This window comes from Elephas maximus, chromosome 1 (assembly GCF_024166365.1).
Source record: "Elephas maximus indicus isolate mEleMax1 chromosome 1, mEleMax1 primary haplotype, whole genome shotgun sequence".
Taxonomy (NCBI): Eukaryota; Metazoa; Chordata; class Mammalia; order Proboscidea; family Elephantidae; genus Elephas; species Elephas maximus.
Window position 1 is genome coordinate 201,887,041 of NC_064819.1, and position 119,112 is coordinate 202,006,152.

Genomic DNA, 119,112 nt, shown 5'->3' on the forward strand with positions numbered 1-119,112 from the left:
GGATTACATAGGTAAGAAATTCTCGTCGTTCTACTTGTGTTAATTACAAAACTGCACTGAAAGTCAGTCTCTTTTCATTTTATGTGTTCTTTCTTTTAACCTGAAAATTTACATAACTGGGTGCTGGGCTTGTGGAATAAAAGATAACTATGATTCTTCCTCCCAGGAATATATGCTTAATGGAGAGAGAGACACACACAAACAGATACTATACAATAGAGGGAGCGTTAAACGGCAATATAAAGGCTGTGTTGTTATAAAAGCATACAAGAAGGATATTGAAACTGCATGTGGTAGCCAGGAAAAGCGTCGTGTATGAGGTCACATGTAATAAAATCTGAAAAGAATTGCTAAAAGACTTCACGAAGCAGCTAAATTTAGAATGAGGGAAATACACACAAAACTTTTGACTTAATTTTATTAAGCTAATTTCATACTGGACAGTTAAAATTCTTTAATCGGGAACAATCATGCCTTAAATTTTTTTGTTTCCTTATTCCAGCATCTTTTTTTTTTTTTTTTTAAGCAATGAAAGTGTGTTGAGTACTTACTCTGGGGATTCAAAGTAAGGCTTCTTTCTCCTTTCTGTCAAATGCCCCATACACACACACACACCCTTTTTTTTTTTTTTTAGAAGCTAGCAAATGTCTTAATTTTCATTATTCGAGTCCAGTAAATCCCAAGCTAATGATCTGTTTTATCCCTGTGGTCTCATTTGCAAAAAACAAAATTGACTACCTTGATTTCTCTTTGGAGTAACTTAATATTTTTATCAATGGCCTGTTTCTGTGGATAATGAGGTTTGCAAATTTTACTTTAATTTTTTCTGGTGTATATGAGTAATAATATTAATTGAGCACTTACTATGAAAGGAATTATGAGAAGTGTTTAAGTAATTTTGTTACTTAATTCTCACAATGACAAAATGAAGTGGGTATCAGCCTGCTATGATGAGTTTGGAAAGTTGAAGTGGTTTTTCCAATGTCATATGTTACTAGAAAATGACAGAGCCAGAAATCAAGCAAATGTCTGTCTAATGCCCAAGCTCATGATCTTAACAATGATTCTAAATTGCATCCTGAGACCAGCTTTTCAACATTTGTGGCAATTGATTGTATCGCAATCTTACATAGCTACTTAAATATGAGAAGAAAAAGATGAGTAAAACAGACTCAGTGAAGGAAGAAAGGAGTTAGTGGAGAGAATTATTCTCAGTAATATTATTGCTTTCTCTCTATTCACATTTTCTTAGATATGAAAAAAATTTTTTAAGAGAGTTGAAAGTAAGTCTCCCACTTGACATAGGCTAGAGCAGTAGTTCTCAATGATGGAGGAGGGGGGCAATGTGCACCCTAGGAGACATTAGGCAATGCCTGAAAACATTTTTGTTCTCGCAACTGACAGGTGCTATTGGCATCTAGTGGATAAAGGTCAGGGATGATGCTGAAAATTCTACTATGCACAGAATAGCCCCCACAACAAAATGGCAACAGTGCCAAGGTGGAGAAACCCTAGGTCGGAGAATGATATTCTCAATCACTATGAATATTATGAGTTTCTTGACTAATATTTGAAGAAAAAAAAAGCTATAAACTTTATTCTTCAAGGAAAAGTGAAACTGAGAAGAGAAATTGCCTGAAATAATGGACATAGCACAGGACTAGAAATCAAAGAACAATTATCCACACCCCAATTCTATTGACAGCTGTATACGTGGAAATTGCCAAACTTCTGTGAGTGTCAGTTCCCTAATTCCAAAATGAAGGGCCAGTCATTTTTCAGCTCCATCACTGAATGGTTCTTAACGACAGCATGATCATGTCCCTGAACACACACACAGGCTGCCTGTAGATTTGAAGTCTAGGTAGGACACTCCTGTAGAGATTAACTTCCACGAAAGAAGAGACCATATATGCTTTGTTCACTGTTATATCCCCATTACCTAGCACATATGTAGGAGGTGCTCAGTAACTATTGGGTAGTTGACTGCTTGAGATTTCTACAAGATTAGATATTCAGGTCTATAACACAAAAAGGAAACCCACCAGTCTGCTTTCATTAAGATTACAGCGTTGGAAATCCTATGGGGCAGTTCTACTCTGTCCTACAGGGTTGCTATGGGTCAGAATCTACGCCAAAGAGTTTATAGCACAAAAGACATGTCATGGCTTGTGGCACTGATTTGAAAGACATCAACCTAGTGGTAATAGTTGAAGCTGCCTATGGTAAAGGATTAAAAAAAAAATAAAGAGAGGAAAATGGAACTGTGAGGAATGTCAATGTTTAAGTAAAATAGACTTCATGGTATTAGGAAGAAAAAAAGAGATCAATACAGCCAAAAAAAAAAAAAAGTGTTTTAAGATGGAATCATGGTATAGAATGCTGCTACAAAGTGGCAGAGTAAGGATATGGACTGAGAATAAGGTCATGGGTTAAAAAAAGATGCCATTAGCAATTTGAGAGCACTGTCAGTGGAGTATTGTGGGAGCTGAGCAAAGCCAGATTCACAAGATTAGAAGGATAACATGTGGTGAGAAAATAGACCTAGCCAGCATAAATCAATTTTTCAAGACATGCGACAGTGAAAGAAAGATGAAAAAATGAAGCATTAGTTTGAAGGGATTTTGGCTAGAAAAAAAAAAAATGTATAGGCCACCAGGAAGAACCAGAGGGAAAGAAAGAGTGAAGATCAAGAGAGGTATTTGATGGGGCAAAGGCTCAGGGAGATGAAGGTTGAGGGGATCAGAAACGTAGAAGAGGAGGAGCCTTGGAAGGCACAGGAACCCTTCCTTTCTTGCCCTTCTTCCTCCTGATGTATTAAATTCTATTCTCCCTTCAAAACCCAACTCTCATGCGACATTCACATCACAATCAGAAACAATTCCACCCTTCCAGGGACAGGTTACTCAATAAGCAAGGTACTCAGGAGTTTACTTGTGTTAACTAACTAACCTGTAGTGCACTCACCGGTTTTTCCATACGAAATTGTGCACTACAGATTAGTAAGTAAGCACAAATTAAGCCCGTGCGTACCTTGCTTACTGTAAATCCATGTGTACATGGCTTACTGGTTAATTTACCCTTTCCTTCACATCGTTACTGTTGTATTTTTTTTTCATACTGCCTTGTAATACAGTTGTAGTCCTGGTGGTGCAGTGATTAAGCGTTCGGCTGCTAACCAAAAAGTCGGCAGTTAGAATCCAGCAGCTGCTCCTTGGAAACCCTATGGGGCAGTTCTACCCTGTCCTATAGGGTCGCTATGAGCCAGAATGGACTCATGGCAATGGATTTTTTGCGGGGGCCCTGGGGTGGTTGTAATACAGTTACTCATTTATGTTTATTAGGAATTTATTTATTTGTGCATTTCAAATAATGCTTTTCTTATATATACTTAGACACATTAGCTGCACTAGTGGCTGTATGAAGTGGAAATGATTGATGATGTTGATTTTATTTGAGCCTTAGAATTTTTATCTCTTCCACTGTTCACTGTCTTTGCTCACCAGTGACATATCTAGGCCTTAGTGCCCTTATTTGTAAAGTGAGTAGATTGACATAGATAATATCTAGATTTCTTTTGTCTCTAATGTTCCATCCATCCACCTTTGCATTTATTCTTTCATTCATCTGTTCAATAATTATGAAACTAAGTACACTCTACTCTGATATGACAGACACAGTGATCAGTGTTTTTAATACAATGACCAAGACCAAGTTCCTATGCTCCAGCTAAGAGTTTACATTCTAATCTTAAACTGCCATCAAATTCAAACTGTTCTGCCTTGACACTCTTTTCCCCAGCTTCCTACACCTAAGATTCATTTTGCAAGGTTGTCATTCAGTAAATCTTTTTAGACTATCCCTTCCCCCCAGTTTACTTGTGATCAATCCTCTTCAGTTTCTCCAGCAGGCTAGATATCTTTCAGTCCAGTGACCTCTATATGTCACATTAATAGAATGATATTACTGTTAACCAATTGGAAAGAACTATGGGATAAGATTTGCATATCCCAAAAACCTAATATACCTTCCCAAAACCATCTGGCCCAATAATAGGCAAGAGTACTTGAAATTATCTCGCTAGAGAAGCTTGTTGGATTAAGGTGTCTTTCTGGAAGTCAACCTTAAAATGCAGATAATCATATTCCCTGTTGTTCTATATGATAATAATTAGTTTAATTATCAGTCTTCTTTGATGGAGACTATCTCTTCTATTTCACACCTCACACGGTGCCTTCAATGTAAAGCAATGAATGAAGTAAGTGTTCTCTGAGGATTGTACCCATCAGTATTAACAGATAACTTAGAACAAGTTAGCTTATGAGAACAGAGCCCTCAGGTAATACAGTATTAGGGGGAAAAGGGTTTGGGGTAAATTTGGAGCTTGATGCACTGTAAGTAAAGAAACATGTTGCAGTAGGAGAACCAAGGTATCTTAAAAGGTACTGAAAGCAGATGCATCAAGGTAGAATGCAGCTGGAACAAATACCAACTATTTTCCAGTGTAATGGAAGCCAGAACCGTTAATAATAAAATCCTTAGAGCAGATGACAAAATTGTGAAGTACATTTAAGGAATGGGTAGAGTCCTGCTTTTATATTCATAGAGGTTTTCTTCATCATATGGATCAGGAGTCAGTCAGAGAAATTTTCTGGAAAAGGCCAGATGGTAAATATTTTAAGCCTTGCAGACCATATGGTCTCTGCACTAACTACTCAACTCTGGCATTGTAGCAGGAAAGCAGCCGTGGACAATACATAAACAAAGGGGTATGGCTGTGTTCCAATAAAACTTTATTTACAAAAAAGAGCTTAAAAAAGAGCTTACTGACCCCAAATATAGGCTGTAGAAGAGATGCTATGGAATTTTATAACACCAGTAAAAGCAAATCAACAGGAATTCAAAGTCATTACTTATAAGATCCTTCTCTCCACTCTGCTAAAAATACAGACGATAACTAGGGTAGAAATGTCACTTGTGAAGGAAAAAAATATCAGTTGATTGAGGCACAAATAGGGAAGGAGGATACCAGTCTTTACAATTGCATTTCACTCTTATATTTGGGCTTGCATTTACATTTGGGTTTAGCTGTTTTCTGCTGACATAAAAAAGAAACAATTTTATTTTAGCAGGAGATCTAAACCTCTTTGAAGGACTTATTATCACTTGGGACTGTCTCAGGCTTAAAAAGAATTCCTTACATGGAGGCACCTTCCCTTGCCTAATTTTTTTTTTTTTTTTAATATAGTAAAGCTAGCAAAGGTTTTGTCTGCTATCTTTTCCTCAGACATCATCACCTTTCTTTCCATTTTAGAGCCCCTCTTTTCAGGGGACCATGGTGAATGGCTGTCAATGCTCCAAGCTGAAAATGACCACGGACAGAGATATTTGTCATTAAAAGAACTAAGCAAACCAGAAGATCATCAATACATATGAAGGAATGTATTGACTGGTGGAATTTGGGGCAGGTGGGAAAAAAATTCTTGGCATAAAGGACATGGCTTCTTACACTGTATATTCAATGTAGAAGGCAGGCCAGGTTGCCTGGAATTGTCCAAGACTGAGCCCATTCTAACATGTGACATGCATACGGTCAATTGATCACTCCATTCCTACTATAAAAAAGATGACACAATTATCATGATCTCCTTAAAAGTATTCCTTACAAAGATAAATTCCCTTTATTCTGATTTTTAGATTATTTTTAGCAAGCAGAACTTTGTATTATTTCAGTTTCCCAAGCATCTTTATATGATCATGCTACTGCTGTTTTGATAAGGGTATCCGGCTGGCATAGTTGTAAATAACCATTTGTGGAGTGCCCACTATATGCAAGGTCCTGTGCTGTGACATCACGTTTAATCCTCATGCCAGTCCTAAAGTGGCAGAAACATTATTCCCATTTTAATTGAAAAAATTGAGTTCAAGGCAGCTAAAAAATCTGGTCTCACAAGTGATAAAGCCACCAATCAAAGGCAGAGGTTTCTCTTTGACCACCACGTATAAAAGAAAGGAATGTTAATAAGGTTTTCAGCTGATGCATTTCAGAAAGTGTTTTTGTTTTCTGAACCTTCTCTAAGAACCTACACATTGAACGTTAATTTCTTATTGAGCTTGTATCTCTGAACCACACATTGTACTCACATTGACCTATAGAGGGCAGCCTTCTGCAAATGCAGCCTTCTGCAAATTTTCATAAAGTGCATGTTTTATTACTGGATCCTTTTCCCTCCACCACAGGGCCCCAGAATGAAGAGACAGCGTGAATCAACATCATCTCTCTCACTTTTCCCATTATGGGGATGGGGGAAAGATTGAACGAATGGGAAAACTAGGGCAACAATTTATAATGGTGAATCCCTACAGTGTGTGCCACTCAGGCCCTTCTTTTGTGTCTTAGGATGTGTTAAAGGTAAACCTGGACACACTATTCACGTAGGCCTAGAATTAGTTTGGCTACTGTCAATAATAATAAAGTGGAATAATGAGGAGGAAGAGAAGAAGGAGGTAGAGGAGGGAGGAAAAGAGAGAGAGGGGAGTAGGAGAGGGCAGGGAGAAGTTGAGAGGAAAAGGAGAAGGAGAAGGGAGGGAAATGGGAGGAGGAGAAGGAAGAAGAGGGGAAAAAGGAAGAAATAGAAGGAGGAGGAACATCTTTTACTGAACCAGCACCAGTAAATGGGCTAAGTGTAAACCCTTCAAACAGCTAAGTGGAAAGAACTGAGATTATTACATTCCAGAGAGCTTAACACCCATCATAGATGGATGGGCAGAGAAACCATAATTACATGCTAGATAGATGACATATTCCCACACTAACAGTAATTTCAAAACATCTTCAAAATATTTTATTGTCTTAATCACTAAAATTATTACACCATGTTTTTAACAGCAAAATCAAATAATTTTCACATATTGATTTCAGTTAAAATTAAATTATGTGTTTGGGCTTAGAGAATATTTTCAGGCCATCAGATTTTATTTTCTTGCTACAATGCTTTTATAATCTATCTCTACCAGGTTCCTACTACTAGGTACACATGGTGGCAGGCTTTTCAATTAATTTTTACTCATATTGCAACAGCAAATAAACTCTCAGTTAATTGCCTTTGATAGAACAAGATGAAATTTTACCATAGAAAGTGAAGAAAAAAACAGCAGCTGGTTCACAACCAGTTTTAATTAAATCAATATTATAATCTGTTATAATGACATTTTGTGATATTAATATTTTCATATCTCAATTCAAAGTTTATCCAATCAACATGTCTACAAAACACATTGCCCAAACATTACCTATTTATCACATAATCATGGTTTGGAATCCACTTGATGGCAATGGATTTTTAATCTAACGCCATACCGACAGCTATGCCTAATTGGCTTTGGCAGGAGTTCAGATTTTCTAGAAGGTGTTAGTGCTAAATAGCTATTCACACTGATAGGCGCTTTTGCTATATTTCTGTAGCTGGACCACCATACAGAACTGATTTCAAAAGAGAAAAATTAAAAGAGCTAACTGTACAGTTAACTTATTTTCATTAATCCTTCTAAACTTACTTCCCAAATCTGAAATATTTACATGCTTTATATTGACGGTCTTCTCTCCCAGTGCCTCAAGAGAAATTTCTGTTCTCCATGCCACATCAACAAATAAGATGAACTAACTTCAATCTTTGTTACAGGATGTATGTATGTTTTAATCTTAATCACCATAGCCCTAACCCTGCATTCTATCAAAGTCTGCATTTATTAAAGGTATAAGATTGACTATGAGGAATGTGGCATATCTCCAGTATGAAGGTGAAGGATGCAATTAAATTCTGACTTTAATAATTATTGAGCAACATTATCAGTATCCAGCACTTAAATCAAATAGATTAGTATTGAGTTGTTAAAAAGAAAAAAAAGCCGCAGTCCAGCAAGGCTATGTAAGAAAATACTAGCAACCAATTCTCACTTTCCATTCTAGAGACCCGTGTTTGATTCCAGGCCAACCCACCTCATGCGCAGCCACCACCCATCTGTCGTTACCAGCTCAGCGGGTTTCAGCAGAGCTTCCAGGCTAAGACAAACTAGGAATAAAGGCCTCATGAACTACTTCTGAAAATCAGCCAGTGAAAACCCTATGGATCACAACAACCTGATCCCATTGTGCTTGTGGTCGCCGTAAGTCAGGGGCTGACCTAAAGACAGCTAACGACAGTTAACAAGAGTGGTAGCAAAAGCATTGCTCATAGAGTTAAAAGATTCAGTTTTGAGCGTCTGATACACCATAAGTTAGGAAATATGAACGTGATATTTACCCTCTAATGCAAAATGGAAAAAATATTTCTACCTTATGAAATTATAGCAAAAAGAAAAATAAGACGTGTTATCAGGAGGGGCAAGCCCCTGGAGAAGGACATCATGCTTGGTAGAGGGTCAGTGAAAAAGAGGAAGACCCTCAGTGAGATGGATTGACACAGTGGCTGCAACAATGGACTCAAACATGGCTACAGTTGTGAGGATGGTGGAGGACTGGGCAGTGTTTCGTTCTGTTGTACACAGGGTTGCTATGAGTCAGAACCGTACAGATTTACAGCCTTGGAAACTCTATAGGGCAGTTCTCCTCTGTCCTAGAGAGCCTGTGGTCAGAATTGACTCGACAGCAATGGGTTTGGTTTTGGTTTAAAGTTGAAGAGGGGTATAAGATAAATGCTTCTGAGGAACTTATATTTTGTGGTAGATATTACTAGTGCTCACTAATACTAATGAATCTCTTCCTTTTCCTGAACATACAGGGAGATTGTACTTCCTATCTCATTTAAAGTTGTCATGGCCATATAAACCTGCTTTGGCCACTAAAACATAAGCTTAAATATCATGTAGTGTTCTGTTTTTTTTTTTTTTTTAGTGTTCTGGATAAAAGCATTTAAGAGCAGTATACAATTTCGCCATGTAATTTTCTCATGCTACAAAGATTTTGGAAGCAAAGGTTGATAAGGAGGTAGCATAAGAGGAAAAGAGCCTGGAGTTCTAAAGCCTTGACATAGAGGCTAACGGAAGTGGATTGTTTATGAGCAAGACACAAACTTTTGTTGTATAAAGCCAAGAGACTTAGGTATTATTTGTTACTACATTATAACCTAGCCTATCCTGACTAGTACATATGATAAAGAAAAGCATGGCAAATGAAAAAGGGTATAGTATATATATCTGAGACAGAAAGAGCTGGGTGCTTTATTCCAGCTCAGCCACTTATGTCTTGGTGACCTCAGATTTATTACTAAGCCTCTCTCTAAGCCTCAATTTTTCCTTTTAGAGTGAAAATGGTATTATTATTATTACTATAGTACTTGTTTCACAGGGTCTTTTTTGTGTGAGAAAGTACTTGGCTTTCAGTAGGTGCTCAAAAAATGCTTATTATTATATACAAAATATTAAATATATTTGAGAATCATAAAAATGGACACAACCACTTTCGTCAGGGCCGACACACAAGAACAGCTGAATGTGCTGAGCAGGGTGCTGAGGAGCTGCCTGGCGCTGGAAACAGCAGTCAGCTGTTGGTGTGGGGGGCAAAACCTGTCCTGCCTCTAGCACATTGGGGTGAAGGGGCCATGGAACCCTGCAGGGGCATTTTTGCATCATGCGATTGTTTAATCTTTTCCCCTCTTTTTTGAAATTTCGAATATCTTTTGAGACCAGGAGTTGAAGGCAAGTGAAAGCATTTTTCACTGCAGGGTGCCACCCAGGGGCACTCTGCAACCTCTCCGAGGACTCTGCTCAGAACCTGAAAATTGGTGTCTGTTTTTGTTTAAATCTTTATACAGATGTATTTACAGAGATATAAGGAACTTTTTCCTCTCATAACTTCTCTACCAACTTGAAAGTGAATACTTTTGGCAAAAGGAGGAGAAAAACATCACAGCAACATATTGGGAGGTTTGGGATTTTTTGAGAAAAAAAAAATTGAGTGAATCCAAGATGGAGAAAATGTCATGACCTGAAGTCCACCTTTATCGCTCCTGTTCTTGGTCTGTACTGGAGTCCCATTGAAGCTCTCACATCATCACAAAGATGAATTTCCGGAAAACCAAGCCCTTTGCTGTCAAGTCATTCCAATGCATGGCAATCCTATAGCATGAAATAGAACTGCCCCATAGGGTTTCCAAGGCTGTGATCTTTACAGAGGCAGACTGCCACATCTTCCTCCTCTGGAGCAACTGGTGAGTTTGAACTGCCAACCTTTCGGTTAGTAGCTGTACCACCAGGTATTCTTAAAGTTGCGTTTAGTAAAAAAAAGACAAAATGCTGGATGGACAGGGTCACAGCCCAAAAGTCACCCATCTAACGGGGAAAGTCTTCCTCCCCTATGACAGTTGGAATACAAGAACTGTGTCATCATGGCTATAGCCCCAAAGTTGTCGAGTGCAGCCAGCTGCTTGGTGGGCCCTTCTGTCCTGGTCCTAGCATCTGGCCTCTGCTAGCCCTAACATCCCATCTCTGAACTGCATGCTGGCCTGGTGAAACCAGATGAGCTATTGTTAGAGAACTACCAGACACAGTCCCATTGACACACGACTTCACTCATGACCCTGTGGGGTAAGAGCCAAACCAGATGACTTTGCTGTCTCCAGCATCCCCGCCCAGGAAACGTTTGATTCTGGCAAGCTCCAGTTCTCTCAGATCAAACTACAACCACACACACGACTAGGGAAACTCACAAAGTTTTCATCTCTGACGGCATGAAATTTGATAAATACTGGGCTATATGCAGAAGAAACAACATAGCTCCCAAGATCTGTGGATGCTCCTAAACACATAAAGAACTTTCTTGTTTTGTTTTAGGTCTTAGAAGAAAAAAGTCAGTTAAGATTACCCAGAAGCACAAGATAAATTTTAGTGAAATATTTATTGGATGATAAATATTTATTGGAATTAAACAAAAAAAAGCATCTATGTATTGCTCCAACAATGTATTGCTGTCATGTACCACCGCTGCAGATACCTTGTTCTCCTTTACAAAAAGGCATGTTTTGTAGTGTGAGTTTGATACCAGTGCCCTATGTACAGTCTATCATTTGAGGGATGTTTTAACTCTGAAGATGGTCTTTTTTTCACTAAATCATACTTTGTCAAGAGATTATGTTGTTACCAACAAAGACCATTTAGTGCTAGATTAAATATATAATTCTATCAATGTGATTTTCTGGTTTCCTAACCAGGAAAAGATGATCTGTGATTTTACTATCAATCGACTAGCAATGCTTCTAGAAGAGTGTTCATTTGAGTCCTGGGGAGATAGGCTACCTGGGTGTTACTAGTGAATCATTTTGGTGGGATTATGGTAAGAGATGGAGAGTATTAAAATTTAAATATATTGGTCAGATAAATAACTAGCAAAACAAACAAAATCACTGAAAATATTAAACAGAACCAAATAAGATATATGTGCTACAATAAAAGTATAAATAGATTTAGACTTCTTTAGGGTGACAAGGGGAATTGCTGCAGAAGAGTTAAATGACATTGTCATGAAGTTGGTGACATAAAATATATCTAAGTAAGGAACTACCAGAATTGCTTTTGGAACTTCCAAATCCATCAAGGTATAAAAAGGTGATTAAAAAAAGCTTTAATTGTACACAGAACTTTCTTGAAGTTATTTGTACCAAATGAGCACCACAAATGTTTTCTACAGAAGAAATAGCAATTAAAGTTTTAAAAAAAACTAGTGCCATAGTTTTTTTTTTTTTTTAAAGCATATCAAAAAAAATAGCATAAAATGAACACACATGTGTTAGAAAAAATTCAGAGTGAAGGAGTAATCAGAGCAAGGTATGAATGTAATAAATGCCATTAAAAAAATGAAATTAATTCGCTGCTACAATGTTTAATTAAATATATATATATATTTCTAAGACAAGTTAATGAATTTGTTGCAGGGAAGCATTAAGAAAATATATGCATTTGATGAGCAGTTCGTAGCTGTTCTCCAGAAAAAAAAAAGAATTTCTGTCAAGAATTTTAAAAATAAAAAAAAATAAGAGCATTTTAAATCCAACAAAAGACTTCACCATGTGATACAGTGACTACATATCAATCATGTTTATAAAAATTATATTCGCTTGTTTTGGATATCAGTCTATTTAACATTATTTGGTCACAAGTTAATCAAAGTAATGTTTTTTATGATGGTAATATAATACAAAGTTAATACAAATATTTTATATCTTCTTGGGTGAGAGAATCACAGAAAAGGGACTCTAGACAATATATCCACTGATTTGTAGTAAAGGTTTTCACTACTGAATTCCTTTGTTATTTTATACACTGGAGTACCCAGTGGCATCGAGTCAATACATTAGAGTAAAAAGGGATCAGCAAACTATTTCTGAAAAGGGTCAGGTAGTAAATATTTTCAGTTTTTCAGACCACACAGTCCCTGTCACAACTACTCGACTCCACCATTGCAGTGTGAAAGCAACCACAGGCAATACCTAAACAAATAAGCATGGCTTTTATGTGGTACAAAAGGGTAATGCACTTGGCTGCTAACCCAAAGGTCGGCAGTTTGAATCTACCCAGGTACACTATGGAAGAAAGGATCACAATCTACTTCCAGAAAATTAGCCATTGAAAACCCTATGGATCATAGCTCTACTCTGACAAACACGGGGTCGCCATGAATCAAAATTAACTCAGCCACTACTGGTTTAAGCTGCAATAAAACTTTATGTATGGGTGCTGAACTTTGAATTTCACATAATTTTCATGTATCACAAAATATCATTCTTCTTTTGATTTTTTTAATGATTTAAATACGTAAAAACCATTCTTAGCTCACAGGTCATACAAAAGCAGGCAGCAGACAGGATTTGGCTGACCTCTGCTTTGGAACCACCCCAATTAATGTGCTTACAGGCTGACAAGACAGGCAAGGCATTAAGTAGGCACTAAATCACTGCTGAAGAAGACACATGAAAACGTGAAGGACCTCCCACAGATTCCTAGAAATACGTCAGTGCTGGATACCCAGGGAAAGCCAATCCAGGGATGCTGAGTTTGTTGATTTTCTAATTGAAAAATGTTGAGGGGCTGAACCTCATGAAAATATATGTACTTTAAAGAATCAGAGGTGATACGATTTTAGAAATAAATACATCACAATTGGTTTTCTTGTTATAGTCACATTTAATAAAAATAGCTAACATATATAGAATGCTTTCCATGAGCCAGGAACTTGTCTAATCACTTTAAATATATTAACTTATTTAACTATCATTAAAAAACTAAGAAGTGAGTACAATTGTTATCCTAATTTTGTACATTTTTACCTTTTGAACTATTGCTACTATTTATCAAGTTTGAAATATTAGAAGGGTGTATGTATGTGACTGGTAATTCACTTACACCAGAGACCAGGATTATCAAAAAACCCAGACCCATTCTTGATTTCTCTAGTATCCATCCTTAAAAGCTAATTCAAAAAAAAAAAAGAAGGAAAAGAAGAAGAAAAAGTTGAGAGAGAATGCATATATTCTACCAACTTAATAAGTACTCAATAGTTGTTATAGCTATTTTTATCAATACTAGTGCTTGCGCCCTGAGGTCTGATGCCCGGTCCTTCTCATACCACCTCCCAAAGAGAGTTACTGTTAAGACAGGTCCAGATGTCGGCTTCAGGCTGAACAGGCGTCCGTCACTTGACACCTAATTAACACAAAGTAAGGTAGTCAGAGTGTACCTTTAAGTTATACGATTCCATAACATACTTTTAAAATTCAGCATAACTGAACGAAGAAACAGTTTTAAAAAACATAGATCAAATGCTGTTCTATCAGAAATATTTCAAATGTTGCAGTGTACAGGAAAAAATGGAGCCATGGAATTGGCACTGACTCATTTATTAGTGAAATGCTTGTAACCACTATCTTATAATTTCCTTATCTAGGAGAGCCTCCCTCATGAGCAGATTTGGGAGCATATAAAAGAAAAATCTGGTCGGATCAGATAAAATGGAAACGCTGGTGGTATAGTGGATAAGTGCTATGCCTGCTAACCAGGCGCTCCTTGGAAACTCTATAGGGCCGTTCTACTCTGTCATATCTGGTTGCTATGAGTCGGAATCAACTCTATGGTAATGGGTTTTTTTTTTTTTATCAGACAAAATAGAACCTCCCCCACAAAGAATCAGAAGGGGAGTTTGAACTGAGCCCCTACAATCTTTGCCACCCACTCACCATCAAACCTTCTAACTTTCCCACTTGCTTCTACCCCAACCCCACCTCCCTGAAGTTCTTTCTACCAGGAAGGCAGAGTGAAAGAAACACTTACAGGGAAAGTTGGTGGAAGACAATGGCTGGCACAGTGCTTGTGCAGGAAGGAATTATTTCTGGACTCTAAAATAAATAGCTTTTGGTTCTTTGTCAACACCAGCCACTGTCAGATTATCTCACCCTCAGCTTTTCCTTCTCTCATTTTCTCTTATGGTCACGGTTGCACCACGCCTTGACCCACACACTGAGAGGAATTCCTTTCCCAAACTAGGCCTTCCCCTTGTCAGTAATCCAAGAGCCTTCTAATGGGCCTGTCCCTAAAACTACTCTTCTTGAGTCTTCTTCCTACTTGATAGACCTTCAACAGCCCAGCCTCCTCCCATATTCCCCAAAAATAAATATATTTGTTTATTCTCAAGGATACATTAATTATTATCTTAAGAATTTCCAGACAGGAAATTCAATCTGCTCAGTGTCCTTGATGATTCCCAAGGCCAATTTTACCCTTTCCAAATGGAAGTTTTTATCATATTTTTAAGCTTTTGGGCAGGTTTTGGTGTTAAAAAGTTCTTTTTCTTAGGTGAAATTAATTGGCAATATCAAGAATAGGTTCCTACCTGAAATTCTCCAGGTGCAAGCTGCACGTCACTCAGCAACACCTCAGGGAAGACATACTGGGTTCCAAAAGTGCCGCTGAGGGAGAACATTTCAAAGCTGGTGGAAGCTGCTTCGACTGAGTCACCACAAGTTTCTAAGGCAGTTGTTCTGCACTTCAGCATAGTACAAATCTACAGGAAGTAAAGGCAAAGCAATAAGTCACAACAGAGGCGATCGGCACACTCTCAAACCTAGAGAAATGCCTGTGCCCTTTAGTAAAATAACGTCACTTCCTCATTCGATTAACTCAATGCATTGGTGAACAGCTAATGAAACCAGTAATAAAAATAAAGGACTTCAGACCCCAGTACTTCCAGCAATTCGCTAGCAAACAAATTTACCACATAAAGAACTAATCAGATCTTTGTCCTATATCCATGGACAAGTATACCCTTTTTTTGTTCTCAAGTTATCAATGATTTCACTTGTCAAAGCATTCAATTTGTTAAAATGTTTTTTAACTTAGATACTAGTTCAGTTTCTATCCAATAGCCTATGACATAAATGAGGGAATTTTAGATTTGGAAGCAGCCCTAGAAATGATCTAGAAGTATCCCTTGTGATCCAGAAAAGTCACATACTTTGCATCTGAGCAAGGATCAAAACAGTTCCCAGCTGAGTTCTTCCACTATACTACATAGCTATTTGAATGTAAATTCTAAATATATGAGCCTTGATGTGAATGTAAATTCTAAATATATGAGCCTTCTTACCAGGTAAATGCAAAGACCCACAAAGGACTACCCATATATTTTTTTCTTTTTTGTACAGCATCTCCCATTGCAAGCCTATTCCAAGTCACCTTCCTCTCTTGCCTGGTTACAGAAATAGCCTCTAACTGGTCTCCCTGCTTGCAGGTAGAGGGCAAGCACTTCAGGGCAAGTGTGTTAAGAGGAGATAGAACTAGCTTTCAAGTAAAGTTTGTATAATGGACACATGTCCTATTTTGGTCTATTGAAACCTACCAAAAAAGGAGTAATTTTTCAAAAGATGCAAACCCACAAGGATGAGGAAGACAAGAGAATAGGACAGAGCAAATATTTTAGGAGCTGGAGTATTGATGGAAAAGTGGTAAGTGACTTAGCAGACCTAGGAAAGCCAAGAACTAAACAGGCAGTGGCAAAAATCGAGAATTAACCCCATCTACAATGCAGAAAAAATATATATATATATTTATTTTTTTTACAATGCAGAATACACAAAAAAAAACTCTATTTCTGGAAGCACCAGGAACAGAGGATGAAGTTGGGGAAGATGTAAAGAAAATTGATAAGAAGTTATTAAGAATTTCTAAGATCCTGAGTTACCCCCATGGATGGAGAACTGTCCCTCCCCTACTCTACTAAAAGACAGAGAATTTATTTCCTAAAGAGAGGAAACAGGGTTACAGATAACTGGGAAAAGCTTTTAACATGAAAGAGAGAGCAGAACAAGTAGATAAAGGTAACTTGCAGTGAACAGAGATTATTCAGGGCAACATAAGTCTGAGAAAAAAAATTTCTTTAATAGCTTCAAAGAGATAAGAGAAAATACTGCATCTGCAATATATATATATATATATATAGACAGAGATACAGATATATATATATATGATGACAAATATGGTTGGAAGATTCAGAAATTAAAATAAGCTCTTATAAATTGAAATGATAGTAAAAATGTTAAATTCAGTGGAAGATTTGGAAGATCAAGAAGAGGACATCTCAGAAAGTAGAGAAAAGAAATACAGAGATGAAAAATAACCAAGAAAAGATCGGAAAATTAGAGAACCAATTCATGAAGGACACGATCCTAACGGAAGTCCTAGAAGGAAAGAAACAATAAAATGGAGGGAAAATATTTCTGCAAGCTTTGGGAGAAAGAGAAGGCAAATGAGGGAGGAACATCACATATAAAGAATCAGAAACTAGAATAACTTCAATATTCTCAGAAGAAAGTAAGAAAGGAGAAATTAATACCTTCAAAATTCTGAAGGAAAATTATTTCCACTCTCAAATTCCAAATCTGTGTGGATAATTTGAGAGTAAACGCATTTGAGATATGTAAAATCTCAAAAAATGTTTACCTCCCATTCGCTCTTTTTCAGGAAACGGCAGACAACAAAAACAAAAGGGTCAGAAACCATATGGAAGAGAAAATCCACACACAACATGGGTAATGAAAATCTTCTTCATTGTGATGAATGGAGATCCCAGATGACAGAATGTGGTGTACCAGACACAGAAGGCAGCCAGTTCAGATTAGAACAATGTGACTCAAGCAACAATCATGTCAGAAAGTGTGCCCCAACAACACGAAGAACTAAATAAAGTACGAATAAATAAATCAGTGAATCCAAATCAAGAGCATTCCTAGGATGACATCAAAGGGAAGTTTCAGGTTGATAAAAATACTGTCCAGAGAGAGGCAGATTTTTTTTAAAACCTTTTTAACCTGATGAAAATGGTTTGAGATACTATTCAAAGACTGGGGAATTTTAACAAAAGAGTCAAGGAAAATTAAGTCAATAAAAAAAGAAGTCAATTAATAAGTTCAGGAAAAACAAAGAGAAAATGCCATCTACACCCTGAATGATCTTTGCATAGTCATGAAAGTATAAACACTACATATTGACACAAATAAAACATACTGGAAAAAATGGTAAAATGGACAAAGCGGAGTCCCATAGAAAAACTAAATGTTCATCTACCAGCCTGGAAACTAAAAAGATAATGACTAAAATCGATGATTTTTTTCAAAGCAGTATCATTTAGGAATACAGAGAAGACTAAATTCCAGAAGAAACAGGTAAGAGTCAAAGTGCCCCTGGGATGAGGAACAGAGTAGACTAGAGAGGGAACCACCATTTTAGAAACTTTTAAAAGAAGAAATAGAACCAATCTAGGTCATAAAAAGGGACAAAAAGTTTTACATGTGAGAATAAAGGAAAAGGTAAAAGGAGTGAATCTGGACTAAAATTGATGAACAAAATATAACAGTATTATTCAGAAACACAGAGATGTGTACATTTCAGAAGAAAAAGCAAAGAGATATAAAAGTATTTGCCTCCAGAAAGGGTGAGTAGATGTATTGGGGAGGGAACCACTGTTACATCAGCCTTTGGTGCTATTTGTTTTCTTAATTATGTGCATGCACTACTTTGATTAAAATTAATGCAAAGGGGAGAGATAGAACCAATCCAGGTGATAAGCGATAAAACATCTATTCAGTCACTACGAGTCAGAATCGACTGGATGGCAGTGGGCTCTTAAAGGAATAAAGAGATTGAATCAGGAGACACTTGCAACTGGATTCAGATTGTGGGCTTAAGTAATAAAGTCAGCATTTATGCTAGTGAAACCTGGTTGTGGGTCTGAAGATTAACCGAAAAAGTTAAGCTTATTTTTATTAACAATAATAGTGATAACACTTAACATTTATCGAATACTTTCTACGTGTCAGACAAAGTGCTAAGCACTTTACGTCTATTGATTAAATCAAATTTTCTGAAAACTTAGTAAATGAAAACAACTTCTGTTGCTGTCAAGTCCATTCCAACTCATAGGGACTCTTTACAACAGAGTGGAACTGTCCCACAGGTGGTACTCATTATGGTGCCCTGGTGGTACGGTGGTTAAGAGCATGGCTGTTAACCAAATGGTTGACAGTTTGAATACACCAGCAGCTCCTAGGAAACCCTGTGGGGCTGCTATGAGCAGGAATTGACTTGATGGCAAAGGTTTTTTTTTTTTTTTTTTTAACCTTCATGGGGATCCCCAGTGCTGCAGTGGTTAAGGGCTTGGCTGCTATCTACTTGACACAACACGTTTAGTGTTTAGCTTTAGTTTTTTTGGAGGAGAGTTTCTTTATGGAAGCAGACCGCCACATCTTTCTCCCATACAGCAGCAGGTGAGTTCAACCACCAAGCTTTAGGTTAACAGACAAGCACTTTAACCACTGTGCTACTCTTTGAACTAGTTTAGGATCCTTAATTGTAAGCTCTAATTGCACACAGTACTCTTCCTTTGCAGCACCTGTCACACTAAATTTAGTGATTTTTTTTTAACTTATTTTATTTTTTACTTAAAATAACAATTTATTCTCTCACAGTTCTGGAGGCCGGAAATCCAAAATCAAGGTGCCGGAAGGGATGGTTCCTTCTGGATGCTCTGAGGGAGAATCTGTACCATGCTTCTCTCCTAGTTTCTGGTGGCTGTGGCACCCTGGGCATTCAATCGTCTTGTGGTAGCTGTTGTAAGGTGCCCTCAAATCGGTTCTGACTCATAGCGACCAAATGCATAACAGAAGAAAATGCTCCCCCATCCTGGGCCATCCTTACAATCATTGCTGTGTTGGAGGAGCCTATTGTTGCAGCCCCTATGTCAATCCATCTCCTTGAGGATCTTCCTCTTTTTTGTATACCCTCTACTTTACCAAATAAGATGCCCTTCTCCAGAGACTGGTCCCTCCTGACCCAAATTCAGTGAGATGAAGTCTCACCATCCTCACTTTTAAGGAGCATACTGTCTGTATTTCTTCCACGTCAGAATTGTTTGTTCTTCTGGCAGTCCATAGTATATTCAATATTCTTTGTCAAAACATTAATTAAAATACATCAATTCTTCTTTGATCTCCCTTATTCATTGTCCAGCTTTCGCATACATATGAGGTGATTGAAAATACCCTGGCTTAGGTCAGGCACACCTTAGTCCTTAAAGTGATATCTTTGCTTTTCAACTCTTTAAAGAGGTCTTTTGTAGCAGATTTGCCCAATGCAATACGTCATTTGATTTCTTGACTGCTGCTTCTATGGACTTTGACTGTGGATCCAAGTAGAATGAAATTGTTGACAACTTCAATCTTTTCTCCATTTATCATGTTGTTGCTTATTTGTTCAGTTGTAAGGATTTTTGTTTTCTCTATGTTGAGGTGTAATCCATACTGAAGGCTGTGGTCTTTGATCTTCATTAGTAAGTGCTTCAAGTCTTCTTCCCTTTCAGCAAACAAGGTTATATCATCTGCATATTGCAGGTGGTTAATGAGTCTTCCTCCAATCCTGATGCTCTGTTCTTCTTCGAGTAGTCCAGCTTCTCAGATTATTTGCTCAACATACAGGACAAATAAGTATGGTGAAAGGGCACAGCCCTGACCCACACCTTTTTGGATTTTAAACCACACAGTATCCAACGAATGTCTCATAGTCTGTGAATGGGTTCCACATGAACACAATTAAGTGTTCTAGAATTCCTCTTCTTCACAATGCTATCTATAATTTTTTGTGATCCACACAGTTGAATGCCTTTGCATAGTCAATAAAAGAAAGGTAAACATATTTCTGGTATTCTCTGCTTTCAGCCAAGATTGATCTAACATCACATTAATATCCCTTGTTCCATGCCCTCTTCTGAATCCAGTTTTAATTTCTGGCCGCAACCATTTTTAATTGTCTTCAGTGAAATTTTACTTGCGTGTGATATTAATGATATTGTTTGATAATTTCTGCATTCCATTGGATTACCTTTCTTTAGAATGGGCGTGAATATGGATATTGGCCAGGTAACTGCCTTCCAAATTTCATGGCAGAGACTAGTGAGCACTTCCAGTATTGCATCCATTTGCCGAAGCATCTTAATTGGCATTCTATCAATTCCTGTAGCCTTGTTTCTTGCCATTGTGAAAGAAAATGTGATATTCTTAGTTTTTTATTTGATACCTCTCGCCTCTGGAGAACTGGTGGTGCAGTGGTTAAGAGCTATGGCTGCTAACCAAGGGGTCGACAGTTCAAATCCAGCAGCCACATCTTAGACACCCAGTGGGAGAGTTTACTCCATCCTCCAGGGTCACTATGAGTTGGAATTGACTCGACGGCAAAGTATTTGGTTTGGTTTTGGTTTTCTGCCCACTTGACTTAAACCCTATGAAAGCAGTGACTATATCTGTCTTACTTATCTTGAGAACCCCAGAATCTAGGAGGTATCTAGAACAAAGCAGGTATTACATGAATATTTGCTGAAATAAAATCAATCCAAATGTCACAGATGAGGAACCAGAGAGGCTAAGGGGTTGGCCCACAGCCAGGTGGCTACTTCACAGTGAAGCAGGGATTCATCCGGATTTTCTGACCCCAGATCCAGGTTCACAATACATTATCTCAAGCTTTGGTATTTAATTTTTTTTTTAACCATTTTTAATCTGTAATTCCTTATACTGCCATGGAATAGGTTTTATAGTCTGAGGGCTTAGGAGCTGGTGATTGGATAACTCACCTTGATGGAAGGATATGGGAAAGACTAAGGGTGCAGGTAGGCTAAAAAGGAAAAGATCCTAAGTAGACTGGGTAAAGGTAATGACTTCATTCCTTCATTCACTGCTTTCTTCTATAATTCTTTAAAATATTTAGGTTGCTCCTTCTCCCACTCCCCTGCACAACTGTTCCAAATCTTTACTTTCTTCAAGCTCCTTTAGTCAACCTGTTACCACTCCCTGCTGTATAAAAAAACACATCTTCCTTCTTTCCCCAATTTCTTAAGGGTTTTAAAAAGTGTTCATATTTGTACAGAACACTTGGAGAAAATGTGTGGCCAGGTGGGGGTTTATTTCATATTCACCTCATTTTCTTCCTCTTCTCTCCCTTGGTTAGGAAGTAGTATTTGGTGGTAACAGAGCCATTCTAGCATAATAGATCATCAGAGTTGATCTATGAAAGATTATCAATATAATACAATAACAAAATCTCTCATCCTCAATTCCCAAACTCAAAATTCTCTGAAAAGAAAGGATTACTGCAATTCTTTTGGCATTGAAACCTAACCTGAATGAACGTAGTGCTATAGTATACTTATTAAAGAAATTCAGGTGAATATTCCAATACTTTCCAAGAGAAATATTAACACGTTTGATTCTGGGTGTTGCACCAGACTCTTCTGCTAATGTCAAGTAAGGTGCATTAGGGTCTTTTCCAAGCTGGAAAACTCTGAACTCCAAAACATGTCTGGCCCCAGTGATTTGGATAAGGGACCATTGACCAGTAATAACAATAGAAGGATTTGTTTTACTAGAGCTCATTACTCTCTGAAGAATCCAACAGAGCTAGCCTTTCTCCCAACAGTAAGAAGGAGCCTACCATTATTTTTCCCACATGGAACCAAGACTCTGGAGGAGGCAGAGAGGCTAGCCAAGATTGAGGGATTGAGAAGGAAGAAGAGAGAGTGAGAAAGAGCTGAGAGATTGCTGTTTTTTTTTTTTAATTAACTTTTTTCCTTTAAAAATTTATCACAAAAAAGTAATATATATCACAATTTCTTTAATTTAAAAATTTTATATGGCACAGTACAACCAGAATGCTCCTTAGAAGCAAGGATAGCGAGACTACGTCTCACATACTTTGGACATGTTATCAGGAGGGATCAGTCCCTGGAGAAGGACATCATGCTTGGTAAAGTAGAGGGCCAGTGAAAAAGAAGAAGACCCTAAATGAGATGGATTGACACAGTGGCTATAACAGTGGGCTCAAGCATAACAACCATTGTGGGGATGGTGTAGGACTGGGAAGTGTTTCATTTTGTTGTATATAGTGTCACTATGAGTCAGAACCAACTCAACTGCACCTAACAACAACAACCCAATATATGGCAATGCAATATATGGTAATATTTACATAACAATAAATCTTCTTCTACAAGATGATTTATTTAACTAAACCTCAGTTGTTTGGACACTTTCCACCTGTGTTGACGACACCATTTTTTCCCCTTTCCTCCAGCACCTATAAGCATTGACTAGGAGTATTGATTCTCCTGTATTTTCATCATTTCCTCTTTTTACCCTTTCTCTAAGACCTATAAAGACAATTTAGGCTTTCTCAGTTGTCGAAAAAAAGAAACTTTACCTAATTCTGAGTCTGTCTGTTGTTGTTGTTAGGAGCCATCAAGTCAGTGCACGCTCATAGCAACCCTATGTAAAACCGAATGAAACACTGCCTGGTCCTATGCCATCTCTACAATCATTGTTATCCCTAAACCCATTGTTGTAACCACTGTGTCAATCCATTTCGTTGAGGGTCTTCCTGTTTTTCAATTACTCTCTATTAACCAAGCATGATGTCTTTTTCTAGGGAATGATTTCCTCCTCATAACATATCCAAATTACATGAGACAAAGTCTTGCCATGCTTGCTTCTAATGAACATTCTGACTCTATTTCTTCTAAGAGAGATTTGTTTGTTCTTTTGGCAGTCCATCTTTGTTTTTCAACACTTCAAAGAGGTCTTTTGCAGCAGATTTGCTCAACATAATATATCCTTTGATTGCTTGACTGCTTTTTCCATGGGCATTGATTGTGGATCCAAGTAAATTGAAATCCTTGATGATTTCAACCTTTTCTCCATTTATCATAATGTTGCTTATTGGTCCAGTTGTGAGGATTTTTGTTTTCTTTATGTTGAGGTGTAATCCATATAATGAAGGCTGTGGTCTTTGATCTTCATCAGTAAGTGCTTCAAGTCCTTCAAGACACAGCAAGCAAGGTTGTGTCATCTGCAAATCTCAGATTGTTAGTGAGTCTTCCTCCAGTCCTAATGCTGTGTTCTTCTTCCTATAGTCCAGTTTGTCAGATTATTTGCTGAGCATACAAATTGGATAAGTATTGTGAAATGATACAACCCTGACCCACATCTTGCCTAACTTTAAACCACACAGTATCCCCTTGTTCTGTTCAGACCACTGCCTCTTTGTCTATGTGCAGGTTCCTCATGGCACAATTAGTTATTCTGGAATTCCCATTCTTTGAAATGTTACCCATAATTTGTTATGAGTCTCTGTCTAACTTGTCTTATTTCTCTTTTACTTGTTTCAGACAAGTTTTCTGAAGAAGAACTATCCATTCATAGAGGGTCACTGAAAAAGAGGAAGACACTCAATGAGATACCTTGACACAAATGGCTGCAACCATGGGCTCAATCATAACAATGATTGTGAGGATGGCACAGGACTGGTCAGTGTTTCATTTTGTTGTACATAGGGTACTACGAGTCAGAACCTACTGGGCGGCACATAACATCAATAACGTCCTCTCAATATCCTCACTTTGACTTTTCAGCCCAGCATAATAGGCTGTCTGGCAGTATTCTTGGTAAAGGAAAAACCCAAGGAGTTTCATGAGAGACGAATAGGTGGAGACATCATAGATGAAGGAAACACCTGAGCAAACATCCAGAGGTTCTATACATGTTGACACATATGGAGAAATGCCTCAGTATCACAGTAGCTCAGGGCACATAGGCGGGTCAGTGAGAGAGGAGGGTGGGAGGGGCCACACATCAAGTTCTTATGTGTCTTTTATATTAAGAATTTCCATTATGTTAATTAGAAAACAGAAATTTTAATTTAATTATAAATGGCTTTTAGTGATTTTGTAATTTTAGTGTAGAGAATGGCTTGCATAGAGTTGATACTGTCAACAGCAAGCCCAGATAGGAGGGTACTGCAATAATCTGGAAGAGATAGGATAGGAACCAAACCAAGAAAGAGAAGAACAGAAGCAAAGAAACACGGAGACCACTGTGAATTTGTTCTTGGGAGTTCCATCTCATCATACTGTAACCATTCCTCCTTTATGTTGGAGGCTGTGGGATATCTGAATCATTATAGCAATAAACATTTCTACTGTACAACCTCAGAGGACACCTTTATCTGTTTCGAGGGGCATACTTAGTATCAAGCTCTGTATAAAGCAGCGTGGACACACTAGGAAACATATAAGGAAATGCCTAAATTTGTTCAGGCAGGCAATTTCATAGGTCAATTATCTAATAAAATTATCTGTAATTTGATTGTGGTATTATTTTAAAAAATATAATCCCAAATATATTTGCTTCTTTCCAACCAGTTCCAAATCAGACTGACGTCTAGGTTTATCATATTTAGCAAATAAAAACACAATATGTCTGGTTAAATTTGAATTTAGATAAACAACAAGTAAATTTTCATATAAATATGTCCCAACCTGTGGGACATATGTACACTAAAAAAGAAAGAAAAAAAAATGCCATTTGTCTGAAATTCAAATTTAATTGGGTATGTTGTTTTTATTCTGGTAACTCTCCTGCCACCAAAACATGCATTACCTGTAGATAATAAGTTCCTTCAACTGTGTGTATTCCATCAAATGCCCCCAGGGCGTAAACTTCATCTGATCTCTTCTCAGACATCTTGTAGCTTAGATGACAACAGAGGTCTCTGTGACAAACCGTGTAATTTCCTATGATTCCCTTGAGCTCCACAAAGGTGAAATTATCAAAAAAGACAGTACCCTTAAATCCCTGGTTTCCCATTGAGTTTGCTTCTATACTGCTGGCATAAGAAGACCAATTCACTGCAGAGTGGTATGGATGGGAATCCAGCTGGGAAAGGAGGAGTTTTCCCTCCTCTGTCTTCATATCGTAATGAAACCCTCTTGGAGAATCTGGTGCATAGATGCCACTTCCTAAAAGTGATGAATTGGGAAAGTTTTTTTGAAATAAGGAAGTGTAAAGTGACTTCATAGTTGTTACTGCTATTTAAAATCACATTAACATTTTACTGCCTCAACATGGAGGCAGTAAAATGTTATGAGTCAAAAATGACTGGGCTGTATCTAACAACAAGGTATATTTTCCAGTAAAATATGCTGATAGGAGCAGATAGGGTGAGAGGAATACTGTAGAGTGAGGTGTGTAGCAGCCAAAGAAGTTTCAAGTAATAAGTGATCAAACTTGGAAAAGAAAGAACAACGTACATTCAAGTTCAGTTAAAACATAAATACATAAATCTACAAAAAAAATTTAGCTTGATCCCATAATATGTCACTAGACAGATTATTGAAAAAAATTTAAGATTTAGAAAACATGTATTAAGAGTACATGTTAATTAGGGGAACTTTTTTTTTTTTTTTGCTTTATTACAACAAACCTATAAAACTTAAAGTAGAAGGTCAGTGAAAAAGAGGAAGACCCTCAACAAGATGGATTGACACAGTGGCTACAACAATGGGCTCAAACATAGCAACTATTGTGAGGATGGCACAGTACCAGGCAGTGCTTCATTCTGTTGTATATGGGGTCATTAGGAGTCAGAATGGATTTGACCACATGAACACCAACTTAAATCTGAGAACTCACACATACCTGTCATGTGCATAAAGGGATGGTGTAAATTAGCTGCCAGGAAATTGACACCCATCCCCACAGCCCAAGCTGAGTGGAATTCAACTGCTGATAAATGTGGCAAAACATTCATCCAAGCCGTTGGGAAAAGGATGGTGTCCACGTGAAAATCTTTCACCAGCATCACAGCAGGATCTTCAAAGAGTATATCAAAGCACGTGAAAATTCCAAACTTCCCAAAGGTGGTGTTGAAAGTCACAATCTCAGGCTTCTTGGGAGAATTGAATTGATCTTCACCCATGAAAAGGTTTTGCTATAATAAACAGAAGAGAAAGGCAGAAATGGGAAAAAAACTCTTTTAGGTAGCTGGCCCTAATATCACTGCATATAAACTAGTGAAAGCTCACGGCTATTAGTTGGCCAATCAACTGATGGCCTATTTCATCTCTGGCCATGATCTTCAGAGGGAAAGAGCAGTACCTTAGAGAATCAGAGGCTACTTAAGCTAAAAGGAGCCTAAAGTTCAACCTCCACATTCAATAGATAATAAATACGTGGAAATTCTTATCTACAAAGGCCATCTTGAATCTTACAAAAATAGGAATAAAACAGGTAACTTCTATTTACTATGAACACTTTAACTATTTCTTGTGCACAGGGAGTTTCCTGTGCTCCTTCTTGAGGTCAACTGTATCCAGTAAAAAAAAATATATGTATTTAACTTGCCTTGACCCATTGCCAGGACATATTTTTAAAAAGACAAAGCCCAAAATGTGATGTTACATTTTAAGGCAGATAGCTCCTGTGCCTCTCCCACATTCCCTACTGATCTTAAATGCACAGAACACTTCTGGAGGATCTTTATAGGCTCTTACCTGACATAATCATTACCTTCACTGCTTTGTCTCTACTCTGCTTCTAAAGTAAGCTTATTACCAAAATAATGATATTTTTTTCTTCTAGCCCACTTTATTATGTAAATTGTTTGCAAATTGATTCTACCTTATGATAGCGTGCCACCAATTTCCCTTCAGAATCAAACACCACATTAGTGTTGTATTGGTAACGGCCATCAGTGGGGCATTGAGAGTCACTGGTGTCACACGGCTTCTTGTCCCCAATATTTGCCACAACGTAGATAGAGTTGTTCTTGGCCATGCAGCTGAGTCTTTCTTGTACTGGGGTGTGACCAAATCTAGTATGTGTTCATTGGACAAGGAAAAAAATTAAGCTTGTCTTTTAATGAAATTCATAATGATAATAGTCTAAATATACTATTATTCAATTAATATTCACAAAATAAATACTAAATGTCTGCGGGTAGAAGAGAAGGATTAAGACAAGTGGAGAGGAAACCATGTTTGTGGGAATTTGGTTTTAAAAAATATATTCAAAATACTCTAGGATAAGACGTAACCAGGCCTGGAGTTTTTTTTTTTTTTTTTCATACATACCATTTATCACAATCTATCATCATTTTTTTTTTTTTCACTTTCATGTATGTGTTCATCTTATAATGTGTGTCATATTCTGTAGACATTATGTGGCAGGCACCAACATCTCAGGTCCACTGAACCTAGCACAATGCCTGGTAGAAAGGAGGTATTCAAATACATTTGAATAAATGAACCAAAACATGGATATAGGGAAGAGAAAGCTCTTTTCAGAGACCTATCTGATCTCTTAGGGAAAAGAAGGAAAAGGGAAATTTAAAAGATCTTTTCAAGGTCATAACATAGACAGCTTTGCAGAGGAGGCTCAGGAACCTGTTCCAAATTTAATAGACAAAGGGGTACGATTAAAGGCTTTGAGGACAGAAGTAACAAAATCTGAATTTTCTTTTTCAAAGATTAATTTAGGAAACCGTTGCAATAATCCAGGTAAGAGACCAGAGAGCTGGGCTAGAGTAGTGCCAGCTGGTATTAAAAGATGAAAATGCTGAAACAATTGTTAATGCTTGATTTCTTAATTCTTTATCATAGTGGTTGTCCTAATAAACCCATTAAATTGCCAGCTTGAAAGGTGAAACCTCAGAATGTGTAACATATAGCCATGTTTATCCCCTACTGGCATAGCTTTGAAACAATGAATGGTTATTGAATAGCTGAGAAGGCAAAAAGAGATAACCTCAATGACTGAAAATTTACTGCCATCTCCAGGCAAATAGTAATGAAAACTTCCTTGAGCATCAAATTGTGGCAATTAGATCTAAAACAAATTTGTGCAACTTTTAGTTTTTTTTTTTTATAGAAGCAAAGCCATAACAATCACCTATAAAACATATTCTTGAAAAAGAGCAAAAAGTATTGGACACTGTCTTAGTTATCTAGTGCTGCTATAACAGAGATACCACAAGTGGATGGCTTTAACAAAGAGAAGTTTATTTTCTCACAGTAAAGTAGGATAAAAGTACAAATTCAGGCGTCAGCTCCAGGGGAAGGCTTTCTCTCCCTGTCAGCTCTGGAGGAAGGTCTTTCTCCTCAATCTTTCCCTGGTCTAAGAGCTTCTCTGCACAGGAACCCAGGGTCTAAAGGATGCTTTCTGCTCCCAGTACTTCTTTCTTGGTGGAATGAGGTCCCCAACTCTCTGCTTGCTTCCCTTTCCTTTTATCTCTTGAGAGATAAAAGGCGGTGCAGTCCACACCCCAGGGAAACTCCCTTTACTTGGATCAGGAAGGCGACCAGAGTAAGGGTGGTATTACAATCCCACTCTAATCCTCTTAACATAAAATTAAAATCACAAAATGGAGGACAACCATGCATGGCCTAACCAAGTTGATACACACATTTTTTAGGGGACATAATTCAATCCATGACAGACACCCTATATAGAAAATTATTATTTTAATGTATTTAAAATAAAGAATCACCATTTGATAGATCCCTCCCACCTTTGTTGGTTTGAATTAATACCTGAAATGTACAGACATAAATAAAATACATTGAATCACTAGAAACATATCTACCTCAAACCTTTTCAGGTTACATGAAGTGGTACATGGTGTTTAAGATTTCTAAAACATTCCTGATTACAAACATATTTTACTACTGTTTCTATTCTTCTTGAAACCCGTAGCCGTCAAGTCAATTCTGACTCATAGCGACCATATAGGACAGAAGAGAACTACTCCATATGGTTTCCAAGGAGGGCCTGGTGGGTTTCAACTTCTTATCTTTTTGTTAGCAGCCATAGCTCTTAACCACTACGCCACCAAGGTTCCCATTCATCTTGGACGTATGCTATAAATTGTAATATATTATTTAAACTGCCTTTCTTAGACCTAGAAAAGGCCCTAAAATTCTTTGTCAGACCACACGTCATGATTTGGAGTTTTAAAAATACCATTTGCTTATGTGGGCCTGAAATCTGCTTGTCATTTTATCTATAATATTTGCTGACTCTTCAATGAGTACAGAGCTCTGTCCTAGGAGGGCTAAAAACAGAAGAAAGAGATGGAAAATGCATTTTCTAAGGCTCCTTTCAAAGTGTTCAATCTCTAGGTATAACAAAAGCCATCAACTGCTGAAGAAGGCATTTAAACATAGAATAAGTATATTTTAAATTTCAACAAATATTTATTGTGTCCCTATATCACATAAAGCACTGTGCTAGGCGTGGCACCTGGGACAGGCAATTCCAAGCAGAGCTCTCCAAGTACACATGGGGAATATGAAGATGTGGAAGACTTGGCTGCTGCATTAAGGAAGCACTTAATCTTATTGGAGAATCAACGTATGCATACAAAATTTTGAAATAATAATAAAAATTGATATGTGATCAAAAATAAAAATTTATTTTTCGTACAGACTAGCTAATTAGGTAAGCTTTATTTTTCAACTTATTGAACCAGTGATCAACTTTTTTAACCTGTAAGCCCAATCACTGTGATGATAGGTGCAGACATTCCTTATACAGGCATCCATATACATTCACATAGAGGAGTGCCTGAACATAACAAGTAGTCAATGAAAATATGTTAAGTATATTCATCTTTCAATTAGACTATTGGATAGGGTTTGTTGCTGAAGAAATCAGTAAGTTTCCTTCGATGACAATAAAAATTCTCTAGTCAATTTGTTCCTCTCTTAGCCTCCCAGAACCTCTCAGAACTATACTTCAGATACAGTTGTTACAACAAGCTCACAACAATGATGGCTCTTAACAACTACTTTCTCCATGTGGCTTCTAATTTTTTCACCTCTAAACTGTTCTATTTTTCCCTGCTGGTGGGATTGTAAAATGGTGCAACCACTATGGAGAACAGTTTGGCATACCTCAAAAAGCTGAACATGGAGTTACTTTATAACCCAGCAATTTCACTCCTAGGTAATATACCCAAAGAGTTGAAAGCAGAGACACAAACAGATATTTGTACACTACTGTTCATTGCAGCAATCACAATACCCAAAAGGTGGAAAAGATCAAAGTGTCCATTAACAAAGGAATGGATAAACAAAATGCAGTATACACATAAAATGGAAAATTATTCAGCCTTAAAGAGAAATGAAGTTCTGATATACCCCCACTAAGGAATAATGCAGACCCAAACAAGATTAGCATCCATGAGAAAGGGAAGCTATTTCAAACCTACTCAATAAGACCTGATGTTTGATCATATGTGAGGAGTAAAGGACTTGACTCTTCTCTTTCTTGAACAGCCATATCCAATCTTTCACCAAAATCTGTCAGATCTACCTTCAAATTTCCTTCCGATTCTGGCATTTTCTCAACAGCTAAACCTCTATCATCTTGGTCCAAGACAGTATCATCTCTCTAACCAGATTATTATGATGGCTTTTTAACTGTTCCCTGCTTCTTTCGTTGGCCTACCCCCTGGAGTCAGTGAACTGCATGGCAGCCAGAGTGATCTTTAAAGAACTTAAGTCAGAGCACGTCAAAGCCTTCCAGTGGTGCTCTTACCACTCAAGTAATGGACAAAGTCATTACTGTGGCCCATGAAGCCCTGTACAATCAGGTGTCTCCCACCTCTGTGCCTCCCTCTCCTACCTCAATCTCCCTCCCTTCAAACACTTCAACCACTTCGCCTCTTGCTGTTCCTTGAATATACTAGATACACTTTGACCACAGGGTCTTGGCATTCAAAACTCTCTTAGCTCTTTCTTTAGATACCTCACCTCCTTCTTTTCTTTCTTAAATGTCACGGTGAAATCTACTCTGATGACATGACCTATTAAAATCTTCATCCCCACCCTTGATTCTTTCCCTAGTTTATTTTTCTCCATAACATAGATGGAAGACAGGTGCATAGATATTATCTTTTTTTACTTTCTCCCCCAAGATCCATGAGAACAGGAACTTTATATGCTTTCTTTTCATACCAATACCCAAGAACACATAATACCAATTCAAACCAAATCCATTGCTGTTGAGTCAATTCCAACTCATAGCGACCCTACAGGACAGAGTAAAACTGCCCCATAGAGATTTCAAGAAATGGCTGGTGGATTCAAACTGCCAACCTTTTGATTAGCAGCTGAGCTCTTAACCACTGTGCCACCAGGGCTCCAAGAACACATATTAGTACTCAAAAACATTTGTTAAATAAATGAAACTAAGAAAGAAGATGTCATTAGTTGATGAGAAACACAAAGGGGCAACTTGGTTCTTCAAAATGGAACAAATTGGACATTCTTGTGGGAATATTCAGGAGACTTGTGAAAATTAGATGCTAGGGAAAGGCTGTTCATAAACAACTCAATTTGATTTAAAACAGTAAAATAACAGCTTTTGTCTTTTAGAAACTGAAGATATGGCACGGGAGATGGCTAAGTAAGTAAATAATTATGGTACAATGAAACAGGAATAAAGTAGATTATTAAGCTAAATAATATTGAATTTTGTCAAAATCAAGGTGCCACTATAGGAGTTATAGTAGTTAGTTTGTTCAGTGTTAAGAGCTGTTCCAAAAGAGTAATCTCTAAAACTATTTTAGCAAAGGTACAGTAGGAAATAAATGAGTTAACGAATGTGATTCTTCTAGATGTATGAGATTGTTTTGCTTACATTAAAAGTAATAGTGTTACTTTCATCAAACTTCCTTTTTTCAGTCTAGACCTGACTTAAACCACTTGTACCACCACCGCCACCAATTGCTGTCAAGATGATGCCAACTCATGGTGACAGCAAGTGTGTCAGAGTAGACCTGTGCTCCCTAGGGTTTTCAATGGCTGATTTCTCAGTAGATTCCCAGACCTTTCTTCTGAGGTGCCTCTGGATAAATTCCCACCACCAATCTTTTGGTTAGCAGCCAACCACATTTGCACCACTCAGGAACTCCTAAACCACTTAGACATTTTTGCTATATCACCTCATAGATTAATAATCAGCTTAAGCTTTAGGGATTTTAATACATGCATAAACCTCATAAAATATCTTGACAATAAAAAAGAAAACAATTCTAAACTGATGGGTGGCTCTGTTTTTGCTATTTATTCACACAGTTTTCAAATGACAGACTCACACAGGAATTAATTCTCTGTTCACCAGCAAGGAGTAAGAAGATGAGAGTTTGGATTTGGTTCCCCCACTAAGTACTCCTGGGACCCTCAATGAGTTATGCCCATTCCAATTTCAATCTCTCAGTGGAAAAATATTCTCTTTGAACTCAATGATTTCTAAGTTATCTTTCAGCACTCATTTCTGTGATTACATAATGCATAATCTCTTTCCTAATATGTGTGTCCATTGTTGTTAAGTGCCATCAAGTGGATTTCTGACTCATAGTGACCCCATGTGACAGGCCGAATCTGCCCCGTAAGGGTTCTAGACTATAATCTTTATGGGAGAAGATCTCCAGGTCTTTCTCCTGTGGAGCACCTGGGTGGATTTGAACCAACATTTCAGACAGCAGCTGAGTACTTAACCATTGCACCACCTTAATTAAAGACACCTTAAATGGATCCATAGTATATGAAAAATAATAAAAACTATCTTGAAACTTGGACCTTAATAAACATCAATAAATTTTTCCCAGTAAAATAAGTTGATGTTCATGGTTGAATTTTTTACAATATGTTTCTTTACCTGCTGGGATCATTACAAGGAATCCAGTTCACTTGAGGGTCTGGGATATCCTCCAAGTATGGGTAGATAGCTTCCCTGGTGAAGACCCAGCCATAAATACCATCTTCTGGAGTCACAATAATATGGGCACCCTGTTAAAATGAGGCTTAATTAAAACATTTCCCAAATAAGCAAACAATCAAAGACTGGGAGAGTGTTCACTAACAACCTCTGCCACTGTCATTCCTGTAAGAACTACCAGTTGCTGTTGATTCTAACTCTTGGGGACCTCATGTGTGTCTGAGTAGAACTGTGCTTCATAGGTTTTCAATGGCTGATTTTTTAGAAGTACATCACCAGGGCTTTATTCAGAAGAGCCTCTGGGTGGACTTGAAACCACAACTTTTCGGTTAGTGAGTGCTTAACCATTTGTGCCAACCAGGCACTCCCATAAGATCTAGTTCAAGGACAAAAGTATATTAAATGGGGAAAAGACAGTCTCTTTGATAAACTCTGCTGCCAAAACGGGATGTCCACCTGTAAAAGAATGAAACAGGACCCACACCTCACACCATACACACACACTAAATCTAAGTGGATCAAAAACCTAAATATAAAACTTAAATGGATAAAGATCATGGAAGAAAAAATAGGGACAATGATAGGCATAAATAGAATACAAACCATAACTAATAATGCACAAACAGGAGAAGATAAAGTAGATAACTGGGAGTTTCTAAAAAAAAAAAAAAAATTAAACCCTTAAGCTCACCAAAAGACCACCAAAGGAGTAAAAACAGAACCTACAGACTTGGAAAAACTTTTTGGCTATGACATAGCCTACAAAGGTCTAAACTCTAAAATCTGTGGAAGGCTTCGATACCTCAACAACAAAAAATCAAATAATCCAATTAAAAAAATGGACAAAGGACAGGAACAGATGCTTCACCAAAGAAGACATTCAAGTGGCTAACAGACACACGAGGAAATGCTTGGAATCATTAGCCAATAGAGAAATGCAAATAAAAACTGCAATGAGAGAACATCTCATCCCATCACCAGCAAAAATGAAAAACAAAAAACAAAAAGCACTAATTATTGGAGAGGACGTGGGGAGGTTGAAACTCTTATGCACTGCTGGTGGGAGTATAAAATGGTACAACCACCACTATGGAAAACGATATGGCAGCTTCTTAAAAAGCTAGAAGTAGAAATACCATATGATTCAGCAATCCCGCTACTAGGAATATATCACAGAGAAATAAGAGGTGTCACAGGAATAGACATATGCACACCCATGTTCATTGCAGCATTATTCACAACAGCAAAAAGATGGAAACAACCTAAGAGCCCATCAACAGATGAATGGAAAAACAAATCTGATACATACACAAAATGAAATACTACACAATAAAGAACAATGATGAATCCGCAAAACGTCTCACAACATGGATGAGTCTGGAGGACATTATGCTAAGTGAAATAAGTCAACCACACAAGGGCCAATATTGTATGAGACCACTATTATAAAAAACCCAAGAAAAGGTTTACACACAGAAAAAAAAATCTTTGGTTATGAGGGAGGAGAAGAGTGGGAAGGGAAATCACTAACTAGATAGTAGACAAGTAGAAACTTTGGTGAAGGGAAAGACAACACACAATATGGGGGAATCAACACAACTTGACAAAGACAAAGTCACAGATGCTTCCTAGACACATCCGAACACCTTGAGGTACCAAGTGACTGAGACTGAGGGCTAGGGACCATGGTCTTGGGGGGTATCTAGGTCAGTTGGTGTAACATAGTTTATAAAGAAGTGTTCTACATCCTGCTTTGGTGAGTAGCTAGTGTCTGGGGTCATAAAATCCTGCGAGCCACCGTCTAAGATACATCTATTCATTCCACCCCAACCAGAGCAAAGGAGAATGAAGAAAACCAAAGACACAAGGAAAACCTTAGTCCAAAGGACTGAGGGACCACGTGAACCACAGCCTCCACCAGCCTGAGCCCAGAAGAACTAGATGGCACCTGCCTACCACCACCTATTGTTCTGACGGGGATTGAAATAGAGGGTCCTGGAACAGAGTGGGAAAAAAATGTAGAATAAGACTCAATTTCACACACACAAAAAAGACCTATTGCTCTGGTCTGACAGAGACTGGCGGAACCCCCAAGGCTATGGACCGTGGACACCCTGCTAACTCAAAACTGAAGGCACTTTCAAAGCCCATCACCACCTTTCAGTCAAGGATTAGACAAGCCTAAAAAACAAAGAATAACACAAGGGGCTTCTTAAGCCAATCAGGTATGCAAGACCAAACGAACAACACCTTCCCAAAAGCAAAGATTAACAGGCAGAAATGGACAGGAAAACTGGGCGAATGGACACACGTGCCTGGGGTAGAAAAGGGAACAGTACTAACACATTGAGGGAATTGCAGCCAACGTTACAAAAGAATTTGTGTATAGATTTTTGAATGAGAAACAAATTTTCACTGTAAACTTTCACCTAAAGTACAGTAAAATTAAAAAAAAAAAAATAGTTCAGCTCTTCTGCACGTGGTTCAGTCTTTCAATTTGCCCTCAAGAAAAAAGGTGAATTTTTTTAAGGGGGGAGGTTTGTCTGTCCTGCCTTTCCTTATGCTCCACCATTAGGGCTTGTTTTCTTTCAATGGTATTTCCTTGTTTTCTCTATTTATTATGCTTTGTTTTCTTTCACAACCACTCTAATTTTCTAATCTGGCAGTTGTCATTTCATAGACATTAGTAGTTTTCCAGGCCTCTCACAGCTCTGTCACACGTTGCAGTTAACTGTAAACCTGGCTCTGCTCAAAATCAAATGCTTTTCCTGAACTTTGGCTGATTGTTGTGTCTGAGTGTGTCGGGATTGAGTTATAACTCAAGTTCTCTGTTTTACCCTCTCCTCTGCTCCAGCTTTCCCTGCACCACACCCTGTGACCAGGATTCTTGCTCTCAAAAGGAGGGGGGAGGGTGGGGTCAGACATCAACAACCTGAAGTGTCCTGAGCCTAGAGGTGCTCCCTCAGCTAACCTGGGCACCTTCTGTCTGCAGTGTTAGCTGCGGTGGCCTTTACGGAAATGGTTGGGCTAAGGGTAAAAAAGGGCCTCGGAACTCTTAATGACCTTTATAAATTAATTGTGTCTGAGAGCGCATACTGATAGGTACATGCAGTATGTATCCAAGGAGCCCTGGTGCCGCAATGGTTGAGCATTCAGCTGCTAACTGAAAGGTCGGTGATTTGAATTCACCAGCCGATCTGCAGGAAAAAAACCCGGGCGATCTGCTCCCCTAAAGATCAGAGCCTTGGAAACCCTGTGGGGCAGCTCTACTCTGTCCTATAGGATCCCTATGAGTAGGAATTCGCTCCTTGGCACACAACAACAACAGCAATATGTATCCATTACTTTCATCACCTTTCATATAACTGGGTTATTTCTGATCCACTATTATCTTATTTAAATCACGTACATTCAAACCACACACTTAAAAACACTGTGGAATTAGTTTTAAATTTAATCTTTCATTCAACCCAAGGACTACAATGCATTGACATGCGTGCTTTTATCTTGTATTTCAATTGAAGCATGGAACATGTAATGCAAACTCTTAAGTTACTTGCAACTTAAGTTTAATTGCTTTGGGGGAATGAACTTAGCTGGAAACCTGGGGAATCTTAGAGCACAAGGCTACATCAAGGCCACTAACAGGCTAAGAAAAGCATGTGGTTCCTGACCCCCTTTATCCTCCACCCTTCAACTGTAGCAGAAAAGAGGAGCAAAGATGCTGAATTTACAGCTAGATCTTCAAAAGGCTTTTGCTTCTTAATGACAACAAAACTGTTTTTTTCTTAACTTTGCTCTTGCTGCTGTTATTGTTGTTGGCTGCTGTTAAGTCAGGCTCTGACTTATGGTGACCCTAGGGAAATGAGAGTGAGCTGGCTCTAATGATTTTCAGAGGAAAGTAGAGCCCTAATAGTAATTCGTACCTTGACACGTATGTCATCCAGAAACATGATTGACCCTGATAGTGACCCTGTCTCCTAAGACCCCACCCTCTCTCTGCATAGAATCCAGCACACTTGGGAGATAGTACCTGCTTTGCTGCTGATATGACAGCTCCCTCCAAAACATCCAGATTTCGGTTCATTAATGCCAATGCCTCTTCACTGGACACTGGTTTTAGGGTGGTATTGGGCAATATCACTGCATGCTCATAAACAGCTGCAATAAAAGCATCCATGGTGCTGACTTTGAAGATGCAGAGAGAGGAAATTGCCACATAAGCCAGCAACTGAGAAGTGGTCATGCTGATGCCCAATGATTGCTGTGAAAACAAACCTCTGATGTTTATAGAGAGAAAACTCAATCACATGGTTCCCAGAATTCAGTGCTTTAAAAATAAATTACAAAAGCCAATTTTAAGAAAACCTAGGATTTTATATCATTCATAGGCAACAAATGACCCTCCTGTTACCCGACTGGGGTCCGTGTGCTGAAGCAGTCGAGCCGATGAAATGTACTGCAAGTCAGAAAGAGTGAGAAAATTTATTCAGGAGATGTATACATCACCAGGGACCCAGCAGCAACACAGCCTGTCTCGGAGTCCTGGGTGATGTATACATCTCCTAAATAAACTTTCTCACTCTTTGTAACTTGGAGTATGTTTCATTGGCTCAACTGCTCCAGGACTCAGACCGCAATCGGGTAACAAATTTTTGGCACCCAATGTGGGCCTCGAATTACTCTGGCCCCTGTTCCGTTTCCCTAAGGACTGAGCACCAGGAAGGACCTGGCGCTGACTTTTAAGATGCATGAAGCTGAAATTGCCACATAAGCCAGCAACTAAGAATAGATCATGCTGAGGTCCAATGATTGCTGAAAAAACAAACCTCTGACGTTTATAGAAAAAAAACAATCAACCACATGGTTCCCAGACTTCAGTACTTTAAAAATAAATTACAAAAGCCAATTTTAGAAAACCTAGGGTTTCCTATCATCCTTAGACAACAAATGACCTTCCCTTATTGCAGGGTCTGTGAGGATCAAACGAGCAAACGTGTGTAAACGAGTGAAGAATAACTAGCTTTACAATTGTGAAATTATTGTTTCTCTCATCATGGGAATATTTGAGCTCTGCACTTTATTCACCTTTGTTTCCTCAAGATGGAGAAATCAGAATGAAGGGGCACTACAAATAGTGTAGTATTCAGTATTTCTGTATATGCCACCAGGGTTGCCCAAACCAAGGCAGCAGGTCCTAAAAGGAAGCCAGCAGCAAGCCCTGCCCATCCTAAGCGGAGAAAACAAGAGAGAAAGGAGGAGAACAAGGATGAGAGGGCCAGCACTGGCTCTTGCACGTACCTGTGTCTCCAGCACCTAGCACAGTGCCTGGTAAACAAAAGGCCTAATAAAGGCAGCATGTAAGGGACTAGACTAATTCTTGTCCCAGTATTACCACTCCCTTGCTGTTGGACTTTGGACAGCTTGCTTTCCTTATCAAGTCCTCGGTTCATCTAGCTAATCTAGACTGACCCAGGGAAGACAATACACTCTGACTTCACAGAGTGGTTTTGAAGGTGAGGGGAGATGTGCACTCAGGACACTTGGTGAACTCTGAAGAGACAAGTGCACGCATGTGTGTATACATGTTTAGGTGTGGGGGGGGTATGTACGATAAAGATTAGAAATATACCTCTGTGTTGCCACTGAATGTATTTGCCTATATATTAATATTTAATGACTAGAACACCATGTCCATTTTCTCATTAACATTTTTCCATTAATAAAATTGACTACAATTTAAGAATATATATTTTTCTATAGGACCTTTATCAGTCACTATTCTCCAAACCAAAACCAAACCAAACCCAGTGCGGTCGAGTCGACTCTGACTCATACCAACCCCTGGTGGCATAATGGCTAAGTGCTACCACTGCTAACCAAAGGGTTGGCAGTTCAAATCTGCCAGGCACTCCTTGGAAACTCTATGGGGCAGTTCTACTCCATCCTATAGGGTCGCTATGAGTCACTGTTCTCCAGAAAAGCATGAGAGACAGAATGAATAGGAGATATATATCATATTCATACAAAATAGAAATAGGTATATTTTAAGAAACTAGCTTACCCAGTTATGGAGGACGGCAAGTCCAAAGTGTGTGGAGAAGGCGTGCAGCCTGGAAACTCAGGCAGGAGCTGAGGTTATGGTCTTGAGTCCAAAATCTTTAGGGGAAACGGTAGGGTGGAAAATCAACTCTGCAGGAATTAGCGTTTTGGTCTGGTCATAGAATGTCTTCTTCACCAGGAAACTTTGCTATTTGCCTTTGAGGTCTTTCAACTGATTGTACAAAGTCTACTCACATTATCAGTGTTATCTTCTTTACATAAAGTCAGCTGACTGTAGATGTTAATCACAGCTATAATAATACCATCACCACAATGCTTAGATTAATGTTTGATTAAATAACTGGCCTAGCCAAGTTGACACATGAAACTATTTTTGTATTTTTAAATGTAGCCTGCAAATATTATTATGTGGCCTGAACTGGCTGTCATGGGGGAAAAAAAAAACAGTGAGTTATACTCTGCTGCCTCAGAAATGCTGGTTGAAGCCATAAGAGTAGTTTCATTCCCCAAGGAAAGCATTGAGACGAGGAAGACATATCTGTAGAACTGAGTCCAGCAGCGCTCCTCACTTGTAAGTCATGGTAAATAAAATCGGGGGTGGGGAGGTAGGGATGTGGGGGTGGTAAGAGGCAAAAGAGGTCAAAGAAAATCAAAATTGTGGAACACTAGAAGATAAGGGGTAAAAACAGCTTTAAGAGGGGCAGATCAATTGTTTCATCATTGAGAGTAAAAACTGAGAAGCAGCCTCAGGTTTGGTGATATAACAAAGCAAGGGATTTTTTATTTGTATACTAGAGGAAGGAGCCCTGTGACACAATGGTTAAGCATTTGGCTGCTAACCAAAAACCTGGCAATTCAAATTCACCTGAGGCTCTGGGTGGGGGAGGGGAGGGGGGAAGAAAAGACCTGATACTCTGTTTCTGTAAAATGACAGCCTGGGAAACCCTATGGGGCAGTTCTATTCTGCCCTATAGGGTAGCTATGAGTCCGAATTAACTCAACAGCATACAACTACATATTAGAGAGGAAGGGTCAGAAGAGTGCTTAGGTCAAGAGTGGGAGGAAAGAAGCTGGAACCACTGGCTTAGTAACACAGCCTCCAGACAACTATCTAGGAGAGAGATAAAAGAAGGCAAAAAAGAACAAATCTGAGACAATGAGGAGGGAAGGCACCAGCATCGCGGGCAGACAGTGGAGCCCAGGCCTTAAGTACACTCATTGGATCAGGCAGTCATAGCCTCTGAGAAGAGAATCCAGGAAAGATGGTAGCAGAGGAGACCAAGAGCATTTTCTACTGTCCAGAATGTCTCCAGTTCACTGGTTCTGGACTGAATTATATTGGGTAGGATACCTGATTCTTAACAGCAAAGAAGAAATCTACTGTACAGTCTCAGAGGTCACCTCTATGTGTCTCGAGGAGAATACTTCGTGTCAAGCTCTGTATAAAGCAGGGTGGACATTATTAAACATATTGGAAATGGCTAAACTGTTCAGGCAAGAGATTTCATGGCTCAGTTATCTATCTAAAATTATCTTTTTATAGCTCATTTGTCTATTGAAATTTGATTACGGTATATTTTTAAAAACTGCTATCCCAAATAAATGCTCTGTGCTTTTTCCGACCAGTGTCATAATGGACTGACATCTATGGTTATCAGATTTAGAAATAAAAATAGAGAATTTCACAAAGCACTACTACAAGAAATTCAAAAGGACATACTTAAGTGGAAAAACATACCTTGTTCATGGATAGGAAGACTTAACATAGTAAAAATGTCTATTCTACCAAAAGCCATCTATACATTTAACGCACTTGTGATCCAAATTCCAATGTCATATTTTAAAGGGATAGAGAAACAAATCACCAATTTCATATGGAAGGGAAAGAAGCCCCGGATAAGCAAAGCACTACTGAAAAAGAAGAAGAAAGTGGGAGGCCTCACTTTACCTGATTTCAGAACCTATTATACAGCCACAGTAGTCAAAACAGCCTGGTACTGGTACAACAACAGGCACATAGACCAATGGAACCGAATTGAGAACCCAGACATAGATCCATCCACATATGAGCAGCTGATATTTGACAAAGGACCAGTGTCAATTAATTGGGGAAAAGAAAGCCTTTTTAACAAATGGTGCTGGCATAACTGGATATTCATTTGCAAAAAAAATGAAACAGGACCCATACCTTACACCATGCACAAAAACTAACTCCAAGTGGATCAAAGGCCTAAACATAAAAACTAAAACGATAAAGATCATGGAAGAAAAAATTGGGACAACCCTAGGAGCCCTAATACAGGGCATAAACAGAATACAAAACATTACCAAAAATGATGAAGAGAAACCCGATAACTGGGAGCTCCTAAAAATCAAACACCTATTCTCATCTAAAGACTTCACCAAAAGAGTAAAAAGACCACCTACAGACAGGGAAAGAATTTTCAGCTATGACATCTCCGACCAGCGCCTGATCTCTAAAATCTACATGATTCTGTCAAAACTCAACCACAAAAAGACAAACAACCCAATCAAAAAGTGGGCAAAGGATATGAACACACATTTCACTAAAGAAGATATTCAGGCAGCCAACAGATACATGAGAAAATGCTCTCGATCATTAGCCATTAGAGAAATGCAAATTAAAACTACGATGAGATTCCATCTCACACCAGCAAGGCTGGCATTAATCCATAAAACACAAAATAATAAATGTTGGAGAGGCTGCGGAGAGATTGGAACTCTTATACACTGCTGGTGGGAATGTCAAATGGTACAACCACTTTGGAAATCTATCTGGCGTTATCTTAAACAGTTAGAAATAGAACTACCATACAACCCAGAAATCCCACTCCTAGGAATATACCCTAGAGATACAAGAGCCTTCATACAAACAGATGTATGCACACCCATGTTTATTGCAGCTCTGTTTGCAATAGCAAAAAGTTGGAAGCAACCAAGGTGTCCATCAACGGATGAATGGGTAAATAAATTGTGGTATATTCACACAATGGAATACTACGCATCGATAAAGAACAGTGACGAATCTGTGAAACATTTCATAACATGGAGGAACCTGGAAGGCATTATGCTGAGCGAAATGAGTCAGAGGCAAAAGGACAAATATTGTATAAGACCACTATTATAAGATCTTGAGTAACAGTAAACCTGAGAAGAACACATACTTTTGTGGTTAAGAGGTGGGAAGGGAGGGAGGGTGGGAGAGGGTTTTTTATTGATTAATCAGTAGATAAGAACTGCTTTAGGTGAAGGGAAAGACAACACTCAATACATGGAAGGTCAGCTCAATTGGACTGGACCAAAAGCAAGGAAGTTTCCTGGACAAAATGAATGCTTCAAAGGTCAGCGGAGCAAGGGCGGGGGTCTGGGGAACATGGTTTGCGGGGACTTCTAAGTCAATTGGCAAAATCATTCTATTATGAAATCATTCTGCATCCCACTTTGAAATGTGGCGTCTGGGGTCTTAAATGCTAACAAGCGGCCATCTAAGATGCATCAATTGGTCTCAACCCACCTGGAGCAAAGGAAAATGAAGAACACCAAGGCCACACGACAATTAAGAGCCCAAGAGACAGAAAGGACCACATGAACCAGAGACCTACCTCATCCTGAGACCAGAAGAACTAGCTGGTGCCCGGCCACAATCGATGACTGCCCTGACAGGGAGCACAACAGAGGACCCCTGAGGGAGCAGGAGATCAGTGGGATACAGACCCCAAATTCTCATAAAAAGACCATACTTAATGGTCTGACTGAGACTAGAGGAATCCCCGCGGCCATGGTCCCCAGACCTTCTGTTGGCACAAGACAGGAACCATCCCCGAAGACAACTCATCAGACATGAAAGGGACTGGTCAGCGGGTGGGAGAGAGACGCTGATGAAGAGTGAGCTAATTATATCAGGTGGACACTTGAGATTGTGTTGGCAACTCTTGTCTGGAGGGGGGATGGGAGGATAGAGAGAGAGAGAAGCCGGTAAAATTGTCACTAAAGGAGAGACTGAAAGGGCTGACTCAAGAAAGGGAGAGCAAGTGGGAGTAGGGAGTGAGATGTATGTAAACTTATATGTGACAGACTGATTGGATTTGTAAACGTTCACTTGAAGCTTAATAAAAGTTAATAATAAAAAAAAAAATACAGAATTTCTAGTTAAATGTGAATTGTAGATAAACAATAAATAAATTTTCAGTACAAATAAGTTCCAATTTGGGAGATGTAAGTACACTAAAAAAAATTCCATGTATTTGAAATTTGAATTTAAGTGAGTGTCTTGTATTTATTCTGGCAACTCTCCTGCCACCAAAACATGTATTACCCTTGGATAAAATTTTCCTTCAATAGAGTTTGGTCCATCAGGTGCCCCGAGGGCATAAACTTCTGATCTCTTCTCAGACATCTTGTAGCTTAGATGACAATAGAGATCTCTGAAACAAATTGTGTAATTTCTTGTGACTCCCTTGTGCTCCACCAAGGTGAAATTATCAAAAAAAGACAGTGACCTTAAATTCCTGGTTTCCCGCTAAGCATGCTTCTACACTATTGGCATAAGAAGACCAACTCACCACGGAGCGATATGGATGGGAATCCAGTCGGGTGAGAAGGAGTTTTCCCTCCTCTGTCTTCATATCGTAATGAAACGCTCTTGGAGAATCCACTACAGAGATGCCACTTCCTGAACATCATAAGTTGGAAATGTTTTTTGGAATAGGAAGTGAAAAGTGACTTCATACTTGTTACTGTTATTTTAAACTCACATTAACATTTTACTACCTCTAGGATGGCACTGGGTTTTTTGGAACATGGGATTGCTACGAGTCAGAAATGATTCGACTATACCTAACAACAAGACATATATATTTCAGTAAAACATGCCTATAAGGACAGACAAGTGAAAGGAAATCTGGTAGAATAAGGTGTATGGAAGCCAAAGAACAGAAAGTTTCAAGTAATAAGTGGTGAAATTTGGGAATTAAAAAAAAAGGCAAAGTAGTGTGTATTTAAGTTGAATTAAAAAATAAATACATAGACCTACAAAAACAATTAGCTTGATATTGATTCTATAGTATGTTACCATATAAATATTCAAAAACTAAGAATTGGAAAACATGTATTAAAGAGTACATGCTAACTAAAGGAGTATTGGTTTTTTGTTTGTCGTTTGCTTGCTTGCTTTATTACACCAAACCTGTCAATCTAAAAACTCACACATTGCCCATCATTTTCATCAGGGGGCCATGGATATTAGCTGCAAAGAAATATACACCCATGCCCATAGTCCAAGCTGAGTGGAATTTAGCAGCTGAAACATGTGGCAAAATATTCATCCTAGTCATCAAGAAGAGTATGGTGTCCACGTGGAAATTTTTTTACCAGGATCACAGCAGGATCATGGAAGAGTCTATCAAAGCAGGTAAAAATGCCAGACCTCCCCATGGTGGTGTTAAAAGTTCTTACCTCAGGCCTCTTAGGTGACTTGAAGTGATCTTCACCCATGAAAAGGTATTGCTGTGATAAACAGGAAGAAAAACAAAAAAAACCTCTTCTAAGAAGTTGACCCTAACATTACTGTGTATAAGCTATAACTAGTGCAAGCTCACATCTATTAGTTGGCCAACGAATTGATGGCCAATTTCATCTCTGGCTGCCATCTTCAGAGAGAAAGAGCAATACCTTAAAGAATCAGAGGCTACTCAAGCTAAAAGGAGTCTTAGGTTCAACCTCCACATTCAACAGATAATAAATACATGGAAATCCTTATTTATAAAGGCCCTCTTGAATCTTACAAGTATTGGAGCAAAACAGATAACTTCTATTTGACACGAACACTTCAACTATTTCCTGTAGGCAGGGAATTTTCTTTGCTCGTTTCTTCTCAAGACCAACTCTATCTGGTGAAGACTTTTTTATTCTTGCCTCAACACATTGCCAGGACATATTTTTAAAAGGACAAAACCCAAAAGGTGACCTTACCTTTCAATGAAATTAGTTCCTGTGGCTCTCCCATACTCCCAGCTGCTCCGCACAGGACACTTCTGGAGGATCTTCATAGGATCTTACCTGTCCTAATCATTACTTTCTATGCTTTGTCTCTACTCTGCTTCTAAAGTAAGCTTATTACCACAATAATGATATTTTTTTCTTCTAGCCCACATTGTTATGTAAATAATTTGCAAATTGGTTCTACCTTATGATAATGTGCCACCAATTTCCCTTCAGAATCAAATACAGAATCAGTGTTGTATTCCTAACTGTCATCAACGGGGCGCTAAGAGTCACTAGCAGTACATGGCTTCTTGTTCCCAATGTTTGCCACAACATAGACAGAGTTGTTCTTGGCCAGGCAGCTAGTCTTTCCTGCACTGGGGTGTGACCAAATCTGGTATGTGTTCATAGAACAAGGAAAAAATAAAAAATAAAGCTTAGTGTTTAATGAAATTCATAATGATAGTTGCCTACATATATTATCATTTCACTAATAATCACAAAGTAAACACTAAATGACTACAACTAGAAGAGGAGCATTAAGGCTAGAAGAGAAGAAACCAAGTTTGTGGGAATTTGGTTAAAGAAATACGTTCGAAATACCCTATGGTAGGACATGACCAAAACTGTGTTTTGTTTTGTTTTTTCCATTCATAGCATTTATCATAATCTATTATGTGTGTGTTCATCTTATAAAGTCTCTCATATTCTACAAACATTATGGAGTAAGCACACACATCTCTTGTTCACTGAATCCAGCATAGTGCCTGGCAGAAAAGAGGCATTCAAATATATTTGAATAAGTGAACCAAAAGACTGAGGGAGGGCAGAGAAGGTTTTTTTCAGAGAACTATTCAACCTGGTTGGAGGAGAGTCACCCTTAGTGAAAGAAAGGAAAAGGAAAAAAGAACATTTCAGACTCCTGACATAGAGAGCTTTGCACAAGAGGCTAAGAAACCTGGTCCAAGTTTAATAAACGAAAAGGACAGAAGGAACAAAATCTGAGTTTTCTTTTACACAGATTAATTGTGGAGAGGAAAAGGAACTGGAACGATGAATGAGAGACAAAATGTTTGGGAAGCATTAGGGAGCTGTTTCAATAGTCCACATAAGATGTGTTGAAGACAGAACCTGGACACACTGTTCATGTGGGCCCAGAATTAGCTTGGCTACTGTCAATAATAATAAAGTGGAATAATGAGGAGGAAGAGAAGAAGGAGGGAGGAAAGGAGAGGGAAATGGGAGAGGGCAGGGAGAAGCTGAGAGGAAAAGGAAAAGGAGGAGGAAGGGAAATGGGAGGAGAAGAAGGAAGAAGAGGGGAAATAGGAAGAAATAAAAGGAGGGGGAACATCTTCTATTGAACATGTACCAGTAAATGGGCTAAGTGCATTATATGAAATCCCTAGCTTTTCCCACAACTCTAAATTATAGGTACTTTGTTTGTTTTACCTTTGCCTTACAAAGGAAGGGACTGAGAATTAGACAAGTTAATTTACTAGTAGTGTGTGGCAGTGAAATCGGATTCCAGATTGCTCTGACTCCAAAGCTCCAGCTCCTGACCACTAAAAAAAATTGGAAAATGTTCAAATGAAGGGTTTTCTCTTCTTGATAGCTGATTTTCCCCACAGACCCTTCAAACAGCTAAACAGAAAAAATCGAGATTGGTGCATTCAGGAGAACTTAACACCCATCATAGATGGATGGGCAGAGAAACCATAATTACATGCTAGATAGATGACACATTCCCATATTAATAGTAATTTCAAAACATCTTCAAAGGATTTTATTGTTGTAATCACTAAAATTATTACAGTATGTTTTTATCAGCAAAATCAGGTAATTTTCACATATTTATTTCAGTTAAAATTAAATTATGTGTATATATTTAAAGAATATTTTCAAGCTATCAGATTTTAATATTCTTGCTACAATGCTTTAATAGTCTATTTCTACCAGGTTCCTGCTATTAAGCACACAAGGTGGCAAGGTTTGCAATTAATTTTTACTCATATTACAAGAGCAAATAAACTCTCAGTTAATTGTCTTTGATAGAGCAGGCTGAAATTTTGCCATAGACAGGAAGGAAAAAATATCAGCTGGTTCACAACGAATTTTAGTTAAATCAATATCATAATCTGTTATATAGCATTTTTTGATACCAATATTTTCATAGTTCAATTTGAAGTTTATCCAATCCACATGTCTACAAAACACATTGCCCAAACATAAACTATTTCTCAGGTAAACATGAGTTCGAATCCACTTGACAGCAATGGGTTTTTAATCTAACACCATACTGACAGGCGGGGCCTTATTGGCTTTGGCAGGAGTTCAAAGTTTCTAGAAGGTGTTAGTGCTAAATAGCTGTTCACACTGATAAGCGCTTTTGCTGTATTTCTGAAGCTGGACCATCATACAGAACTGATTTCAAAATAGAAAAATTTAAAGAGCTAACTCTACAGTTAACATATTTTCATTAATCCTTCTAAACTTACTCTCCAAACATGAAATATTTCCATTCTTTATATTGACACTCTTCTCCCAGTGTCTCAAGGAAAATTTCTATTCTCCATGCCATATCAACAGGTAAGATGAACTGACTTCAATCTTTGTTCCGAAATGTATGTATTGAATCCTTAAAAAAAAAAAAAAAGCCACAGTCCAGCAATTCTATGCAAAAAAAATACTAGCAACCAATTCTCACTTTCCGTTCTAGACACCCGGGTTTGATTCCAGGCCAATCAATGCACCTCACGCGCAGCCGCCACCCATCTGTCCGTGGATGCCTGCACGTCCTTATCATGCTCAGGGGTTTCAGCAGAGCTTCCAGGCTAAGATGAACTAGGAAGAAAGGCCTCGTGAACTACTTCCGAAAATCAGCCGGTGAAAAGCCTATGGCTTACAGCGATCTGATCCCGTTGTGCATGGGGTCACCATAAGTTGGGTGCTGATTTAATGACAGGTAACAACAACAACTAGAGTGGTAGCTAAAGCGTTGCTCATAGAGTTAAAAGATTCAGTACTGAGCGTCTGAAACACCATAAGTTAGGAAATGTGAACATGACACTTCGCTCTCTAATGCAAAACGGAAAAAATATTTCTACCTTATGAAATTATGGCAAAGAGAAAAATAAGACATGTTATCAGGATGGACCAGTCCCTGGAGAAGGACATCATGCTTGGTAAAGTTGAGGGTCAGCAAAAAACAAGAAGACCCTCAACGAGATGGATTGACACAGCAAATGCAACAATGGCCTCCAGCATAATAACAATTGTGAGGATGGTGGAGGACCGGGTAGTGTTTCGTTCTGTTGTATGGAAGCTTGCTATGAGTCAGAATCGACTTGAGGGCATCTAACAACAATATGCAAAATGTTTTGTAAACTTTAAAGCACTAGGCACCTATCTCTGATGTATTTACATTTTCCGGGCAAGAATATACAAATAAAGTTGACTTCAGATGTAGGGAAAGTATGAACCTAACCTCAGCCTTATCCTTGAAGGAACTGGTGGTACAAGGGGCTCATAACAAAGGAAAGAGGAAGGATGCAAGGAGTGTAAAGATGCTATAGGTTGGAAAATAACAGAATGATAAAACAGCAGCTTTGGTGACCCATGGCAGATGATCATTTACTGAATAATTTCTATGTGCTAAATGTTCAAACATAGCAATGATGGTGAGCATGGCACAGGACCTGGCAGTGTTTCATTCTGTTATACATAGGGTCACTATGAGTAGAAACTGACTTGAAGGCACTTAACAACAACTACAAAGGAAGAAAGGAGACCTAGTGGTGCAGTGTTTAAGCACTAGACAGCTAACTAAAAAGTTGGCAGTTTGATTCCACCAGCCACTTTGTGGGAGAAAGATGTGACAGTCAGCTTCCTTAAAGATTTACAGCCTTGGAGACCGTATGGGACAGTTTTCCTCTGTTCCATCGGGTTGCAATGAGTCAGAATCGACTGGACAGCAACACCTCTTTTTTTTTAATATGTTCTATGAGTCAGAATCGACTCAATGGCAATGGGTTTGGTTTTACTTTAAAGTTGAAAAGGTATATAAGATACATGCCTCTGAGGAATTTATAACTTGTGGTAGATACTACTAGTGCCCCCTAATATTTATGAATCTCTTCCCTTTCCTTGACATACAGGGGGATTATACTTCCTATCACATTTAAAGTTGTCGCGGCGATATAACCTTCTTTGGCCAACAAAAAAATGAGTTGAAATCACATAGTGTTCTGGGTGAAAGCGTTTAAGAGGCAGTGTACAATTTCTCTATGTTATTTTCTCATGCTCCAGAGATTATAGAAGCAGAGGTTGATAAAGAAGTTGCATAAGATGAAAAAAGCCTGGGGTCCTAAGCCATGACATAGAGGCTAACTGCCCTGGAGTGGATTCTTTATGGGCAAGACACAAACTTTTGTTGTGTTAAGCCAAGAGACTTAAGTATTATTTGTTACTGCATTATAACCTAGCCTATCCTAACTAAGAGATATGATAAAAGTGTGGCAAAATGAAAGACAGTACAGTATATATATTTGAGACAGAAGGAGCTGGGTGCTTTATTCCGGCTCAGCCACTTATGACTTGGTGATCTTGAATTTATTACTTAGCCTAAGCCTCAATTTTCCCTTTCAAAATGGACATATTATTATTATTATGGTGCTTATTTCATAGGGTCATTTTTGTGTGAGAAAGTACTTGGCTTTCAGTAGGTGCTCAAAAAATGCTCATTATTATTATATAAAAAATTTTTTATTATTATATAGGCAATGTTAAATGCATTTGACAGTCTTAAAAATGGATACAACCACTTTCGTCAGGGCCGACACACAAGGACAGATGAATGTGCTGAGCAGGGTGCTGAGGAGCTGCCTGGCACTGGAAACAGCAGTCAGCCTTTGGAGGTATGGGGGGCAAAACCTGCCCTGCCTCTAGGACACTGGGGTGAAGGGGCCATGGAACCCTGCAGGGGCATTTTTGCATTATGTGATTATTTAATCTTTTCCTCTCTTTTTCAAAATTTTGAATATCTTGTGAGACCAGGAGTAGAAGGCAAGTGAGGGCATTTTTCACTGCAGAGAGCCACCCACCGGCACTCTTATAGAGATATGAGAACCTTTTTTTCTCCCCTAACTTCTCCACCAATTTGAAAGTGAATACTTTTGGCAAAGGGAGGAGAAAAACAACACGGCCACCTATTGGGAAGCTTGGGATTTTTTTAAGGAAAAAAAATTGCGTGAATCAAGATGGAGAAAATGTCATGACCTGAAATGCACATTTATCACTCCCTGTCTCTTGGTTGGTCTCTCTCCCAGTGTACTCAGCTTGTATTGGAGTCCCACTGAAGCTCTCTCATCACACAAAAGTGAATTTCCAAAAAACAAAACCCACTGCTGTCAAGTCATCCCAATTCATAGCAAACCTGTAGGATGGAGTAGGACTGCCTCATAGGGTTTCCGAGGCTGTAACCTTTACAGAGGCAGACTGCCACATCATTCTCCAGTAGAGTGGCTGGTGGGCTTGAACTGCCAACCTTTTGGTTAGCAGCTGAGTACTTAACCACTGTACCACCAGGGATTCTTAAAGATGCATTTAGTAAAGGAAAAAAAAAAAGGCTTGGTTGGACATGGTCACAGCCCAAAGGTCTTCCACCATATGGCGCAAGTCTTTCTTCCCTGACAGCTGGAACATAGGAACTGTGTCATCATGGCCACGGCCTTAACATTGTGGGGTACAGCCAGCTACTTGGTGGGCCTATCGTGGTCCTAGCATCTGGCCTTTGTTAGCCCTAACATCCCAGCACTGAACTGCACGCTAGCCTGGTCAAACCAGATCGGCTATGTCAGCAAACTACCAGACACTCGACTCCAGTCATGACCTTGTGGGGTAAGAGCTTTGCTCTCTCCAGCATACCTGACCAGGAAATGTTTGATTCTGGTAAACTCAAGTTCTCTCAGATCAAACTAAAAGCACACTCCACGATTAGAGAAAATCACAAAGCCTTCGTCTCTGACGATGTGAAGTTTGACAAATACTGGGCTATAAGCAGAGGAAATGACATCACTCTCAAGATCTGTGGCTGCTCCTAAATACATAACAAACTTTCTTGTTTTGCTTTAGGTCTTAAAAAAAAAAAAGAAAGAAAAAGGCAGTTAAATTCATCCAAAAGCACAAGATGAATTTTAGCGAAATATTTACTGAAAGTTACCCAGAATGGTACAGTTTTTTTTTTTTTTTTTTACCCAGAATGGTACGGTAATGTTTAAAAAAAAAACGGTGTCTGCCACAAAATGTTCATTTCAAAATGGTATATTGAAGACGTGTATCACGGCTGCAGGTACATTGTTCTCCTCTCAAAAGGGCATGTTTTGTAGTGTGAGTTTGGTATCAGCGCTATATGCATAGACTATCGTTTGAGGGATCTTTTGACTTTGAAGATGTCCTTTTATTCACTAAATTATACACTTTCAAGAGATTATGTTGTTATTGAAAAAGACCATTTAGTGCTTGATTAAATACATAATTCTATGAATGTGACTTTCTGGTTTCCTAACCAGGAAAAGATGATCTGGTGGTTTCACTATCAATCCACTAGCCGTGCTTCTCTAAGAGTGTCCATTTGAGTCTTGGGGAGGCAGGCTAGCTGGGTGTTACTAGGTAATCATTTCAGTGGGATTATGGCAAGAGACGGAGAGATGTCGTAATTTAAGTGTCTTGCTCAGATAAATAACTACCAGAACAAATAAATAAAATCATTGAAAATCTTAAAGAGAAACAAATAAGATATATGTGCTACAATAAAAGTAAAAACGGATTTAGACTTATCTAGGGCGACAAGGCTAATTGCAGCACAAGAGTTAAATGCCATTGTCATTAAGTTGATGATATAAAATGTATTTTTTTTTTTTAAATAAGGAAGTCAAAATTGCTTTTGGGCCCTCCAAATCCATTAAGGTACAAAAAGGTGATTTAAAAAGCTTTAATTGTATATAGAACTTTCTTGAAATTGAGTTATTTGTACCAAATGAGCACCACAAATGTTTCCTACAGAAGAAATAGCAATTAAAGATGTAAAAGCATATCGAAATATAGCATAAGTACATGTGTTAGAAAAAAATTCAGAGTCAAGGAGTAGTCAGAGCAGGGTAAGAATATAGTAAATACCATTAAAAAAATAATGAAGTCCATACACTGCCAGTGTTTTATTTTAAGAAAAATATTTCTAAGGCAAGTTAGTGAATTTTTTGCAGGGAAAAGTTAAGAAAATATATGCATTTGAGGAGCAGTTCAAAGTTGTTTTCCTGGCGGGGGGTGGGGGGGAGAATTTCTGTCAGGCATTTTAGAGCGTTCTAAACCCAACAGAAGACTTAACAATGTGATACAGTGACTACACATCAATCATTTTTATAAAAATTATATTCACTTGTTTTGGTTATCAGACTATTTAGCATTATTTGGTCACAACTTAATTGAGGTAACTTTTTTATGATGGTAATATAATACAAAGCAAATACAAACATTTTATGTCTTCTTGGGTGAGAGGATTACAGAAAAGAAACTCTAGGCAATATATCCACTGATTTGTAGTAAAGGTTTTCACTACAAAATTCCTTTGTTATTTAATACATTAGAGCATGGATCAGCAAACTATTTCTGGAAAGGGTCAGGTAGTAAATATTTTCAGCTTTTCAGACCACACAGTCTGTGCCACAACTACTCAATTCCACCGTTGCAGTGCAGAGCAACCACAGGCCATACCTAATCAAATAAGCATGGCTGCATGGTACAAGGAAACCCTGGTGGCATAGTGGTAAAGACCTATGGCTGCTAACCAGAAGGTTGGCAGTTTGAATCCACCAGACACTCCTTGGAAACTCTGTGGGGCAGTTCTATTCTGCCCTATAGAGTAGCTATGAGTCGGAATCGACTCAACAGCAGTGGTTTGTTTTTTTGTTTTGTTTTGTTTTTTGGTATGGTACAAAAAAAAAGGTTAATGCACTTGGCTGCTAAGCATAAGGTTGGCAGTTTGAGTCCCCCTACAGACACCTTGGAAGGAAGGACCATAATCTGCTCCCAGAAAATCAGCCACTGAAAACCCTATGGATCAAAGTTCTACTCTCTGACAAATACAGAGTTGCCATTAGTCAGAATCAACTCAACTGCAACTGGTTTAAGTCCCAATAAAACTTTTCTGTATGGGCACTGAACTTTTGAATTTCACACAATTTTCATGTATCACAAAATGTTATTCTTTTGATTTTTTAATAATTTAAATATGTAAAAACCATGCTTAGCTTATAGGTCATAAAAACAGGCAACAGGCTAGATTTGGCTGACCTCTGCTTTGGAGCCATCCGCATTAACGTGCTTACAGGTTGACAAGACAGGCAAGGCACTCGATCACTGCTCAATAACTGCTGAAAAAGACAGAAGAAAGTGAAGGGCCTCCCACAGGTTCCTAGATATAAGCCAACTGCCTTCTGAAACACGTCAGTGCTAAATACCCAGTGAAAGCCAATCCAGGGATGCTGAGTTTATTGATTTTCTAATTGAAATATGTTGGGTGGCTGAACCTCATGAAAATGCGTGTACTTTAAACAATCAGAGGAGATATAATTTTAGAAATAAATACATCACACTTGATTTTCTTCTTGTTATAGTCACATTTAATCGTAACAGCTAACATACACGGAAGGCTTTCCATGAGTCAGGAACTTGTCTAATCACCTCAAATATATTAACTTATCTCTCTTAAAAAAAAACTAAGCATTGAGTACAACAGTTATTCCAATTCTATACATTTTTACCTTTTGAAATATTGCTACTATTTGTCTAGTTTGAATTATTAGAAGGATGTGCACGGGTGACTGGTAATTCACTTATACCAGAGACCAGGATTATCAAAAACTCCAGACCCATCTTTGTTTTCTCTAGCATCCATCTTTAAAATATTATTCAAAAAGAAGAAGAAAAAGGTGAGAGTTAGAGTACATATTCTACCAACTTAATAAGTACGCGATAGTGGTTATAGCTATTGTCATCAATACTAGTGCTTGCGTCCTGAGGTCTGATGAAGCTTTTGATGTCTGGTCCTTCTCGTACCACCTCCCAAACAGAGTTACTGTTAAGACAGGTCGAGATGTTGGCTTCAGGCTAAACAGGCGTCCGTCACTTGACACCTAATTAACACAAAGAAAGGTAGACAGGATGTACCTTTAAGTTATACAATTCTATAACATACTTTTAAAATTCAGCATAACTGGATGAAGAAACAGATTTAAAAAACATAGATCAAATGCTGTTCTAGCAGAAATATTTGAAATGTTGCAGTGTACAGGAAAAAATGGAGCCATGGAATTGGCACTGACTCTTTTATTATTGAAACGCTTGCAACTACTCTTAATTAACGTATCTAAGGAAGCCTCTCATGAGTTAATAAGCATAAAGCAATGGATTTGGGAGTATGTAAAAGAAAAATCTAGTCCTATCAGACAAGATAGAACTTCACCACAAAAAGCCAGAAGGGGAATTTGAACTGAGCCCCCATGGTCCTTTGCACCCACTCACCACCCCCGTCTAATTTTCCCACTCGCTCCTACCCCATCCCCACCTCCCTGAAGTTGTTTCTACCAGGAAGGCAGAGTGAAAGCAACACCTACAGGAAAAGTTGGCAGAGGAGAATGGCTGGGCAGAGTGCATGTGCTGGAAGGAATTATTTCTGGAGTCTAAAATAAATAGTTTTGCTCCCTTGTCAACACCAGCCACTGTTAGATTCTTCTCCCTCAGCTTTTCTTCTTTCCTTTTCTCTTATGGCGATGCACCAGGCCTTGACCCACACAATGAGAGGAATTCCTTTCCCTGCCTAGGACTTCCCCTTACCAGTAATCTAAGAGCCTTCCTTTAATGGGCCTGTCCCTAAAACTACTCTCCTTGAGTCTCCTTCCTATTTGATAGACCTTCAACAGCCCAGCCTCCTCCCATATTCCCCAAAAATAAATATATTTCTTTATTCTCCAGGACACATTACTTACTATCTTAAGAATTCCCAGACAGAAAATTCAGTCTGCTCAGTGCTCTTGGTGATTCCCAAGACCAATTTTACCCTTCCCAAATGGAAGTTTTTATCATATTTTTAAGCTCCGGGGCAGGTTTTGGTCTTAAAAATGTTTTCTCTTAGGTGAAATTAATTCGCAATATCAAGCACAGATTCTTACCTGAAATTCTCCAGGTGCAAGCTGCACGTCACTCAGCAACACCTCAGGGAAGACATACTGGGTTCCAAAAGTGCCGCTGAGGGAGAACATTTCAAAGCTGGTGGAAGCTGCTTCGACTGAGTCACCACAAGTTTCTAAGGCAGTTGTTCTGCATTTCAGCATAGTACAAATCTACAGGAAGTAAAGGCAAAGCAATAAGTCACAACAAAGCCAATCGGCACACTCTGATGACCTAGAGAAATGCCTGTGCCCTTTATTTAGTAAAATAATGTCACTTCCTCATTCGATTAACCCAATTCATTGGTGAACAGCTAATGAAACTAGTAATAAAAACAAAGGACTTCAGACCCCAGTACTTCCAGCAATTCACTTGCAAACAAATTTACCACATAAAGAACCAATCAGATCTTTGTCCTATATCCATGGACAACTATACCCTCATTGTCCTTATCAATGATTTCACTCATCAGAGCATTCAATTTGTTAAAAAGTTTTTTAGCTTAGATACTGGTTCAATTTCTATCCTATAGCCTATGACATGTATGAGGGAAATTTAGATTTGAAAGGGGCCCTAGAGATGACCTAGAAGTACTGTCTGTGATCCAGAAAAGTCACATACTTTGCATCTGATTAAGGGTTGAAACAGTCCCAATTAAGTTCTTCCACTATTCTACATAGCTATTTGAATGTAAATTCTAAATACATGAGCCTTCACACCAGGTAAACCAAAGACCCACAAAGGACTACCCATATCCATTTAACCCCATCTGTAGAAAAAAATTTTTTTTTTTTTTTGTAGAGCATCTCCCATTGCAAGCCTGTTCCAAGCCACCTTCCTCTGTTGCCTTGTCTTCCTGCTTCTACTCTTGCAGGTGGAGGGCAAGCATTTCAGGGCAAGTGTGTTAAAAGAATGCCATGGATTGAATTATGCTCCCCCCAAAATGTGTGTACTAACTTGGTTAGGCCATGATTCCGAATATTCTGTGTTGTCCTCCATTTTGTGATTGTAATTTTATTTTAGGAGGGTTAGGGTGGGAATGTAACACCCTTATCAGGTCACATCCCCGATCCAATGTAAATGAAGTTTCCCTGGGGTGTGGCCTGCAAACAGAGAGTCCGGAACCTCATATCACCAATAAAGTAGCACTGGGAGCAGAGCGCATCCTTTGGACCTGTGGTTCCTGTGCTGAGATGCTCCCAGACCAAGGGAAGACTGATGACAAGGACCTTCCTCCAGAGCCAACAGTAAGAGAATGCCTTCTCCTGGAGCTGATGCCCCGAATTTGGACTTGTAGCCTACTAGACAGTGAGAGATTAAATTTCTCTTTGTTAAAGCCATTCACTTGTGGTATTTCTGTTATACCAGCACTAGATGACTAAGACAAGGAGACAGAACTAACTTTCAAGTAAAGGTTGTATAATGAACACATGCCTCTATTTTGGCCCATTGAAACCTACCAAAAATGCAGTAATTTTTCAAAAGATGCAAACCTACAAGGATGAGGAAAACAAGAGAATAGAACACAGCAACTATTTTAGAAGCTGGAGTATTGATGGAAAAGTGGTAAATGATTTAGCAGACCTAAGAAAGCCAATGTTGAAAGACAAGAATTAACCTCATTTTTACGCTGCATAATACACAAAAGACTATTTCTACAAGCATCTGGAACAGGAGATGAAGTTGGGGCAGATGTAAAGAAAATTGATGAGAAGTCATTAAGAATTTCTTAGATCCTGAGTTACCCTCATGGATGGAGAACTGTCCCTCCCCTGCTCCAGTAAAAGACAGAGAATATATTTCCTAAAGAAGGGAAACAGGGTTACAGATAACTGGCAAAAGCTTTTAATGTGAAAGAGAGAGCAGCACAAGTAGATAAAGGTAACTTGCAGTAAACAGAGACTATTCAGGGCAAAAAAGATCGAGAAAAAAATTTCTTTAATAGCTTCAAAGGGATAAGAGAAAATACTGCATCCACAATATATATATAGACAGAGATACAGAGATCTATATGATGACAAATATGGGAGGAAGATTCAGAAATTAAAATAAGCTCTTATAAATTGAAATGGTGATAGTAAGAATGTTAAATCCAGGGGAAGATTTGGAAGATCAAGAAGAGGAAATCTCAGAAAGTAGAGAAAAGAAATAAAGAGATGAAAAATAACCAAGAAAAGATTGGAAAAATTAGGGAACCAATTTAAGAGGGACAAGATCTAGATAGAAGTCCTAGAAGGAGAGAAAAATAAAATGGAGGGAAAAAAATTTTTGCAAGTTTTGGAGGAGAGAGAAGGTGAATGAGGGAAGAATGTCACATGTAAAGAATCGGAAATTAAAATAACTTCAATATTCTCGGGAGAAAGTAAAAAAGGAGGAAATATCTTCAAAATTCTGAAGGAAAATTATTTCCTCCCTCGAATTTCATATATATGTAAATAATTTGAGAGTAAACACATTTCAAATATGTAAAATCTCAAAAATGTTTACCTCCCCTTCACTTTTTCGGGAAATAGCTGACAACAACAACAAAGAAAAGGTCATAAACCAACAAGAAAGACATGGAATAGAAAACAGAAAATCCACACAGGATGTGGATAAAGAAAATCGTTCCCATTGTGATGAATAGAGATCCCAGGATGACAGCTATGGTGTACCAGACTCAGAAGGCAGCCAGTTCAGATTAGAGCAATGTGACTCAAGCAACAATCATGCTGGAGACTGTGCCCCAACAACACAAAGAAGTAAATAAAGAAACAAGAATAAAATCAGGGAATTCAATTCAAGAGAATTCCTAGGATGACAACAAGGGAAATTCCAAGATGATGACAATACTGTCCAGAGAGAGAGGCAGATTTTTTTTAAAACTTTCTTAACTTGATGAAAATGACTTTGTGGGCATATGTTTTGAGATACTATTGAAAGACCAGGGAATTTTAACAAAAGATTCAAGAAAAGTTAAGCAAATAAAAAGACAATGAAAAGTTCAGGAAAAACAAAGAGAAAAAGAAACTACAATCTATACGCTGAATGATGTTTGCATAGTCATGAAAATATAAACACTAAGTATTGACACAAATAAAAGATTTTGGAAAGATGGTAGAAGGGACAAAGCAGAATGCTATAAAAAATATTCATCTACCAGGCTAGACACTAAAAAGATAATGGCTGAAATTGATGATTTTTTTTTTGAAAACAGGAATATGGAGAAATGTAAATTCCAGAAGAAATGGATAAGAGTCAAAGGGTCCCCGGGATGAGGAATGGGATAGACTAAAGAGGGAACCGCTGTTACATAAACTTTTAAAAGAAGAAATAGAACCAATCCAGGTTACAAGAAGGGATAGAAAATCTTACATATGAAAATAAATGAAAAGAAAAAAGGAGTGAATCTGGACTAAAATTGAATAAAACACAGAAGTATTATTCAGAAATATAGAGATGTGTACATTTCAGAAGAAAAAGCTAAGAGCTACAAAAGCATTTGCTACCAGAAAGGAGGTTGGATGTACTGTGGAGGGAATCACTATTATTTAAGACTTTAGTGCTATTTGTCTTCTTGCTTAAGTACATGCATTACTTTGATTAAAATTAATGAAAAGGAGAGAGATAGAACCCATCCAGGCGATAACGGATAGGCCATCTGGCATATGAGAAGGATTAATGGGGCAGTTCTACTCTGACCCATAGGGTCGCTATGAGTTTGAATCAACTCTAAGGCTCTTGAAGAAATAAAGTGACTAAATTAGGAGGTACTGGATTCAGATTGTAGGCTTAAGTAATAGAGCCAGTGTTTATACTAGTGAAACCTGGCAGTGCAGGTCTGATAATTAACTGAAAAAGTCATGTTTATTTTTATTGACAATAATAGTAATAAAACAGCATTTATTGAGTACTTTGTGCCAGACAAAGTGTTAAGCACTTTACATTTATTGATTAAATTAAATTTTCTCAAAGCCCTATAAACCGAAATCAAACCAGTTGCCATTGAGTGGATTCCAACTCATAGCCACCCTGTAGGACTGAGTAGAACTGCCCCATAGAGTTTCCAAGGTAGTAATCTTTACAGAGCCCTGACGGTGCAGTGGTTAAGAGCTCACCTGTTAATCAAATGGTCTGCAGTTTGAATCCACCAGCAGCTCCTTGTAAACTGTGTGCAGATGCTACGAGTCAAAATTGACTTGACTGCAAAGGGTTTGGTTTTTTGTTTTTTTTTTTAATCTTTATGGGGAGCTTTGGTGGTGTAGTGGTTAAGGGCTTGGCTACTATCTACTTGACGGCAACATGTTTAATTTTTGTTGTTTTGGATTCTTTATGGAAGCCGACTGCCACATCTTCCTTCCATAGAGTGGCTAGTGGTTTCCAACCACCAAATTTTAGGTTAGTAGCCAAGCACTTTAACCACTGTGCCACTCCTTGAACTACCTTAGGGTCCTCAATTATAAGCTCTAATTGTATGCACTACTCTTCCTTTGCATCATTTGCCACAATAACGTTAGTGATTTTCTTAGTATTCTGTTTGTTTTGACTTAAAACAACAATTTATTCTCTTACAGCTCTGGAGGCCTTAACCCACATTCAAGTTGCTGGGAAGGTTGGTCCCCTCTGGATGCTTTGAGGGAGAATCCATTTCATGCTTCTCTCCTAGTTTCTGGTGGTTGTGGCAACCCTGGGCATTCAATTGTCTTGTGGTGGTGGTTTTAAGGTGCCATCAAATTGGTTATGACTCATAGCGACCCCATGCATAACAGAACAAAATGCTGCCCCATCGTGTGCCATCCTCACAACCGTTGCTGTGTTGATGCCCATTGTTGCAGTCACTGTGTCAATCCATCTCATGGAGGGTCTTTCTCTTTTTCGAAGATCCTGTACTTTACCAAGTATGATGTCCTTCTCCAGTGACCGTTCTCTCCTGATAACAAGTCCAAATTAAATGAAATGAAGTCTCACCATCCTCCCTTCTAAGGAGCATTCTGTCTATATTTCTTCCAAGACAGATTTGTTTGTTCTAAGGGCAGTCCACATACTTTGCCAACACCATAACTTAAAGGCATCAATTCTTCTTCAGTCTTCCTTACTCATCATCCAGCTTTCGCATACGTATGAGGTGACTGAAATACCATGGCTTGGATCAGGTGCACCTTGGTCCTCAAAGTGATGTCTTTGCTTTTCAATACTTTAAAGAGGTCTTTTGCAGCAGATTTGACCAACACAATATGCCCTTTGATTTCTTGACTGCTTCTTCCATGGGCATTGGTTATAGAATCAAGTAAAATGAAATCTTGACAACTTCAATCTTTCTCTATTTATCGTAATGTTGCTTATTGGTCCAGTTTGAGGATTTTTTTTTACATTATGTTGGAATGTAATCGGTACTGAAGGCTGTGGTCTCTCATCTTCAACATTCAGTGCATCGAGCCCTCTTCACTTTCAGCAAGCAAGGTCGTGTCATCTGCATATCACAGGTTGTTAATGAGTCTTCCTTCAATCCTGATGCCCCATTCTTCTTCATATAGTCCAGCTTCTCAGATTATTTGCTCAGCATATGGACTGAATAAGCATGGTGAAAGAATATAACCCTCACCACACCTTTCTGGATTCTAAACCATGCGGTATCCCCTTGTTCTGTTCAAACTACTGCCCCTTGGTCTATGTACAGTTTCCATATGAGCACAATTAAGTGTTCTAGAATTCCTATTCTTTACAATGCTATCCATAATTTGTTATAATCCACACAGCTGAATACCTTTGCATAGTCAATAAAAGAACGGTAAACATATTTCTTGTATTCTCTGCTTTCAGCCAATATTCATCTAACATCACAATGATATCTCTTGTTCCATGTCCTCTTCTGAATCTGGCTTCAATTTTTGGCTGCGGCCATTTGAATTATTTCGGCAAAATTTTTCTCGCATGTGATATTAATGGAATTGTTCAGTAATTTCTGCATTCTGTTGGATCACCTTTCTTTGGAATGAGCATGAATATGGATATTGGCCAGGTAGCTGTCTTCCAAACTTCATGCCAAAGGCAAGTGAGTTTTTTGTTTGATCCTTCTCCCCACTGGAGACATGGTGGCACAGTGGTTAAGAGCTATGGCTGCAAATCAAAGAGTTGGCAGTTTGAGTCTACCAGCTACTCCTTGGAAGCCTAGTAGGGCAGTTCTACTCTGTCCTCTAGGGACTCTATGAGTCAAAATCAACTCAACAGCAAAGTGTTTGGTTTGGTTTTGGTTTTCTCTCCACTAGACTTAAATTCTATATCTGTCTTATTCATCTTGATAACCCCAGAAACTAGCAAGTAGCTGGAACAAAGCAGGTATTGTGTAAATATTTACTGAAAGAAAATGAATCCACATGACATAGATGAGGAACCAGAGAGTATGAGGGGTTGGCCCTCAGCCAGGTGGCTACTACTTGGTGAAGCAGGGATTCACTCAGATTTTCTGACTCCACATCCATGTTTTCAATACTTTATCTCAAGCTTCAGTATTTAATTTTAATTTTTTTAGCCATTTTTATCCGTAATTCCCTATACTGCCAAGTAATAGGTTTTATACTCTGAAGGTCTAGGTGCTGGTGATTGGATGACTCACCTTAGTGGAAGGAAACAGGAAAGACCACAGGTGCAGATAGTAGTCTAAAGAGGAAAAAATTCTAAGTGCATTGGATAAACATAACAACTTCATTATTTTATTCACTTCTGTCTTCTATAATTTCTTTAAAATATTTAGGCTGCTCCCTTCTCACTCCCCTGCAGCAACTGCTCCTAATCTTTACTTTCTTTAAGCTCTTTTAGTCAACCTGTTACCACCTGCTACTCTATAAAATACCTCATCTTCCTTCTTTCCTCAATTCCTTTAGAGATTTTAAAAATATGCATATTTGCTACAGAACACTTGGAGAATTTGTGTGGCCAGGTAGGGGTTTATTTCACATTCACCTCATTTCCTTCCTCTTCTGCCCCTTGGTTAGGAAGTAGCATTTGGTGATAACAGAGCCATTCTAGCATAATAGATCATCAGAGTTGGTCTGTGAAATATTATCAATACAATACAATATCAAAATCTGTTACCCTCAATTCTCAAACCCAAAACTCTCTGAAAAGAAAGGATTATTGTAATCCATTTGGCATTGAAACCTAACCTGAATGAACGTGACACTATAGTGTACTTATTTAAGAAATTCAGGTGAATATTCACTGATTTTATACCAGAAATGTTAACATGTTTGATTCTGGGTGCTACTCCCAAACTCTTCTGCTGATGTCAAGTAAGATGTATTAGTGTCTTTTTCAAATTGGAAAATTCTGAACTCCAAAGCACATCTGGTCCCAGGATTTGGGCCATTGACCAGTAATAACAACAGAAGGATTTGTTTTACTCGAGCTCATTGCTCTCTGAAGAATCCAACAGAGCTAGGCTTTCTCCCAACAGTAAGAAGGGGTCTACCATTATTTTCCCCAGGTGAAACCAAGATTCTGGAGAAGGCAGAGAGGTAGGCCAAGATTGAGGGATTGAGAAGGAAGCAGAGAGAGTGAGAAAGAATTAAGAGATTGCTGTCTTGTTTTTTAATTAACTTTTTTCATTCAAAAATATATCACAAAAAAATGATATATCACAATTTTTTAATTTAAAAAATGCATATGGCAAAGTACAACCAGAATGTTCCTTAGAATCAAGGGTGGCAAGACTACATCTCACATACTTTGGACATGTTATCAGGAGGGATCAGTCCCTGAAGTAGGACATCATGTTTGGCAAAGTAGACAGACAGTCAGCAAAAAAGAGAAAGACCTTCAATGAGATGGATTGACACAGTGGCTGCAACCATAGGCTGAAGCACAAGAACAAGAATATACTCTCAATATCCTCACTTCCCTTTGGCTTTTCAGCCCAGTATAACAGGCTGTCTTTCTCACATGATGAGCCAGGGCAGCCTTTCGGTGAAGAAAACACCCGAGAAGTTCCATGAGAAATGAATAGATGGAGGCATCGTAGATGAAGGAAACACCTGGGCAAACATCCAGAGGTTCTATACATGTTGGCACATACGGGAAAATGTCTTGGTATCACAGGAGCTCAGGACACATGTGGGCAGCAGTGAGAGAAGAGGCTGGGAGGGACCACACATCAAGTTCTTATGTGTTTTATATTAAGGAATATGAATTGTTAATCAGAAAATAGGAATTTTAAGCAAGAGAGTGATATAATTATAATTGGTTTTTAGTGATTTTGCAATTGTAGAGAATGGACTGGATAGAGTTGATACTGACAACAGGAAACCCAGGAAGGAGAATATTGCAATAATCTGGAAGAGATAAGATGGAAGCCAGGCCAAGGAAGAGAAGAACAGAAGGAGAGAAATGTGAAGACTACTGTGAACTTGTTCTTAGGGGTTCCATCTCATCATACTGCAACCATTCCTCTTTTACATTGGAGATTATGGGGTATCTGAATCATTACAACAATAAACATTTCTACTGTACAGCCTCAAAAGTCACCACTATGTGTCTCAAGGAGCATACATAGTGTCAAGCTCTGTATAAAGCAGGGTGGACATTAGTAAACATATAGAGAAATGGCTAAATTTGTTCAGGCAGGCTATTTCATAGGTCAATTATCTGTAAAAAATTATCTGTTATTTGATTATGGTATAATTTTAAGAACTGCTATCCCAAATAAACATTCTGCTTTTTTCCCAACCAGTTTCAAATCGGACTGACATCTAGGGTTATCATATTTAGCAAATAAAAATACAGTATGTCTGGCTAAATTTGAATTTTAGGTAAACAACAAAATTTTCAGTATAAATATGTCCCTACCTGGGGGACTTATGTACACTAAAAAAAGAAAGAAAGAAATGCCATTTATCCAAAACTCAAATTTAACTGGGTATGTTGTATTGATTCTGGCAACTCTTCTGCCACCAAAACATGCATTACCTGTAGATAATAGGTTCCTTCAACCGTGTGTAGTCCATCAAATGCCCCCAGGGCGTAAACTTCATCTGATCTCTTCTCAGACATCTTGTAGCTTAGATGACAACAGAGGTCTCTGTGACAAACTGTGTAATTTCCTATGACTCCCTTGAGCTCCACGAAGGTGAAATTATCAAAAAAGACAATGCCCTTAAATTCCTGGTCTCCCATTGAGTTTGCTTCTATACTGCTGGCATAAGAAGACCAATTCACCGCAGAGTGGTATGGATGGGAATACAGTTGGGAAAAGAGGACTTTTCCCTCCTTCATCTTCATATCATAATGAAACGCTTTTGGAGAACCTGGTGCATAGATGCCACTTCCTAAAATTCATAAATTGGAATTGTTTCTTTGAAACAGGTAAGTGAAAAGTGACTTCATAGGTGTTACTGTTATTTAAACTCACATTAACATTTTACTACCTCTAACACAGGGTCACTAGGAGTCAAAAATAACTTGACTGTACCTAACAACAACAATAAGGTATATATTCCAGCAAAATATGCTGATGTGAACAGACAGGTGAGAGAATACCCATAGAGTGAGACGTGTGGAAGCCAAAGAAGAAGAAGTTTCAAATAAGTGATCAAATTTGGAAACAGAAGAAAAACAATGTACATTCAAAGTTCAATTAAAAAATAAATACATAAAACTACAAAAAAAAATTAGCTTGATTCCATAATAGGCCATCAGACAGATATTAAAAAAAAATTAAGATTTGGAAAACATGTATGAAGACGTATATGTTAACAAGTGAATTTTTTTTTTTTTTTTTTTTGCTTTATTACAACAAACTTATAAAACTTAAAGTAGAAGGTCAGTGAAAAAGAGGAAGATGCTCAATAAGAAGAATTGACACAGTGGCTGCAACAAAGGGCTACAGCACAGCAAAGAATGTGAGAATGGCACAGTACCAGGCAGTGTTTAGGTCTGTTGCATATAGGGTCGCTATGAGTCAGAAAGGATCTGACTGCACATAACAACAACAACATAAATCTGAGAACTCACACATACCTGTCATTTTCACCGAGGGATGGTGCAAATTAGCTGCCAGGAAATTGACACCCATGCCCATAGCCCAAGCTGAGTGGAATTCAACCGCTGATAAATGTGGCAAAACATTCATCCAAGCTGTCGGGAAGAGGATGGTGTCCACGTGGAAATCTTTCACCAGGGTCACAGCAGGGTCATGGAAGAGTATATCAAAGCACGTGAAAATTCCAAACTTCCCAAAGGTGGTGTTGAAAGTCACGACCTCAGGCTTCCTGGGTGAATTGAACTGATCTTCACCCATGAAAAGATTTTGCTGTGATAAACAGAAGAGGAAGGCAGAAACAGGGGGAAAAAATCTCATTTAGGAACTGGCCCTAACATTACTGTGTATAAACTAGTGCAAGCTCACATTTATTAGCTGGCTAAGCAATTGATGGCCTATTTCATCTCTGGCCACTATCTTCAGAGGGAAAAAGCAGTACCTGTGAGAATCAGAGTCTACTCAAGCTAAAAGGACCCTTAGATTCAACCTCCACATTCAACAGATAATACGTGAAAATCTGTACCTACGAAGGCCCTCTTGAATCTTACAAGAATAGGAATAAAACTTGTAACTAATGTTTGCTATGAACACTTTATTTCCTGTGGGCAGGGAATTTCCTTTGCTCCTTCTCAAGATCAACTCTATCTGGTAAAAAAAAAAAAAAAAAAAAATTATCTTGCCTTGACCCATTGCCAGGACATATTTTTCAAAGGACAAAGCTCAAAAGATGACCTTGCCTTTTAACACAGATAGCTCCTGTGGCTCTCCCATACTCCCAACTGCTCTTCAATGCACAGGACACTTCTGGAGGATCTTTATAGGCTCTTACCCGACGTAATCATTACCTTCTCCACTTTGTCTCTACTCTGCTTCTAAACTAAGCTTATTACCACAATAATGATATTTTTTTCTTCTAGCCCACTTTATTATGTAGATTGTTTGCAAATTGATTCTACCTTATGATAGCGTGCCACCAATTTCCCTTCAGAATCAAACACCACATTAGTGTTGTATTGGTACCGGCCATCACTGGGGCACTGAGAGTCACTGGTGTTGCATGGCTTCTTGTCCCCAATATTTGCCACAACGTAGATAGAATTGCTCTTGGCTATGCAGCTGAGTCTTTCTTGTACTGGGGTGTGGCCAAATCTGGTATGTGTTCGTTGGACAAGGAAAAAAATAAAGGTTTATCTTTTAATGAAATCCATAATGATAATTTCCTAAGTATATAATTGTTTAATTAATATTCACAAAATAAACACTAAATGTCTGCAGGTGGAAGAAAAGGATTAAGACAAGAGGATAGGAAACCACATTTGTTGGAATTTGGTAAAACAAATATATTCAAAATACTCTAGGATTAGACTTAACCAGGCCTGTTTTTTTCCCCATTGAAAACATTTATCATAATCTATCATCATACTTTCATGTATGTATTCATTGCATGATGTCTGTCATATTCTATAGACATTATGGGGCAGGCACCCACATCTCTTATTCACTGAGCCCTGCACAATACCTGGCAGAAAAGAGGCATTCAAATATATTTGAATAAATGAACCAAAACACTGATGTAGGGAAGAGAAAGTTTTTTTGAGGGAACTACTCAATCTGATCGGAGCAGAAGCACCCTTAGTGAAAGGAAGGAAAAGGGAAATTTAAAAGATCCTTTCAAGGTCAAAACACAGAGAGCTTTGCACAAGAGGCTAAGAAACCTGTTCCAAATTTAATAGACAAAGGGGTACAATCAAAGGCTTTGGAGACAGAAGTAGCAAATCTGAATTTTCTTTTACAAAGATTAATTTAGGAAGCTGTTGCAATAGTCCAGATAAGACACAAGAGGTCTGGGCTAGAGTACAGCCAGCTGGTATTGAAAATGGAAATACTGGAACACTTGTTAATGCTTGATTTCTTTACTCTTTATCATAGTTCCCAGTAGTATTGTTTCAGTAAAGCCATTAAATTGTCAATTTGAAAAGTGAAACCTCAGAATGTATAACGTATAGCCATATTTATCCCCTGTTGACACAACCTTAAAACAATAAATGGTTACTTAATAGCTGAGAAGGCAAACGGAGATAACCTCAATGACTGAAAACTTAACACCGTCTCCTGGCAGAATAAAAAACATTCTTGAGCATCAAATTGTAGCAATTAAACCTAAAACAAATTTGTACAACTTATACAAGCAAAGCTATAACAATCACCTATAAAACATATTCTTGAAGAAGAACAAAAAGTGTTGGGCACCATATATAGAAAATTATTATTTTAATGTGTTTAAAATGAGAATCACCATTTGATAAATCTCCCCTCCTTTGTTGGCTTGAATTAATATCTGAAATGTACAGACATAAATAAACTACGTTGAAACACTAGAAGCATATTTACCCTGAACTGTTTCAGGTTACCTGAGGCAGTAGAAGAGGTACATGGTGTTTAGGATTTCTGAAACAGTCCTGGTTACTAACATGTTTTACTACAGTTTCTATTCATCTTGGAAGTATATTGTAAATTGTAATGCATTTTTTATTTAAACTACATTTTTCAGGCCTAGAAAAGACCCCAAAATTCTTTGTCAGACCACATGGCATGATTTGGAGTTTAAAAAAATGCCATTTGTTTACGTGGGCCTGAAATCTGTTTGTCATTTAATCCGTGATACTTGCTGAGTCTTCAATGAGTACACGGCTAGGTCTTAGAACTGCTGGGAACAGAAGAAAGAGGTGGAAAATGCATATTCTAAGTCTGCTTTCAAAGTGTTTAATCTCTAGGTATAACAAAAGCTATCAGTTACTGAAGAAGCCATTGACTACCTGTCATGGATTGAACTGTGCCCCCCAAAACTATGTGTCAACTTGGTTAGACCATGATTCCCAGTATTGTGTGGTTGTCCTTCATTTTGTGATTGTAATTGTATGTTAAAAAGGATTCAGGTGGGATTGTTATGCCCTTACTAAGAACACATCCCTGAACCAATGTAAAGGAAGTTTCCCTGGAGTGTGGCCTGTACCACCTTTTATCTCACAAGAGATCAAAGGAAAGGGAAGCAGAGAATGGGGACTTAATGCAACCAAGAAGCAAGAACCAGGAGAATAGCTCATGCTTTGGATCCAGGGTCCCTGCACTGAGAAGCTCCTATTTCAGGGGAAAATTGATGACAAGGACCTTCCTCCAGAGGCAACAGAGATAAAGCCTTCCCCTGGAGTTGACACCCTGAATTTGGACTTTTAGCTTACTAGAATGTGAGAGAATACATTTCTCTTTGTTAAAGCCATCCACTTGTGGTATTTCTGTTATAGCAGTACTGGATGATTAAGACACTGCCTACAAATAAATATACATTAAATTTCAACAAATATTTATTGTGTCCCTTATTACCTGAAGCACTGTGCTAGGCATGTGGTACCTGGGACAGGAAATTCCAAGCAGAGCTCTCCAAGTACACGTTGGGGGGTATGCAGATGTGGAAGACATGGTTGCTGCACTTAGGGAGCTCTTAATCTTACTGGAGAATCAATAAATGCACACAAAATTTTAAAATAACAATATAAAGCAATATTTGATCAAAAATAAAAATTTATTTTTCATACAGACTAGCTAATTAGGTAAGCTTTATTTTTCAACTTATTGATCTAATGATAAACTCTTTTAATCTGCAACCCCGATCACTGTGATAATAGGTGCAGACATTTGCCATATTAAAGGGCACTCCTTACAAAGGGATCCATATACTTTCACATAGAGAAGTGCCTGGAACATAACAAGTAGTCAATGGAAATACGTTAAGTATATTCATCTTTCAGTTAGGTATTGAACACGGTTTGTTGCTCAAGAAACCTATAAGCTTTCTTTAACATCAGTAAAAATTCTCTAGTCAATTTGTTCCCCTCTTAACCTCCCAGAATGGCTCAGAACTATACTTCAGGTACAATCGTAATGACAAGCTCACTACCATGATGGCTCTTAACAACTACTTTCTTCAAGTGGCTTTTAATTTTTTTTTTTACCTCTAAAGTGTTCTTTTTTTTTTTTTTTAAAGTGTTCTATTTTTCACTGCTAATGGAATTATAAAATGGTATAGCCACTGTGGAAAACAGTTTGGCATACCTCAAAAAGTTAAACATAGAGTTACTTTATAACCCAGAAATTTTACTCCAAGGTAATATACCCAAAGAATTGAAAGCAGAGACACAAACTGATACTTATACACTACTGTTCAATGCAGCATTATTCACAATAGCCAAAAGGTGGAAACATCTCAAGTGTCCATCAACAGACGAATGAACAAGAAAAATGTAGCATACACATAAAAGGAAAATTATTCAGCCATAAAGGGAAATGAAGTTCTGATACATGCTATGGCATGAATGAACCTTGAAAACATTATGCTGAATGAGCTGTTCTATTTTTTAATTATATTAGATTTAGTAAGAAATCTGAAATCATTTTGGAAGCATGTGATGTGTTAAATAAATTAATTAAATTTAAAAAAAAAAAAAGGAATGATGGGGGCCTGGTCCTATAACACTTCCACTAAGGAATAGTGTAGACCCAAACAAGATTAGCATCCATGAGAAAAGAAAGCATTTCAAATCTACTCAACAAGACGTGATGTTTGATTGTATATGAGGAGTAAAGGAATTGACCCTTCTTTTTCTCAAAAAGCCCATATCCAATCTTTCGCCAAAATCTGTCACATCTGTTTTCAAATTTTGTTCCGATTCTGGCCATTTCTCAATGTCTAAACTTCTACTATCTTGGTCCAAGACAGTATCATTTCTCTACCCAGATTATTATGATGGCTTTTTTCACTGTCCCCTGCTTCTTTTGTTGGCCTAACCCCTGGAGGCAATTCTCCACATAATTGCCAGAGTGTTCTTTATAGAACTTAAGTCAGAGCATGTCAAAGCTTTCCAATGGTGCTCTTACCACTCAAGTCATGGAGAAAGTCATTATTACGGCCCATGAAGCCCTATACAATCAGTCCCCTCCTATGTATCTGCCTCTATCTTCTACCTCAATTTCCCTCCCTTGAATCACTTCAACCACTTAGCCTCTTGCTGTTCCTTGAACATGCTAGACACACTTTGACCACAGGGTCTTGACAGTCAAAATTCCCTTAGCCTGGAATGCTCTTTCCTCAGATACCTCACCTTCTTCAGGTCTTTGCTTAAATGTCACAGTGAAGCCCACTCTGATGACATGATCTATTAAAATCTTCATGCCCACCCTTGAGTCTTTCCCTAGTTTGTTTTTCTCCATAACATAGGTAGAAGGCAGATGCATAGATATTATCTTTTTTCTTTCTTTCTTTACTTTCTCCCCTAAGTAGAATAAGATCCCTGAGGACAGGAATTTCTTATGCTTTTTTTTTTTTTTCACACCAGTGCCCAAGAACACATAATACCAAACCAAAACATAGCCTTTGCTGTTGAGTCAATTCCAACTCATAGCAATTGTATGGGACAGAGTAAAACAGTCCTATAGGGTTTCCAATGAGCGGCTGGTGAATTCCAACAGCCAATCTTTTGGCTAGCAGCTGAGCTCTTAACCACTGCCCCACCAGGACTCCAAGAACACATAAGTACTCAAATAAATGAAAGCAAGAAAGAAGATGTCATTAAATGAGGGAAAACATGAGGGGGCAACTAGGTTATCTGAAATGGAACAAATTAGACATTCTTATGGGAATAGTCAGGAGTCTTTTGAAAATCAGATGCTAGGGAAAGGCTGTTCATGAGTCAATTTGATTGAAAATGGTAAAGATAATAGAGTTTTTGTCTTTTAGAAACTGAAGATATGGCATGGGAGATGGTTAAATAAGTAAATAATTACAGTACAATGAAACAGGAATAAAGTAGATTATTAAGCTAAATAATATTGAATTTTGTCAAAATCAAGGTGTCACTATAAGGAGTTACAGTAGTTAGTTTGTGTAGCGTTAAGAGCAGTTCCAAAAGAGAAGTTTCTAAAACGAGTTTAGCAAAGGTTCATTAGAAAATAAATGAGTTAACTAACGTGATTCTTTTAGGTGTATGAGACTGCTTTGCTTACATTAAAAGTAATAGTGTTACCTTCATCACACTTCATAATTTTTAAGTCTAGACCTGATTTAAACCACTTGTACCACCATTGCCACCAGTTGCCACTGAGTCTATCCCAACTCATGGCGACATCATGTGTGTCAGAGTAGACCTGTGCTCCCTAGGGTTTTCAATGGCTGATTTTTCAGTAGATTGCCAACTGTTTCTTCTGTCTCTGGATGGTTTCCAACCACCGATCTTTTTGGTTAGCAGCCAAGCATGTTTGCACCACTCAGTAACTCCTAAACCACTTAGACAGTTTTACTATGTCACCTCATAGATTAATAATCAGTTTAAGCTTTAGGGGTTATAATACGTGCATTAACCTCTTAAGATATCCTAACAACAAAAAAGAAAATAATTCTAAACTGAAAGATGGCTCTACTTTTGCCATTTACTCAGTTTTCAAATGACAGACTCACGCAGGGAATTCATTCTCTACTCACTGGTGAGGAGTGAGAAGACTAGAGTTAAGCCTAGTCTGATCTGGTTTCCCCACTAACTACACCTGGAACCCTCAGTGAGTTATGCTTATCCCAGTCTCATTCCCTCAATGGAAAAATATTCTCTTTGAACTCCATGATTTCTAAGTTATCTTTCAGCACTCATTTCTGTGATTACCTAATCCATAATCTCTTTCCAGTTGTTAGGTGCTGTTGAGTTGATTTCTGACTCATTGTGATGCCATGTGACAGAATGGACCTGCCCCATAGGGTTTCTAGGCTGTAATTTTTATGGGAGCAGATCTCCAGTCCTTTCTCCTGTACCACCTTAATTAAAGACTCCTTAAATGTATCCATAATATATGAAAAATAATAAAAACTATCTTTGAACTTGGAGTTAATAGTGGATTTTACTCAATAAACATCAATAAAGTTTTCTCAGGCAAAATAAACTTATGTTCATGATTGTATTTTTCATAATGTTTCTTTACCTTCTGGGATCATTACATGGAATCCAGTTCACTTGAGGGTCTGGGATATCCTCCAAGTATGGGTAGATAGCTTCCCTGGTGAAGCCCCAGCCATAAATACCATCTTCTGGAGTCACAATAATATGGGCATCCTGTTAAAATGAGGTTTAATTAAAACATTTCCCAAATAAGCAAACAATCAAAGACTGGGAGAGTGTTCACTAACAACCTCTGCCACTGTCATTCCTGTGAGAACTACTAGTTCCCATTGATTCTGACTCCTGGGAACCCCATGCGAGTCAGAGTAGAACTGTACTTCATACGGTTTTCAATGGCTGATTTTTCAGAAGTAGATCAACAGGGGCCCTTTATTCTGATGTTCCTCTGGGTGGACTTGAAACAATGACTTCTCAAATAGTAAGTGCTTAACCATTTGTGCCAAACAGGGATTCTCTTAAGAACTAGTTCAAGGACCATAGTCCATTAAATGGGAAAAAGACAGTCTCTTTATCAAATAGTGCTGCCAAAACTTTATGTCCATCTGTAAAAAAAAATGAAAAGGGACCCATACCTCACACCATACACAAAACTAATGCAAAATAGATCAAAAACCTAAATATAAAACTTAAAACAATAAAGATCATGGAAGAAAAAATAGGGACCATGCTTCAGGCCGTAACACATAGCATAAACAGAATATAAACCATAACTAACAATCCACAAACACCAGAAGATAAACTAGATAACTGGGAGCTCCTAAAAATCACACATTTAAGCTCATCAAAAGACTTCACCAAAAAAAGTAAAAAGACAACCTATAGCCTCGGAAAAAATTAATTTTTGGCTATAATATATCCAACAAAGGTCTAACCTCTAAGAACTATGGAATACTTCAGGGCCTCAACAACAAAAAAACAAATAATCCAATTAAAAAAAGGGCAAAGGATATGAACAGACACTTCATCAAAGAAGACATTTAAGCAGCTAACAGATACACGAGGAAATACTCATGATCATTAGCCATTATAGAAATGCAAATCAAAACCACAATGAGATACCATCTCATCCTGACATCACCAGCACTAAAAAAAAAAAAAAAAAAAAAAAAACAATAATTATTGGAGAGGTTTCAAGGAGACTGAAACTCTTATGCATTGCTGGTAAGAGTGTAAAATGGTACAACCACTATGGAAAATGATATGACACCTTCTTAAAAAGCTAAAAGTAGAAATACCATATGATCCAGCAATCCCAATACTAAGAATATATTATAGAGAAATAAGAGCCATAGAATGAATAGACATATGCACACCCATGTTCACTGCAGCATTGTTCACAACAGCAAAAAGATGGAAACAACCTAAGTGCCCATCAACAGATGAATGGAAAAACACCTACAATACATACACAAAATAGAATACTACACAATGAAGAACAAAGATGAGTGCAGAAAACATCTCACAGCATGGATGAATCTGGAGGGCATTATGCTTAGTGAAATAAGTCAACCACACAAGGACAAATATTGCCTGAGACCACTATTATAAAAAAACCAAGAAAAGGTTTACACGCAGAAAAAAAAAGTCTTTTATGGTTATGAGAGAGAAGGGGCGTGGGGAAGGGAAATCACTAACTAGGTAGTAGACAAGTGGAAAACTTTGTGAAGGGAAAGACAACACACAATGTAGGGAAGTCAGCACAACTTGACCAAGGCAAAGTCAAAGATGCTTCCTAGACACATCCAAACACCTTGATGTACCGAGCTACTGGGGCTGAGGACTGGAGACCATGGTCTCAAGCAATATCTAGGTCAACTGGCATAACACAGTTCATAAAGAAATGTTATACATCTTACTTTGGTGAGTAGCTAGTGTCTGGGGTCTTAAAATCTTGCAAGCAGCCATCTAAGATACACCTATTGCCCCTTTCAAATCTGGAGCAAAGAAGAATGCAGGAAACCAAAAATACAAGGAAAATATTCATCCAAAGGACTAATGGATCACATGAACCATAGCCTCCACCAGCCTGAGCCCAGAAAAACTAGATGGTCGGGACTACCACCACCTACCGGTCTGACAAGTACACTATAAAGGGTCCCAGACAGAGTGCGAGAAAAATGTAGAACAAAATTCAAATTCACACACACAAAAAAGACCTACTACTCTTGCCTCACAAAGACTGGAGGAACCCCCAAGACTATGGCACCTGGACACCCTGGTAGAACTCAGAACTCAGAACTGAAGCCACTCCCGAAGTCCACCTTTTAGTCAAAGATTAGACAGGCCTATATAACAAACAATAGCACACAGGAGGAACATGCTTTTTGGTGAAATCAAGGATATGAGGTCAAATGGTCAACACCTGCCCAAAAGCAAAGACGAGCAAGGGACAGGAAAACTGGACCAATGGACACGGGGTACCTGGGGTGAAAAGGGGGAGGGTATTAACACGTTTAGGGAATTCCAACCAAAGTTTCAAAAGAATTTGTGTATAGATTTTTTGATGAGAAACTAATTTTCACTGTAAATATTCACCTAGAGCATAATAAAATTGAAAAAAAAAGAAAGAAAGAACTAATTCAGCTCTTCTCCGTCTCATTCAGTCTTTAGATTTGCCCTCAAGAAAACAGATGAATTTTTTTGGGGGGGTTGGGGGTGTCTGTGCCCTGCCTTTCCTTAAGCTCCACCATTCAAGCTTGTTTTCTTTCAATGGTTTTTCCTTGTTTTCTCTATTTTTATAATTTGCTTTTCTGTTACAACCACTTTAATTTTCTAATCCTGGTGTTATCATTTCTATACAACTTTTTCACTTTTCGTAGACATTAGTAGTTCTCCTAGCCTCTCATAGCTCGGTCACATGTTTTGGTTGTTAATGTAAACCTGGCTCTGCTCAAAATCAGCCCTCTTCCTGAACTTTGGCTGATTGCTGTGTCTGAGTGTGTCGGGATTGAGTTATAACTCAAGTTCTTGGTTTTACCCCCTCCTCTGCTCCAGTCTTCCCTGCATCACACCCTGTGACCAGGATTCTTGCTTCTCAAGAGGCGGGGGGAGGGTGGGGTCAGACATCAACAACCTGAAGTGTCCTGAGCCTAGAGGTGCTCCCTCAGCTAACCTGGGCACCTTCTGTTTGCAGTGTTAGCTGCGGTGGCCTTTACGGAAATGGTTGGACTAAGGGTAAAAAGGGCCTCAGAACTCTTAATGACCTTTATAATTTAATTGTGTCTGAGAGTGCATACTGATAGATACATGCAGTATGTATCCAAGGAGCCCTGGTGCCGCAATGGTTGAGCATTCAGCTGCTAACTGAAAGGTCGGTGATTTGAATTCACCAGCCGATCTGCAGGAAAAAAACCCGGGCGATCTGCTCCCCTAAAGATCAGAGCCTTGGAAACCCTGTGGGGCAGCTCTACTCTGTCCTATAGGATCCCTATGAGTAGGAATTCGCTCCATGGCACACAACAACAACAGCAATATGTATCCATTACTTTCATCACCTTTCATATAACTGGGTTATTTCTGATCCACTATTATCTTATTTAAATCACGTACATTCAAACCACACACTTAAAAACACTGTGGAATTAGTTTTAAATTTAATCTTTCATTCAACCCAAGGACTACAATGCATTGACATGCGTGCTTTTATCTTGTATGTCAGTTGAAGCATGGAACATGTAATGCAAACTCTTAAGTTATTTGCAACTTAAGTTTAATTGCTTTGGGGGAATGAACTTAGCTGGAAACCTGGGGAATCTTAGAGCACAAGGCTACATCAAGGCCACTAACAGGCTAAGAAAAGCATGTGGTTCCTGACCCCCTTTATCCTCCACCCTTCAACTGTAGCAGAAAAGAGGAGCAAAGATGCTGAATTTACAGCTAGATCTTCAAAAGGCTTTTGCTTCTTAATGACAACAAAACTGTTTTTTTCTTAACTTTGCTCTTGCTGCTGTTATTGTTGTTGGCTGCTGTTAAGTCAGGCTCTGACTTATGGTGACCCTAGGGAAATGAGAGTGAGCTGGCTCTAATGATTTTCAGAGGAAAGTAGAGCCCTAATAGTAATTCGTACCTTGACACGTATGTCATCCAGAAACATGATTGACCCTGATAGTGACCCTGTCTCCTAAGACCCCAACTTTTCCCTGCATAGAATCCAGCACACTTGGGAGATAGTACCTGCTTTGCTGCTGATATGACAGCTCCCTCCAAAACATCCAGATTTCGGTTCATTAATGCCAATGCCTCTTCACTGGACACTGGTTTTAGGGTGGTATTGGGCAATATCACTGCATGCTCATAAACAGCTGCAATAAAAGTATCCATGGCGTTGACTTTGAAGATGCAGAGAGAGGAAATTGCCACATAAGCCAGCAACTGAGAAGTGGTCATGCTGATGCCCAATGATTGCTGTGAAAACAAACCTCTGATGTTTATAGAGAGAAAACTCAATCACATGGTTCCCAGAACTCAGTGCTTTAAAAATAAATTACAAAAGCCAATTTTAAGAAAACCTAGGGTTTCATATCATTCTTAGACAACAAATGACCCTCCTGTTACCCGACTGGGGTCCGTGCCCTGGAGTAGTCAAGCCAATGAAATGTACTGCAAGTCAGAAAGAGTGAGAAAATTTATTCAGGAGATGTATACATCACTTGGGACCAGGCAGCAACACAGGCTCTCTCGATGGAGTATACCTGGTGATGTATACATCTCCTAAATAAACTTTCTCACTCTTTTTGACTTGGAGCATGTTTCATTGGCTCAACTGCTCCAGGACTCAGACCCCAATTTGGTAACAAATTTTTGGCACCCAACATGGGGCCTGAATTACTCTGGCCTCAGTTCCATCTCCCTAAGGACCGAGCCCCAGGAAAGACCCGGGAAGAGAGAAGGCACATCCCACCTTTGGTTTGGGTGGTCTCTCAACCTGTGGTTGCCTGAAGTTCCAGTGACAGGGGCGGACTCCACAGCAGCGAGCTCTGGACATAGGGAGAAAGTTTCTGTTGGCCATGGTAGGTAACTGGGCATCGGGTAGTAAATCCTCTGTAAAAACCTCAGGGCCATCAATTCCCACAGGCTCCCTCTGCAAATGGGTGACTAGGTCCCATGAAGTTGGACAAGAGACTGGTGAGGTTCCCCATCGCAAGTGGGTATCCAGGAGGCAAGGTTCCGACCAGGAGTCCACTAGGAGCTGGACTTATTTAGGAGTGGATCCCCTAACTAAGAGACATCTTAATATTTTGCATAATCCAGTGTGGTCTGTAAATGGTTCTAGTGATTTTGGTACTATTATGAAGCTTGGTCTGTCCTATACTAGAACTAACAAGTGAGATGTGGAATGTTTTATGACTTTGTGGCATGAAAAAAGAATAAAGCCTCTGTTTTAGTCCCACTCGTGCATGTGAATGATGATGATGGGATAAGAGATGAAGAACCAGAGGATATTTTTCTCATTCCCCCATCTCTAAAAACTCCCTCGGCACCCATTAGTGACCATCAGAAGATGAGGATGGGAAGGCATTGAAAGAGGGGTCAGAGGAGGTGGGACAGATATGGCCTCCCCACACCATTCTAAGACTGGGGTAAAATTTGGCCCAGTTCCCCAGGGAGGGCTTTATCCACTCTGGGAGGTGCCAGTCCCTGCTGCAGAAGGGCCACTTCAGATGATGTGGGTCCATAATCCATTCCTGGCATCTGATTTATACAATGGAAAGTGAAACCTTCCAGAATATCGATCAGACCCACATGCCGTGACTGAACGCATTTAAGATCTTTACCAGCAGAGATCAAGTAAAAGAGGCCGAGAAGAAGAAAAAGGAAAAGATCAGGACATGAAGAAACAGGCAAATCTACTGGCTCTAGGATCAACTAAAGGAAGATGATGAGAGCAAGGTAAGGACGAGCCCCAACTAAAGAAAATCCAATGTGCATTTTGCAAAGAGGAACACTAGAAAAATGAGTGCCCCAAAAGAAAGAATGGAAAAGGGCCAGGCAAGATTGAAAAGGCGGAGAAGCTCTTTCAAGGAGTTATGGAAGAACAAGAGGAGGATTCTGAATGATGGTGACCAGGGGAGATAACTTTAACTTCCCTCCTACCAACACCCTGGTGAAAATTATGGTAGGAAAATAGCCAGTAGACTTTTTGACTGATACCAGAACAGCTTTCTGGGCACTCACCCAGAAACCTAAAAGGACTGTCTCGACCAGCAGTACTCAAGTTGTCGGGTGACTAGAAAAGAGGTGACTAGATCCTTCTTGCAGCCAATGGACTGTGAAATCAGAAAAGTTAAGCTATCTCACCAGTTTCTATACATGCCTGAATGCTCGGTCCCCTTTCTGGGGCACGATTTCCCAAGTAAAGCACAAGCTGAAATCTCTTTTGATGAAAAAGGCTTGTCTCTGACAGTACTGCCCGCAAACATCTGGAAAGTGCAAGCAGCTCCCTTAGCTCTCACCCAACCCGAGTCGGTCTCACCCACAGTTAAAAAAAAGTGGTTGATTCTGTAGCCCCATGAGTCTGGGCCAGCAATCAGCCAGAATGAGCTCGAACTCTTTTCCCTGTGGTCGTGGAGCCGTTACCCAATGTCATGCCTCCTTGGGTTAAGTGGTATCCACTGAGAGTTGAGACTCATCTGGGACTGCAGAGGCTGATCACTGGGTACCTAGAGTGGGGGGCTTTTGTGAGAGTGCCAATCCCCATTCAATACTCCTGTCCTCCCAGTGAAGAAGACATCGACCTGTGAATACCATTTTGTTCAAGATATGCAGGCTGTTAACAAAGTTGTGAAGACTCTACTCCCGGTAGTCCTGGACCCATAAACCCTACTATGGGCTCTCCCACCTTCCTGTACTCATTTTACTGTTTCAGACTTAAAAGACTCTCTCTTCTGTATCCACCCTGGCTGCTGAGAGCCAGCTGATTGTTGTTTTTGAATGAGAAGGGGACAAAAGAAAGAAACAGCTCTTTTGGACTGTGCTACCTCAAGGGTTTCCCCACAATTTTTGGAACAGCACTGGCCCAAGATCTAGAGCAATTACCTCCCTTCAACCGAGGAGAGGTCTTGCAATATGTGGATCTCCTGACAGGGAACAAGTCTGAGAAAGACTCTATTACAAATGGAACAGGCTGCTCGGCCATGACATGAACAGGACCTATGCCATTTTTCTCTCTTCTAAGCTTATTCCTGACTGCTCAGTTCCTTTTTCCTTGTTGAATTTTTACTAATGACTAATGTCTTTTTCAGACTGTAAAAATAAATGATATGATCTAAAGAAAGTCTTAAAAAAAAAAGTCTTGCGACCACTGAAATCACCCTAGGAGACCAGTCACCCCTCTGGGCAGATGAGATGATACTTTGGGGCCATAACCTTCAAAACCACTCCAGGGGCCAGTCAGCCCCTGGGCAGATGAGATGATACCTTGGGACCATGATCACCGGAACCACCCCAGGAGAGAATGACATTCCACAAGCTTCTGAAACCCATGATTTTGCCCTCCATTTGGGGGAGACAGGCTTTGGAGGAAATCATTCCCCTCAGTCTCTTGTGTATCGATACACATTAAAGCTCTTGCTACTTACCTCACTCCAGCCTCAGGAATTGGCTATCTGCAGCAGGCGGCTCTGACCCATGAAATTACGGAAACACGAATACTGTGACTGTCTTAAACTTCCTGGACCAGTGTCTTTGTGAAAGTTACAAGCTAACTTCTCTATCAGGCTACTCAGGGGGTGGAGAAAGATCCTTTCAAATGGACTCCTGAGTGTCAATGAGCTTTTGTGATTTAAAGTCCCAGTTGATGAAAGACCCAGCCCTGGGGCTGCCAGATTATCAGAAGCCCTTTAAATCATGTATAGATGAAAGAAGAGGAGTAGCCATTGGTGTGTTAACACAGTTGTTGGGACCATGGAGATGCCCTGTCCTCTATTTCTCTAAAAATCTGAACACTGTCTCAAAAGGCTGGCCTCCAAGCCTGCCTCCAAGCAGTTGCTGCAGCTAACATTACCATAAAAGAGGCTAATAAATTTACTTTGGGACATGATACTATGAAGTTTGTCCCCCTCATGCAGTGACTGTAGTATTGGAACAAAAGGATATTTGTGGCTTACCTCCAGTAGGCTTGTACTACGTACATCAGACCGAGCTTTTGAGAGAAATCAAATTTAACTTTTGTGAAGTGTTCAAAACTAAACATCAGGTGAAATATTTCCTGGTGTGTGTCAGTTCTTTTTCAGAATAGGTACAGACCTTTCCCTGCTGGACCGAGACAGACTAGAGAGAGGTACAAAAGGTTTCAATTGCTTTAAGAATAAAGTGGAAACTCCACACAGCATAGAGAGAGACCTCAGCCTAGGAGAAAGGTTGAAAGAATGAATCAGACCATAAAATGACATCTTAGTAAACTATACCAAGAGACCAGGCTGCCCTAGACAGACATTCTGTCACTGGCCCTCCTCTGGGTCCATATTGCACCCCATGGAAAATTTAAAATCAGTCCTTTTGAGATACTTTATGGGAAACCATATTGTCTCAACCAATTCTCCCTGAAATCCTCAACCCAGCCCCCTAACATAAAAAAATATATAAGGATGTCTAAATGCTTGCTTTCCCTCACCAAAATTCTTTCTCAGTTATATTGGGCAAAAGTCCCCTCTCGAGATAGCCATACACTTTTGCCAGCCCAGTGACCAGGTGCTCCTCCAAAGGTAGAAGGACCTCCTATTACAGCCTGAGTGGACTAGACCCTTCACCATACTACTCAGCTATCACACAGCCATGAAGCTCGAAGGAGTTAAACCGTGGATCCCTCATTTCCCAAGTCAAGACCTGCCCTGCCTACAGTGACAAAAAAAAAAAAAAAGGAGAAAAAGCCCAAACTACCGATGGCTTGAAGTTAAGACTTCCTAGGGTTAAAAAGTAAAACTCTTTATGATATTAGCTTAAGTGAGAGAGACTTCTCTCCTGGAAATCTTTGTTCCTGAAATAAATGCTCCCCCTGGCTCCTTGTTAAGACAGGATAATTTTTAGATCTATATTGCTAGAGAAGTGTTAAACATTACTAATTTCTGTCTGGACAGGGGGTTGCACTCCAACTCTGCCCTGAAGTCCTGTCTCATTGGTGTTTGTACTCCTCTAGAGGCTTTGAGAAATTCCACCCTTTTCAAACACACAAAGAAAGAACTACAGTATTCTGATACTTATAGCTGGGGGCCTGTTAAAAGGTTCATGAAAATTTTGACTTTTTCTTGACTGATCTCTTGGCTGCCAGATTTTATCTGGCTAAAAACCTTATCCATTAGTAGAATTGGGTTGGTTGTTACAGGTCTGTTAATCTGTTGTGGTCCCCAATTTATGCCTATATGTGAGATGACATTCTCTGAGTTAAACTGCCCAGTGGATGGCTCAAACCCGTCACAAATGAGAGGCCCAATCCTTCCACTTGAAGCATTTTGATCTAAGGGACTAGGTTGAAGCTTGGGATAGAGGTACCTGCCCAAGCTTCAAAAGAAGGGAATATGTGACCCTAACAACTTGTAACATGTTTTCTCCTATTCAAAATGGGTAATTGAAAGCTTGACATACCTAACACCATAATGATGTTCTAAGTCATCTATAAGCATTTTTTACTGTACCAGCTGCACTGGTCTCTTCCAAAGAGGTGCAGAGCCCTCTTGATTCCTGTGGCTTTGGTCTCTCCCAACTTCTTTGTTCTCTTGAGAAATGGTCTCCAACCTGCAAGAAGGCAGCTAGGAAAGCTACCTGGCCCTTTTGACCTGCAACTTTCTTTCTTGCTCCTTATCTCAGTAAGAGTAGACTTGGTAGGTCAGTTCCACTAACCAAGAGATTCTTATGTAAGTTTTTTTCAGCCTGTTACAAAGATACAGATTAGAGCCCAGATGTCTGACGTGCATATCTTTAGTTTAACAAAGAGTTTCTTGTGGTTATTTTGTGATGTATAGGACCATCTGGGCTACCTGCTTAAAAACAATAGGTAATCCTTGCCAAAATGATATATAAGCTCTGATGTAAAAATTGCTTTTAGGGGGACTCCATTAAGGACAGCCTGTGTTGTCGTTGGGGCCCCGCCCCTTGTCCCCGTTGGTGTCACCTCCTAATAAACTTCCTCTATCTGACTTGGAGTATCTTTCACTGGCTGCACTGCTCCAGGGCACAGACCCCAATCAGATAACATTCCATCATTGAAGAGTCTATGAGGATCAAACGAGCAAATGTGTAAACGGTTTGAAGAATAACTAGCTTTACAATTGTGATGTTATTGTTACTTTCATCATGGAAATATTCGAGCTCTGCACTTCTATTCACCTTTGTTTCCTCAAGAAGGAGAAATCAGGATGAAGGGGCAATACAAAGTGGGAAGTATTCAGTATTCTGTGTATCAAATTACCCCAAAACTTAGTGGCTTCAAAGAACACACATTGTTTATCTCAGGGTCTCTCTCACAAGACTGCCCTCACGCTGTTAGCCTAGGGCTGCAGCATCTCAGTCACCTCAAGCTTTACCTGGGGGAGGATTCACTTCCAAGCTTTCCCATGGGACTGAAGACAGGCTCAGGTCCTTGCTGGCTATTGCCCAAAGCCATTGGTTCCTTGCCCTGTAGGCCCTGCCACAGGGCAGCTCACAATGTGGCAGCTGACTTACCTCAGATTCAGGGAGGGAGAGGAGGCACCCAAGAACAGAAAGCCACAGTCTTCTGTACTCTAATCGGGGAAATGACACCTCTTCACTTTTGCTGTCACTTTTTTTACTCAATGGAGCAAGTCACTGCTAGGCCCAGACCACCCTCAAAGGGAGGACATGAATGAGGTGGGGGACATTGGGGTCCATTTTAGAGTCTGCCTACCACAGGGGGAAAAGGAGGAGTGAGTGAAGAAAGAGGGAGACAGAGAGGCAGGGAGAGGCAAAGGGAGAGAGAAAGAAAGAGAAAGGAAAATAATAAAAAATAGAAAAGGAGCATGCAGATTTTGATACGGAATAAGTAGATAACTTTTTTTTTTTTAAATAACACTTTGTTTCTGTTGTGAATCAGGTATAAAATGTTTTATATTTACAGAACTATTGTTTATAATAATTCATTTTATTTTTAGGTATGTTTATTTTGGATTGTGGTTTTATAGTTTAATTTGCAAATGGGAGTATCTGAATTTTTACCAGTTTCATAAGTGTAAGTTTACTCTGGGATTATCAAAGCAACCAAGAGGTAGCCGTTGCAGGCGCTCCTGAGTTGGGCTCTTGCTGACCTCCCTCTGATCACTTCTGACATCCTCTGAGCTTTCCATCAGCAGATCGGTGGGGATACTCAATACTTGACGAGAGGATGTAATTGTTACACAACAACTTATTTAAAAAAAAAAAAAGCTCTGAGTAAAGGTTAAAACAGGAATAAGTTACCAAGAAGTTAAAAAGCCACTTTCTTGTCCTTATAACATATTAAGAGCATTAAATAACAGCCACCCAATGAGTATCTGCTACGTTCAGTGCACTGTGCTGGAGGCTCGGATCAAAAATAACATCCTATTACTACAGTCAAGGAACATGCATTTTTGCCAGGAGGCCAGACAAATTAAAATAAGAAGAAATGCATGTTAACTGACAATATTATTGTGTGGTCTCTGTAGCCAGTCTACCTTGAGTAGAATCTTGGCTCTTCCACTTACTAGCTGTGCAACCTTGGAAAATTTTCCTAACAACTCTGAACCTCAGTTTCCTCATCTATAAAATGAGAATTCTAAGAAAGTCTTTCTCATAAGTTGCTGTGGTGCTTCGTTGAAAGAGAGAGAAGACCACTGGTGATTTCCTTGAGCCTGGTCTCCTTTTCCTTCTAAGGACATAGATGCTTAGCTAGAGATTGCATTTCTCAGCCTACTTTGTCCCAGGGAATGACCATGTGACAACTTAACCTTTACCAAAATTAATGTAGAAAAATATCTGTGAAGCACTAGCACAAGGCGATATTCAACACTATTAGCTGGTAATACCACTGGAGGCAAGAAGGTAATATTACTAGTTCAGTGAAGAAATACAGTCTTGAGGAGATGTAACTTAAACAAGATTTGAAGGAAGAGAAGAATGTTGATGGGCTTAAAACAGAAGAGTTATTTCATGAGTGTGGGGGATGGAAAGGTGGGCATGAAAAGATCAATGGCAGCAAGGCCCAGTATGTTCAGGGAGAATTAAGCCAATATGGCTGGAGGGGAGGGCGGGCTTGGAGATTACTAAGGAAGGAGGTAAGGACCATCACAGAGATGACATGGGGTTTGGGATAAGAAATTTCCTCTTCATTCAAGGGAAGTTTTTGAGCAAGGGTGTGAAATTAGCCAGGTTTACTTAAAATTTCCCGAATACCTACTCTGAATCACACTACCCCTAAAAATAAAAAAACCCCGTTGCCAAGTCAAGTCCATTCTGACTCATAGCGACCCCATAGGACAGAGTAGAATTGCCCCATAGAGTTTCCAAGGACCTTTTGATTAGCAGCCGTAGCTCTTAACCACAACACCACCAGGGTTTCCCACACTATACCAGAGGCATTAAATCCCTGGCATTTCTGGAAGATTTAGCATTACCAACCAAACGAAAGCCCTCAGATGGACAATAGCATGCCATCAGCTAGAACTGGAGAGGCACCAACAGCCTCTTCTACAGCTGCTGAGCTGCATCTGGACCCAGGGTCTCTGGATCCCTAAGGCCACTTCACTGCCTTTTACTAGCAAACTACAGCCTGCCAAAGCTCACAGAATATAGCCTCTCTGTTGGTAAGAGAAAAAAGACTGGGAAAATTGTTTCCCGTGAAACTACCTTGAATCTAGAGGGAAGTCTGAATTGACATCTCCAGATTCCTCCAACTAAAGCTAAGTGGATGGAGAAGATCACCTCCTGGGGAAAATGTGACGTCCCACTAGACACATGGAAAATGTGCCTAGAGGAAAGATAAGACCCACCATAGTTTGGACTTTGCTGGCAGAGTATAGGTGACACAAACCCAGACAAAAAAAAAAAAAACCAAACCCGTTGCTGTTAAGTCGATTCCAACTCATAGCCACCCTATAGAGCAAAGTAGAATTGCCCCACAGAGTTTCAAAGAGTGCTTGGTAGATTCGAACTGCCGACCTTTCAATTAGCGCCTGTAGCACTTAACCACTACTATGCCGCCAGGGTTTCCCAAACCAAGGCAGCAGGCCCTAAAAGGAAGCCAGCAGCAAGCCCTGCCCAGCCTAAGCAGAAAAAACAAGAAAGAAGGGAAAGGAGGAGAGAACAAGAACTGAGACGGGCAGCACTGGCTCTTGCACTTATCTCTGTCTCCAGCATCTAACATGGTGCCTGGCACACAAAACGCCTAATAAAGGCAGCATTTAAGGGAATAGACTAATTCCTGTCCCAGTATTACCACTAGCTTGCTGTTGGACCTTGGACAGCTTGCTGTCCTTACCACGTTCTCAGTTGATCCAGCTAATTTAGTCGAACCACTGATCCCGGGAAGACACTATACATGCTGACTCCACAGGTGGTTTTGAGGGTGAGGGGAAAAGCGCACTTCAGGATGCTTGGTGCACTCTGAGTAGATACATGCATGCATGTGTGTATATATGTGCATGTGTGGGGGGGTATGTATGATAAAGATCAGAAATATACCTCTGTGTTGCTACTGAATATATTTGCCTATGTATTAGTACTAATGACTAAAACACCATGTTCTTTTTCTTATTAACATTTTTCCTGTTAATAAAGTTAATTACAATTTAAGAATGTATATTTTTTCTTATAGGACTTGTATCAATCAGTGTTCCTCAGAGAAGCATAAAACAAGAAGCAGAACCAATAGGACATATATGTCATATATATAGGAAATAGAAATAGGTTTATCTTTAAGAAATTGACTTACCCAGTTACGGAGGATGGCAAATCCAAAACGTGTAGAGTAGGCCTGCAGACTGGAAACTCAGGTAGGGGCTGATGTTATGGCCTTGAGTCCAAAATCTGAAGGGCAAACGGCAGGCTAGAAACTGAACTTTGCAGGAGTTGGGGTTGTGGTCTCCAGGTAAGGTGTCTTCTTCGCCAGGAAACCGCGCTACTTGTCCTTAAGGTCTGCGAGCTGATTGTGTAAAGTCCATCCACATTACTGAGTGTTATCTCCTTTACTTAAAGTCGACTGATTGTAGATGTTAATCACAGCTATAAAAATACCTTCACCACAACACCCTAGATTAATGTTTGATTAAATAACTGGCCTAGCCAAGTTGACATATAAAACTGTTTTTGTATTTTTAAATGTACCCTGCAAACATTATTATGTGGCCTGAACTGGCTGTCATGGGGGAAAAAAAAAAACAAAACCAATGAGTTATACTCTGCTGCCTCAGAAATGCTTATTGAAGCCGTAAGAGTGGTTTCATTCTCCAAAGGAAGCATTTAGATGAGGAAGACATAGCTGTAGACTGAGTCCAGCAGAGCTCCTCACCATTAAGAAAAAAAAAAAATTTTTTTTTTCCTCACCGTTAAAAAAAAAAAATTTTTTTTTCATTACACCATAGTAAATAAAATCAGGGATGGGGAAGTGGGGACTTGAGGCTGGTGAGAGCAAAAGAGTTCAAAGAGAGTCAAAATTGTGGAACACTAGAAAATAAGGGTTAAAAACGACTTCAAGAGAGGCAACTTGATTGTTTCATCACTGAGAGTAAAAACTGAGACGCGCCTTCATTTTTGGTGATATTGAAGTCCCCTAAATGACTGCAACAGATTTTTTATTTGTATAATAAAGGAACCCTAGTGACACAATGATTAAGCATTCAGCTGCTAACCGAAAGGTTGGCAATTCAAACCCACCAGGGGCTGGCGGGGTGGGGGTGTGGCGGAGCGCAGGGAAGACCTAGTGCTCTGTTGCTATAAAATTAAAAATTACTGCCTAGGAAACCCTATGGAGCAGTTGTACTCTCGTATAGGTTCGCTATGATTCAGAATTGACTCAACGGCATGCGACGACATAATAGAGAGGAAGGGGCAGAAGCCTTGCATACGAGTGCTTACAGTGAAGACTGGGAGGAAAGAAGCTGGGATCACCAGCTTAGTAACACAGCCTCCAGACAACTGTCTAGGAGAGAGGTAAAAGAAGGCAAAAAAGAACAAACCTGAGACGATGAGGAGGAAAGGTGCCAGCATCGCAGGCAGACAGCAGAGTCCGGGCCTCAAGTACAATCACTGAATTAGACAATCATAGCCCCTGAGGAGAGAATCCAGGAAAGATGGTAGCAGAGGAGACCAAGAGCATTCTCTGCTGCCCAGAATGTCTCCAGTTCCCTGGCTCTGGATTGAATTATCTTGGGAAGAAATCTGATTCTTAACACCAATGAAGAAATCTGCTGTACAATCTCAGAGGTCACCTCTATCTGTCTTGAGCAGAATACTTCGTGTTAAGCTCTGTATAAAGCCGGGTGGACATTAGTAAATATACAAGGAAATGGCTAGATTGTTCAGGCAAGACATTTCATAGCTCAGTTATCTATTAAAATTATCTGTAATTTGATTACTGTATATCCCAAATAAATGTTCTGCTTTTTTGCCAACCAGTTTCATATTGGACCAACATCTATGTTTATCAGATGTAAAAAATAAAAATACAGGATTTCCAGCTAATTTGAATTTCAGATAAGCAATAAATAAATTTTCAGTACAAATAAGTTCCAATTTGGGAGATATATAGTTCAGTAAAACATGCTTATGAGGACAGACAGGTAAAAAAGAAACCTGGTAGAAGCCAAAGAAGAGGAAGTTTCCAGTAATAAGTGATGAAATTTGGGAATTAAAAAAAAGGAAAAGTAGTGTGTATTCAACTCAAATTAAAAAATAAATAAATACATAGACTTACAAAAACAATCAGCTTAATACTGATTCTATTGTATGTCACCAGATAAATATTTAAAAATTAAGAGTCAGAAAACATGCATTAAGGAGTACATGTTACCTTGGGAAATATTTGGTTTTGTTTGGTTGGTTTTTTGCTTTATTACACCAAACCTATCAATCTAAAAACTCGCGCTTTACCTATCACTTTCATCAGAGGGTCATGGAATGGATACTAGCCGCAAAGAAATTGACACCTGTGCCCACAGCCCAAGCTGAGTAAAACTCAACAGCTGATACATGTGGCAAAACATTCATCCAAGTCATTGAGAAGAGCATGGTGTCCATGTGGACATCTTTCACCAAGGTCACAGCAGGATCGAGGAAGAGTATATATCAAAGCAGGTGAAAATGTCAAACCTCCCAAAAGTGGTGTTAAAAGTCGCTACCTCTCAAGATGAGAAGGCAGAGGGGTACAGGAGCTGGCTGAATGGACACGAGAAATACAGGGTAGAGAGGAGGGGCCTGCTGTCATATTATAGGGAGAGCAACTAGGATCACATAACAATGTGTTTATAAGTTTTTGTATGAGAAACTGACTTGAATTATAAACTGTCACTTAAAACACAATAAAAATAAATAAATAAGTCACTACCTCAGACTTCTTGGGTGAATTGAATTGATCTTCACCCATGAAAAGCTATTGCTGTGATAAATAGAAGAAAAAAATTAAATAAAGAACCTTTTTTAGGAAGTTGGCCCTAACATTAAAATAAACTAGGGCAAGCTCACATCTATTGGTTGGCCAATGAATTTTGATGGCCAGTTTCATCTCTGACCACCACCTTCAGAGAGAAAGAGCAATGCCTTAGAGAATCAGAGGCTACTCAAGCTAAAAGGAGTATTAGATTCAACTTTCTCATTTGATAAACAATAAATACATAAAAATCCTTATCTATAAAGGCCCTCTTAAATCTTAGAAGAATAGGAGGAGCAAAACAGATAACTTCCATTTGACATGGAAACCCTGGTGGTGTAGTGGTTAAGAGTTAGACTGCTAACCAAAAGGAGGGCAGTTCGAATTCACCAGGAACTCCTTGGAAACCCTACGGGGCAGTTCTACTCTGTCGTATATGGTCGCTATAAGTCGGAATCAACTCGAAAGCAATGGGTTTATGAGTCTATTTGACACGAGCACTTCAACTATTTCCTATAAGCAGGGAATTTTCTTTGCTCCTTTCTTCTCGAGACCAACCTTACCTGGTAAAGATATTTTTATTCTTGCATTGACATATTTTTTAAAAAGTCAAAGCCCAAAATGTGACCTTTCAATGCAGATGTCTCTGGTGGCTCTCACACACGCCCAACTGTACTTAAATGCATAGGACACTTCTGGAGGATCTTTATAGGATCTTATACTTCTTTTTACACTTTGTCTCTGCTTCCAAAGTAAACTTATTACCACAATAATGATATTTTTTTCTTCTAGCCCACTTCATTATGTAAAGTAAATTATTTGTAAATTATTAAAGTAAATCGATTCTACCTTATGATAGCATGCCACTAATTTCCCTTCAGAATCAAACACCACATTAGCATTGTGTTGGTAAAGGCCATCAGTGAGGCACTGAGGGTCACTGACATTGCATGATTTCTTGTCCTCAGTATTTGCCAATCAGCTAGTCTTTCTTGCTCTGGGGTGTGGCCAAACTTGGTACGTATTAATAGGACAAGGAAAAATAAAGTTTAGTGTTTGATTAAATTAGTAGTGATAATTATCTAAATATATTATCATTTAATTGGTAATCACAAAGTAAACACTAAATGACTACAACAAAAAAGAAAAGAATTAAGACTAGAAGAGAAGAGACCAAGTTTGTGGGAATTTGGTTAGAAAATATATTCAAAATATTCTAGGATAAGACATAATCAGGCCTGTTAATTCTTTCTTCTTTCGTTCATAGCATGTATTATAATCTATTTTTTTTATCCTCATACTTTCATGTATGTGTTCATCTTATAATGTCTGTCTTATTCTATAGACATTATGGGGCAGGCACCCACATCCCTTGTTCACTGAACCCAGCACAATGCCTGGAGAAAAGAAGCATTCACATATATTTGAATGAAAGAACCAAAACATGGACGTAGAGGATAGAAAGCATTTTTTTTTTTCCAGAGAACTATTTAATCTGGTTGGAGCAGAGGCACTTTCAGGGAAAAGAAGAAAAAGGGAAAACTAACAGATCATTTTGAGGGCATAACATAGAGAGCTTTGCACAAGAGGCTAAGAAACCTGTTCCAAATTTAATAAACAAAGGGATGAAATTAAAGGTTTTGAAGACAGAAGTAACAAAATCTGAGTTTTTTACAAAGATTAATCATGGAGTGGAAAAAGACCTGGAATGGTGCTTGAGATACAAAGCATACAGAAAGCAACAGGAAGCTGTTTCAAAAGTCCAGATGAGAGGCCAGAAGGCTGGGCTAGGGTAGCACCAGCTGATACGGAAAGACAAAAATACTGGAACACTTGTTAATGCTTGATTTATTTATTCTTTATCATAGTTCCCAGGAGTATTCTCCCAGTAAAGCCATTAAATTGCAAATTTGAAAAGCGAAAGCTCAGAATGTGTAACATATAGCCAGATTTATCCCTTACTGGCACAACCTTGAAACAATGTTGTTGTTGTTAGGTGCCGTCAAGTCGGTTCCAACTCATAGCGACCCTATGCACAACAGAACGAAACGCTGCCCAATGCTGCTCCATCATTACAGTTGTTATGCTTGAGCTCATTGTTGCAGCCACTGTGTCAACCTACCTCACGGAGGGCTTTCCTCTTTTCTGCTGACCCTGTACTTTGCCAAGCATGATGTCCTTCTCCAGGGACTGATCCTCCTGACATGTCCAAAGTATGTAAGACACTTGCCATCCTTGATTCTAAGGAGCATTCTGGTTGCACTTCTTCCAAGACTGATTTGTTTGTTCTTTTGGTGGTCCATGGTATATTCAATATTCTTCGTCAACACCACAATTCAAAGGCATCAACTCTTCTTTGGTCTTCCTTATTCATTGTCCAGCTTTCACATGCATATGATGCAATTGAAAATACCATAGCTTGAGTCAGGTGCACCTTAGTATTCATAGTGACATCTTTGCTTTTCAACACTTTGAAGAGGTCCTTTGCAGCAGATTTACCCAATGCAATGTGTCATTTGATTTCTTGACTGCTGCTTCCGTGGCTGTTGATTGTGGATCCAAGTAAAATGAAATCCTTGACAATTTCAATCTTTTCTCTGTTTATCATTATGTTGCTCTCTGGTCCAGTTGTGAGGATTTTTGTTTTCTTCATGTTGAGGTGCAATCCATACTGAAGGCTGTGGTCTTTGATCTTCATTAGTAAGTGCTTCAAGTCCTCTTCACTTTCAGCAAGCAAGGTTGTGTCATCTGCATAACACAGGTTGTAAATGAGTCTTCCTCCAATCCTGATGCCCGGTTCTTCTTCATATAGCCCAGCTCCTCGAATTATTTGCTCAGCATACAGATTGAATAGGTATGGTGAAAGGATACAACCCTGACACACACCTTTCCTGACTTTAAACCAATCAGTATTCCCTTGTTCTGTCTGAACAACTGCCTCTTGATCTATGTAAAGTTTCCTCATGAGCATAATTAAGTGTTCTGGAATTCCCATTCTTCACAATACTATCCATAATTTGTTATGATCCACACAGTTGGATGCCTTTGCATAACCAATAAAACACAGGTAAATATCCTTCTGGTATTCTCTGCTTTCAGCCAGGATCCATCTGACATCAGCAATGATATCCCTGGTTCCACGTCCCCCATATGTCTGTCAGTTTGTTGTACTGAAGGGGCTTGGGTGTTGCTGTGATGCTGGAAGTTATGCCACCAGTATTCAGATACCAGCAGGGTCACCCATGGAGGACAAGTTTCAGCTGAGCTTCCAGACTAAGATAGACTAGGAAGAAGGACCTGGCAGACTGCTTCTGAAAAGCATTAGCCAGTGAAAACCTTTTGAATAGCAGCAGAACATTGTCTGAGAATTAGATAAGTTAATTTACTAGTAAAGGGCAGCTGTAGAATTGGATTCCAGATTTCTCCAAATTTCTAGCTCCTAACCACTAGCAAAAATTTGGAAAATGTTCAAAGGGTTTTCACTTCTCAATAGCTGATTTCCCCCACAGAGCCTTAGAACAGCTAAATAAAAAAAAAAAAAAAAATTGAGATTAGTACATTCAGGAGAACTTACACCTGTCGTAGATGGATGTACAGAGAAATCATAACTACGTGCTGGAGAGATGACATAGTCCCATATCAACAGTAATTTCAAAACATCTTCAAAATATTTTTATTGTCTTAATCCCAAAAATATTCAATATGTTTTTAACAGCAAAATCAGATAATTTTCACATATTTCAGTTAAAATTAAATTATGTGTTCGTACTTAGTGTTTTCCGGATGTCAAATTTCATTTTCTTGCTACAATGCCTCTATAGTCTATCTCTCTCAGGTTCCTACTGCTAAGTACACATGGTGGCAGGCTTTTCAATTAAATTTTTACTCATATTGCAACAGCAAATAAAACCTCAGTTAACTGTCTTTGATAAAACAAGATGGAATTTTACCATAGGCAGGAAGAAAAAAAATCAGCTGGTTCACATCCAATTTTAGTTAAATCATTATCATAATCTGTGCACTTTTAAGACAGGGAGCAAAGGCCCTGAGATCAGAGGGTGCCTATTTGAGAAATAGCGAAGAGACTGGCATAGTTAGAGGAGAAGCAAGTAAAACAGAAATAGACTGTACGGAGTTGAGCGTGGAACCTAGAGACTTAGTAAGACAAGGAAATCTGCAAACAAAATAATAAGAAACGGGTCAGGGCACAGAAACAAAGCCATTCCCCAGAACAATGGGGCAGAGTATCTTAAATAGGCCACAAACTTCTTTAAAGTTGCCTTTCAGAAGCAGCTGGAGAAAACCAGGCCCAGGGACATGCACAGAACATTCACCTGTGACCACTGTGTGACCTTCCACCAGGGGCAGTGAGGGGCTACAGCCACAGCCGGAGAATCGAACCTGGGGAGTGGGAGACTGCACAGATGCAATACCCCATAATAAGTCCTGCTATGAATCCCAGAGGCCTCCAGGACAGGAGCCATCTTAGAAAGCTGCTGCATGTGCACCTTAGTTGACATATCCCTGCCTGTGCCTATGAATAAACATGAATCTTTTCCAGCCCAAGAACTTTTAAAAACTGGGGCCTGTCTTTTGTCCCGTGAGATGAGGGTATGCATTGCTCTAGGCCCTCCTCATCTCCGCTTACAGGCCTCTTCAATAAAGCTTTGCTTGTGTGGAAAACTACCTGCCTTACCTGCTCATTCTTGACCAATGAGAGGTAAGAACCTTATTTCAGTAACAATTTGTGATACTAATATTTCCATAGCTCAATTCAAAGTTTATTCAATCAACAAGTCTACAAAGCACATTGCCCAAACATTAACTATTTGTCAGATAATCTACCACCATACTGAAAGGATACCCTCTGCTCCCAGTGCTCCTTTCTTAGTGCTATGAGGTCCCTGACTCTCTGCTTACTTCTTTTTCCTTTTATCTTAAGAGATAAAAGGTGGTCCAGGCCACACTCCAGGGAAACTCCCTTTACATTGGATCAGGGAGGTGACCTGAGTAAGGGTGGTGTTACAATCCCACCCTAATCCCCTTAACATAAAATTGTTGTTGTCGTTAGGTGCTGTCAAGTCAGATCCGACTCATAGGGACCCCATGTACAACAGAATGAAACACTGCCCAGTCCTGTGCCATCCTTACAACCGTTGTTATGCTTGAGCTCATTGTTGCAGCCACTATGCCAATCCACCTCGTTAAGGGTCTTCCTCTTTTCCACTTACCCTGTACTTTGCTAAGCATGATGTCCTTCTCTAGAGACTGATCCCTCCTGGCAACATGTCCAAAGTATGTAACACACAGTCTCGCCGTCCTTGCTTCTAAGGAGCATTCTGGTTGTACTTCTTCCAAGACCAATTTATTAGTTCTTCTGGCAGTCCATGGTGTATTCAATATTCTTTTCCAACACCACAATTCAAAGATATCAATTCTTCTTCAGTCTTCCTTATTCATTGTCCAGCTTTCACATGCATATGATGCGATTGAAAATACCATAGCTTGGGTCAGGTGCACCTTAGTCTTCAAGGTGACATCTTTGTCTTCAACACTTTAAAGAGGTCCTTTGCAGCAGATTTACCCAATGTAATGCATTTTTTGATTTCTTGACTGCTGCTTGCATGGCTGTTGATTGTGGATCCAAGTAAAATGAAATCCTTGACAACTTCAATCTTTTCTCTGTTTGCCATGATGTTTCTCATTGATTCAGGTGTGAGGATTTTTGTTTTCTTCATGTTGAGGTGCAATCCATACTGAAGGCTGTGGTCTTTGATCTTCATTAGTAAGTGCTTCAAGTCCTCTTTACTTTCAGCAAGCAAGGTTGTGTCATCTGCATAACGCAGGTTGTTAATGAGTCTTCCTCCAATCCTGATGCCCAGTTCTTCATATCAGCTTCTCGGATTATTTGCTCAGCATACAGTTTGAATAGGTATGGTGAAAGGATACAACCCTGGCGCACACCTTTTCTGACTTTAAACCAATCAGTATTCACTTGTTCTGTCTGAACAATTGCCTCTTGATCTATGTAAAGTTTCCTCATAAGCACAATTAAGTGTTCTGGAATTCCCACTTTTTGCAATGTTATCCATAATTTGTTATGATCCACACAGTCAAATGCCTTTGCATAGTCAATAAAACACAGGTAAACATCCTTCTAGTATTCTCTGCTTTCAGCCAGGATCCATCTGACATCAGCAGTGATATCCCTGGTTCCACATCCTCTTCTGAAACTGGCCTGAATTTCTGGCAGTTCCCTGTCGATATACTGCTGCAGCTGTTTTTGAATGGGACTACTCAAAATGAGAAGAAACAGCTGCAAACATCCATTAATAATCAGAACCTGGAATGTATGAAGTATGAATCTAGGAAAACTAGCAATCATCAAAAATGAAATGGCATGCATAAACATCAATATCCTAGACATTAGTGAACTGAAATGGACTGGTATTGGCCATTTTGAATTGGACATTCGTATAGTCTACTATGCTGGGAATGACAACTTGAAGAAGAATGGTGTTGCATTCATCGTCAAAAAGAACATTTCAAGATCTATCCTGAAGTACAATGCTGTCAGTGATAGGATAATATCTATACGCCTACAACGAAGACCAGTTAATATGACTATTATTCAAATATACGCACCAACCACTAGGGCCAAAGATGAAGAAATAGAAGATTTTTATCAGCCACAGTCTGAAATTGATCGGACATGCAATCAAGATGCATTGATAATTACTGGCGATTGGAATGCGAAAGTTGGCAACAAGGAAGAAGGAGTTAGAAAATATGGCCTTGGTGATAGAAACAATGCCAGAGATTGAATGATAGAATTTTGCAAGACCAATGACTTCTTCATTACAAATACCTTCTTTCTCCAACATAAACGGTGACTACACACATGTACCTTGCCTGATGGAACACACAGAAATCAAATTGACTACGTCTGTGGAAAGAGACGATGGAAAACCTCAATATCATCAGTCAGAATAAGGCCATCAATTGCTCATATGCAAGTTCAAGCTGAAACTGAAGAAAATCAGAGAAAGTCCAGGAGAACCAAAATATGACCTTGAGTATATCCCGCCTGAATTTAGAGACCATATCAAGAATAGATTTGACATATTGAACACTGGTGACTGAAGACCGGACGAGTTGTGGAATGACTTCAAGGACATCATCCATGAAGAAAGCAAGAGGTCATTGAAAAGACAGGAAAGAAAGAAAAGACCAAGATGAATGTTGGAGGAGACTCTGAAACTAAACATAAAATTACAATCACAAAAATGGAAGACAACCATACAATACTGGGAATCAAGGCCTAACCAAGTTAATACACACATTTTTGGGAGGACATAATTCAATCCATGACATTCCACCCTTTGCCCCCCCGCAAAATTACATCTTTGCAACACGCAAAATATATTCACCCCATTATATCATAGCAAAAGTTTTAACTCCAAGTCCAAAATCAAAAAATTCCTCTTCATCTGTGAAATCTAGAACACAAGTATCTTCTTCCAAAGGTACAATGAATGGCAGAACAGGCACAAGCTAGACATTTCCATTACAAATGGAAGAAACTGCAGGAAAAGAAGGGGTAACAGGCACTAAGCAAGTCAGGAGAACACATTATATTAGCCCTCAAGGCTTTGAAAATAATCCTCTGTTCTCTGAGACAATTTACACAATGGCTCTACCCTCCAGACTCACTTTCCAGATTTTGAGTGGAGGCCCCTTGCCCCTGGGCTTCAGCTCCACCTTCCAGGCCCACTGGGATGGCAACTCTGCTCCCTGGACATTAGGCACACCATTTTCCTAGTCCATCTGAGTGATGACTCCACCCTTAGAAACACCAGAGGCCATGCTCCACACTTTCAAATGCCCGAAGTCATGACCATATCTTCTGACACCAAGGCAGCTCAGCTTCTTGTTTTCTTTCTCTCTTCAGCTTCTGCTTTCTGGTTTCTTGGCTTCTGGCCTCCTTGGGCCTCATGCCCACATCTGCCCTCCTGGGACAAGTGTTCCAAAGCTCTGTAGCTCCACCAATGAGTGCCTGGAGGCACCTCACTCTGCCAGGAACCCTCCTGCACACAGGCACTCAGCTTTCTTGCTCCATGGGTTGGCTCCAGCACTGTCTGGCACTGGTCTCCTGGTTCTGCTGCTGCTAGTTCTCTGTCATGGCTGCTTCTCTGCTGTTGCGGGTTCCGTGACACTGCAGGTTCTCTGCTGCTGCTGGCACTCTGTCACTACTGCTCATCTATCCATTCACAGTTTCAAAACCACTTCTACATTTTAGGTATCTGTTAGTGCAGCACCTCAGTCTTGGCGCCAAATTCTGTCTTGGTTATCTAGTGCTGCCATAACAGAAATACTACAAGTAGATGGCTTTAACAAAGAGAAATTTATTTTCTCACAGTCTTGTCCAAATTCAGGGAATCGGCTCCAGGGGAAGGCTTTCTGTCTCTGTTGGCTCTGGAGGAAGGCCCCTGTCCTCAATCTTCCCCTGGTCAAGGAACTTCTCAGGTGCAGGCGCCCCAGGTCCAAAGGATGGGCTCTGCTCCTGGTGCTGCTTTCTTGGTGGTATGAGGTCCCCAACTCTCTGTTTGCTTCCCTTTCCTTTTATCTCTTGAGATAAAAGGCAGTGCAGACCAAACCCCAGGGAGACTCCTTTACAATGGATCAGGGAGGTGGCCTGAGTAAGGGTGGTGTTACAATCTAACCCTAATCCTTTTAACATAAAATTACAATCACAAAACGGAGAACAACCACACAATACCGGGAACCATGGCCTAATCAAGTTGATACACGCATTTTTAGGGGAACATAATTCAATCCATGACAAGTGGGCTCTATTGGCTTTGGCAGGAGTTCAAAGTTTCCAGAAGGTGTTAGTGCTAAAAAGCTATTCACACTGAGAAGAGATTTGCTGTATTTCTGTGGCTGGACCAATCATAAAGAACCGATTTCAAAGAAAAATTGAAAGACCTAAGTCTCCTGTTAATATATTTTTATTGATTCTTTTAAACTTACCTCCCAAGCCTGAAATATTTCCATTCTTTATATTGACAGCAGTCATGGATTGAATTGTGTTCTCCAAAATTATGTGCATCATTTTGGCTAGGTCATGATTCCCAGCACTGTGTGATTGTCCACTATTTTGTCATCTGATGTGATTTTCCTATGTGTTATAAATCCTGTCTCTGTGATGTTAATGAGATTAGTGGCAGTTATGTCAATGATGCAAGACTCAATCTTCAAGATTAGGTTGTGTCTTAAGCCAATCTCTTTTGAGATATAAAAGAGAGAAGTGAGCAGGGAGACGTGGGGACCTCATACCACCCAGAAAGTGCTGGGAGCAGAACTTGTCCTTTGGAACTGAGGTTCCTGCATGGAGAAGCTCCTAGTCCAGGAAAAGTTTGATGACAAGGATCTTCCTCCAGAGCCAACAGAGAGAGAAAGATTTTCCCCTAGAGCTGGCACCCTTAATTTGGATTCTAGTCTTCTAAAGTGAGAGAATAAATTTCTCTTTGTTAAAGCCATCCACTTGTGGTATTTCTGTTATAGCAGCACTAGATAACTAAGACACAATTTGGCACCAGGAGTGGGGTGCTGGTATACCAGATACCTAAAATGTGGAAGTGGTTTTGAAATTGTGAATGGATAGAGGCTGGAAAAGTTTTAAAGTGCCTAATAGTAAAAGCCTAGATTGCCTTAAAGAGACAGTTGGTGGAATTATGGACATCAAAGACAATTCTAGAGAGTACTCAGAAGGAAGTGAATGGAGTTATTACACTGGAAATGGTGCAGATGGCAAGAAGCAACAGCTGAGAAATGGCAGCAGCAGAGAAACAGCAGCAGCAGAACCAGAAGACCAGCAAGAGACAATGCTGGAGCCAACCCACAGAGTAAGAGAGCTGAGTGCTGTCTGGCCGAAGTTTCCTGGCAGAGTAGGGTGCCTACAGGCACTTATTGGTGGAGCTACAGAGCTTTGGAACACTTGCCCCAGCAGGGCAGACACCAGCAATGAGGCACAGGGGGCTAAGAGGCCAAGGAATCAGGAAGCAGAAACTGAAGAGACAAGGAACACAGGAAGCAGAGCTTCCTCAGTCTCAAAAGGTTGAGCCATGGCCTCTGGGGCTTCAAGGGTGAGGCTATAGCCTCCTAGGTTTCAAAGAATCAGGGCTTCACCAACTAGGTTCTGGAGTGTGGGGCTGCCATTCATGAGTGCCATCAGGATGGAGCTGGATTCGCTGCCCAAAGCTGAGGGGGCAGGGCTGCCATGCCCAAGGGGCAGAAGAACAGAGCCTGCCAGGCCCAAGGGGGGTAGGGTAGCCACTCAGATGGAGTAGGAGAATGGGTCCACCCAAATGTGAGGGAGCAGAGTTGCTGTCTAGTGGACCTGAAGGTAGAGTTGAAGCCCAGGGCCAAGTGGCCTCCATGAAGAATCTGGAGAGCATGGCCAATACCTAGAGTCTGGAGGACAGGGTTATTATGTAAATGGCCTCAGAGAGCAGAGGACTATTTTCAAGCCTTGAGGGTTAATGTAATGTGTTCTGGTGTCTTCCTTGATGCCTGTAACCCTTTCTTTCCTTCCAATTTCCCCCACTTGTAATGGAAATGTCTACCTTGTGCCTGTTCCACCGTTGTACTTTGGAAGCAGATAACTTATATTCTAGACTTCACAGATGAAGAAGAATTTTTGGATTTTGGACATACAGTTGATTTAAGACTTTTACTGTGGTATGATAGGGTGAACGCATTTTACATGTGGCAAATACATGAATCTTTGGGGGCCAAAGAGTGGAATGTCATGGATTGAGTTATGTCCCCCAAAAATATGCATATCAATTTGACTATGCCATGATTTCCAGTATTATATGATTGTCTACCATTTTTTCATCTGATGTGATTTTTCTATGTGTTGTAAATCCTCTCTCTATGATGTTAATGAGATGGAATTGTGGTAGTTACGTCAATGAGACAAGACTCAATCTACAAGATTACGTAGTGTCTTAAGCCGATCTCTTTTAGATATAAAAAACAGAAGTGAGCAGAGAAACATGGGGACCTCATACCACCAAGAAAGCAACACTGGGAGTAGAGTGCATCCTTTGACCACGAGCTTCCTGCATGGAGAAGCTCCTAGTCCAGAAGAAGGTTGATGACAAGGACCTTCCTCCAAAGCCAACAGAGAGAGAAAGCCTTCCTCTAGAACTGATACCCTGAATTTGGGACTTCTAGCCTTCTAAACTATGAGAGAGTAAATTTCTCTTTGTTAAAGCCATCCACTTGTGGTATTTCTGTTATAGCAGTACTTTTAGGTAACTAAGACAACAGTCTTTTCCCAGTGTCTCAAGGAAAAATTTTATTCTGCATGCCACGTCAACAAATAAGATGAATCATCTTCAGTCCTCGTTCCAGAATGTATATATGTTTTCATTTTAATCATCTTGGCCCTGACCCTGCATTCTATCAAAGCCCGCAGCTATTAAAGCTACAAGATTGACTATGAGGAATGCAACATACCTCTATTATAACAATGAGGATGCAATTGAATTCTGACTTTAATAATCATTAAGAAACAAATTCGTGTCCAGCACTTAAATCTAACAGATTAACATTGAATCCTTTGGGAAAAAAAAAAAAAAGCCCACAGTGCGGCATGGCTACGTAATAAAATATTAGCAACCAATTCTCACCTTCCATTTGAGAGATCCGGATTTGATTCCAGGCTAATGTACCCCGTGTGCAGCCACCACCCATCTGTCAGTGAATGCTTTTGTATTGGTATGATGTTCAACAGATTTCAGCAGAATTTCCAGGCTAAGATGAACTAGGAAGAGAGGCCTGCTGACCTACTTCTGAAAATCAGCAAGTGAAAACCCTATAACACAGTGCCTCAGGCAGCTTTGCATTAGAATCCTGTTTCCTTTGCTTGGTTTCCTCCCCCATGGGAGGAAGTACTATGCTTTGAAGTACTATGTAAACCCCATTGTGCCTGTGTAGTATGATTAAGAATGTTTCTGACATAACTTGTATGAACTCCCCACTTACAAACCCCTTAAAAGTAACTTTTCTACCAACCTTGAGGGAGCAGTCTTGGCAGCAGCAGCTCCAACTGATTCCTTTTCCTTACAAAATGAAATAAAGGAGCTTTTCTGCCTTCCCACCTCAGTCTTTCATTTATTGGCCAATATAAGTTATGCTGAGCAAGAACTGGGGGTTTCCACCTGGTAACATTTCTGGTGAGCCAGGCAGGATTCATCCACTTGGTTCCTGAGGTGGTTCGGACAACAGACCAGCCCCAATGTCTGGCGCCACGAGGAAATTTCTCCTAGAGGCCTTGGAGCAGCCATGAAAACCAATTTACCCTGGACCCAAAAGATGAATCTGTGGGAGGCACAAAATGTGCCTGGGTTATTTGGTAAATACCTAAGTAAAGCCTTAGAAAAGCCCCAAGAAGTGGGAGGAATTGACTGTTGAGGGCATTAGGAATCTGAGGTTATTTAGTAAATAACAGGGTAATTCCTAGGTAAGGCCTTAGAAAAGTCCCAAGAAGTGGGAGGAATTGACTATTGAGGGTATAAAAGGCTCTAGGTACCTGTTAGTTTGGTGCATCTCATTAGGTTGTGTGAGCATGTCAGCGTGTGTATCTGGAGAATGGGGAACATTCAAGGGATTCCAAAATGCAGGCTGCTAAGATGCAAACTTAAGAACTGGGAACAGAGACTGGGACATAAACGGCTCTGGCAGCATGCTTGTCCCTTTCTTATTTTTGCCTCTTTAAAAATATGCAAATAAAACCTTTCTTTTGGCTTTACTTTGTGGCGTTTTCATGCTATAATGGTGTAGTCATTGCAAGGATTCTAAAACCACGAATCCAGCTGACCTCGAGGAGACCTGGACAGTGGAACAGAAGCTGACAAAGGGAGGCGCTATCTTCTGGATCCATCCTTTGCACTCTATGTGCCTTCAACACCAACCAGTGAGTGCTCTTGGAAAACAAGTCTTTGCTTATTCTTTTTGTTCTCTTTCTCATGTTTTCTTAAGTTTTGTTTGGCATATTTGTTTTGAAAATCAATTGTATGATTAAGGAGAATCTTTCTAGGGTTTTGCTTGATTGTTTTGTCAAGGGTGACATTCACTAACTTTTTTGATGAACTGCCGGTTAGTGTCTGAATTCACTCCCTTGAAGCATTTAGGAGGTAATTCTATTTCCAAAGAGCTCTGGGTCACTATAAGGGGGAAAATTTAGGCACGAATTGACCAGTAGCATGCTTGTCCTTTCCTTTTTTTGCCAATTGACTACTAGGGCAGTAGTCGGTGCTCATCACGAGCATTAAAAACGCCCATGATGGGATAAGTTGGTCACGAGACAGGCTAGAGCACCAGAGAAAACCTGGGAAATAATGCTCTGTTTTGTCACATTCTCAGGGGGAGGTGGTGGCTCCTGACCTGTTTTATGAAATTCACAGGGAGAAGTGGACGCTCCTTACCTGTTCTATGATATAGTTTCTGAATAAAGAACCACAATGTCAAAATTAAAATCATTAGTAACTACTTATAATACTTTTCAAATGAAGGAACAAGTACATTTAAGGCCTAAGATAAGAGACTAGGTCTCTAGCCAGCAGAATGAACTAAATTCAAAAGAAACAAAACCAAAAGCTTGAACCTTAGAGCTTACCGTTTTTGATAAATGAGCCTGAAATCCACCCTGCCCCCAACTACTGAGACACTGTTTTAAGATTCATATTTAAAAATGCTACAAACTGAATATACTAGTGATCTAGGAAATAACATGGGAGTCATTATTCCCTGTCCTTGAGGGTAGACATTAGCTCTGGCAGCATGCTTGTCCGCTTCCCACTTTTGTCTTTTTGAATACATGCCGAATAAAACTTTCTTTTTGCTTCACTAAACTTTGTGTGATGTTTTTTACCCTACAACGCTAGAAATGATTTGAAATTTCAGCAGTGACTTGGAGAAAACGAGCTTCCATTTGTGTTGTCCTGTCTTTTCCTTTTGGGGGAACTTTTCCTTGATTCTTAGGTTTTGTCAAAAGGTCTAATATTCCTCCATCTGAGGCTCTGGCAAGTTAATAAGCTTTATTTAGAACCTGTTTTTTTTTTGTCTGTAAATCAAGTCAAGAGAGTGAGGGACTGGCAGGACCAGGCCTCCCCAGCCCCCAGTCTCACTAGCCAAGAATTGATGGATTCATTTACAAAACTCCTGAAGAGCTTTGGTATTTACTGGGTAGATAACCCTTCAAAATGCCTAGGTCAACTTAAACATATGTAAATGAATTGGGATGACCCAATCTTGTCTTCCATCTATGGAGAAAGTAAAGGATCAACTCTCCCCAGCCCCCAGTCTCTGAAGTCATAGAGCTCCAGGGAAGCTTTTGAAAGACCACTTCTAACTAAATGGAGACTTTTAAAAACAAAAGAAAATAAGGTAAAAATGCTGCTTTACTATTAAGAAAAAACTAAACCTGTTGCCCTTGAGTTGATTCCAACTCATAGCGACCCTATAGGACAGAGTAGAACTGCCCGATAGGGTTTCCAAGGAGTGCCTGGTGGGCTTGAGCTCCCAACGTTTTCTTAGTTGGCAGCTGAATAGTTAACCACTGCACCACCAGGGTTTCCTGCTTTACTATAAAAAAAAAAAAAGTTACCAAAAATTAGGCAGATCCCAATCATAAAAGAACTGTAAAAAAAAAAAAAGTTCTCTCTATTGTCGGGAAATTCTAAGAGGCAAAAAATAAGAATCACAATGAGACACACCTAAAATGATGGCCTAGAAAAATGATTACACCCCTAGCCAGAGACTTAATCCATATCAATGAATTGGTCAGTTCAGCAGAGGGTTTGTGACTTCCAAACCTGGTTTATAAACTCTTTAAGGGCTAAAATTAGATTGAGGAAAATAAGAGAAATAGCAAAAGTTGAATAAAAACTTGGAATGTTTAAACAAACTTCATTTCAACAGTTGTGTTTTATGATACCAAGCTTAAAATAATTTCCAAGACCTTCTAGGTAACTTACAGATATTACATTGAGTAAATAGATATTCATCATTATTTAAGTTTATATACTTTTGCTTTTTATGGCACACACACATTATATATATATTTGGGTCTGCTAATGAATGTGTTCATTTTTGCCATTTAAAAATATGTACTATAAGAGATATGGAACAAAGACAACATTTAAGATGATTATTAAAAAGAAATTTATTTGATACGGTCAAAAGTTTTTATCTGTTTGACTAAAGTTTAGCGATCTCTGACCTCATTAGCCAAGGTGACATGAGATAACAAAATAGCCTTAGATTTTTTTTTATTAGCCCAAGAATGTGTAATCTGTACTGTAGTAAATGACTCTTATTGTAGTCAGATAGATAACGCAGGAAAAGTAAAACAGGATATACATAGAATTAGACAACAAGCTACTTGGTTACACACTGCAACATCCTTACAAACACCAGATTTATTTGATTAGTTACCACCAAGAATACATACATGAGCTAAATCACTATTGAAAGGAATAGTAATATTCTTAGTCTACATCCTAATAGTATTAAAAAAAGCAAAACCCCAGTGCCGTCAAAGCAGATTCCGACTCATAGTATTAGGCATGATAAAACTTATCTTTTATTGTTTTATACACTTTAAGAAAGCCTCAGGCTAAAACGTTGATGCACTTTGAAACTCTATGGGGTGGCTCTAATCTGTCCTATAGGATCACTATGAGACAGACTCCACTTGACGGTAATGGGTTTGGTTGGTTTTTTTGTACAATTTCTCTACGTTATTTTCTCATGCTCCAGAGATTATGGAAACAAGGTTAATAAGAAGGTAGCACAAGATGAGAAAAGCCTGGGGTCCTAAATCATGACATAGAGTATAATTGCCCTGGAGAGGATTTTTTATGGGCATGACACAAACTTTTATGTTAAGCCAGGAGACTTAGGCATTATTCGTTACTGCATTGTAATCTAGCGTATGCTGACTAATACATATGATAAAGAAAAGCGTAGCAAAATGAAAGAGAGTACAGTACATGTATTTGCAGCAGGAAGAGTTGGGCGCTTTATCCTAGCTCAGCCACTTATGACTTGGTGATCTTGAACATGTTACTTAGCCTCTCTAAGCCTAAATTTTATTCTTTCAAAATGAAAGTGATAGTGTTATTGCTATTATGGCTATAGTGCTTGTTTCATAAAATCGTTTTTGTGTGAGAAAGTGCTTGGCTTTCAGTAAGTTCTCAAAAAATGCTTATTCTACATACATTATTGTATGTGCAATAATAAATGTATTTGAATATTTTAAAAATGAATACAACCACTTTTGTCGGTGCCGATGGAGAGGTGAATGCACTGAGCAGGAAGCTGAGGAGTTGCCAAATGCTAGGAACAGCAGTCAGCCTTTGGAGATGTGGGAGGCAAAACCTGCCCTGGCTCCAGAAGATTAGGTTGAAGGGGCCATGAAATCCTACAGGGACATTTTCGCATTATGCAATTGTTAATTTTTTCCTCTGCTTTCAAAATTTTGAATATTTTGGGAGACCAGGAGTCAAAGACAAATGAGAACATTTATCACTGCAGAGAGCTGCCCACGGGCACTCTGCTTCCTCTCCAAGGACTCTGCTCAGTACCTGAAATGTCGTTGTCAGTTTTTGTTTAAATCTTTGTAAAGACATATTTATAAAGATGTAAGGAACTTTTTTTCCTCCCCTAACTTCTCCACCAACTTCCAAGTGAATACTTCTGACAAAGGGAGGAGAAAAACATCACAGCAACATATTGGGAGGTTTGGAATTTTCTAAGAAATAATATTGTATGAATCAAGATGGAGAAAATGTCATGATCTGAAGTCTACACGTACCACTCCCTCTCTTTCCCCTGGTGTCCTCAGCCTATACTGGAGTCTCATTGAAGCTCTCCCATTGCCACAAAGATGCATTTAGTGAAAAATAAAGAAAAAAAAAACTAAATGGAGAGGGTCACAGCTCAAAGAGCCCCCATCTTATGAGACAAATCTTCCTTTCCTTTGACAGTTGGAATACATGAACTGTGTCAGCATGGCCACAGCCCCTGCATTGTTGAGTACAGCCAGCTGCTTGGTGGGCCCTTTTACCACAGTCCCAGCACCTGGGCTCTGCTTGCCCCTGCATCCTACCTCAGAACTGTACACAGGTCAGCTATTGTCAGCAAACTACCAGACACACAGTCCCATTGACAACTGACTCCACTCATGACCCTGTTGAGTAAGAGCCAGGCCAGACAACCTTGCTCTCTCCAGCATCCCTGCCCAGGGTTGATTCTAGTAAATCCAAGTTCTGTGATATCAAACTGGAACCATAGTCCATAATTAGGAAAACACAAAGTCTTCATCTCTGGTGGTGAGAAATTGGACAAATACTGGGCTATAAGTAGAAGGAACAAAACAGCTCTCAAGGTGACTTGTTAAGTGCCATCGAGTCAGTTCTGACTCATAGCGACTGTGTGTACAGCAGAATGAAACACTGCCCAGTCCTGTACTATCCTCACTAGTGTCGTTATGTTTGAGTCCATTGTTGTAAACTACGTCAATCCATCTCATTGAGGGTCTTCTTCTTTTTCCCTGACCCTCTACTTTACCAAGCATGATGCTCTTTTCCAGGCACTTCCCTCCTGACAACATGCGCAAAGTACGTGAGATGAACTCTCTCTCTCCTGTCTTCTGAAGAGCATTCTGGCTGTATTTCTTCCAAGACCGATTTGTTTAGTCTTCAGACAGTCCATGGTCTACTCAATATTCTTCACCAACACCATAACTCAGAGGCATCAATTCTTCTTCCATCTTCCTATTCATCCTCCAGCTTTCACATGCATATGAGGCAATTGAAAATACCGTGGATGGGTCAGGTGTATCCTAGTCCTCAAAGTGACATTTTTGCTTTTCAATTCTTTAAAGAGGTCTTTTGCAGCACATTTGCCCAATGTAAAAATCAAAATGTCGGGATGCTCCTAAATAAAGAGTTTTCTTATTTTCTTTTAGGTCTTAGAAAAAAAGGTGACCCAGAAGCACACAATGAATTTCAGTCAAATATTTATTGGATGATACAGTATTTTTTTAAGAAAGGTATCACCACAAAATGTTCATTTCAAAATATTGTATTGCTGGCATGTATCACTGCTGCAGCCTTGTTCTCCTTTGCAAAAGGGCATGTTTTATACAGTGTGAGGTTGATATCAGTGCTATCTGCATGGTCTGTCATTTCAGAGACATTTGATTTTAAAATGTTCTTTGTTTTGCTGAATCATGTAACGTCAAGAGATTATGTTGTTACTTAAAAATAATATTTAGTGGCAGATTAGGTATATAATTTTATCAACACGACTTTCTGCTTTCCTAGCCGGAAACCCTGGTTAGGCAGACCATAATCTGCTTCCAGAAAATCAGCCATTGAAAACCTTATGGATCAAAGTTCAACTCTGACAAACATGGGATTGCCATGAATTGGAATCAACTTGACCACAGCTGGTTTAAGTTCCAATAAAACTTTATGTATGGACACTGAGCTTTGAATTTCACATAATTTTTATGTGTCACGAATTATTATTCTTCTTTTGATTTGGCTGACTTCTTCTTTGGAGCCACCCCCATAAATATGCTTACAGGCTGACCAGATAAGCAAGGCACTAAGTAGGCACTAAATCACTGCCGAAAAAGACACAGAAAAACGTGAAGGACCTCCCACGGGTTCCTAGAAGCCAACTGCCTTCTGGAATCCATCCGTGCTGGATACCCAGTGAAAGCCAGTCCAGGGATGCTGAGTTTATTGATTTTCTAATTGAAATATGTTGGGGGGCTGAACCTCATGAAAACATATGTACTTTAAACAATCAGAGGTGATATGATTTTAGAAATAAATACATAACAATCGGTTTTCTTGTTATAGTCACATTTAATAGTAATGGGTAACACATAGGGAATGTTTCCATGAGTCAGGAACTTGTCTTAGTACTTTAAATATGTTAACTTATTTAAATTATAAAAAAAAACAAAAAAAACTAAGGAGTACAATTGTTCTTCTAATCCTACAGATATGATCTTTTAAAATATTAGTACGATTTATCCAGTTTGTATTATCAGAAGGGTGTGTCTGTGTGGGTGTGGGTGTGGGTGTGTGTGTTTGGTAACTTGAACTCTGGTCTTATACCTGAGACCACGATTTTCAAAAAGTCCGGACCCATTCTTGTTTTCTCCAACATTCATCTTTAAAAGATTATTCAAAGAAAAAAAAAATGAGGAAGAAAAAGGTGAGAACTACAGAATGTCAATAAATATTCTACCAACTTAATAAGTATGCAAGGAGCCCTGGTGGTGCTGTGATTAAAGTGCTCCATGCTAACCAAAAGGTCAGCAGTTCCAGGCCACCAGCTGCTCTGCAGGAGGAAGATGTGGCAGTTTGCTTCCATAAAAATAACAGCTTTTAAAACCCTCTGAGGTCACTGTGAGTTGGAATTGACTCCATGGCCCTGGATTTGGTTTTCAGTAAAAGTACCAAATAGTTACTATAGTTAATACAATAATCATGAGAGCTATTTTCATCAGTCTTAGTGCTCGTGCCCTGAACTCTGACGAAGCATTCAATGCCTGGTCCTTCTCATACCACCTCCCAAACAGAGTTACTGTTAAGACAGGTCCGGATGTTGGCTTCAGGCTAAACAGGCGTCCATCACTTGACACCTAATTAACACAGAGAAAAGTAAACAGGATCTACCTTTAAATTATACAGTTCCATATATATAGCATACTTTTAAAATTCAGCATAACTGGATGAAGAAAACAGTTTAAAAAGACATGGATCAAATGCTGTTCTGTCAGAAATATTTGAAATGCTACAGTGTATGGGAAAAAATGGAGCCATGGAATTGGCACTGACTCATTTGTTAGTGAAATGCTTGCAACCACTATCTTATAATTTACTTATCTAGGGAAGCCTCTCATGAGTTAATAAACATAGAGCAATGAATTTGGGAGTATATAAAAGAGAAATCTAGTCCTGTCAGGCAAGATACACTCTTCCCCCACAAAAAGTCAGAACGGGAGTTTGAACTCAGCCCCCATGGTCCTTTCCACCCTCTCCCTTCTAACTTTCCCACTCACTAATACCCCACCCCCACCTCCCTGCAGTTTTTTCTACCAGGAAGGCAGAGTGAAACAAACACCTGCAGGAAAAGTTGGTGGAGGAGAATGGCAGGGACGGTGTGCACGTGCAGCAAGGAATTATTTCTGGACTGTAAAATAAATAGCTTTTTCTTCCTTGTCAACACCAGCCATCGTCAGATTCTTCTCCCTCAGCTTTTCCTTCTCTCCTTTTCTCTTAGGGCCATGGTTGCACCAGGCCTTGACCCACACGATGAGAGGAATTCCTTTCCGCACCTAAGCCAGCTCCTTCCCAGTAATCCCAAGAGCCTTCCTCTAATGTGCTTGCCCCTAAAACTACACTTCTTAAGTCTCCTTCCTACTTGATAGACTTTGACAGCCCCACCTTCTTTCATGTTCCCCAAAATAAATATTATTTCTTTATTCTCAAGGACACATTATCATCTTAAGAATTTCCAGGCAGGAAATTCAGTCTGCTCAGTGTTCTTGGTGATTCCCAAGGCTAATTTTACTCTTTCCAAATGGAAGTTTTTATCATTTTTTTTAAGCTCCGGGGCAGGTTTTGGTGTTAAAAAGTTCTTTTTCTTAGGTGAAATTAATTGGCAATATCAAGAATAGGTTCCTACCTGAAATTCTCCAGGTGCAAGCTGAACGTCACTCAGCAACACCTCAGGGAAGACATACTGGGTTCCAAAAGTGCCGCTGAGGGAGAACATTTCAAAGCTGGTGGAAGCTGCTTCGACTGAGTCACCACCAGTTTCTAAGGCAGTTGTTCTGCACTTCAGCATAGTACAAATCTACAGGAAGTAAAGGCAAAGCAATAAGTCACAACAGAGCCGATCGGCACACTCTCAAACCTAGAGAAATGCCTATGCCCTTTATTTAGTAAAATAATGTCACTTCCTCATTCGATTAACCCAATTCATTGGTGAACAGCTAATGAAACCAGTAATAAAAATAAAGGACTTCAGACCCCAGTACTTCCAGCAATTCACTAGCAAACATATTTACCACATAAAGAACTGATCAGATCTTTGTCCTATATCCATGGACAACTATAGCCTTATTGTTCTCAAGTTATCAGTGATTTTACTTGTTAGAATATTCAATCTGTTAAAAAGTTTTTTTTTTTTAACTTAGATACTAGTTCAATCCCTATCCTATAGCCTGTGACGTACAATGAGGGAATTTTTGATTTGGAAGGGAGCCTAGAGACGATCTAGAAGTACCCCCGTGATCCAGAAAAATCACATAATTTGTATCTGAGCAAGGTTTGAAACACTTCCCAAATGAGTCCTTCTTCCACTGTAAAAAAAAAACAAAATATACTACCTAGCTATTTGAATGTAAAAATCTGAATACATGAGTCATCTCACCATGTAAATACAAAGATTCATATCCATTTAACTCCATCTGTACAGCATCTCCCATTGCAAGCCCATTCCAAGCCACCTTCATCTCTTGCCTGGTTACAGCAATAGCCTCTAACTGGTCTCCCCACTTCTACTCTTGCAGGTAAAGGGCAAGCACTTCAGGATCAAGTGTATTAAGAGGAGATAGAACTAACTTTCAAGTAAAGATTGTATAATGTACACATGCTTCTATTTTGTTCCATTGAAATCTATCAAACCTACAGTAACTTTTAAATTATACAAGTCCACAAGGACTTGACAAGGAAAACAAGAGACTAGAACACAGCAATAAGTTTAGAAGATGGAATATTAATGGAAAAGTGGTAAGTGATTTAGCAGATCTAAGAAACCCAAGACCTAAACTGGCAATGGGGAAAGCCAAGACTGAGACCCATCTACACTACAGAATACACAGAAGACTCTATTTCTGAAAGAAAAATTGATGAAAAGTTATCAAGAATTTCTTAGATACTGAGTTATCCTCAAGGATGGACAACTGAACCTCCCATATGCTAGTAAAAGACTGAGAATTTATGTCCTAGAAAGGGGAAGGCAGATGGTCTTTAGACTGCAGTTTGAACTACACAGTTGAAGAAGATTAAGTAAATGATTCATACTGAATATTAACAATATCTATCCCACACTCCTCCACCTCTGCAAGGCCATTCCACACTTGTCTCCCAGATTGTTGACAGCAAGACATTATCCTTCAGGAATAGGATTGCCAGGTAAAAATGCAGGATAGGGCATCCAGTTAAATTTAAATTTCAAATAAACAATGAATAACTTTTTAGTACAAGCATGTCCTCGATATTGCACAGGACATACTTGGATGAAATTATTCACTGTTTATGTGAACTTCAAATTTAATTGAACATCCCACATTTTTATTTGCTAAATCTAGTCATACTAATCAGGAAGAAAGTTAGGAGAATCTTTGCTGGAAAACCTGATCATCTCAAGAGGAAATCTTTAAAGATACTGACCTCAGGAATCCTCCCAACAAAAGGTTCGGCCAGATCACCTTTTTGTGAAACTCAAATTTGGCAAATACAACCCAAATGGTCAGAACTTTCAATCAGTATTTGGTATTCTCATGGGTTAAGGATAACTGAGGAAAGTTTCTAACATGAAAGAAAAAACAGAACAAACAGAGTAAGATAACTTGGACTAAACAGGGACTATTCAGGGCAAAAAAACTTCAAGAAAAAAAATCCTTAATAGCTTCAAAGAGATAAAAGAAAATACTGCATCCACAAAATAAATTTTTTTTAAAAAAAAATATACAGTCACAAAAAGTGGAGAAAGATTCAGAAAGCGAAAAATAGCCCTTAGAAATTAAAAGCACGAACAGGAAGTCTGGACAACTGGAAATGGGGAACCCAAGGTCAAGAAGGGGAAAGTGTTGACATGTCTCAGAGTAGGCAACCAATGTCACAAAACAATGTTATTAATTGTTTAACGAGAAACTAATTTGCTCCGTAAGACTTCATCTAAAGCACAATAAAAAAGGACAAAAAAATTAAAAACGTGATAGCAAAAATGAAAAATTCAGTGGAAGATTTGAAAGAGCTAGAAGAGGAAATCTCAGAAAGTAGAAGAAAAAAATAAAGAGATGAAAAACAACAAAGATCAGAAAATTAGAGCACCAGTTCAAGAGAGACAAGATGCTAATAGAAGTCCTAGAAAGAAAGAAAAAATAAAATGGAGGAAAAAAATTCTGTGGGCTTTGAGGGAGAGAGAGAGCGAATGAGGTCATATATGAAGAATCAGAAAATAGAATAACTTCAATATTCTCAGGAGAATGTAAGAAAGGAGGAAATAATATCTTCAAAATTCTGTAGGAAAATTATTTCCACCCTGGAATTCCATATTTATAGAAACAATTTGAGAGTAAATGCATTTCAGATATGTAAAGTCTCAAAAACGTTTGCATTTCATTCACTCTTTTTCAGGAAACAGCAGACAACAACAAAAGGGTCATAAACCAACAAGAAAGACATGGAATAGAAAACAGAAAATCCACACAAGAGATGGATAAAGAAAATCTGCCCCAGTGTGACAAAGGGAGATCCCAGGATGACAGCCATATTGTACCAGATACGGAAGGCAGCCAGATCAGATTAGAGCAATGTGACTAAAGAGTCATATTGGAGAGTGTGTTCCAATAACACAAAGAATAAAAAAAGAAAGAAGGAAGAAATCAGGAAATCCAAATCAAAAGAATTCCTAGGATGTCATCAAAGGGAATTCCAAGATGAAAACCACACAGAAGGCCTAGAGGAAAACCCAGTCCAGAGAGAGGCAGATTGTTTTTTTAAACTCTGTTAACCTGATGAAAATAACTTTGTGGAAAAATTGTTGAGATACTATTGAAAGGATGGGAAATTTTAACAAAAGAGTCAAGGAAAATTAAGTAAATAAAAAGGCAATTAATAAGTTCAGGAAATAAAGAAAAAAGAAAATGCAATCTACTCTCTTCTCTGAATGATGTTTGCCTAGTCATAAAAACATAAACACTGCATATAATACAAATGACCCCTGGTGATGCAGTGGTTAAGAGCTTGGCTGCTAATCAAGAGGTCAGCAGTTCGTATCCACCAGCCTCTCCTTGGAAGTCCTATGGGACAATTCCGCTCTGTCCTATAGAGCTGCTATGAGTCAGAATCGACTTGTTGGCAATGGGTTTAGTTTTTTTTTTTTTCAATCGAGATATATATAAAACATACCGGAAAGATGGCAGAAGGGAGGAGGCAGAATGATATAACAAAGTTAAATGATCATCTAGCAGAGTAGAAACTAAAAAGATAATGGCTAAAGTTGATAATTTTTTTTAAAGAAACATTGTTATTTAGGAATACAGAAAGTGTAAATTCCAGAAGAAATAAGGGTCAAAATGCTCCTGAGATGAAGAACGGAGTAGACTAGAGAGAGAACCACTGTTGTATAAACTTTTAAAAGAAGAAATAGGAACATTCCAGGTCATAAGAAGGGATAGAAAGTTTTACATATGAGAATAAACGAAAAGGTAAAAGAAATGAATCTGGACTAAAATTGATGAATAAAACATAGCAGTGTTATTGAGAATTATAGAGATGTGTACATTTCAGAAGAAAAAGCTAAGAGATGCAAAAGTATTTGCCTCCAGAAAGGGTGATTAGATGTACTGGGGAGGGAACCACTATTACATAAGCCTTTAGTGCTATTTGTCTTCTTAATTACATGCATGTATTACTTTGATTAAGATTAATGAAAAGGAGAGAGACAGAACCAAACCAGGTGATAAGGGATAGCTCATCTGGCACATGAGAAGGACTAAAAAGATTGAATCAGGAAACACAAATGAATTCAGATTGTGAACTTAGGTAATAGAACCAGTGTTTATGCTAGTGAAACCTGGTGGTATACGTCTGATGATTAAGTGAAAAAGTTATGTTTATTTTTATTAGCAATGATGGTATTAAAAGTTAACATTTACTGAGTGCTTTCTATGTGCCAAAGTGCTAAGTACTTTGCATTTATCGATTATATCAAATTTCCTCAAAACCTTATAGACCAAACCCAAACCAGCTGCCATCCAGTCGAGTCCAACTCATAGCGACCCTATAAGACAAAGAAGAAATGCCCCATAGGGATTCCAAGAGTGTAATCTTTATAAGCAGACTGCCACCTCTTTCTCCCCCAGAGCAGCTGTTGGTTTCAAACTGGTGTCCTTTTGGTTAGCAGCCTAGAGCTTTAACCACCGCGCCACTCCCTGAACTGGCTTAAATCAAAACCAAACCAAACCCAGAGCCATCAAGTCTACTGTGACTCATAGAGACCCTATACAACAAAGTAGAACTGTGCCATAGGGCTTCCAAAGAACGGCTGGTGGATTCAAACTGCCGACCTTTTGGTTAGCAACCAAGCTCTTAACCACTTCTATTCTCCAATTAAGTGCTCTAATTGCACACAGTTCTTTACCTTTGCAGTGTTTGTCACACTAAAACAGTGATTTTTAGTTTTTTGTTTCATACCTGTTTCCCCATTAGACTTAAACTCTATGAAAAAAAAAGGCAGTGATTATATCTGTCTTGCTCATCTTGATAACCCCAGGCACTAGCAAGTACTTAGAACAAAGCAGGCATTACCAAAAAAAAAAAAAAAAAATTGTTGAAGGAAAATCAATCTACATCTCTTAGGTGAGGAGCCAGAGAGGCTGAGGGGTTGGCCCACAGCCACGTGGCTACTAAACGGTGAAGCAGGGATTCATCCAGATTTTCTGACCCCAGGTCCACGTTCTCAATATATTATCTCAAGCCTCGGTATTTAACTTGGCAGTTCGAGCCCACCAGTCGCTCGCTCCATGGGATAAAAGACCTGGTGATCTGTTCCTGTAAAGATTTCAGCCTAGGAAATCCTATGAGACAGTTCTGCTCTGCCCTATAGGGTCATTATGGGTCGTAATCGACTCGATGGCGCACAACAACAAAAATCTTCTACCAACTTTCATGTCCCTCCCATAAATTCAGACCAGCAGAAATAAAAGAATACCTTTTCAGCTGCCTGTTTAATTGCTTTCTCCAGAATATCTATATTCTTGTTCATCAGGAGCAAGGCACCTTGCTGAGAAATGGGTGTTTCTGTGTTCTTTGGCAATATGATAGCATGTTCATACACTGCAGCTAGGCAAGTGTCCAGAGCACCGACATTCAGGGCAAGTAGAGCAAAAAGTGCCACGGAGGTTGGAAAAGAAGAAGTCATCACGGCCAAGACCTAGTAACTTCTGAAACCAAAAGTTACATACAAGTAGTATTTATAGAGAAGCGAACATGTATGTAACATCACTGCCACCTAGCTACTGGCCTTTTATTTTATAAACTTATAAACACATTATGTCTGACAACTTATGAGGAAGGCAATATTGCAGTTCAATGAGTATAATCAAGAAGTATTACAAGGATTGACCAACGTGTACCATTGATAAGATTCTTTGTCAATATTTTTTTTCTTTCAAACGTTATGCAATTGGGCCATTGTATTAATAGAAAATGGTGACATAACTCTCATGTGAAAAAATCATCACAACAAACATTCCAGTTATTAAATTTCAAAAACTAGATTTTTTCTGCTGCCTTGAGTGACTTACATCCTGTTCAATTTTAGAAGAGAAAATTTTAAATCCATTTACTATTAGGAGAATGCACTGCCGAACACAATTCACACAAATCAACACTCTGTCTTGACTTGTCTATTGCTATTAAATACTAAGAAAATGATCTCCATAAGAGCAGATATCTGCACCTGGCTTGTTCACTGCTGCATCTTGAGTGCCTAAAGCACAGCTCCTCCAGGTGCTGCTCCCTGGTGTTCTGCCAAAGGAGAAATCAAAACCTCTGCTAAGCCCTAGGAATCTAAATTGGGCTCTTCTAACTGTAAATATTCACTGCTGACTCCGTAGCACAATGCCTGACACATACAAAGTGCTCAGTAAAGGATAAATTGACTGAGATGACAGAGAATTGTGTAGTTCAAGCTTTGTGCTTTCCAGTATGCAAATTTTATCTGTGGTCTTAAAGGAATTAAACTTATATTTTAACTTCTTAGGAGCCCTGGTGGTACAGTGGTTAAGATCTTGGCTACTAACCAAAAGGATGGCAGTTTGAATTCACCCGCTGCTCCTTGGAAACCTTATGGGGCAGTTCTACTTTGTCCTATAGGATCGCTATGGGTCGGAATTGACTCGATGGCAATGCATTTGGTTTGGTTTTGCTAAGACCCTAAGGCCTCAGGAGCCTGAGCTCAAGGACTGCCAGTGACTGTCAGAGAATTTTTTTCTTTCTCTTTTTCTAATTATGTGGGAACTGGGTGCAAGGGAAAGGGAGTGTCTAGGGTTGGCAATAATAAAAATCATCTGTTCTAACACATATAAGATATAGCCACATACCAGATACAGATAAGATACAGCCACATACCAAAAACCAAACCAAATCCACCGCTGACAAGCTGATTCCAACTCATAGCGATGCTGTAGGACAGGATAGAACTGCCCCACAGTATTTCTAAGGCTGCAATCTTTGTGAAAGCAGACTGACACATCTTTCTCCCACGGAGCAAGTGGTGGGTTTGAACTGCTGACTTTTCAGTTAGCAGCTGACTGCTTTAACCACTGCACCACCAGGGTTCTTAAATAACCACATAAGTGAATTTATATATATCCGAAAACCCGTTGCCATTGAGCCAATTCTTATACATACAAATTCATGAATAAATAAATATAAAGTATATATATACCACCTGATTGCCCTCCTAAAACCCACTGCCGTCAAGTTGATTCTGATTCATAGTGACCCTATAGGACAGAGTAGAACTGCCCCATAGAGTTTCCAAGGAGCACCTGGTGGATTCAAACTGCCGGCCTCTTGGTTAGTCGCCGTAGCTCTTAACCACTATACTGCTAGGGTTTCCGATGCCCTCCTAGGACATCTATATTCTCCCTGCCTCAGTTCCAATCCTAACATGTAAGGGTTTTATTATTTCTGGGCCTCTTATTTAATAGTCATTTAAATACTTTCAGGGAGCACAGAAGAGTAGAAACAAATAAATGACATTCAGCCTGTACTTTCCCTCCTACTGAGGTTAAGATTCTTGTTAAGGTGAGGTCTGAGCTGCAAACAAGATGTGCTCATACTGTTACTTCAAATGTTGTTGTTAGGTGCTGTTGACTTGGTTCCGACTCATAGCAACCCTATGTACAACAGAACAACACACTGCCCTGTCCTGCACCATCCTCACAATCATAGCTATGTTTGAGCCCATTGTTGCAGCCACTGTGTCTATCCGTCTTGTTGAGGATCTTCCTCTTTTTCCCTGACTCTCTGCTTTACCAAGCATGATGTGTTTCTCCAGGGACTGGTCTCTCCTGATAACATGTCCAAAGTATGTGAGACCAAGCCTCCACATCTTCATTTCCAATGAGCATTCTGGCTGTGATTTCCAAGACAGGCCTGTTCTTCTGGCAGTCGATGGTATATTCAATAATCTTCACCAACACCATAACTCAAAGGCATCAGTTCATCTTTGGTCATCCTTATTCATTGTCCAGCTTTTGCTTGCATATGAGGCAATTGAAATAAAATTCTCTATTAAGTAAATGACTTTTCCTACCTATAGAGAACAGAAAACTGAAAAAAAAATTATAGAAAAATGGCCAAGCCCTTTAATGGAGAAGGTAAAGGGATATGTTATGGATTGAATTGTGTCCCCCAAAAATGTGTGTTCAATGTTGGTAGGCCATGATTCCCTGTATTGTGTGATTGACCACCATTTTGTCATCTGATGTGATTTTCCAATGTGTTGTAAATTCTACCTCTATGATGTTAATGAGACAGGACTTAATCTACAAATCTAGGTTGTGTTTTGAGCCAATCTCTTTTGCGATATAAAAGAGAAGCAAGCAGAGAGACAGGGGGACTGCATACCACCAAGAAAGTAGTGCCAGGAACAGAGTGTGTCCTTTGGACCTGGGCTCCCTGTGCTGAGCAGTCCCTAGACCAGGGGAAGACTGATGACAAGGACCTTCCTCCAGAGCCCGCAGAGAGAGAAAGCCTTTCCCCGGAGCTGGTGCCCTGAATTCAGACCTCTAGTCTACTAGACTGTGAGAGAAAACGTCTGTTTGTTAAAGCCATCCATTTGTGGTATTTCTGTTTTAACAGCACAAGATAACTAAAATAGGACACATATTTTTATAAATTTTTAGCAGATTGTAAAATTAGTACATAATCTATTATTATGTAAAAGATGAGGAGTACCTTTAGAATTTAGAGATCGTATCACATATTGCTGTTGTTAATTACCATAGCGTCAATTCCAACTCATGGCAACCCCATGTGGGCAGAGTAGAACTGCTCCATACGGTTTTCAAGGGTGTGACCTTTCAGAAGCAGATCTCCAGCCCTATCTTCCAAGGCACCCCTGGGTGGGTTAAAACCACCAACCTTTCAGCTAGTAGTTGAGTGCTTAACCCTTTATACCACCCAGCCGCCTATGTAACATATTAGAAGACAGGAATCTGAGGCCTAGAGAAGCACAGCAATTTATAGCTTGTTAGTGGCAGGGTGTGTGACTTCTAATACCCAGTGCCAGACTCTCTCCCTTATACACATCAAGGATGTGTCTGTGCTCTGTTTTAATATCTGCATGCAAGAGTCTGAAAAATAATTTTTTTTTTTAAATAATCTACCTTAAGAAGATCAGAGGTAGATTTACTAAGGGCTAAATGAATATTTGGAAACCCTGGTGGCACTGTGGTTAAGAGTTAGGCTGCTAACCAAAGGTCTGCAGTTCGAATCCTATGGGGTGGCTCTACTCTGTCCTCTAGGGTTGCTATGAGTCAGAATCAATTCGATGGCAACGGGTCTTTGGTTTGGTTTGAAATGAATGTTTAATGTAGTTGATGCCTAGCAAAGACCACTGAGCTCTTCCATATGTACAGGTATAATTTGGATCATGATCTACCTTCACGTGATTTAATCTCACCAACTAGGAATACTTCATCACATCTTCTGCTTGGAA

The 119,112-nt window shown here is 39.2% G+C and overlaps 3 protein-coding genes and 1 pseudogene across 6 annotated transcripts; all 4 read right to left on the reverse strand.

Moving 5' to 3' along the window:
- Nucleotides 1-13,329: 13,329 nt before the first annotated feature.
- On the reverse strand, nucleotides 13,330-86,371 carry LOC126085516 (pantetheinase-like). Of its 2 annotated transcripts, none has more exons than XM_049901003.1 (8): nucleotides 86,335-86,371; nucleotides 37,174-37,404; nucleotides 33,081-33,211; nucleotides 27,039-27,231; nucleotides 26,058-26,349; nucleotides 25,020-25,378; nucleotides 14,879-15,049; nucleotides 13,330-13,695 (listed from the first exon to the last, which is right to left on the reverse strand). In XM_049901003.1, exons 2-8 carry the CDS (start codon nucleotides 37,384-37,386, stop codon nucleotides 13,525-13,527), a joined length of 1,530 nt encoding a protein of 509 aa, XP_049756960.1. In that variant the 5' UTR covers nucleotides 37,387-37,404; nucleotides 86,335-86,371; the 3' UTR covers nucleotides 13,330-13,524. The 2 variants fall into 2 exon arrangements, with proteins under 2 accessions (XP_049756960.1, XP_049756951.1); XM_049900994.1 differs by lacking the exon at nucleotides 86,335-86,371 and adding an exon at nucleotides 37,555-37,657.
- LOC126070246 (pantetheinase-like) lies at nucleotides 43,501-47,784 on the reverse strand (annotated as a pseudogene).
- On the reverse strand, nucleotides 53,909-86,371 carry LOC126085501 (pantetheinase-like). 3 transcript variants are annotated; one of them, XM_049900962.1, is made up of 9 exons: nucleotides 80,015-80,061; nucleotides 77,338-77,413; nucleotides 76,611-76,841; nucleotides 72,460-72,590; nucleotides 66,396-66,588; nucleotides 65,418-65,709; nucleotides 64,368-64,726; nucleotides 55,430-55,600; nucleotides 53,909-54,394 (listed from the first exon to the last, which is right to left on the reverse strand). In XM_049900962.1, the coding sequence occupies exons 3-9, from the start codon at nucleotides 76,821-76,823 to the stop codon at nucleotides 54,212-54,214; spliced, it is 1,542 nt and encodes a 513-aa protein (XP_049756919.1). In that variant the 5' UTR covers nucleotides 76,824-76,841; nucleotides 77,338-77,413; nucleotides 80,015-80,061; the 3' UTR covers nucleotides 53,909-54,211. The 3 variants fall into 3 exon arrangements, with proteins under 3 accessions (XP_049756919.1, XP_049756928.1, XP_049756937.1); XM_049900971.1 differs by lacking the exons at nucleotides 77,338-77,413; nucleotides 80,015-80,061 and adding an exon at nucleotides 86,335-86,371; XM_049900980.1 differs by lacking the exon at nucleotides 77,338-77,413 and having other exon boundaries at nucleotides 80,015-80,055.
- Nucleotides 86,372-108,059: 21,688 nt separating this feature from the next.
- Nucleotides 108,060-115,469, reverse strand: LOC126085672 (pantetheinase-like). Its single transcript, XM_049901278.1, has 3 exons — nucleotides 115,093-115,469; nucleotides 109,774-109,944; nucleotides 108,060-108,727 (listed from the first exon to the last, which is right to left on the reverse strand). Exons 1-3 carry the CDS (start codon nucleotides 115,300-115,302, stop codon nucleotides 108,530-108,532), a joined length of 579 nt encoding a protein of 192 aa, XP_049757235.1. The 5' UTR covers nucleotides 115,303-115,469; the 3' UTR covers nucleotides 108,060-108,529.
- Nucleotides 115,470-119,112: the final 3,643 nt, after the last annotated feature.

What these genes read in the sequence shown, in the direction of transcription:
- LOC126085516 (XM_049901003.1), bottom strand. Translation starts at nt 37,386, where the DNA reads ATGACCACTTCTCAGTTGCTGGCTTATGTGGCAATTTCCTCTCTCTGC. An exon ending in CCTTGTAATGATCCCAGCAG is followed by an intron (nt 27,232 to 33,080) that starts GTAAAGAAACAT and finishes AACACATACTAG; the next exon opens with ATTTGGTCACACCCCAGTAC. An exon ending in TCCCTTTATGCACATGACAG is followed by an intron (nt 25,379 to 26,057) that starts GTATGTGTGAGT and finishes CATCACTTTTAG; the next exon opens with GAAGTGGCATCTATGCACCA.
- LOC126085501 (XM_049900971.1), bottom strand. Translation starts at nt 76,823, where the DNA reads ATGACCACTTCTCAGTTGCTGGCTTATGTGGCAATTTCCTCTCTCTGC. An exon ending in TCATATCAGCAGCAAAGCAG is followed by an intron (nt 72,591 to 76,610) that starts GTACTATCTCCC and finishes TCATTTTAACAG; the next exon opens with GATGCCCATATTATTGTGAC. An exon ending in TCCCTCGGTGAAAATGACAG is followed by an intron (nt 64,727 to 65,417) that starts GTATGTGTGAGT and finishes TATGAATTTTAG; the next exon opens with GAAGTGGCATCTATGCACCA.
- LOC126085672 (XM_049901278.1), bottom strand. Translation starts at nt 115,302, where the DNA reads ATGACTTCTTCTTTTCCAACCTCCGTGGCACTTTTTGCTCTACTTGCC. An exon ending in TTAAACAGGCAGCTGAAAAG is followed by an intron (nt 109,945 to 115,092) that starts GTATTCTTTTAT and finishes TACTTCCTGTAG; the next exon opens with ATTTGTACTATGCTGAAGTG. An exon ending in TTGCACCTGGAGAATTTCAG is followed by an intron (nt 108,728 to 109,773) that starts GTAGGAACCTAT and finishes TGTGTTAATTAG; the next exon opens with GTGTCAAGTGATGGACGCCT.